This window comes from Acanthopagrus latus, chromosome 14 (assembly GCF_904848185.1).
Source record: "Acanthopagrus latus isolate v.2019 chromosome 14, fAcaLat1.1, whole genome shotgun sequence".
NCBI classification, from domain to species: domain Eukaryota; kingdom Metazoa; phylum Chordata; class Actinopteri; order Spariformes; family Sparidae; genus Acanthopagrus; species Acanthopagrus latus.
In genome coordinates this window covers 8981821-9122174 of record NC_051052.1, presented here as the reverse complement: position 1 = coordinate 9122174, position 140354 = coordinate 8981821, and the positions used below count along the sequence as shown (strand labels likewise).

General features: G+C 42.8%; 8 protein-coding genes and 2 long non-coding RNA genes across 22 annotated transcripts in view; 6 read left to right on the top strand and 4 right to left on the bottom strand.

Annotated features, from left to right (window-relative positions):
• The window catches only part of LOC119032286, a 33990-nt gene extending 12494 nt beyond the window's left edge, over positions 1–21496 (bottom strand). Inside the window, exons 1-3 of the long non-coding RNA XR_005078841.1 lie at positions 21348–21496; positions 20159–20588; positions 15212–15268 (exon numbers count right to left, since the gene is read on the bottom strand). This is a non-coding gene — a long non-coding RNA (uncharacterized LOC119032286). The remainder of the gene's footprint in view (positions 1–15211; positions 15269–20158; positions 20589–21347) is intronic.
• Positions 18785–47565, top strand: wnt7ba (wingless-type MMTV integration site family, member 7Ba). Of its 4 annotated transcripts, XM_037121269.1 has the most exons (5): positions 35791–36070; positions 36201–36308; positions 37308–37534; positions 41707–41981; positions 43185–47565. In XM_037121269.1, the coding sequence occupies exons 2-5, from the start codon at positions 36226–36228 to the stop codon at positions 43662–43664; spliced, it is 1065 nt and encodes a 354-aa protein (XP_036977164.1). In that variant the 5' UTR covers positions 35791–36070; positions 36201–36225; the 3' UTR covers positions 43665–47565. The 4 variants fall into 4 exon arrangements, with proteins under 4 accessions (XP_036977166.1, XP_036977164.1, XP_036977165.1 ...); XM_037121271.1 differs by lacking the exons at positions 35791–36070; positions 36201–36308 and adding an exon at positions 18785–18927; XM_037121270.1 differs by having other exon boundaries at positions 35791–36298.
• Positions 20382–32068, top strand: LOC119032287. The gene is made up of 3 exons (XR_005078844.1): positions 20382–20517; positions 27974–28083; positions 31688–32068. It is a non-coding gene; the product is annotated as an uncharacterized LOC119032287 (long non-coding RNA).
• A 139-nt stretch (positions 47566–47704) lies between the features above and the next one.
• Positions 47705–55485, bottom strand: atxn10 (ataxin 10). Its single transcript, XM_037121267.1, has 11 exons — positions 55324–55485; positions 54656–54847; positions 54443–54528; positions 54248–54344; positions 53807–53971; positions 53644–53724; positions 52741–52897; positions 52460–52577; positions 52005–52180; positions 49516–49579; positions 47705–48067 (listed from the first exon to the last, which is right to left on the bottom strand). Exons 1-11 carry the CDS (start codon positions 55452–55454, stop codon positions 47883–47885), a joined length of 1452 nt encoding a protein of 483 aa, XP_036977162.1. The 5' UTR covers positions 55455–55485; the 3' UTR covers positions 47705–47882.
• Positions 55486–57047: 1562 nt separating this feature from the next.
• LOC119032282 (fibulin-1-like) lies at positions 57048–69976 on the bottom strand. 2 transcript variants are annotated; one of them, XM_037121265.1, is made up of 17 exons: positions 69510–69969; positions 69115–69223; positions 68315–68450; positions 67991–68144; positions 66765–66833; positions 66465–66554; positions 65944–66081; positions 65671–65808; positions 65444–65587; positions 65210–65332; positions 64932–65057; positions 63885–64004; positions 63678–63809; positions 63461–63584; positions 59622–59764; positions 59034–59174; positions 57048–58907 (listed from the first exon to the last, which is right to left on the bottom strand). In XM_037121265.1, the coding sequence occupies exons 1-17, from the start codon at positions 69562–69564 to the stop codon at positions 58768–58770; spliced, it is 2082 nt and encodes a 693-aa protein (XP_036977160.1). In that variant the 5' UTR covers positions 69565–69969; the 3' UTR covers positions 57048–58767. The 2 variants fall into 2 exon arrangements, with proteins under 2 accessions (XP_036977160.1, XP_036977161.1); XM_037121266.1 differs by lacking the exons at positions 57048–58907; positions 59034–59174; positions 59622–59764 and adding an exon at positions 62497–63168 and having other exon boundaries at positions 69510–69976.
• A 1032-nt stretch (positions 69977–71008) lies between these two features.
• Positions 71009–80981, bottom strand: trim24 (tripartite motif containing 24). 4 transcript variants are annotated; one of them, XM_037120909.1, is made up of 20 exons: positions 80514–80981; positions 80097–80407; positions 79431–79549; positions 79195–79342; positions 78776–78908; positions 78450–78566; positions 78118–78232; positions 77890–78036; positions 77537–77651; positions 76812–76978; positions 76448–76693; positions 75910–76032; positions 75667–75814; positions 75512–75569; positions 74967–75093; positions 74567–74856; positions 73955–74066; positions 73566–73640; positions 72944–73105; positions 71009–72827 (listed from the first exon to the last, which is right to left on the bottom strand). In XM_037120909.1, exons 2-20 carry the CDS (start codon positions 80368–80370, stop codon positions 72249–72251), a joined length of 3255 nt encoding a protein of 1084 aa, XP_036976804.1. In that variant the 5' UTR covers positions 80371–80407; positions 80514–80981; the 3' UTR covers positions 71009–72248. The 4 variants fall into 4 exon arrangements, with proteins under 4 accessions (XP_036976804.1, XP_036976805.1, XP_036976807.1 ...); XM_037120910.1 differs by having other exon boundaries at positions 80738–80981; XM_037120912.1 differs by having other exon boundaries at positions 75910–75972; positions 80097–80981.
• A 132-nt stretch (positions 80982–81113) lies between these two features.
• On the top strand, positions 81114–83960 carry LOC119032114 (aldo-keto reductase family 1 member D1-like). Of its 2 annotated transcripts, XM_037120914.1 has the most exons (9): positions 81114–81339; positions 81504–81671; positions 81766–81882; positions 82324–82401; positions 82696–82818; positions 82966–83075; positions 83235–83400; positions 83488–83570; positions 83654–83960. In XM_037120914.1, exons 1-9 carry the CDS (start codon positions 81241–81243, stop codon positions 83694–83696), a joined length of 987 nt encoding a protein of 328 aa, XP_036976809.1. In that variant the 5' UTR covers positions 81114–81240; the 3' UTR covers positions 83697–83960. The 2 variants fall into 2 exon arrangements, with proteins under 2 accessions (XP_036976809.1, XP_036976810.1); XM_037120915.1 differs by lacking the exon at positions 81114–81339 and having other exon boundaries at positions 81534–81671; positions 81791–81882.
• Positions 83961–84542: 582 nt separating this feature from the next.
• Positions 84543–100460, top strand: kdm5a (lysine (K)-specific demethylase 5A). 2 transcript variants are annotated; one of them, XM_037120907.1, is made up of 30 exons: positions 84543–85119; positions 85449–85785; positions 86582–86659; positions 87126–87248; positions 87391–87561; positions 88053–88238; positions 88931–89009; positions 89106–89197; positions 89300–89467; positions 89579–89698; positions 89869–90027; positions 90732–90913; positions 91024–91186; positions 91279–91398; positions 91489–91683; positions 91822–92003; positions 92143–92267; positions 92378–92528; positions 92641–92761; positions 92890–93066; positions 93155–93333; positions 93679–93817; positions 93938–94117; positions 94351–94911; positions 95026–95184; positions 95561–95689; positions 95788–95935; positions 96027–96247; positions 96401–96871; positions 99583–100460. In XM_037120907.1, the coding sequence occupies exons 2-30, from the start codon at positions 85639–85641 to the stop codon at positions 99913–99915; spliced, it is 5259 nt and encodes a 1752-aa protein (XP_036976802.1). In that variant the 5' UTR covers positions 84543–85119; positions 85449–85638; the 3' UTR covers positions 99916–100460. The 2 variants fall into 2 exon arrangements, with proteins under 2 accessions (XP_036976802.1, XP_036976803.1); XM_037120908.1 differs by having other exon boundaries at positions 84543–85785; positions 89309–89467.
• Positions 100461–102038: 1578 nt separating this feature from the next.
• LOC119032113 (sodium- and chloride-dependent GABA transporter 2-like) lies at positions 102039–111504 on the top strand. The gene is made up of 15 exons (XM_037120913.1): positions 102039–102164; positions 102515–102697; positions 104368–104502; positions 104611–104751; positions 104851–104932; positions 105027–105159; positions 105284–105418; positions 106215–106318; positions 106809–106933; positions 107052–107164; positions 107492–107629; positions 108795–108897; positions 109026–109126; positions 109278–109448; positions 110399–111504. The coding sequence occupies exons 1-15, from the start codon at positions 102158–102160 to the stop codon at positions 110546–110548; spliced, it is 1821 nt and encodes a 606-aa protein (XP_036976808.1). The 5' UTR covers positions 102039–102157; the 3' UTR covers positions 110549–111504.
• Positions 111505–111848: 344 nt separating this feature from the next.
• Positions 111849–135170, top strand: LOC119032598 (ubiquitin carboxyl-terminal hydrolase 15-like). 4 transcript variants are annotated; one of them, XM_037121990.1, is made up of 22 exons: positions 111849–112272; positions 113045–113172; positions 113535–113665; positions 116238–116364; positions 117309–117454; positions 118869–118930; positions 119401–119490; positions 123849–123993; positions 124181–124354; positions 124570–124728; positions 124926–125150; positions 125231–125314; positions 125640–125734; positions 126834–127022; positions 127223–127341; positions 127443–127763; positions 128049–128119; positions 128906–129021; positions 129114–129263; positions 129874–129977; positions 130552–130640; positions 132320–135170. In XM_037121990.1, the coding sequence occupies exons 1-22, from the start codon at positions 112184–112186 to the stop codon at positions 132677–132679; spliced, it is 3174 nt and encodes a 1057-aa protein (XP_036977885.1). In that variant the 5' UTR covers positions 111849–112183; the 3' UTR covers positions 132680–135170. The 4 variants fall into 4 exon arrangements, with proteins under 4 accessions (XP_036977885.1, XP_036977887.1, XP_036977886.1 ...); XM_037121991.1 differs by having other exon boundaries at positions 111850–112272; positions 127482–127763; XM_037121992.1 differs by lacking the exon at positions 119401–119490.
• Positions 135171–140354: the final 5184 nt, after the last annotated feature.

The following is a 140354-nucleotide window of genomic DNA, read 5'->3' as shown; positions in this document are numbered from 1 at the left end:
AACCGACCGCACTCAATGTGTCAATGATGCACAACTCATGTCGCCGCTGTGCAACATGGCAGTGAATGCCTCACAATCAAAGTGAGATACAGCTCATTCAGGAGCTTAAACAATAAAGTTGTTGTGTGGTGTTATCGAATGCGGGCGCCTTCACATCCTTATGAATCATCAGAAAACACAACCAATCGACACACACAGATGAAATTTATAACGCACTGTCCTGGAACAAGCAACACGAGCAGAACTTGAAAATTATTTAAACCGGTGGCAAATACTTTTGGAAGAAAATATGCATAATAAATACAGAAAAATCACAATATAAATTGTAATCAAATAACCAATGATTTGTTAATTACAGGCGCTAGAAAAGATTTGTGAAAAAAGACTGTCCTCTTAAAGCAAGCCCTTCATTAGTGACAGCAGAAAAATGGTTTAAAATGTATAATCTTTTTTCTGCACCTAAATTGATATTTCTTCAATGCTTTAGTCGCAGCTTTAAGTCAGCATTGAATAAAAAGCAGAGAAATAAGTAGAACCACCTGGGAATGCCAGTAAAAAGAGACTCGACCCTCACTGAAGTAGTTAATTCTCTGAATTCATGAGTGATTGTAATTTCAGGTCTTATTTACAAGCTTCAGACCTTGTCCTTAATGGCAATAAGTCACACATATAACCCCCGCTTGTATTTTTACCCGATAAGTTACAGCCATCTATACATTCACACTCCGGCGAGCACACACATACGCGCCCTTCTCTCTGCGGTGACCGGTGCGGAGCGCCGGCTCCCTCTACAAGGTGGTCTGCTGAGGGGCCCCTCAGCAGCACGCGCCTCGACAACTTCTCTATTACAGCCGTGACCCCTAAGGTCAGCCTCTGAAGGGTTCTGAACAAAGGCCACGACCCCAGGGTCAGAAGTGTAACGCCGGGGGCAGGCCGGGGCCCCACGGCAAAGGAAGCGTGCTGTTTGCTTTGAAAGGTAAGGATCACTAACACAGAGGCCTAATAAGGATTAAGGGGCCATCTCCTTTGGGATGTCACTCTGGGGCCTCATACATCAGTCTCTATTAACCTTCATGACCCCCGGCGGCCATTATGAGGCTACGGGTCACAGTCGCTCACGCTGCGGAGCTGTAAAACCTAACGTCGCATGCAACCACTCACACGGGTGTTGCTGATTACATGGACAAGTTGTTCTAAGGAGTTAACACCTTCTCAAATAGGACACAGTCTTCCTATAGCGGAGTTCTGCCTGTCCAGGTTAATTTCCTCTTGTTGCAGTAAAGGGCAGATCACAGTTTTTTTAGGAAGGAACTTTAAGGTAAAAAGTAGAGTTACCAGCCATCAGATCAGCTGTCTTTGTAATAAAACAAAAGCCCGATAGATCATTTACAAAAAAAAAAAATCTAAAAATCATATTCAAGCATTCCAATTTTTTTTTTTTAACTTTGATAAAGAGCCGAGGAGAGTTTGGTCAAACTTCGATAAAAGCAGGTGAGCAAGAACAGAGAGGGAGAATCACAAAATGGAGGACAGGAGGAGACAACATGGCGGCCTGAGTGATGCAGTCACTCACACATTGCTTATACCTTGCCAAAGCGCTACAAAAATGGCGGACATCGCATGACATAAGGCTATATGAAAAACAAGGTTATTTTTCAACACATTTCCAAACAAAAGTGTGCAATGACTCGACTGTAGGAGACATACAAGAGAATTCCTTTAGTCACTTTGAGACTGGAGGGATACAGAGGTTAACTCTCGGCAGTCTGTTGAGGATTAGGGACGATATGAGCATATGAACTGAGCGCTTTTTATTCACAATGATGCGCTCATATTAAATTCCTTGATTTCTTCTTTTTGCTCAAAATATATACAGGCACAATATATGCAAATACAGTATTTCTAAATTGTTTCAAAATTTATAAAGTGTATGTAATGCAATTATTACAAGCAAGAATGAGAAAAGAAACAAACTTAAGTATTATACCACTCTGTCTTTCTATAATTGACATATTTTGAAGATGTGCCAATACATTTATCAAAAATAATCAAGCCCATAGAAACCAAATATCTATATCATTTATATTAATTAATATATATGTAAATATTAATGACATGTATAATGGTATAATTAGCAAACAGTGAAAACAAAAGCAACATTGTGAGTAATTGGTAAGGTAATGTGAGCCAGTGTAACCAGCATTCAGTGAAGGAAAAAGGAGACGAATTCAGTCAGAGATCGAAATGTTTTTGTTTTCTGACCAGGATATTAAAAAAAAAAACATGAATCAATTTATGAAAATATGAATTAATTGATCCATTACAGGACTTCATTTAAAAGAAATGTTGGAAGCTTCATTTAAAACTTTTGATGGGACCTATTTAGATTAAAGGAAAGATAAGTGTTCCATTTTTTTTTCTGAGAAGAGAGGAACTTTCATTTCTGAAAAAGATTGTGTAAATTTGAACAACAAAATGATCATCATTTTGTTTTTCCTGCATTCTGCACGGAAGGATTTCCTAATCAATTTAACTTTGACCTCTTTTTCTTTAAGTAAACTTTTGAGAGTAATGAAGGAAAGTTAAAAAACGAAGTGCACTTTGCTCTAACAAAGCTTCATCATGACTAAATGATATTAAAATAATACATTATAAATACTGTGCAAAAATAAGAACAGGATCATTTTATAAACTACACAAGCCTCAGTTTCTGTTGGAAACACTTCAAAATGAATTAAATGCTTCTCTCTCAGATTGTGCAATTAAGAGTGTATTTACATGACTGTTAACCAGGATGTAAAACATGTTCATATGAAACTTAAAACCGCTTTCGAAAGGTTTAATATTAACAATAAATTGTACCTGTCAAGAAAATGAGTGGCCATCTACGTGTACTAAAATCCTTTGAATTTCAGACCTTTCTGTCATTTTGAATGTTATTTTAATAAGCTTCCTTTTCAACTGCAGCTACGCCTCAATCTTGTTTTTCACTTTCACATTTCGGCTTTTAGTATTAAAGACATGTAATCATTTTATAAACTATATAAAAATGTTTTTTTTTTTTGTTCGCTTTTGTATTACAAATGTTCAAAAGAACCCTCTTGCAGCTGACTGAAACTGTAAATAAACAAAGAGGTACAAGCCTGCCTGCAAGGTCAGGAAACCATTCTCGAGTGTTTTCTGAAGGCAGTTCATACTTATCAAGGGCACCAACGGAGCACTTTGATTCTAACGTATTTCCTTGATAATCATTAAGCCACTCACCTCTGAAAACCGAGCTTCTCTGTGTGGAGGGAGCCCATTTCGCAGCAGAGCCGAGCAGAGCAAAGGTTGGAAAAGAGGAAAGATGAAATGGACCCTGCGCTCTCTGCATATGACTGTCCCTAAACAGCTTTTAAAACAGTCAAACAGACAAATCCCAAACAAGCAGCACTTTGACAGCTTCACAGCTCGTCCCTTTTCTGCAGCTCTTCTCTCATTAAAGTAAGGGCAGTGCGTTGGGAGAATCAGCGTCCTACTTTCAGTTAACCATGAGACTCCCCTCTCTAGGTCATTTTCTAACTGCCAGGTTTATTAGAAAAGTTTGGTTTCTAATTTAGCAAACAGAAAACGCTGTTCATCTCGAGGACATAAAAAAAAATGTAATTACAGAGAATTATTATCCAGGGAACAAAGAAATGCCACTCTGATCCCTGACAAAATATGACTATTTTCTGTAATTTATAATAACACTCGAGCATGGCAAAATTTAATTTACAACAAAACTGATGCTGTAATCCTTGATACCTTGACATTATCCAAGCATGCATTAAAAGGAGCTTCATTGTGATTCATCGAAATACTCTGCAGTGCTGGATGACACAGGAAAAATGCTCCTAACGTGAAGTCAAAGACACTTCAGCTCAAACATTTAGATCATTCTTTGACACGTTCTTCCTCTGGAATAAATAGTTATAAATAATGCAAAAAAACAAACAAAGGAGGATTACAGACAAAAAAGACACATCAGAAATTGATTTTCAGATCCTTTTTTCCCCTTTTTTTTCCTTACTTACCCCTCTTCTCCCCCTTCTCCTAACACAAACACACACACCTCCTGATACTCTGCTCACATTTCGGGGTCCATCCCGCATTAATAAATTATTATTTTTGCGGCTCTTATCAAACATCAGCTCACAAGAAGGTCTCTGGTGTTCTCAGGGAGTGGTACCACCTCTTAAAGGGTTTCGGACCTGCTGTTGTTTCTAGTATAGTGCCACGTCACAGAGCCACTGCAGCCTGGATGGGCCTGCGTGACCTGGCTCGGCCCAGATAGGAGCCCTTCGCACCCCAGCCCCCATCAGGACCATACACCCACATTTCATACAGGGACAGTTTCTGGTAGACTTGTGTGTGTGTGTGAGTGTGTGCGCATGATGTGAATTTTTATTTCAACTGCAACCTCTCTGTACTTCCTGTGATTTCCGCGCCGTTCTTGTCTTGTCACCAAAAATCTTACATTTGTCTGTTTGAGTGACAGCATGTTTGTCTTCAGTTCAGCTGACTAAGGGTTCAGGAACGTTTCAAAGAGAGTGTTTGTTTCATTTCATATCGAGCACGAGTCTGCGCAGAAATTATTCCCCGCATCACACATGCACACAAACATGCACACGCACGTCTGGAGTTGTCTGGGTTACACAATGTAACACGAGGAGTGCGAGTAGGTCGGCATAAAACCAACTATATCTATTTTTGTGAGCAGGAAATTCACAAGAAGGTATTCTGAATTTAGAAAATAATTTGTATCTTTTTCTTATTGCTGGTTTACAGCAATTTAAAGAGGGGAATATTCCCAGAGAGAGAATGTGTGTGTGTGTGTGTAAGAGAGAGTGTGTGTGTGTGTGTGTGTGTGTGTGTGTGTGTGTGTGTGTGTGTGTGTGTGTGTGTGTGTGTGTGTGTGTGTGTGTGATTGACTTAATGATCTACTCAAGGACGTCCACGTAGCACGCTAAAAATTGAAAAATGAAGAGTGCTAATAGGTCGGAGCATCTCCTAACTGCGGCAGCCGTCGAGTCTTGATGCTCGTGATTTATCTTTAATTGGATTTTACAGAGGGGTCTCCCAGCGGGAGTCGGCGGTCTCATTTCTCAACTGTCCCTAAAACTTTATGCAAAACGCACAGACAAATAAGCGAAGTTGGTCTGGCAGGAAAAGGGATAATGCAATTAAATCTGAAATGTGAAAACCAACCTACATCTGACCTGCATAAATGCTGTTTGTAAATCTATACAGCAGCACAGGAAATATTCATCTGCATATTTTTATATATATATTTCATGCGAAAACACTTTTTTGTTGTTTTGTTCTCTGGTCTTTCCCTATTCATGGCTGACCTCAATATTAACCTCAAATCATTGTTAAAAATGAAGCCCTGATCCAATTCTTCAAACAATGTATAGCATTCATTTTGCTTTAACAAAGTTTTGCCTGAATAACAGCAAACACGTCAAAGAATTCATTTTTAATAAGTAAAATTAAACATTATAATAGAATTATACTTTGCTTTTCAGAATTCTGCCTGGGGAGTATATATATATATATATATATATATATATATATATTTTTTTTTTTTTTTTTTATCAAAATGTCCATAGAAAACACCAAACACATAAATCACATGAACCAGTACCGTAGCTCTAACTTTAAATCAAGTGTTGCTTTTTTTCCCTTAAAGTATTAACTCACTGTGATCTCTACTGCAGTGTGCAGTCTAGTGAGAGGGGAAAAGAGACGCTGGCTCTCAGGGGTTAAGATGCTAGCAGTCATGTGCCTGTCGGCTGCAACAAAAGCCTGCCTATGTAGGGTGCATACAGATGGAGCAAGCTCCTTTGTGTGCAGTGTTTCACACGTCGCAGCCTCGGAGCTGCCAGGTCTGGCTCTCTGGGCCTGGCTACGGGCCTAGCTAGCAGCTTGTAGCACCTGACGCTGGGCTCTCACTTCTTTGCTTTTCTTTGCTGAAAGTTTTTTGAAAGATAATGGAACAGAAGTCCAAATAGTGGGTCGCACAGCTCAACACAAACAATCGAAACAAAATACAGCACAGCAGAGCATGGTGCTGTGGCCAGGCGGGCTCAGATCAGCATGACAGGAGCAATTGTAAGCATGCCTCCCACTCAGGTCTGCCACAAAATATTTGATTTTTCCCTCCTCTGCTGTCTGTCAAATACAACTGTAAAATACTCTTCAGTGTGCTGATATGTATACAAGTGGTGCATGTTTTAATCATGTGTACAGTTGTGCATGATGTGTACATAGTTTTGTATCCTACTATATACACTGTGTCTGTATATTCTGCTGTATTTATGCTACGTGCGCCAAGTCTCCAAGGCTAGTTCCTTATAGTGTGCATGTTGGTGTACACAGTGATTAAACTAGCTAATGTCAGGAACACACTTTAAAACAGGGAGGACAGACTTTCACAAGCAAGAAACTTGTTGGCTTGAGGATGTATTTTTTCTCTAAAAGAATTATTCATCTATCTATTCTTAATGCTGAATATTTTTATTTATCTTGTTATTATTGTATAGATGAAGTCTATTTGGTGTTAAGGGCATATATACAATGTGTAATCTACACACTGAAAAGTATTTAGTTCTTAAGCTTTACATGGTCAATTTAATACTTTCAATACGGAGGAGTTTATTCCATTGTGGAGGATTCATAAATCGGGATTCTGCTATTGATACAAACAAATCCAAAATCATACAGCTTCAATTATGTGTTGCGAAAGAAAATCCACACTCCTTTTCCAGCATTTAAAGCACACAAAGACTTGACTTTGAATAGGGCATTAAGCATTAAGGTTCATTCTGAAAAATACAGTAAATACTAAAAAATCCCTCAGCTCACTGTCATTGTGAATGCCGATTGTGTTCTATGCTGTGAGTTGAAGGTTGTTACATTATTGATAAAACCACACGGTAAGTAGAGCGAGTGACAGAAGAGGCTGGGGATGACTGAGTGATATTATCCTATTTTAAAAAAACAAAAAACAAAAACGAAGACTACGGTTTCACAGTGTGTTGACTCATGACGTACTGAGGTGGAGTGAGCAGGAGGAGGGGGTCACTGCCCTGCCTGAGGACCCTTCAGCAGCACACCGGACTGTAAGGAGGATGCAGCCTTTGACATTTTAAATGCAGGACAATCTATCTGAGCACTAGGACAACCTGCTGTGCTTTAACCCACATAAAGTGGACTGAAATGCTGTAGTGGAACAGTGCTAATCTATTATTTCAAGTGCGCTAAGTAAACTTTTTTTTTTAATAGATGAATTACATATAAGCATGTAGTCGATACAAAAATACCTGCTCGCTGTGTTGTTGGGTTTGGACTGTGAGCGACAGATGCTACACTTCCATAAAAGTGAATACAGCTATCCATCCAAAAATCACAATAAATGTTTAATGAGATGAAACTCTCCAGATATCCTCCTCAAATAGACCAACTGGCACAAAAACAACTGTTTTACAACGTCAGGACCAGTACTGGGTGTGATGTTTATGCTAAAAGCGCTACAACACAAAGTACCCAGCTAGCATTTTAGCATGCTATAAAAGTTGGTTTAGTTTGCTTCTCACTACAAAAAAAAATGTTCAACTTTTTTTCTATAATGTGTGAAGTTCCCAGAGAGGAGAAGTAACAAACTCCTTCAGCAAAGTGTTACTTTATCTCTTTATAAATGGCACAATGATCATTTATCCTGCCATCACACTTGAGGCTGCTGAGGTGCAATTAGCTCCCACATATCGTCACGTATTGTTCCACACCATGTTACAAATTGTATTAACAGTGTAAATACTTCACACACACACACACACACACACACACACACACACACACACACTCTCTCTCTCCCTCTTTCTGTCACTCAAACAGGCTGCTGCTATAAGTTGTGTGTTAATTAAACCTTTGTCAGTATAGCCTGGAGAGTATTAGCTCCTATTTTCTCACCCTGCTCCCTGCTGTCACCAATCTTGTCCTAAAACACATACACACACGACATGTTTAGGTTACATACTACCAGGACAAGCCGGCCGGGTGCCTGACAACCACAGCGATGGAGCAGACGTGAGGAAAGAGAGAGAGAAAAAAAAAGGTACCCTAGCGTGTTAGTTTTCTGCCAGGGAGTCCCTATTGACCTGTTAAACCTTTGTGACTGGAACAAATGCAAATGGCGCTGACTTGTTCACACAAAATACTAAAGGCCCATTCAAATGAGGCCCCAGGCCACAATGCAGCAGTGGCCGAGCACTCTGTGGAGGCAGGGCAGCCCCCAGTCTGAGAGAGAGAGACAGAGACAGAGATTCTTTTAGCCATTGCACAGTTCATTCTGGTTGTCTGGTGGAGAGCAACCATCCACTCTCATTGCTTCTCCTTCATGAACACAGACACATGAGATAACGTTAGCTTAAACCTCTGTAGTAATTCCGCCCTTCCTCAATTGCAAACACTGTTGCACTGCCATGAACTTTACCCCATAATTACCTTGAATGTAATACTTTGTAATTGGATGCCAGTGGCCCTGAACGTCCCTGTTATCAAGCACGACACCAGTCATGCCTGATAATCATTCACTGCTTAATCCACCTTGGGATATCCAGCTGAATATCATATCCTTCTTTTTAATTCTGTCCAGGGTGTAGAATAGTAAATGAAGAGAGAGACCAAGAGGGAGAGAGAGATAAAATCAAATGAAAGAAGCAGAGAAATACATGGATGTGATCTCAGACAGAGCTGCTAAACGTTCAACCTCTGTAGTACCATATGTGCAACAAAAAAAATGCTGCACAGCTCTGTTATTCATTTTTCATAATTTTTCATCTCCGTGTTTTGCAGCTGCTCAGTTTGCAACTATTTTAATAAAAGTGCTTGTGACATTTCAAATGTGGCTTTGACTTACGACTCAACTGAATTTAGCCGACTTTGTGCAAAACACCACGATAAGATCTAATGCCTGACAACTCAGTCAAGGGTTTTCATAATGAGAGTACAAGCATTTCAAACTGAGCCACAACTGGGACAAGTGGATTACAAAAACAAAATACTTCTGCTTGTAAACGTAGTCAATGAAAATTAAAGCATCCGAGGCACTGTGGGAGGCTTTCCGATGAAAACATCTATCAAAATGGCAAACAGAGCACCTTTAAATGAAATATGACTTTCTACATTAGAGAACATTTCTCTGAAAGACTTCCCAAAAGAATAAGCTGTGTTTTAACAGTATACAGCACAGTAGACCCTTGATAGTCATGGCTTTCTTGTTCCATCTCTTCTCTCCAAATAAGAGATTAGTTGGAGCCTGAGGATGGCTCTCACTAGCACATCTGGAGAACACCTGATCTGAGGCACGCTGCCTACTGGACCTCCACTAAACTGGTTATATCAAATGAAGGGTTTTATTTCTAAAGCAGGGAAAAGGTGGGAGGCTAACCAACCACCCTAACTCCTTATATATATCTCCTCAATTTTACACACAGAAAAATGGACTAAATTCATATTATGAATTTGAATGTGAAATATACAATTTCTGATAAGTTGTATAAAGTTTTATCAATATTTCTGACTAAATTCTTACATTTGTAATTGAATAATGGGTTTTGCCTGGATTCACATGCTTTGTATATTTAAAGAAAAGGAACATAACTCTCGTATTTTGGATAATTAATTTAATATTGTAGATTGTGCAGTATGAAACTGTCTGAAGTACTAACCTCCATGTGTCACAATGTCAGCCCATTCCCAGTCTAACATTTTCCTTGTCTGCTTTTTTTTCCCTACTATGTACAAACTCTCCTTTCACATTAGATCATACCACTCCCAATTGCTGTGCAGTTTCCTCCGTGTTCCCTGCATTCCCAGTCACCTGACCTCCCCTGTCCACCTGTACACGTCTTCCCATATTACTATCATCCCAGTCATTCATATACAAGTTCTATCAAGCACTATTCCTCTGCCTGCCTGAGTTTAAAAAAAAAATTATGGAGAGCATGTTTGCCAATCAGCTGTGACTGGCAGAGAGCCCCAAGGCAAGTTAAGCTTGCACCCTCAATGGATACATCCTCTGCTCTGGGAATCATTCAACTGTCCCTGTCCACCTGGGCATTTCAGGTGTATCATAATGAGACACTCACCTTACACCTCATAGACACACTTCAACTGCCTGTCAATCTGCCATTTCCATAGCTTGTAAAACATAATCCACACATGCATTAATCCCTCTGGAGTTGTGTCTGTTCTGCTGTTTATCATGGGTCTGCAGTGTCTCCTTATGTTTCCTCTGCATGCTAGTTTCCAAATCTTTTGAACCAGATTTGTAAGGGGTCTTCAATACAGCCTGAGTCATCGTCCCTTCGACTGTGCCATTGACCTCCTGAGGGCAAGTCTCCACCCAAGGGCTGGCTTTTATTCACTGTCTGCTCCTAAAACCTCAAGCAAGGGAGAAATAAATCAGCGACTCTATAGCAGCAGCGAACATCCAGCCCTCCCCATCATCAGTAGGGGCAGGCTTCTTCCTCATGAACAAAAGGGACAAACACCAAGTCCCTGCATGCATGTCCCTACAACTACCAGGGTCTTGAAAACATTACCATCAAAAACAGGCAATCCCTATCACCACAGACATCATCCTCCTGATGCATCACGTTTGTGGGGGAGGCAAGTGCCTCTAATGCAAGAGTGGGTGCTGTTTCTCTCCCAGCGATCCACCCAGGACCACTGTTGAGATCCATGTTGGGGGCTGGTCTGGACCGACCACACGAACCTGGAATACATCTGCCTTTACAGCTATACAAATTCCTACCAGATCAGGTTTACTCTTTTTTCTAACTAATTCAGCTTCTCACTTTTCTACCGCCAAGGCTCTAAGAATGTGAAGCAAGATGTCCTGTTCTGTTAGTTCGAGCCTAAGGACACATCTGCCAGTGGAGATTCTCCCCACCAATCTTCTGAGGAAATTACCATGAATTAAAGCAGTGCACACTAGGCAGCTCCAAGTGGTTGCCCTGCTAAAGGTCTTTCATCCCAGCTCACTTTGGCTCTCAACTTCTTCATTTGGGGCGCTCTTCTTGCCTGGCCTGTCATCCTGGGGGGTGTCACACTTCGCACCTTGTTTTTGGATGGAGTTTTTGAATGTGTCACTATTAGCCTGTGTGCTGTTCCACCTGCAGACCACTGCCTCTCCACCACCCATCTCTCACAACTCAGTCCTGGTCCAAACCACTGCTGAGGGTTGAGTCCGCACACACCATGCTACCAGTATCCTCCAGATCTCCAGTGCTCCTCCGACTGTCAACCTGCTCTCTCCCCTGAACAAGAAAGGGTGACCAGCATCCCCTCTGTCAAAGCTTTTGTTCATCACTGTTAAAGCACCTGGATGAGGGCCTGGGTTACACTACATCAACCTTAAGCCCCTCGCTACATCTAGGGACAGCGGTCTGACTGACTACATGGGAGCTACCTCAGGGGGTTGGCTCCTTTCTTTCTGGGTCCCATCGCCTCATCTCTAAAATGATGTACCAGGCTGCAGTCCGCTGTACGAATGAGTTAGCTTTCCCCCAGACACCCACCCTCCCCTGGCTGATTGGTGGCTAACCTGCCTTCACTCTCAAGTCCCACCAGGTTGAGGGGTGTCTTGAGCACCTGGTCGACTGGGATGGGTACGGCCTGAGGATTGCTGCTCTATTTCAGACCTGTGCATTTTAAACCTGAGCCAGGTCTGAGTCTTGACACAATTTTGGCTTACGTTTTTGAGGCATAAACTATTCATGAAAAAATTGATGAAAAATCCACTTAAACATCACTGTTGTTTTTAATGAAAGCATGTTGTTACAGACCTTTAATCCCACTACACAGAGGACTTACCCTTGCCCTGCACTAGCCCTGGTCACATTATTATATTATGTCGTAATTTGTTTAGGAAATTATGCACGGCAATTTTTATAAATTTTTATCCATTCCTTGGATCTAAGTTTAGTCACCTAAAATCCACTTACTCTATATTTTTATCCAAAGCCTAATCTGCTGGGGGATGAAAACACGGGTTATGGAAAAATAATTTACTTGACCATAGCCTGCACTTTTACCAACCCATAGAATTCGTGTCTTATATTACAGAATTAAACAGAAACAGAAAAAATATTACAGAAGTTTTTTGTTTACTTTGGGCCCGAATATATTTAGGTGAGTTGTCTGCAATAAGAAAGAATAGATATAATTTAGAATAGAGATCACAACCAGAAAAATAACTAACTCACGGATAGCTGATGACCCTGCATTCATACTAAAACTTTTTTTTTTTTTTTTTTTTAAAAAGGACATTTTCCATGTAGGCTTTTGTTCTTGTGTAAAAACTTTTAATATGAAATTATTAAATTATTAATTCACTTTAAAAAATATATATATTTACCTGAGGTAAGTTAATCATGATTTTTCATTTTCAGGTGTACGATTTGGAAGAAAATCAAGCTGAGCCAACATTTTGCAGTGGGTCTGACGGACATGCTGTATGTTGAGTGACACCTGCAGAGGTCACACATGAGCTAAAACTCTGCAGGGAGAAAGGCAGTGGAAGTGGAGGAGGAAGAAAGACGGCAGACAAAGACAGAGCGATGAGGAACCAGACCAAAGTGAGACAGGATCTACAATTAGTTCTGTATTGACTGTTTAAGTCTTATTTTGGGAGCCTGGGCAGTTTTGAAATAGAGAACAAAACAATGAGTGAAGCAGGTTTAGACAAGCACAAGAACATTTAAATTTCTTAGTGAAAAATTCAACTAACTTGTAATTTCTGCTTTATTTGCTAATAGCTATAAGGGAGTGACCTGCATCTAGTTCCTCTTTACTACTACTTAAGTTATCTTTATTTATGTAAAACTTTACAACTATTCCACTCTGATACACTTTCTGTAATTTTCACTCATCTACAGTCATCTGTCTGGCAAAGTTATAAGCTACTTTGACACTTGAGTGTTTAGAAGCAAAACATATTGCTTTTATAATTCGGCTGGATACATTTCTAAACATTCAAATCTTTAGAAATAGTATCATCAGCTACAATATTAAAACTGCTTCAATCAACAATTTACATATCCATTATTTAACTGAAGGGGTCTATTAAACAGAATATGTACTTAATTTCTGGAATGTTTTGCTGCTAATTCATCTTCACTTTTACCAAAAAAAAAAAAAAAATTGAGCATGTAGGATTTCAACAGACAAGTTTAACATTTGGTGGTACTCTTCAGCAAATGATTTTAATGCCTTTTAACACATTTCCCACTAGACATGACAGAATAGCTAAAGTGCACTGAGGGTCTCCAGTGTAATCTCAACCCCCGGACATCACACGATAATGACCCAGGTCGAAGCTGGATGAGCTTTCACAACAAAATAAAAAATTTTAAAAACTCTTCTGTCTCACTCCATCAGTGAAACTCACATCCTGCTGCCAAGCATTGTTCAAACCCACAAAACTTTATTTCACATTCCAGTGACGCTCTTAATGTTTCCAAACATACTAAATGTGTCGTGCTGAATTATGGGCGAATGGTATGAATTGATGCGAGAGACATGCAAAACTTTTCCATTTTGTGTCATAAAAAGAGAGCATCTCGGATTTGATTTTTCATTCAATACAAGCATTAAACAATTTGGCTTCAGTGAATACTCTGGTAAGTAACACTGTCCTAAGTGTGAGGAAGGGTTTTTTTTCCCTCTAGGAAACACTTAAGATTAAGGGGAACATCAGGTTTCAGGCAGAACTCTGAGCCTGATGAGTTGTAGCAACACACCATTTTCAAAGTATACTGTGGTATGAGAATTGACAGTTATCATACCGTGTATATTTGAGTATATACGGTGCCAAATTCTACACTATTAATGTTATTCTTTTTTAAAAATCTGTCAGGACATAGTATTTTGTGAGATTATTACAAAGCATTTGTTCCCTCAGTTTTCAACCTATTTAAGGTCATAATAACAGATTGTTTTAATCGTGTAATACTGTATACCTTGATTTTCTGAGATGGTTAACATACATAGAAAATGTCACACTGTTGCAGCCTTTTCTTACACTTCAGGAGATACACTACACTAATAAACTCATCCAACGGGTTGTAAATGCATAGTGAAACAAACAAGATATTGTACTTGCAAGCAGGATTTTACCGAGGCCAGCGATAGGTACACCCATTAAAAGTATTTTTGTGCTATCCACATCACTCTGACCTGGTTTTACAAATGTCATTCGAAAAAAGAACTAATTTCTTTCCTTTAACTTTTCTTCCAGCATTTTCAAGACGGAAGAATCACAGCTGTCAATGTTGAGTGACGTTATTCATTCAATCCACAATCCACTCAAAACCACATTTTCAAATCAAATCCATGACTAAAACATAATGTTCTGATTTACGAGGAGTCAAAGTCATTATGATTGTAGGATCAACATCAAAACAGAAAAAATTACCACGCAACTATTTTATTTCTTCCCAGGGACTCGGTCTTACATAAAATCCACCATGATCAAATCCCCCTTAACTGTGCTACAGCATTACGAGGCTCCAAAACTAAAGTCAGGCATTGTTCTCCCTCACTGGGTAAATCAGAATGCTGATGGTGTTGCTGGACAAACCACGGCTCATCGCTCAAATCTGATTCTCCTTATTACTGTCCACTGAAGATATGATCGTATGGACTGAAGTATTAGACAGACTGTCAGTTTTAGCTTCAACCATCTTTGTATGCAATTGACTGTGTTGTGTTTTTTTTCTCCTTGAGATATCATTCAGAAATCTGATTTGATAGATGAAGCTTACACTTACTATTTGTTCTTAAAATTCTATAAAAACAGATTAATCCTTTCTAAATTAACAATGCATTTCTAAAGTCATGTATAACTAATGGAGAAACATTGACACTGTTTACTTAAAATATTTGTAATAAACATAGAAAAAAAGAGATGTGCAACTTTGCAATATTTCAGAGGCATAAAATTGCAATATTACAATAATACAGTAGCTCTGATCCTTTTACCTTTCAGGACTTAAATTCATGTTATTATACTCAGTAAGAGTGTGACTGCAGTGCCCTAGGTTGAAATTATACATATTTCCCATATTCCTTTGTGCACATACCAAGTCGATGTTTGTGCGTGTAAGCCCGACCATGTGCTCACCTGCATTGCAGTATCTGAGGCCTCGTGGTTCGGCGTCTGCTTGTGTCCTCACTTGTCCTGCACCAAAGACAGAAGATGAAGAAATAGAGTCAAATCACAAACGAGAGTGTGGAAAGCCACTGCCCTGTTGTCTCAACCTGCACCTGTGGAAATGCACTGAGATCAGTGATTGATTGGGACGTGTGGTGAGCAGTTTTGATGCGTGTCGTTCCCCCCACAGTGTGCCAATACAAGCTGAGCACAGAACATTCTTACCAGAACATTTCTGCTGTTACATGTCAGTGCTGTTGGGCAAAGGACCAGCGGGAATGTATTCATTCTTCTTTGCACGCATACGTTTTGTTAGTAATTTATATTTAATGATTTACTTTTTTTTTTTTTTACTTACTGTACATCCAAAATATCAGATGCATAGTATTTTCATGATTTACAGTGATAATCTAAATCGAGGTGAAAGCTATTACTATTCGTTGAACAACTGAAATAGAGATGACAAGAGAAGAATTTTACTGCTTTGAGATAACTGAGATGCAGACTGCTGAAAAGGGAGCAACCACTCAACATTATAAATGTGTTCATTTAGACTCTAATGATACAACACATTCATTATCTGCCCTTTAGGAAGGCCAAAGCACAAAGCAACAGCCCCAGCCCTAACGCATCTGGGGGCCTTCGGGCAAGGCGGAGGCTTAGATGGACACGTTCTCCGAACAAACGTGCACTTCTGATATATTGACACAAAGTTCTACATCCACACTCAACAAGGAACAGCCAATACAAGGCCGCTGTTTTATTCCATGAACAGTGCAGTTCATTAAAATCCAAAGTATATCTCCTTTGTTCTTTGACAAACATGTATTCATGAATATCTCTGTCGTGCTGCAGCGCCAGTGTGTCAATCCCATTACTTTCTGGTTCAATCTTGCAGACACACAAATCAAACAGTTTTAAGATTTTGAACACACATGAAAGAGGCTGAGTAGGTGGTTTCAGTGAGAATATCTGGTCCTATTTAATTCCTAAAAATCCCCTTTTACTGCAATATGTACACAAAACCTGCTCGAAAATGAGATTATGTACAATTATAGTTTAGTTCATGCTGTTTCAACATTTCTGACAATTACCTTGGCCACCATCTGATTCTTGGAACAAATGTCATCCAGCATGAAATGTGTCTGAGAACAAACTGTGAACTCAATGACCTTCGAGCTGAATCAATCCATGTCACATCTGCAACCAAACAATGATTACAGTTTGCTTTTGTGCGGTGGCTGCAACAGGAAACCTACTTAAATATTTCAGCCATTCATCTCTGACACAGAAGGGTTTATCAGTTATTTTTAGCTGTTGTTTTTTTTCCATACAATCACAGCTTTAAAGAACACAAAAGGGGATTCATAATCCTTCGCAGCGCCTCAACACTGGCCTTAATAAAGCCACTAGTACAGTTTGTGTAGGTGTTTTATGGTTTTCTTTGCCTCCTATGTACATAACGCGGGTAGCCTCTTTCAGCTGTGGGTATGTTAAAACTGAACCGGAAGAACCTGCACTGCTCCCCACAGAGCCCTGCTTCATTTGCTTTTCGTCTCTCCTTTCCTCACCCTCTCCCTCCCTCCCTTCCTCCCTCCCTCCCTCCCCATCTTCTCACAGGACTCGTGAACTCTCCATAAACCCGCAGATTCCCTCCAGAACGCTGCTGTCTATCTGACATCAGTAGAACTAGAAATAAAACAAAGAGCAAGAATAAAGCTGAAACAGACAATAAGGTATAGTGAATAAAGAGAGGGGGGGAGAGAGGTAGAGAGAGAGAGGGAGGGAGAGAGAGAGAGAGAGAGAGAGAGAGAGAGAGAGAGAGAGAGAGAAGCAGGCCACATTGCAGAGGGTTGAATCAATGCAGCGGCCTGGTCTCTTTTTTTTCCTCTCCCCTCTCTTTTTTTTCATTTTTTTTCTCTCTCTCTCAAATGATTCACAGTGGAAAGAAAAGGCCTTTTCCTTGTCCTCAGTTGAACTCCACATCAGCTTCCTGTTAGAAAGGCAAGGAGGAAACACCCAGAGCAACACGCGCGTGCGCACATACGCACACACACAAAATACACACAGAGGAAGGCCTTCACTAGTGGATTCTTCGCTGCCAGAGAAATTAGGTCAAGCACTTAAATGCCCTGCACTGAGATGCGCAGAGATTTAAAACATGAAGTGTTCGGTGGGGACAGCAAAGGCATACCAGGACAACAAACATACATGCACAAAAACGGTTGTTGCACTTGGAAATACACACTTACAGTGCTACATACTATACTGTCAGAGCATGGCATGCCACACTATTATTACCAGAAATAAAAAATAAAAACCTGAAATAATGTGTGACAGACGCCCACTGCTCCTACTGTTAATGCACCATCCATCTGTTCAGATTAGAACATGACAAGGTGGCTCAGACACGCACAATAAAATAAATGATGTGTATTGAAAAAAGGCTAAGAAAAAACACCTTCTAAGTCCCTTCACAGGCAGGAACTAAAGTACTATGTGCACACATTTTCAAAACACCAGAGGACCTGATTAGGGAGAAACAGGAGTCCCTGTGCGACTCTACAACACAGCTAAGGACAGGATGGGACAGCACTCCACGCCACATTGCTGTATCAGCCGTGCACGCTGAAAATCCCCCCACTGCCTCCCGTCCTCTGACCTGAAATGGCCTTAAAGAAACAACACACCACATCACCATCACATCCAATCAACTATTCATAGAAAGGCTGGATTGCGCACGGCCTGATCTTGCCGTTTAGGGTTTCAATCAATTGCGTGAGATATGAGAGAGCGGGAGGGAGAGTGGGAGGGAGGATGAAGCTGTTCTGAAAGCAAATGAGAGAATATTTTGGTGAATCCAAGCCTCTTCTCCTCTCCACATTCACCACTGCCAGTATGGCCCACAACGGGGCTCTGAGCTACAGGGTGGTGGGATACATCAGATGATAATCACGCCAATTTTCACTCTGCAGCCATGTGCTTTCTCCTGTCCCACTGACTCACAGTGGAGAAATGAACCTCAGTCCATTGTCTGAGGGCCACCTGTGTTTCGGCTCTGTTTTCTCGAAGGCACAATGGCATTTTCCTGTTTATAGCAGTGACTGGGTTTAATAAACATGCAATATCTGGTTATTAATACATCTCATGAAAGCATGTGTGTGAGAGACCGAGCGCTGCGGCCAAAAGGTCACCCCGATCCTGTTCACATTTCGGCCGCTGACACTTCAGTTCCTCTTTACAGTGAAAGAGAGAAAAAAGAGACACGGACGGGGGAGAGAACATGAAATAGCACAATACCATGTTTCTGACAGCCAACACAGATCTTTTCTTGAGAAACACTGCTACATTGCAATTTCGACTGACACTCCAGCATGAGCAGAATCTTACCCGGCCGGTTGTCTAGCGTGCAGACAAAGCTTTGAGAACACACACTCACATACAGACACAAAGCAAAATAGATAGCCAGGTGTGCTCGACGCCAGATACGATCAGAACGGACAAACAATCCCTTAAGATAAGCTGATAAAGTGTAGTGTCTGTGCCACTTTGACTTGAGTGTAAGGTGACTGCTGGGGGCAAAAGTTATCTCTGCCATGAACGATATCTGTGGTATGATCTGAGACAGCTAAACCAACAAGAGACAACGAGGAACAACATCGTGACATGTTGAAATGTGCCATAAAGTAAGACACTCGAATTTTAAATCCTGAATTTTTACACCGTGTAAAACTTAATGTGATTCTACTGCAAAGCATCACACTGTCTGTCGTCTTAAATGCACTGTTGCATTTTTACTTTAGCTTTTTTAGAGTAAAACATTGGCAAAAATTTCCTAAAACTATCAATCAGGAAAATGTTCAATCACTTTATATAATCTATAGCCACAAGATGAAAATAAAATGAAAAACGGATTTAGGATATAAAATGAACCCTATAGGAACCTAAAAGCGTCATATTTTTTTCTTATCTTTAAGAGGAAATTCTACTACCTGATGAATGTGTGGCTCCTGTATAACTGTCCAAGCACACGCTCGTATGTGATGCCAATATATATGATCGCACACGTCCACAGTTTAATTTTTGAATAGGATTCAAGTTAAATTGAACATATTTTAGTCTTAAAGCAGCTCACTGCACACCTGAGAGACAGACTAGCAGCCCCACACAGGCCTTTTAACCATTAAAAATACATACAGCTGCTGCTGAGTTTGCTCCTCTCATATTTCAATGAATTAATTTCATCAAAAACTTCACTGAGGGAAACCTCAGTGACACATCAGGGGAAACCGCACAGCTCCACCATATGCTGTCATGTCTTACATACACTGATTATCTCTGGGTAAACAGCTCGGGAGACGCTTTTCTAATCAAATGCACGTTTTGCTGAAATCCTATAAATTGCTCACATGGACAGTGCTGATGTTTTTTTTTTCCCCGCTGGACTGACGTGAGCTGCCTATCTTTGTTTGCATCGGGGACAACAAAGGAGAAGCTTATGCCTCTCTGCGAAGGGAAACTAGGGCACGAAAAGGCGACCTCTTTTCTTGTATTGCTAGGGAGAATTTACAGTCTGGCGACCATTTCATCTTCACGTAATGGCTGGAAGATGTTTGGGACTTGTTCTCAAATTTACAGACGATTATGTTAAGCTGCCGTTCAATGCGCGTTTTTCGCACCCTTGAAAGTTCCCCCTGAGGACTGTGGATCGCTTCAGTCATAACTGTGTCAATATCCACTGACCCAGTCTGGGGGAAATATATGGCTACATGCTTGCGCTTTAAAAAAAAAAAAAAAAAGTACGCTTAAAATTGACAATGACGACAGCTTTGCTGTCATTTTTACGCACTTTACGCAAAGGCAAACCTCTAAAAAAACGCTCGTCTAAGATAAAAGGGTAAATTGAAGACTACGCACCGACAGGTCTCAAGTTCAAGTCGGATGGTCTCTTCCTTCGGGATGCCCAAACTCCGAAGTCCGCGGGCTTTATATTTTCTAGACGGTGTCTCGTCCCCCTATTGTCTGGACCCAAATAGAGCAGAAAATAAAAAGCACAAGGCGACAATAATTGTAGAGAAAGTCGTCATGTCTGGACGTGGTGGGAGACGATCTCTGTGAGCGGCAACCGGACCACGGAAGAGTTGTGCTCCCCCCACCCCCCGTGTCCGTGTCTCTCTCCGCGGCCGTCCAGCTCGGTTCAGTGGGGACAAACAGGCTGCAGACTGCGCCGCGCGTCCTGCGCCGCCGATGAACCAGATGCGTCAAGTTCAGCTGAGGTGAATCCCCGTTATACAACCAGCCTGGGTGTGCAGCAGCCCGCACTGTCGCGCTGCTTATTTAATGTCTCCTAAAGGAGAAAAAAAGAAAAAGAAAAGGCGCATCACATTGAAATATCTGCAAAAACTAGGCTGTGTTGGGATGATTATTAAGGGCTGCCTCACTCCCCCCCCCCCCTCCTGCTCCCTCCGCCGGTCTAAAAAGCACTATTTGTTGTTGTGAACTTACCTGATGTCAACGTCATTTTAATCCTGTCATTCACGTTATTCTGATGACAAAAAATAAATGGCCAAAAGCACAACCATGTAATTATAAACTAGAGTTCATTACCAGGATGGGGGTATTAAAGGAGTAATACACTGCTGTTCACAAATATCAATCAGCCAAAAATAACTAAAAAAGTCACATTTTTTTAGTGTCGCACACACACTTCAGCTCCACCTTGGATTATTATTTTTATAAATAAAAAACTTTTTTTTTTTTTTTTTTTTTAAATTTATATGCTTCACCCCCCCCCCCCCCCCCCCCTTAATGTTCGACATCCAGCCGGTCACACGGTTTAGCCTTTTAGCTACAAAAGTCTCAACCATGTTTACAAGATGTATTTCAGCGCTCCAAACGTCGTGTTAAATAAAACGAAGTGCTACTTTACACCCTAAATGTGGCTGCGTCACCTTCAAACAAGGCTAGAAACACAAAAGCACAACCCATTTTTACTTTTAACAGTGGGGTTCATTCCTCATGCTAGCTGCAGGTTTAGCTCCACTGCTAATTAATATTTTATTCTTTTTTTTATTATTATTATTGCTAGCTCGTGGAACACACTCACGTGATTTCACACCTGTCCGCCTGCGTTAAGGGGCCTGTTTCACCTCCGTCCTCCCCATGGAAGTTAACGAGGGGGCCTCTGGTTCAGAAGCCACAGGTGACTTGAAGACAAGCCCGGACTTGTTGAGTTTCTTCCTCCTCCGATATGCCTCGAGGACGCTTTATTGATTAATCAGCTGTGGAGATGAGGCGAGGCGGAGCAGTTAAGGGGCCAATCTGTCATTCAAAGAAGTTCTTCAAAAAAAAAATAAAATAAAATACATAAGTAAATGACCCCCTGACATCAGGAACGGCCCGCTTACAGCTGCATGTGACCTCAATCTGCTGCTTTGTGTAAACACATGATAATAAATAGCATATTTAGTGTAACAAATTGGACTTTAAAATAGCAGTATTTGTTCTGCATGGGATCAAAATAGACTAATTTTTGAGTTTGCCTGTGAGGAACTGAGATTATTAGTGGAGCAGATTAGAGCAGATTATTCCCCTTCTGCATGTTTGTGTATTTTTTTAGTGTGTTCTCTGTTTTTGTTTGTTTGTTTGTTTGTTTTAACTTTTAAATACACACACACATTGCAAAAACACACACATAGGCAGTTATATAGTTATTATGCACTTTATAAAATCATTTTTAGCAGAATAAAGACAACAAACAAGAAGTGAGAATATACAGAGGAAAAATGAAATGTTACACTCCATTTTCTGCTGAGGATAGACCCCTGCAGCCACTCTTTGAAAAATGTGCAGACAGAAATTAAAGTGCATATTAAATAAAGTGCATCACTTTTTAGATTTAGCCTACACACTCTTAAAAGAAGCAGATTCAAATTAATTATTAACGTGAATTCCATGGAACGTTGTGTGAAAAACACACTCCTTCTCTAATGTGATGTAAATGTGTAAAATAGCACCAAAGAGTGTGTTATTAAATGCGAAAGGATATATCCAAAATAAAAGGTGCCATCATTCAAAAACAAAACCAGCTTGCAGAGAAGGCTTTTTAATTCAAAAGCATCAAAGAAAAACATGATTTGTTTTTATGATCTATGAGAGAAGCAGAAATGTTTGCTCAACAATAATAATGTGGTGAAAAAGTAAAACTCTGCTGTTCAGGAGAGCACAGACTCTTCATGCTCGAGTCACCGGTTGTGTGTTGTTTGATTTATTTATTTATTTAATTTTTTTTTGGTCCTCTCTGTGCACAAGAGTGGAAGCACCAGTCGGTCCCACTGTGAACCTGCACAACAGAGCCCAGTATATTGAATGGTGATAAATCTGTATTGACCGGTGATATCACAGCCACACTCGGTGACCGTGACCTGTGTACAGTACACATATATCCACCTGGACAGACAGATACTATAGGATTAACCGTGTGTGTGTGTGTGTGTGTGCTGCGTATGGGCCGAGCATGTAGGTGATAGCTTACAGAGATTAGAAGGTGACACAGGTTCATTTTGAGATGGAGATTCACCTGATGTGACCTCGGGACAAACAACACACACACACACTCACAGTTTTTCAAATTAAAATGAAGTCGAATGTTGTAAAGAATTAAAAAACAGATCTCCTCTTTAAATGAAAGCTGTGTGAAGACTTCTAAATCATCGACTAATTCACTGCTTATTTTTTTCATATGGTTCTTAACAAATGTGGGATTATGAACAATATGTAATTAATTATTCTATTTTGTAAGGAACTTTATGTGAAAAAAAAAGTTTTTAACACATTAAAAAACGATCGCTTTTTTTCCAACATACATAATAGTTTTTTATGACATCACATAACTTTTGATGAAATTTATCTTAATTAGCTGTCTTTACACACACACATACACAACCACACACACACACACACACACACACACACTCACACTCAACTGTTAATGGGAGCTTCTAAAGATCAACATGTTTATGTTATTTTAGTATATATGATGTTAAATTATTAAACATTATGGAACATATGGATGTAAGCTGATAGTACTCGCAGTTTTGGAAAGCCCTCAAGTGTGTACATTTGATCTATAAATATATTTGTGTTCCTTATTATATATATTTCTGTGATGAAGAATTGTTAATGAAGTTATTTAAAATTTTTATTATACTGATTTCCCTTATTGCAATTGTGACATTTCCCTGAACTGAAGATTTATTCTCATTTTTGTATGTGAATTAAGATTGCGGACACCACAGAAGAACTAGACTCAGGGCAACACATAGTTATTTTTTTCAGTCTTTATAAATAATTTTGCACAGTTGTTGACTCAAGTGGTAGAGACGTTCCTGAGCAGCAACTGTCAAACAAAATACAGTAACGTAAAGCACTTGAGTAAAATATCACCTCAACCATGATATTAATCGTTGTTAGTCCCACTAATGGAGACACTGTAGATATGGTAATAAGCACTTATCATCCTAAACGTTGCACCTAAATGGACTTGAGCAGTCGATACTCATCAATCTTTCATTTTAAACTATTTGTTGTCATTCACAAACATCAATTAAGAAAAAAGTATAGACAAAAGTATTGACAGTGCGATGGACAAGTATTGTATCCATCGTAAGCCTTCTTTGACAAGTTTTTTTTTTTGTTTTTTGTTTTCCCGTAAATTGAATGGAGAGTGACGAGGACGAGGGAGAGCCGAGTCTTGTGGAGGTGGCCAGGGTGCTCCATTTGGCATCGCTAACTTGCAATCAGACACTCTCTTTGAGCTTCTTCGCTACCACGTCTCAAGACAGTGTGGATGGCAGCTGAGACAAAGCTAGCATTCTCGGCCGCCCAAGGCCCTTCTTAGTTTTATTTCAGGCCACTGCTCTCAGACACAGACCATTCTGCATGGAGCACCCCGAAGCCAGGACAGGAGGAAGGAGCGAGTTCAGAGGAGGAGGAGGAGAGGCGTGGAAAAAAGTGGGAGGAGGCTTTGTCCAGCGCCAAACTGCTGTCTCTCCACCACCTACCCTCCTCTTGCTGCTCCTTCCTCTCCTTGGATGGTACCCCGGCCTGTTCCCCCGCTAACATGCTGCAGTGCAGTGCCACGCCCCACCTAGCACCATGAAAAGACTTGAGATTTGGATCGATCACGCTGCCCTGACCGCGAGGGCCGATTACGACCTTTTTCACCTTTACCAGTTTGGTTTGTCACTTCATGCCAGAGCCTGACCCGAGTTTAAGCTCAGTTTTGAGCTTTCTGATATCTGTGCCAAGGCTTTTGATAGTTTAAGCGGTAGTGAAATCCCCTTCCTCCCCGGCAGCATCCATCTTCCCCACGTGCTCTGTCGTCGTTCATTGTTTTTCCCTGAAACTTTATAGTTTCTAACCCAGCTCATTTGAGGTCGTGTTTAGTGTCTTGCAAGAGCAATACTCGTGTTTTGGTGGAGATATTTTATCAAATTGACCCGGAGAGTTTTTGACCTATGCCTCCAAGTTGACCCTTACTTCATCAAGCGGACCATGACGTGACCGAGCCACACTAAATACATTTTCTTTGAAAACCTAGCAGGTTTTAGATCCACCCTCATAACCTACCGACATATATTAATTCTAGACACTTAAAACTCCTGTTGGTAAGATAGTAGATATTTGAATATCATTCCCAACTCATACTGGCGCTTTCGGATGGTGGCCATACCGACCTACGATCCTGAAGCGCCAGTATTTGACGAGATACCAACAGGAGATTTAAGAACACAATCACCAGACCTGAACTCAACAGATGCCTTAAGTTTGCGCATCTGAGTCAGTATCGGGTCGGAAAGTTGCTTCAAAGCTTACGACCCCCTCCCCTGTGATTGTTATGCACTCCATAAATTTTTATTAAAGTTGTGTTTGTACAGTGTAGGTTGGCTGAGCGTGCATGTTTTCGCAGCAACGCCCTGTTTGGGGAAATAATGAAAATGAGTGAAGGGTAATAGCCATTCCTGGGCCTCACTGAGAGGATCACTACTGCAGCGCAACTTATGTTTAATTAAGTGTTTTAGAACTCTGCTATCAGTACAAAAGTGTCTGCCTGAATGCACACCCACATTATCGCTTTATTATCAGCGGTGCTGCGGTTGTGCAGTATGTTGCGGCTTGGTTGCCCCAGGTAACAGGTCAATGATTACCCAGAGGGCCTCGGGTGTCCTCAAGCTCAGGTCAGAAGCACTTTCCCCGTGAGGGAGAGGGATGACAGCGGGCTGCAGCTGCCGCCTGTAACTCTAGGCCTGTGCAGTTATCGGTGTCTGTCTTCAAATGCTGCATTGTGCTCACGTTGTGTATGCGGGCTGCGTTAAGGGCAGGGCCACGCTTTCAGGAGCTCACTGCTGCGCGAACGTGACGACACGATTCCTTTTTGTGCTAGTGGTCATTTTCGAACGAGGAGGTGCCGCTTTTTTTTTTTTTTTTTTTTTTTTGCGCTCACCGCCACGTGTTCAGCCGTGATAGGATCAATGAATCAATGGCTGGACCGCTGTCCTTCATTACGCAGCGGTAGTGTTTACAAGCAGGCCCAAAAAGTAAAGCTAACGGAAACACAGAGGGGGGAAAAACTGCCTCAGTCCTCTTTTTGGTTTGGGCCATTTCCCACAGGTTGTCTCACTTATTAGCTGCTTTCCTGCGCGGGACCGACGAGCACAATCCCTCTCAGTCTCACTCCAACGTGTAACAATGCCAGGAATGGCTGCATTTGTGCAGTACGACCATTAGGCAACATCCGACTGCCTAATTCATTCAATTTCTCCCACTGCCATGCCAGCACAATTGGCCTGAAAGGGCACAGTTGGGGGGCAGAGAAGGCTGGGAAGCTCGCTGCCGAAATGCAAGCAAGCTAAAGTCGGTCACAGAGCTCCGGACTGCAAGAGGGCCGGATGGGTTAAAGCACAGGGCGAGAGCAGATCGTTGGGAAAATGGTGTCCTCGAGGCGATCCCGGCAGGGCTCGGCGGTCACCCTGACCCCCCACTCTGAGCTTGACCCTGACTGTATCTTTAGCAGCGAACGGTACAAATTACTGGATCATATGGCTCTACTTTCTCCCTTTCTCTTTCTCACTTTCCTTTTCGTCGGATGACCACAAACAGCCATTGTCGCTGCAGACCACGAGAACAATTGGGTTCTTATGCTGTGGCTGGTCAGGGGATGGGAGGGTAAACTTCAGCAATGACTGCACTAAGTAAATTATAGCTCCAATGGCCTGTGTGGTTTGGAGAGGCTGCGCATTGTGAGAGGTCCTGCAACTAAAACCACCAGTTCAGCACATTCAGTGCCTCTGCAGTGCAAAATGACGACGGCATGGCAAATGCAGACATTTTTTTTTTTTTTTTCCCTCCTCGATTGGTTAACATTCATGCGACCGCTTTCAGCTAACGGCGAGGGCTGTTGAGAAGCGCGAGCAGCTATCTTTCGGAAAGCACTCACACTTTCGACTGTCCTGAGTCACATCTTATGAAAACTGAATAATTGCGTGACTGCAGGGCAATGAAGGATTGCCACAGTCCTGGTCCCTCTCTCCCTCCCTTCCTCTCTCTCCCCCCTTCCCTCTCTCAGATGGAGGCTCCGCCTGTCCACTGTCCTCCCGCACTCTGATCGCTCCACCCTCCCGCCCTATCCCCTTTCTACATGACATCATCTGCACATCTGTCGTCCCAACAGGGTGCTGGTGACACAGACAGGCCACAAAAATTAGTAGAGCTCTCTCCCTCTGCCTTTGTCACCATCTCTTTCTCTTCCTTCTGGCTCTCAGTTTTTTGCTGTTGATCTTTCTCCCCCTGTCCCTCTGTCCTCCCTCTTCTTTTTCCCTTCTTTCTATAGACGCTTTTCTTTTTTTTTTATCCTTTCTTTCTTTCTCTCTTTAAACACCTTTTTTTTCCCCCCCAGCACCATTCCCAGCTGCAGTATGTCCTGTAATAAGACGGTTACATCTCACCGTTTCCTACGATGTGGGACGTACATTTGAGCAGGCAGGAAACAGCCATTAAACTAAATGATCCATGGGCCTGACCCCAGCCTTGACCCGTGTGATTGTGAGCAAACTCAATCAGCTAGGTCAGCGCTAACATGATGTGACTCTTACAAAAGTTGTCTTTTTTCATGACTTTCTCTGATTTGAGCTATTAGAGCCTGCTAAAACCGGTTAAGAGGTTGTGGTTACATCAATTTGTGTGTGTGCGTCTGTGTGTCTGTGTGTGTGTGAGGAAGAGAGTGGGAGCGATTTTGAGTGTGTTTCGCCTGTAAGGCCCGGCCCATTAAGGGCCAAGTATTGTCAAGGGAAAAGAAACTTACAGAAGTGTAACACATGTTTGATTCCCAAAGCCCCAGCGCAATAATTCTTCACATGTGAATTACTAACAGATCAAATCAAGGCGTACTGGATCAAACCAGCTGCAGTAGAATAACAGTCTTTGGTGATGTAAATGCACAAATACAATTAAGTCTATAATTAACAAAGGTTGCCTCAACAAAATGTGTTTTTCTCCTTACATTTTCCCTTTAAAAGGGGATGAAACAGCAGCTCGTAGCCTCATCCTAACACATTTTACTGGCTCTTTTCTTTTTCACAATATAATGCATGTTAAAACATTTTTTCAAACATATTTAATGAACCAGAACTAATTGCTGCAAGTTGACCTTAAGCTTCACTTTTGTTCCGGCAGTTTCGACTCAGATACCAGCACAGAATGCAGCAGATGGGATGTGAATGCAGGATTACTCTGGGGGATCAAGGGTCTGATGACCACCACACACTCTTCAACCAAAACCCAAAGTAATGAAAGACTTAGATGCATGTTTTTTTTTTTTTTTATCCACGGATCTGGATTATTAACAGAACTTTAATAAAACACTTTAATAGGTTCTGTTGCTTAGGACAAACTGCATGCTGAAAAATGACAAATGCGGCTCTATAATGTAATTAGATGTGTTCTTGTAGTCGCTGTGGACACTTACGCAGATCTGATGGCTTGAATACTAATGTCTGGTTCTCGTGTAACTTACTGTAAAGTACTAAAAAAACAAACGTCTGTCAGTAGGGAGGTTAAACATCGCTTTTTTCACATCCAATTCCTGTCTCAATTCATAGAGCACAAACTGATACCAAACAGCTTAAGCTGATGCCAGAATAAAGTGTCGAAATAGCCTTTTAATTTGTGTTTTTTAAAGCTATTGTGTGCTCCAGATTAATGTAATGATTCATGAAAAAAGCAGCAATGAACATGATAATACTTTGATTTTAGGCTCACCAAAAGCGCAAGAATCTGAAAAGCAAATCGCTGCGTGTTCCGTGCTTTCACAAACAAAACGTGACAGTTAAATTTTGAAAATTCAATGGTAGGAACCAAGATGGTGGAACCACGGAGGGGTGGTGGGAACTGCAGGCTGCCGGACAGCCTCCTGTACTTTGAAACATAGGAGTAAAGAGCCCCCTTGAGGATCTCAAAATTACTCATTTTACACACTCCGAAACGCTGCGACACGATGAAGTCAAACACCCCTCAGGATCAACACTCAGTACTTGTAAAGAACCTGAAATAAGTGGATGAGAAATGAAGAGAGAGGACCGCTGCATATGCATGAATCATTTAAAACCAAATGATAACACTGCAACGCGACGATGAAACCATAATGAGCATAGTTATACGGTAATCCTAGTGTCCGTTGTGACAAAGCGCACAAAAGCGGCTGTTCTTGTGCCCTGAAAGACAAAAAAGATGGTGTTCGAGGGACCAGCTTGACCCTGACAGAGGAGTCTGATCTGAACCGAGACCTTCTCTGGTGTGTTGTCTCCCTCTCCAGCTGGAACTGTGTAATGGCAGAAGCTGTGGGCGCTCAACTCGAACAAGAAAAAGTGACACAGTGAGGTGCAAAAGGCTAGAAATGTTGCACAAAGTTGAAATAAAAGCGGCCTCCTTGGCTGGAAAACACTGCACGCATGCTTAGTGTAAAGCAAACACTTTGCAGGCTTCATTCCTTCTAACCACAACAGGTGACAATTCCACTTTTTAGGAGGTTGCACTGCAAGATGTACACATGTTTCGGCTTGGATGGAAAATGCTGATCCAGGGGAACCTTTAGTTACCACATTTGTAATTCATAACAATGGCAAGACTACTACTTAATGAGCGATTAGCAGCATCCAGAAGCAGCTTGTCCTGTTGGGAGTCTCTCTCCTAGATGAATCATAACTTGCTTTCCAGTTTTTCCCTTTCCAGACGCTCGTGGCGGCTAGGGCTGAATTCAAACCCGTTCCTGGTGATGCCGCGTATCCATGTTGCTCAACATCTGCAACATGTTTACAGCTCCAAATCTGTACTTCTACACCAAAAACATAAATCCCGTTTTTACATAAAAGGAATCATTTCTGCAGACATTTATGTGCCTCGTGGCATTGTTGAAAATATGGCCCTCCCTTCATCTGCTCTCGAAAAGGTTCAAGATGCTTCAAAGGCAATAATTGCTCAAAAGTGGAATTGTTGTTCTGCAACATGGAAACAATTTCCCCCCTGTCAGCTTTCATGGATGCTCTGACAGTGTAAATTAGATTTGATTACAAAGTAGTTTCTTTTAGCTGTGTCATAAATACTCTCTTTGCCTGCTCACCCCCGGGGTAATTTTGTTTTTTATCGGCAACACTCCGTAATCCCTTCAAAGTGCAGGGGGGCGATGTTCATTCTCCCTAACCACATTCGGATTTAGTGTGCATTCCAGCATGCGTTTTAGCCCATTACACATATAAGCACCATGTGTTTGTCTTGCCGTATTATAGTCTAAACAATGCCTCTGACATTGCGGTGAGGCTTGAAAGCCACTCGAGTTGCATGTCGCTGTGTGCCAGAATTACCCATGTGCACTTGTCTGACCTAAACAAATTAAAGCCATCAGGGTGTCTCAGTGGATCAGAGACACACATGATATACGGGACCAGGGCCTTTGATGCACGTCTCTCCCCATCCAATTATATCTCAGATGTCATACTTAAAGATTAAGGCTGGTTTTATTCTGCCTTTTTTTTTTTTTTTTTTTGACAAATCCTGCGAAAACAAAAACAAAAACAAAAAAACCCAACATGTTAGTCTGACTCAGTGCTGCCTGTGCCTCATGCGCGTCTTTAAACATGGTCACACTTATTGTACTTTCATATTTTAAGCATTGTGGGTGCAAAGTTGTAAACACGGTAGGTATGTGAAGGTTTATGACACAGAATGATCAGAATATTCTTGACAGGACCAAACAGGTGTTCATAGACTTTAAAAACTTTTTTTTTTAAATTTTCGTCAGTGTCTTTTTTACAGTCAGCTGTTTCTCTTTAAATGTGGTGTAAATGCCTGTCAAATGCAATGACTGTCACGTTTGTTTGTTGTTTTTTTTTATCAGATGGTGTTGGTAATAGTGATGGTGACAATATGATGCTTTGGGTGTTTTGGGGGTTTTTTTTCATCCATGATTTATTGTTATTTTTTCTGTTCTCCATGTTTCACCACTGTCTCAAAACCAAACTGGCTTTCAGGGATTTTACAAGTTTTCCTTCGAGTATAACAAGATATTCTTTAAAAAGTTAGGAGTTTGTGATATACTGAGTGGCATTATAGCATTCTGTCCTGTTTATACTGATTTATTACATTTTTTGACGTCCCCAAACACTGTTTGAAAATCAATTCTACTCTCTCCTTACTCTTCTTACTTGTTTCTTAAGGCAGCATGAACACCATTATAATGCACATTAACGATTCATACAGAGTAAGTGAGTGTGGGGAGCTGCACCACCGCAATCTAGTCAGAAGCACTGACATTAGATTTAGCAGAAAAGACACGAGCTAATCAGGAGATTTACGAGTGCTTCGCTCTATATATTCTAAACAATTGGTTCTAAACCTCTGGGTCTGAACGCCCAAGGAGGTTTGCAACATAATTTTGCCAGATGGTTGTGGAAAATAAAGATTAAATAAATATATATATTACAGAAGGGAATAGTTTTTGTATTACACCGCCTGAAGCAGTGATATATTTTGCCATAAAATAGATTTTATTGACTGTGAGTGTGCAATGCTGATTGGCCACATACAGAACTCAGGAAGTTGTGAGTTAAGTCAGAGGGCTCAGGCCCGAGAACCAGTGCGCTTTTTAGGATGTAAGGATTTATAGACTGAATCACTGCACCGACAACAACAGTCACAGTCAGAAATCTTCATCTATATTATTCAAAATGGGCAGGCTTGTTTATTTCTGTTGACATTTTTATTCAACATGTAAGATACGGAGTCAGATCTGGTGGTCTGACCTATCCGGCGTTGCCGCAGTGCTTATTTTATGTATTGCGTTGCCACAAGATTCAATTTCCCACTTACTTAAGACAGAAGTTTTTCTCGTTGCAGAACAGTCATAACAACAATCACACATGGCTTTGGTTCGAATTTGCCTTCCGTCAGATCAGAAGCTGGCAAATCAAGCGTGTTCTGCTGTGGTCCTTGGTCCTGGAACGATCTGCAGGCCCGGCTTGAACTTGAGACCCCTGTATCTTTAAATGAGTGGAGCCAGCTGCAGTTGCTACGCACATGCCTAAATATTGTTGCCCGGTCTACGGACCGTGTTATCAAATGTATTTTTGTAGTTACTGCTGCATTTGAGCTCTGATATTGTTTGTGTCCTTGCCATGTCCTTGATGCCGCTATTTTGACCCTCTCCTGGCTAAGACTCACGTGTAAAAGAGATTTCAATGTCACTGTGACTTCCTAATTAAATGAAGGTTATATGTATGTGCTGGCATCTTTTTAATAAACCGAGTCAGTAGCTGGTAAAAGTGCTGAGTGCTGGGAGGAACAGGATGTGAAATGTGAACGTGCATTTTAGATGAGACTGTGTTAAATATTACATATTAAAGGTACAATATGCAACTTTTTTTACAGGCCAGACACAGGAGAGACACAGCTCTTGATACATTGAAATATCATTTGCGAGCGCTAACATGAGCTTAAAAATTTGCTTTAAAGCCATTTGTTTTCATTTGTGTTTGTTAAAGGTGCAATATGTAGTTGTGGGGAAGAAATTTTAACCAGGAGACCAAAATCTTCCTTGACAGATTTAGTTTACGAAGTATTTTATATGCCATAATAAACTAAACAAACTAAATCTTTGTTTTTATGACTGAATAAGGTGAATAAACACGCTGATCTTATAGCACAACACAATTTCATACTGTTTAAGTTTGTTTATATGTGGCGGACCCTGCCGCCTTTATAGCTACAAACAGTGTTCTGGGGACCTTATTTTCCTCTGAGAACAGCTTGTTTATTCAGTTATGGAAAAATTATGAAAAACATTTCTGAGTTGGTATTATTACCTCATTGATATTCAAATTTTTATAATTCAAGTTCGCATTTCTCTCAAAAACTACATAGCGCCCCTTTAACATTAGAGCAAAACAGGCTTACATTTTGAGTTATGGTGGCGGTCCTACAGGGCAAGAACATAGGAACACATCATGCTTAAAAAAAACAAAGTTCAACACACAAAAAAAGTCAACATGTCAAGGTCAACGCGTGTTTTTTCCCTCCAATATATGAATGAACTGGTGATGGGCCGACATGTAGATACTTCCTTTCCACTTAAACTTACTTGTGGGTGGGGTGGGATTGTCATTTTTAACACTCATCTACAAGCCCCGTTCCTCCAGACGATCAACAACGCCATTTCCTCCGCAACCGCTCACACATCTTGGGATTTAGGGCTCAATGTCAAGACAGGCCCACGGAGCCATAAAACATCGTTATTAATCAGGACTTTTTTTAGGCCTGCTTCCAGCTTGAGGCCCCTCAGCGTCACTGCTCCACTTTCTCCCTGCCTGTCTTCAGCGCCGTCACTCATCATCATACGGATGAAGCTATCAAAAACTCCCCTGTCTAAAACCCTGGCAGCTGTCGTGACAGATACAAAAAATAAAGAAAAACACAAAAAAACAGAAAGCCGTGTTAGTTTTACAGCCACTTGTCATCCTCTGATCTGATTCCTGTGCAGCCCCTAAACTTCCCCAGTCTCCATGTCCATCTTGTGTTTTGCGCAAAAAAAAAAAAAAATATGAAAAGAAACAGATATGACTGCACGGGCGCCAGGACAGTGAGTGCACGCTGCTTAAGTGCTATCTTGGCTTTGGAAATTGTGGTTTAGGAGGATTATTTGGACAGAACGAGAGAGGGAGAGGGAGAGAGAAAGAGGCATACAGGAGACACATATACACAAAGGGCTCTGCTTCTGCCAGGGGCTTTATCTGCGAGTCGTCCTCTGAAATAGCTGCAGATTGAGTTCGTGTGATGAGGCTACAACAGCCAGCGTGGTCCAGTCTAGTGGCAGAGCTGCTTCTCATTCCCGACAGTATAGCACTGACGCTACAGCTGCAGTATGGTCACACACAGGCTAAGTGGGCACGAGAATCGGGGCCAATCTCATAACAGCCAAAGAATGAGAGGTATTTCATTCTTTTTACACTCCAAATCGCTGCTATCTCTCAAACCGTTCCGCTGGCAGCCGGCGGGAATTTAAATTAAAAGGTCCATTTCCACAAAACTACCCTCAATCATCTTCGAAGGTCTCACTTTTGTCCAGATGATTGATATCTCGCTTTGGAACAAATCTTATTAACATTATCCCCCTGTGGTTGTTTGCTCAGCTCGAGCAAAGCCGAGAATCGTCTCCATTTTCAGTCTCCAACGCACCAACAACAAGCGGAGGAAATATGTACTTTGTCCTCTGTCCACTCTGTGAAGTCGGCCTATAAAACTGCTCGCCCTTTGAAGGTCCCATGGAACCTGAGCGGGACAATCCCCTCCCATTGTACTTGTTTCACTCTCTTTAAAGTTCAACAGCAAACAGGGCGCTGTTTGAAAAGGGACGTCTTTAAGAGGAAGAAGGAAGCGTAAATTCCTTTTGCGTCGTCCTTGTTGGCTTTTCCAACTGATTACACCTGGGCGCTTCAAAGACTATCTGGGTTTCACAAGAACATAAACCACGCGGAAAAATGTGGCGTCCGTTCCAACAGGCTGATTAATCGAAAAACCTTTCCTGCATTTCCCAAAAGGAAGAAGGATCTTGAAGACATGTATTCACTACTTCATGATTCAAAAAGTGCATCTCACTACCTGCTTTGCACTCAATGTCTAAGCCGGATGTTGGTGGTGTGATGACATTTCCTTCATGCTGCCACATGAGGGCGTATTGTAGGTGATGCACCAGCAGAGCATGTGGGTGGGGGAGACCTACGAGTCTCATGAAAGGACTGTCTGAGGTGTTTCAGCGAGCATCTGTGATGATGGCAGAACTGCAGCTCGAGCCGCACAGCGCTGGACTAAAACAGAGCAAAGGAGGGCAAATGTCAGAGGTTTTTGCCTTCATAAAAGACGATCCTTTCACACATCCCAGTCTGTAGTTGCACAGCAAATATCACTGTTGATTTGTTTCATGACTCCATCTCGGTTTATCGATTTTTTCGGTTTGTCTATAAAATGTTGATAAGCGTTTCGAATATCAAAACGCCCACAGCGATTTCCCAAAGCCCAATGTGTCCAAAAAAACTAATATATTCAGTTTACTATCAACTGATTTTGACTTAAAAAAAACAGTGGAAAGATTATTTCATAGTCTAAAAAGCTGCTAAATAATTTGCTGTTGATCAAGCAATGAATAAATCGACTGATTATTTAAGCCCCCCGTCAAGGTCAGCGTGAGGAAGGAAATCGGATAATGTGACCAAACATAAAACTACAACTACTGCCTGAGTCACGTAGAAGGATTTTTGTCAGGGATGCTGGTTGTTGATGACAATATCTCCAATGTTCCCATGCTAGACTTGCCTTTTGTTTTACCGCGATTCAGCATCACAAATGACACACTGTGCATTCAATCGACAACTTATTTGGTATCTTCCAAAGAAGTCCCTCAAGAAAAAAAAACATGATTTTGTGTTACTTTAACGGTGCGATTCGTAAGAATGAGCCAAGAATTAGGGGCCAGCATATCACCGGAGTAACTAACCGTAGCTGCCGTTAGCCTGCTAGCTCTCTTAGCCGTGCATCTAGTGGTGGGGCTGCTGGTCATTTTAGCTCATTTTTAAATTTTAACATAGTGCACCTTTAATATCAATATGAAGTAAAAATCTACATCAGTAATATATGGTGGAAAATCTGTAACCAGGCGGTTCAATGTTTGGTCCAATCCCAGGTGAGACAGGCCTCCACTTTTAGTCAGGAGCAGCTGAAAGCCAAAATGTAAACACTGACTGTACAGATACAACTTGAGAGAGGGAGAGAGGGAGAGAGAGAGAGAGAGAGAGAGAGAGAGAGAGAGAGAGAGAGAGAGAGAGAGAGAGAGGGAGGGACAGAGAGAGAGAGCAGAGAAGGAGGTGTGTCGGGGGGTGGGATGCGGGGAGTGCGGGACTCATCCCGGGGGCTGGTGCGCCGGGAGAGGCCACTGTCTCCCATCCAGTGCCACAACAGTCTCACTTTTGGAGACGTGAGCGGCACGTTATCATACATCCGGATACCCCATCAGCCCCCACCCTCCCTCTCTTTCTCTCCCTCTCTCTCTCTCTCTCTTCCCAACCCAGTCCTCTATCAGTCCAGGTGGCAGAGCGCACTTCGGCCGTGGGATGCAGCCTCTCATCTCCGACACATGGACAGCGGAGCTTGGAGCTGCCGCAGCGCGCCACGGCTCCACTAGCTGAAGACACCCAGGCGCGGAAAGGAGAGAGGAAGAGACGACCCTCCTGAGTTTGTTTGTTTTTTGTTTTGTTTTTTTTTTTAATCTCCCTGGGACTTCAGATAAAAGGATATACTCGGTCACCCTGTTTTTCTTTTTTTCTTCTTCTGCTTCTAATCTTTTCCAACCGCATGAGAGCAGAGCCAGTTGGGTTCAATGCGCAACCATGCTCATCATCTCGTCTCGCAGTGCGCTGCTGTCCGTCTACTACCCGCAGATCTTCCTCATCCTCACCAGCGGTAGCTACCTGTAGGTTTCTTATCAATGCACTTGTTTCACTGAGACACAAGTCGGTTTGGTTCGCTCGCCAGCGGCCGTGCCCGTACGCGCAATTACGCACGGGGGCAAATCCAAGTTGAGATCGCCCCTTGTTGCAGGTGTTTTATTCTGAGCTAACAGCATGACTTTCTTTACACTTTAAAAAAAACAGCTTTAACGTTGCTTAGCGAAGCAAACTGTCTTGGTTTTAATCGACCTTTATTGTTGTGGGAATGGGGGGAAAAAGAGTCAGCCAACATTTAGGAAAAGTGGGTAAGAAAGGTCGTTTAATCGTCTCTGTTCCCATAATATGAGCAATTATGTCATTTTCGTTCAAACATTATGTCATAAATCGACTTGTAATAAATATCTGGAGAATATTCAATCTGCATGTTTTAATATGAGCGCCGCTGATGAGAGAACCTGCTCTGCTGGATTTACACATTACACCAGAACCACTTTGTCAGAGGAGCACCTCGTCAGACAAGGGCCGTAATTGCGAGGGCGGCATATGGAAAAGAGCCGTGCTGGACTACCTCATGGTCTGCCTATAGGTGTAATGAGCTCTTTCTTCTGGCATTAAAAGACCCAGAGCCCCTCTCACAGAGAATGATTGCTGCACCATGCATGCCTCTCATTCATGACATGGGCAGGTCCTGAAAACTTAAAATAGCTGTGGTGGGTCATGTTTTCTGTAACACAGGGAGGGTAGAGGGAAATGGAGTGGATTTGGACCCATTTTAACTATTGTTCTATTTTATGTCTTTGTGAGGGTCCATTAGATTGCACATGATGTGGTAAGGGGTAAGGATGAATGCTTGTATCCTCTCATGTGGTTTGTTTGGTTTTATCTTTGTGAACTGTGAGGAAAGGCTTAGCAAATAAAAGAGTATGCGTTCAGGTACTGTTTGTTTCGTTCTAATCACACAGCGGCCGTCTCCATCTGTCCTCAAAGTCCCCTTCACTAATCTCCACTTCTCCCCCTCCCAGGGCGCTGTCCTCGGTGGTCGCCCTAGGCGCGAACATCATCTGCAACAAGATCCCGGGACTGGCCCCCCGTCAGAGAGCCCTCTGCCAGAGTCGCCCCGACGCCATCATCGTCATCGGCGAGGGCGCCCAGCTGGGCATCAATGAGTGCCAGTACCAGTTCCGCTACGGCCGGTGGAACTGCTCGGCCCTGGGCGAGAGGACTGTCTTTGGACAAGAGCTGAGAGTAGGTCAGTCTCTGCTCAGCTTCTATAGACTTTTACATTTCAATATGGACAGCCGCAGAGCAGGGTGAGTGAGGGGAGGAAGGCTGCTCAGGCGACGGGGGTCTTGTATACGGGTTGTCTTGTTCATTTCTTGATCATTTTTTATGCCTTTAGCAGAGGCTTTTGCAGTCGATATATGATCTCAGATATATGACTTAAAACGAGGGGAGAGAAATGTGAAATGACCTCCGACAAAGGTTCTCGTCTGGACTCAAACTAGGGACATTATGGTTCATGGTCAGTCATGGGCCACACCATCACACATCCCTGGACTGTGACTTACAAAAGGAGGTCAGATCAAAACAAATGTAGACACAAGTCTTCGCCAACACGTCTCTCATTAATCTAGAGTTGCAATGTTTGGCTGATGAATTGATTAGTCAATCGAAAGGAAATTAGCTGCCAACTATTTTACAATAATAATAGATTCATTGTATGAGACATTTTTCTGGCAAAAATCAAACATTTGCCCTTTTTCAAGCTTATTAAATGTGAGGATTTCCTGCTCTTCTTTACCAAGTGTGATAGTAAAGACTGAAGAAGTCATTTCTGGGCTCTGGGAAATTGTGATGAGCATTTCTCATTATGTCACGTCAGGAAACGAGTCCATTAATCGTGAAATTAATCGACAGCCGGATCAATGGGGCAATAATCGTTGAATAGCTGCTTTAACTTAGCTGTGTGGTGTGACTTTTTTCCCATCCTTGAAGTTGAAGACATGGGGTGCAGCCTGTGCGTGGATGAGCACAGTTCGTCATCGTGGTTTGACATCAGCCTGTCTTCTCATTGTTCCCGTATTATCCTCAAGCCTCCTGTAACTGCCGTCGGTGGAACCAGGAAAAAGCCGCAGCATAGCTCGACTGAGTGGCATGAGACAGACTTTGAGATGGGTGGCGAAGCACCACACGCGAGAGCCGCAATAGATTCACAAACAAACAAAAGGCTTTGAGGAAATTCAATGTGTGTGACATCACTGTGCTGGTAACGCACGTTGTCACAGCAAAAAAAAAAAAAAAAGCAGCCATAAATGAGCGCGAGGACCTACTTCTGAAGGAGGTCTGATGTCTATCTGGGGGCGACGTCCTCTAAATCACATCTACGCCGCCTGTAAACGCACAATCTAACTTCGTCTCCTTGGCTTTTAGTCGGCGCTTTTTCCCCCTCCGTTTTATTTCTCACAGAAGTCTGTTTGCTCCTAATGTGAACCTCTTATATAAATTGTGTTGCAGTCCGAAATGTTTTGTTGCGGTCTTGCTGTGGGTTTGGATCCATGTTTAATCTAGCAGCTCTGGGAGCAATCACTTTCTTCTACACGGGAGACAGGCAGACAAGACGTCTGGATCCCTTTATTTCTTTTGTCAGAGGAAATGTCTCTTTTCTCTTGTGGTGTTTAAATGAGCTCAGAAAGACACTTTGGACCCTGTTTTGATCCTCACGCCCTCCCCATGGAGACGGTTTCACCAAAGAAAGACTTAAAGGGGGCTAAAACGTATAAGATCCGCATAATTAAGGCTGTTATTTACTGTGAAAACATGTCAGATTCCTTTCATCTTTATGGATTCCGGGTATCGGTTTTCTTATGCCATCTTCGTGCAAAAGAAGACCATACCCAGCTCTTGTGTCACCAAAGCACCATCCACCACTTGGTTTGATTGACCTGCCGGGTCCCGTGGACTCATTAAGCGTTGAAAAAGACCAGAGAGATTCATGCTCACCACTAATTGAAGTCAGCTCCAGCAGCTGGATGGCAACAATGGGGCCCTGCATGCAGCACTGTACAATCAAAACAAATCACAGCGCGAGGGGACGGCTGTTTGGCTATTGCATGCGCCTGATGCCTTGAGAAATGCTCACCATACAATATATCTGAATGGGTCGCAGATTTAGCCTGATGAGAGAAGACTTCAGAGTTTGTTATGAGTTATGGACGGGGGGAACCGCAGGGCCCGATGGTTTTCTGCGAGCGAGTTTGTCAGGCTGGAAAGGAGCCACTAGAGCCGCCTCCACCCGAGACGCCATGCATTAATACTCTGGCAGCGTTATCCTGATTGGAGAGGGAGGATATCCGATTACCAATTGTAGCGCCAACAAATTCATCCCCCCCCCCCCACCCCCACCCCCAACTCCACACCATAAATATGAAATGTGTTTATCCTGAAGTTCAAATGGTGACATACAAAAGCTTGGGAATGGGCACATCTCACTTGAGCCTGGCCACAGATGATTTCAACATGCAACACAGCGGTATCATTTAAATGCGGACTTCCTAAGACAGACACAGAATGACACTTAAGCCGCGTGAGAAATTCCATTGATGAAAACATCAAGACGTAGCAGCCCTGAAGAAGCTCCTCTACTCAGCCAGTAGATGTCACTTGTGTTTTCTACACTACACCCATTGCTGTTGCAGCAGCGACCGGCTGCTGGTGCAGGTCAGTGACATGAAACAATCTGTGAGCTCTTATGAGATCACACGCATGGGCTCGATAGTTCCTCTTATGCTGATGCTCCTCAGTCAGCTTCTGACGCTTGGCCCTTCGATCCGACCTTGGACAGTATTTGAAAACGCATCACAGCTGAAGAGAACGCTACAATGTCCTGAAGTGCTGATGCTTGAATTTAGTAAACACAGGGTAAGATTACTCAAACATCCTTTCAACATTCATTTGCTCTACGACCTTCCAGTAGTAGAGTAGTCCAGCAACAGCGCACTTCAGTCATTTTAGGGGATTCACAGTTACTGGAAAGGGAGCGAGGTCAGAGAAAGACAGGCATTAAAACACAACTAAGGTCTAAATCAACACGTGGATGCATCCAATCCACCCTCACAGGTGGTTTTTTGTAGAAATTTGTCTAATCGGTATAAAAAGGCCTTTGTGGGTGTCAAACTTGCCCACCGTCCTAATTTTTTGTTGCCCTATCTAGGTTTCCTCCCCATGTCACAACTCTCCTATACTTCCCTCGATTTCCCCCCTTTTTATTTTTTTGTTTTGTTCGCCTGTTAGTCGTCATAACCTGTTTCTGGCACCGTGCAGCCTGTGGTCGACTGTGCAGTTGCGTCTCGTCCTCCTCAGCGAGTGAGAGACGGAAAGAGAAACAGAGAGGAGAAAATTATTTTAACATAACATTTTAACTTATCCAGATGTCCCGTTTCTTACATGAAGTTTTAGAGGACAGGGGCTTTAAAATCCGGCATGTTTATTTTCCTGTCCACCACTGGGGTCGCACCGCATCAATCGCCATCAAGAGGCTGACAAACAGGGCAGTGACTGCAAAGACTCTCGAAAAGGCAGGGGCAAAAAAATTCTTGAATCAACGGTCAATCGTTATTTTCTTTATCTCATTCTTTAAATGTCACCAGATTGCAGGAAACACAGACCATGAATCTCATATATCTGGGGTTGGAGCATCAAAACCCCATTTTGAAGTCTTGAGATTGGCAAGTATGGTGGCTGTTCAGGGCCTTAAAAAAAAAAAAAAAAAGAATGCTAAAACTTGATGCCGCAGAAGTCGACGAAGTCTCTCTCACGTCCAATTTTACATGCAGGTGGTAGACCAATCCTTCCCACTGACTTCTGTGGGGAACACAGCCATAGTCTGGTGACCTTCGTCTTCACGCTAACGAAAATAAACATGTGGTCCGCATGGTGAGGCGGTCACAGTTTGGTTAGGTTTGGGCAACAAAAACCACTTGGTTAGATTTGGGAAAAAGATCATCATTTATGTTCAAATAAAGTGATTGTGGTATTCAGACGCATCTGTTTTCCACAGAACTTAGTAGGGAGGACTGGTGTATCACCTGTACACAAAATTGGAATTAATTTGGTGCAGTAAAAGTTCTGTGTCTTGTGCACATAATGAACAAACAGGGCAGAGATCAAGCACCACAAGTACTGGATCCTACATGCTCCCATAAAGAAACTCAAGAGTGTCATTCACTGTAAACTCTTTCAAATTCCAAACTGTCAGATTGCAACGCAGGCTTACAAACTCTCAAGCCCAAGTTCTTTAAAACTGATTTTATACTGTCTACTTGAAATATCGAGCGTGCTCGTGGCCCATTATGTCAATTTTTGCTCCTTTCTACTTTCCACTCGAGCTCAAATTGATTGACATTCCGCTCTTTCTCTCTTCAGGCAGCAGGGAGGCAGCTTTCACTTATGCGATCACCGCAGCGGGAGTTGCCCACGCAGTGACCACAGCCTGTAGCCAAGGCAACCTCAGCCAGTGCGGCTGTGACCGCGAGAAGCAGGGCTACCACGACTACCAGGAGGAGGGCTGGAAGTGGGGGGGCTGCTCGGCCGACGTGAAGTACGGGGTGGAGTTCTCGCGGCGCTTTGTCGACGCCCGGGAGATCAAGAAAAATGCCCGCCGGCTGATGAACCTGCACAACAACGAGGCAGGGCGAAAGGTACCACACTCCATATATATATATATGTATATATAACATTATATAAGGAAAATTGGGATGGATCGTCCATGATTCTTAAGTTCAAGTACAAGTGCAGCAATGTGACTGAAATGCAAAACTTGGCTGATGCTAAATGGAATTGTGCCGTAGCCCCGCAGTCCATTCATGAATGACTCACATTACGTGAGCATAGAGGATATTATTGCAAGTCTCTCTCTCTTCCTCTCTCATGCTTCTGCACCAGCGCACACACACTGAACCAACCAAAGACGAGAGCAAACTCCCCCCAGAGTGCAGGGTTAGAGTTAAGAGTCAGGATGACGGGGGAGTCACTGATTAGACCGGGACAAACAAGTTCCAAGAAGTTTGCATTACAAGCTTAGTTGCTTAACGATCATACGCTCTTATTGATGGAAAAGTAACTACAGTAAAAGCAGACATGGAGCTGGGTCAAAGGGGCAAATAGTCACCTGTCAGTGTTGTCATCTGAGAATATTTGTATGGCATTATAATAGAAATCTGGCTCAAACCACAGTGTAATTCTATACGTGTATGGTTGCGCAACAGCTCTGGTCAGTTTTCTTGGGCTGTAGCGCCATTATGTGGTCTGAAGAAAGGTAAAGTTAATTACATACTACTCTCGGGGTATGAGTTATTTTCCCCAGGTTTTTGACATAAAGTTGGCATGCCGGACGGCGGGCTTACCAGAAGAGGCCTGAAGGCTATGCGATCGCTATTGACAGTTGGAGACTCAAGCTGTGGACACGTATAGTCGACAAACTAAGGGATCAACGTAAAGCTCCTGTTGGGAAGATAGGGCCATGTGGGGGGGTGGGGGGGGCATTTTGGAGGGATAGTTTGGTTCCGTCCTCTGAGTGATTACCTTTATCTGATGATGAATCATTTCTATCGTGAGGAGAGCGGTCTCTTTCACGATGATCCATAGGGGAAGGGGGGTCACTGAATGGTTTGATGCCATGGCTTTGGTAGTCACCGCCATCATGAAAACACCAAAGGAGGTCCGTCCCTCCAATAGAGTTCCAAGACTTGTTGAATCGATTCCAGGGAGCACTGAAGCTGTTTTTAAGTTGTTCTTTTCCCTCATTCATCACCCGTCTGTAAATGAATCATGCAGACTATATTTCCAGCTCTTAACTATCTCTTTTAATTCACACGGACCTAATTTCTACTCTCTGTAACCAGATCCTAGAGGAGAGGATGAAGCTGGAGTGTAAGTGTCACGGCGTATCCGGCTCCTGCACCACCAAGACCTGCTGGATCACCCTCCCCAAGTTCAGAGAGATTGGCTACCTGCTGAAGGAGCGCTACATCGACGCAGTTCAAGTCGAGCCGGTCCGGGCCTCGCGGCTCCGCCAACCCTCCTTCCTGAGGCTCAAAGAAGCGCGTGGCTACCAGAAGCCCACAGACACAGACTTGGTCTACTTGGAGCGTTCGCCCAACTACTGCGAAGAGGACACAGTCACAGGAAGTACGGGAACACGGGGCCGGCTGTGCAACGGCACCTCCACCCACACAGACAGTTGTAATGTGATGTGCTGTGGCCGGGGCTACAACACGCACCACTACACGCGCATCTGGCAGTGCAACTGCAAGTTCCACTGGTGCTGTTTTGTCAAGTGCAACACCTGCAGCGAGAAATCAGAGGTTTACACCTGCAAGTAGGGATGGATGAAGCGGGAGAGTGGCTGGGGAAGATGGACAGTGACTGAAGACAAGAGGGGTTATGATAAAGTGGAATTTGAAGTGAAGGACTTGGAAGTATTTATTGAACAATTTGCACATTTTTACATCCTATTTTGGAATTCATTTAAGAAAGAAAAAACAGACTCGAGGATTGGGAGAGGATCGGAATAAAAGAGACACAAGTGATTAAAAAAAATAATAATTCTACCACGCTGGTACAAAACTGTGACAAAACGCAGCATGTTGCATTGAAGGGATGTGATTTTCTGTTTTTCTTGCCTCCAGCAAGGCAATGTTTGGAAGACAACATCTTGTAAAGATGTCGCTTACAGATGTCTCACGCAAGAGGAACAAAAACAGCAAAGACTATTGTTGGATCTTGAGAAGACTTTTGTTACACGGCAACTGGAAAAGCTATGATAGCAAGAACGCTTCAGACTGCAATGCAGGAGGACAGGGTTGGATGACGGCAGTGAAATACTTTTAACTGTACACTCACACTGTATTCTGTTCGAACACTGAAATTAAACAAAATTATTTATGTATTTCAAACCTTAAGTCTTATAGGACAGTTTTAACATTTTTCCTCTTTTATCATCTTCAGTTGCTACTGATACATTTCAAGCTGGAGTCACATTTACAGCCACTAAACAGCAAAAATCCTCTGCTATTTCATTTTGTATCCATTATCATTTGTCGGTGCCATATTTTGGCTATAGTTATTTTTCCTTGCACTCACATATTCACATTTTTCTCTTTTTCATGGGATATCAGTAATTTGAGGGTTGTGCTGTCGAGTGCTGTGCTGACATCTCTCTCATGGACATGGCCCCCCCCACCATCCACCGAGCTCAGAGCCTTTGTTACGCCAAGAGTCAAACAGGCAGAAAATACCCCCAAACTATTTTAAGCGCCCAACCTGTCAGTTCGAAACGGCACTTTCCATCCCGACCATGTTCACTGTTTTGTTTACGGAGGGCTCTCGACTTCTGAGAAAAGCATGTAAGCCTCATTGGAACTCCATAGAGGTGCAATCAGGTTCAGATACATCCAACATTCCCATGAACAGCAGAGACGTGGAATTCCACATGGTGGCCTCTGCTTACACAAGGCCTTCCAGCGCGGTTAAGGCCTGCCTGGGTGGATGGCATGTGCCCTAACCACACAGAAGGGGGTATGAGAGGATCAAAGGCCTCAAAAAGCTATTTTTGGACAGCACCCTTAATGTATTCAGAAATGTTTATTTAGGCTTTATATAACTTACAAAACAATTTGAAGAGTATATTTTTATATGAGGAACGTGGCACTTTATGTCATTTATAGATGGGAAGGAAAGTCACTATTTACAAGTGTTTTCTAATGTCATTGTTTTCAGCTTTGAGAGCTATAAATTATTTGGAATTTATGTCTTTGGATCAAAGTTCCTGAACTGTAAATACTCCACGTGTTTTGCCAAAGTAGCCCAGATTGTCTCTCTCCATGTGTTTCCCTCACAATTCGACGTAGCTCATTGCCGAGTGATTCATTAAGTGTTGGAAAGTTGAGGAAATTTTGTAGAAACCACTGTGTATTTGAGCAAATGCATGGATAATTAATAGGAAGCTTTTCCGATCGACCAGATTTCTATGTTTCCAGTTGTCTTCATTGCCTTTTCAGTAAACGGGAACAGCTGACTGCATCCTTGAAGCGTTGAAGCTGTGACTTCAGATACAGCTAACTGAAGTTTCTTTATTTGTTCTGTGGCAAAATCAAAGTCTGCTTCACTCACAAACATGGACGGTTGTATTTTTTCTTTTTTACCAATAAAATTTGAGCATCCTTTTTTTAACGCTTCTTGAGCTTTATGTCACGTGTGGCCTTTACTGGCTTTATCAAAAACATTACAAACAGCTTTTTTTTCCACACACACATACTTTATTAGCATTATATAAACATTATTTCATCCAAACATCAGTATATATTTTACACCCTGACAAAGTTTTTTTTTTTTTTTTGCAGAAGGCCAGTAGAAATCCAGAAGGCACCAATACAATTTAGTAGAGGCCTGTGGTAGAAAACGCTGATATGGGAAACGCAAAAACTTCTGGCCTCGACTGATGTGGCGCTAATGTGTTAGGAGGTGAGCGCACGGCCGCGGCTATGCTACCTCATTCAGCCCGGCTGACTCGCACAGCCTCTTTCCTGTGGGGCTGAAAAGCATTGCAGCCAGTCAGTCGAGCGCAAGTAACGGCTGTTTTGTTAGCCGTCTGAAATCCTGGGGACCGGAACCGCATAAGCTCCCTTCACTATGCCGGCGGATTGAGCGGAGAGTCCAGCCGATTGTTTCAATACATTTTGTCATTAAAAATCAGTGGCAGAGCAAACAGGGTGGAGCAGGGCGTGGGCCCGGCCAGCAAAGCACTGCATTGTTGAGGTGTCAGGACCGTTCAGCTTATCCAGCAACGGGAGGAGCAGGGAGGGATGTCATTCTGCCAACTAATGCTTCTGGTCTGATTCACTCACTCACTCACACTTCGGATGTACACTTTTAGTATGCTCTCATCCGTCGTCTGCTAATCCAGGATTACTATCTCTTTTCAAAAGAAGCGCACACACGCAAACACACAGCTACAGCTAAGTATAAAGTACAGTATTCACTAAATCTCTAAGAAGGACTGTGGAGTCTGGTAAAACTCATAGATAGCTTGTGCAGAGCGAAGAGAGGCAATTTAAGGTGTAAAACATGTTATGAGTTTAAAGGTGGTTAATGATGTATGATGCATGCCGTAAGCTCTCATGCCTTATTTAGTCCTAATACTTTGCAATAGGGAAGAAATAGAGGATTTAGAATATGATGGAGAAGAATAAGATGACATTCACTGAACTATGTTGAATATAAAGCGCACTACTGTTATGACCTTAATACAGGAAGCTTTGCAAAAGCAAGCAGAGATGCAGCTCATACGTAGTCCTGTCACCATAATTAATTCATCAATTTATTGTAAATATTATCTTAAATATCTTACTGACTTATAGATATACATATTTGCAGTATATTTCCTGTTAAGGAATGAATGACTATTCATCTGAGGCAAATGTTTAACATAAATAGTGGATTTTTGTTAGCAGAGAGTCTTACTAGTTTTACTAATAGCTTTGGTTGCGTGGCTTGATTTTATTTATTGGTAAGTTATTTTGGATATTTCATATTTTGATGTTAAGATTAAGAATTAAAGGTTCATTGCTCTATATTGCTCAACATTATATCAGTGGCATTAAAAGCATTTAACATAGCAATAATATTGTTTATCACAATTATTTCTGGGACAATATATAGAAAAGTAGTTATTGTGACAGGCTTACTCAGACTGAGCATTGTTTTTAAATTACAAACATGCATAGCTTCAGTTATTAGTTTTTAGTATTGCATTCTGCACTTAGCTGCCCTTATATTACTAATACCTGTTTAAATAAGCAGTTATTTGAAGCGTTTGAATGAGAATAAAAGTGTCTCTGTCCCTCTGGCAAAGACACCGCCCATAGACTAGGTAAGGCGGTGAGGGGGTTGATTACATCATATTTTGGTCATTCTCTGTTTCGCAGTTACTGCGGCAGAAGTCACTATGGGCCTGAGATTAAACCCCAACCCCTGCTGGTAACATCAGTGTCTGTGAAAGTGAAAAGCCCAGACACTGTGGTGCTCTTTGTCTTTGGATTAAAACACAAAGAATCGGCCTTGCCAAAAGGTACCAGCAGGCGCTCGCCGTTCCAACACTCTTCATTTCCCACACCCGGGTCAAGACAAAACAAGACCGCCTGCTTCTTTACCAGGGGACCCCATGGACCTTTTGTTTATCAAGAATAACTTAAGCCCTATTTGGGCATGAGTGCAATCATCACTGAGGTAGAAAAGTAATTATACATACTTCTCTGACAGAAAAATCTCATTCAAAAGCGCTTTTTTGCTTGATATATCGGCAGTGTGGCTGTCAATTACACTGGACAGGCACAAAAGTTAGGAATTGTTAGTGGACAAGTAATTCACCAGCAGATGAAGCTTAAGTATTAGGTAACATTAATGTGGCTTGGAGAACAACAAGAGAGCATGTTCACACGTGTATATACACATGTGCCTTATCCTTTTCTAAATAAATACTTCACATGAGAACCTGCGTGCAGGGCTGGAGGACCTCCTCTCTCTTGTTTGCTCCTGAGGCTTTACGAGTCTTTCCTCACAGTTTTGAGCAGCAGGCTTCCATCTCGCTCCTCCACCAGGAAACCCAACTCCCTGAGCGCTGAGTAGTCTGCACTGCCACGGCGTTCCAGGGAAGCAACCAGCTCCTGGTTCTGTGTGTTGCGTTCCAGGAGGTTCCTGATGGCGAAGATAGCCCACTGGCTGATAACTGCAGGTGTCCGGTTAAGGAAAGCAATGACTGTATGGTATTTAGACTGTTTTTTTTAATGGTTTCCCCAATGATGAAAATATCAATTGGAAATATAAACATAACTTCAGTCTTAAAAATGAAGCATAATCCTCAAATATTGTTGGCTGTCAAGTATTTGTCATGCTTCAACAATACAACATTGTACCACTTTCATAAAACGTCAACAAATTCTACCTAATGCTGGACACACAGTTGCAGCGCAATAGTACATTTACAAAATCAATTTCATGAAAAAATGTGGAGAAAAAAAAGTGATATACGTAGACAGATAAAAGATAGAGGGGGTCACAGTCAGTTAAACATTTCTAACAAATTCATGAGTGTCTGGTATTTGCCTTAGGTCAGTGAGTACACACACAGGCCAGTAAACAAATGAGTTTCACAGACAGGTTATGTGTGTGATAGAAAACATTCCCAACTCACCCCTCTCAAGTTTCCTGTGTGAATCCAAAGGCCTTTTTTTTCTATAACAATCTTTTTCTTTACAGAAACAAATGCTGACACCTACATAAAAAAGGTGGACGGAGTGAACATTGTGTATGGGAGAAAGGCACAAGGTAAAGGCTCCGCTCAGACTACTGACCTGGTTCAAGGACAACCTGGCACGATGCCCTCACTTGAGCCTGCTAATACCGACTGGTAGCAGGATACCCAGCGTGGGCTTGACATGAGAACAGCTCAGGGGTGGAAGCTCACTGACCAGCAGTAAGACAGAGATCAAAGTATTCCCAGTGACCTTACAGTATATAGTTATCATTGTCTCTGACAAACCAAAAGGCAAGCCTTTTGATAGATCACATCTATGCTCAGCTAAGCCAGTTTGGCAGAAAGATGTTGATTCAAGTATTTTAGAAGCTGCAGAGATGTTTTTGTATTGGATTGCATCATATTGAGAGGTTTGAAAACATTCTGCCCCCTCGTGTAGATAAATAGGGGGCTGAAAAAATATTAGAAACACCTATCAAAATGCAATCTAATACAAAAGCACCACTGTGGTCTAAATAATCACCACAGAACTGACTTGGCTCTCTGATAAAGAGACTGCACAAAATAAGAAGTTAGCATTTACAAGCAGCTCCAACTTATGTAATGAACCAGCTGTGAGCAGAGATGTATTGAGAGGTGCTGAATGCTATGCGAAAACTTCAGCACATTATGCTGGCCAGCCTACACACACTGCAGCAATCAAGGCTTGATGCAACACTTATTTCTAGTTACAAACACACCAGCCTCCCTGTGCAAACATGCCAAGTTCAATTCTTAAAGTGCCAGTAAAAGATACACAGCGGTTATACCGGCTTCTGGGCAGAAAAGCGAACAATGATTTAGATAAACTTGCAATATATGTACATAAACACAGATGTGTTTGTGTTTCCAGATCACTGACTTGTGCTAACAAAGGATACAAGGGTTGTTGCTGTCTATGTTGCAGTTGTCCAAGATGAGGGGGATGCCTTCCAGTTCTCTCACCTGAGGAGACAAGTTCAGTAGGATGTTAAAGAATGGACAGACAGAGAAGTCTGTTTCTACTTTTCATGTCTGGTATCACTGGACATTTTCTAGTTGTTTTGACAATTTAATACCAGTTCTGAAACAATACTTTCGCAGTCTCTTTAAACAATCTGTACAGAATAGCAGAATCTGTAGTCAAGGGGCAAGATTTTGGTGTTGGAAGCATTTTGGTTTCCGTTTGTTGTTCGCGTGCATTGACCCACTGTGTTTAAGCGGGAAGCAGAGGGCATTAACCAAAATGCAATCGAGGAACACATCAGCTATTATCTGATTGAGCTTAGTTTTTTTTTTTTTTTTTTTTTTAATAAATCTGAATTCAAATGCAGATTAGTTATTCATCTCTCAACTCAAAATCCATTCTCGCATCTCAAATTGCTATTTGGAATGTAGACAATTACTGACGACCAGCTGTCATCTGTAAAAGGTCAAGTGAATAGGATTTATGGAGATTTATGGGCAAAAATGGGGTATAGGGATATAATTTCCATCATTATGTTTTCATTCCTGTATAGTCACCTCAAACCAAGAATGTTGTTGCTTAAGAAGAATAAGCCTATTATATCGATGAGGAAGACAGTAGCCTGAAAAGGAGAAAACCAACACTGACTGTAGCGAGGGTTTTTTGCGCTTTTAGCAGCCATCACAGGGAAGAGTAAGGCAAGGGGTGTTCAGTCTGAGATCTCACCATTAGAGGCCACTAATTTTTACATAATGGACCATTCATACCAGTTCTGAAACAACAATTTGGCAAATTTCATAGCTCAAGAGAAGCTAATTTCCAGTGTTTAATCGGAGTATCTGTATGTGCTTTGTGATTATGTGATGTACCAGGACATTCTGTATTTTCTTGTTAAATCATTCTTGGGACAAAAGGTAACCTGCATTTTCAAAGCAATTTGTGAGAGTAGTACCAAAAAGCACTAATATTTTTCACCACACAATTCTCATATCAATGACCCAACAACGCTTGGAGAGTGAATTGTAGGAACTGTCAAGCTGTGCAGTCGGTAATCACTTTTTACAGAGAAAACAAAGTACATATTCATTCAAAGGCAAGAAATCTTTTTGACCTAAGTGTACTTCACATTGCTGCAAAAGCACGAGTGTGGTTGGGGGTTAGTTTAAGACCGTCCCAATGGGGTGATCTGCTCTGTATCATGTGTCTAATTCTATAGGCTTAATTGTTGTCTTTGCGTGCTGTTGCCCTTGTGGTTACCCTCCAAACAGACTTCTAGGAGCTCCAAGACGAGACGAAGTGCTGAGTTTCAGAAAATGGAAATGTCATTTACACTGTCAAAGAAACAAAGTCGCTGACTAGCGCAAGCACCCAGGTCTGCATTTTCCACTTTCAAAATAATTGTCTGAAGTTGCTTACATTATGTCCAAACCGATAAAGCGATGAATATCTGGACACTGACTGCAGCTCCGTACATGCAGTTCAGCGCTTTGCATGCACATCTGAAATTACAATCTCTCCCGAAGGTGAACAGAATGACAATTGGTTTACTGGAAGAGTTCTTAGTGAAAACAGATATGGGGTGATTTCTGACCACTGACAGACCACAGATCAGCATCCATAAATATTATAGAGAGGCCAACTGAGGGTGGCCATCCCACAAGCATTCCACAAATCTGTTTCTATTAAGTAGGACTGAGTCTATAATGTGCCACAGACAGAGGCCCACTCCTCCCAGTCCACATCATTTTTCTATCTGTGCTTTATGTTAAAAGTGAGATGCTGACAGATGGCGATGGAGGGGAACTGATAAAAATCACTAAAGCGAGGGAGGAAGTGTCTCACGTTTCAGTGCTAAACCAAACTGTTGTGTTGAAAGAGCTCGTAAGCTTGCAGTGGCTGGAACACACAGCCTCGTGCTTCATTAGACGTTAGACTCATTTGCGGTGCTCATTCCCTGGAGGTCATGTGGTTTGATACAACAGCTCATTACTAAAGCCGGCACTTTAAACATGCTAATTTAGAGCAGAGACAGGTCTGTCAAAGCAAGACACACAGGGCCCCTCAGACCTCCTCTTGACCTGTGACCCCCCATTGTGTTAGACTGATCAAGGGTGCTCACTATATCTTGAGGGGCCCCAGATCCCATTAGAGGAGGGATCCAAGTGAATTCAAGAAAAAGAATTCAAATGAATAACAATAATTAACACTTAAGTATGTTGTTGTTTTGGGTACATGTGTTTTTTTCCCTATCTATGGGGAAGTAGATACGTAGGAGAATTCAGAAGCAAATAAAAACAGCAATATCAATTTATGTTGTGTTTTATCAATTAATTAATGTCTACATTTATTTGCATGATTATTTTGCTGCAGAAAATAGAAAAATATTTTTCTGTTGTTTCATCCATCAATGAATTAAATCCAAACCTTGTTCTGGTTGTTGGTGTTGTTGTGACACAGGTTTCCTATCAGCCTAATGAGGTGGGCCTTGAAGCTGATGACAGGAGACTGGTCTCCATCTCCACCGAAGGAGGAGAAGTTTTGTGCAGAACTGAAAACATTCTTGCTGGCCTTCCCGATGGCATGCACCTGCTCCAGGAGCTCTACAGAGAACGCGTTAAGGGTGAAAAGAGGAAAGGCACACAGAGTATGGAGATGAAATTCAAGCCATTAGATGTAATTACTCTAATCATGGATTACAAATTATCAGTAGATAATTTTACTTTAGATATGTTGTTTAAGCATCAAGTTTTTATTTGGATCTGGATCTTTCACCATTTCAATGAGTGTCTACTGTGCACGAAATCACCCAAAGACGCCCAATCTGACCAACAAACTCAAGTTGGGTCAGAGAGGTTGTGTGAGTGTGAGTTTTAATTTACCAACAGTGGTCATTAGAAGGTCAGGATGGTCCTGCAGGAACATGAACTGGCTGCAGTCTGAGGTCATCTCACACAGCACGTCCAGTAAACTTATCACTGTCAGTGCCTCCTGCAGGACCTAGAGGGGATTGCAACAAACAGGTGTTGGTCACATGGAGGATGTTGTGTGAGTTCTTGTTAGGGAGGGGACGTATCAGTTAGAAACTGGAAAACTTAAAGTCAAACAAAGCTCTCCCAATAGCACACAGTTTACTCGATTGAACCTGGTTAACATCCCATACCTCCTCACTGGAGACAGAGCCAGTGGCGAGCGTCAGCACGGCTCCACAACCTTTCTGGAAGGTACTAGCCAGGAAACGAGCCACGCTGGGTGGGACGCCACACTCATCTGAGTCCTCCTCTCTCAGCTGGGCAAAGAGCAGCTCTAACAGGGTAACTCTGGAGTAAAAACATGCACACACATCTTTATGACACACATTAGTTAGCAGCTTCACTCTTATTGTCTTTATGCAGAAAATAGTATTTTTTTGATGTGTGTCTACAACCCTTGGAATTGCCTTGTGTCTAAATGGTGCCCTTTAAAAAACTTGCCATGCCTTATTAAGCCACAAAAGTTATTAGTACACCATTGTCACTAGTAGTTTTGAGCTTTGATGCAAACAACAGGCACTATTTATTAAGTGTTATTGAGGGAGAATCACTATTCTTGTGGTATCACCATATTAGCAGGCCCATACCTTGCAAAGCATTGTAAGATCATAACTAATTTATAACAATTTCCTTACTTCAGGGCTTGAATTAGTAGGTAATTTGAGGGAAAGCTCTTAATGTCAAAGTGTTAAAGTCTTAACGTTAATGGCCTCGTAGTGATAGGATGTGGTCATGCAGAATAAAACACTGTTAAGTGCTTTAAAATGACTAGTAAAAAAGCGAATAGGCTATTAATATGCACACATATAAGCAAATAGACAATGGTTAATATACCCTGATATGAAGTGTTTCCATTTTTCTATGTGTACTACTACTCCATCACAGGCAGTATGAGCTTTTCTTGGTACAATGACTTGCTATTCTGCAAGTCTTTTATTGGGGATTTGATGGGGCCGTGTTTATTACGGGATCAGTTTCTGTATAATGTAACCAAGTGACATTTTCTCTCTGTCACGACATTTAGAGGAAAGTACCTTTCATGGTGAGACATCCCAGAGTACATGCTTTCCACAAGAGCTGAAGACTTGAGGAAATGTTGGGTGGCAATGATAACCCTGTAATTGAGCAAATACGAAATATAAGTCTTTATAAATTAACAATGGCTTTACACACACCATCACAGACACAAACTCTTACGTCCAGTCCAGGTCCGGCTGGGTCCTGCAGAGCTCCATCACCCTGAGAGCCACCGGGATGTTCTGTGGCTCGGACAGTTCCTCCACCTTGGCTTCATCCAGACATGTGTGGAGCACCATAGAGGCGTAGTTCACCGCCTTCTCATCGTCAACACTTAGCAGCTGTCTGTTAACACAGGTTCCAGTTGATTCAATGTGTGAACAAATGGCTTGGCTACAAAATGTCTGCAATAAAGCTTCCACAAATACAAATACTGCTGCAGAATGTGTGCTTGTGTGAAAAACAGTGTGGAAGAGACAGAGAGCTGTGGATGAGACGCTTAATACGTATATAATGTAATATAATGTAAATCAATCAGTCAATAACTATAGCATTAGTATCATAGTGTTTATTCAAAAGTGATGCTTAACATAAACTTCAACTGTAGCACACAAAACTTACAGGAGGATATTTGGGAAACTCTGCTGCCAAATGTCATCTTTACACATTTGGTTTCCAACGGCCAGGTTACCGAGAAACTGGATCCCACAACGAAGAGCTGGGCCATGGAGGATGATTGAAAAAAAACAAAGATGAGAATCAGGAAAACCTGCAAAATGTTATTATCTTATGAAGGACACCTAATTTCAGACTTACGTTCAAGTATGTCATCTCTGTTCTCCAAATTTGGGATCCGAAGGAGGCTCAGCAGTTTAAGAGATACATCAATGAAACCAACCTCCCTGGAGAAAAGGGGAATTACATTATTTGGATCTTTCCAATGCTCTCCCATCCACTCATCCTAAACAGGCCCATTATTGTATTCATCCTCTCCAATATCTCATTAACAATGTATGAATCTTGAACTACCTGAGTACACTCTGGTTGCGAGTGCTCTGGACACAGGCGTTCCTCTGAGCCCTGAAGCACTCAGCGCACAGCTGCAGCTGCAGGGCGGCAGACTGCAGCTCCTCATCCTCACTGCTGACGGCCTGCAGCTCATCATACAGTCGGGACAAGACCTTTAAAAGGCTGGAGAAGGCCTCCTCCTCCACGGCATCTCTGGGACAACACAAAGGGAAGGCAATGTGGTTATTTCAGTGCAACAAGGGGAGAGATGTGGATTTGAAGTTGAATGTCACAGCAGACATTTCAATTTGACAAAAACAGGTGCAACTTTACTATGAAACTGCTGCTGTGCATTGTAATAACTGCCTGTACTGACCCATCATTACTGTCGTTACTCCACCCTGCCCTGATAACTATCTGAACACACAGAGCTACAGACAGCTTTTAAGCTAAATAACTGTTGTAGTAAGGTCAGGAAAGTAAATATATCATAGTTTGCTATACTGCAGTGAGGTGGTTAAATGAACACCCACCTTAATGGTTATTAAGACAGACCTGGACTGAATGACGCTCGTAATAACGGACCCCTAATGTTAAGCTGGACGCTATAATCGACGGGACGTAGCGTTAGCTCGTAAGCTAACACCCTCAGTTTCCGTTCAACATGCAGTAAATTACTTTGTCCACACCTGTAGTCCTTGTCCCGTAACGCAGTGGTGAATGTTTTTAGGACCTGCAAGTGTTCTGAGCGGTGTTTTTCATTCAAAATGCCAGCGAAAGACGCTGGGATGTCCATGTTGCTGTTGATGATAGCTGCCATGTTTTCCCGATTCACGCCTGTGGGCGGGACTTCCGGACAAAGTTCATACACGCTATTGGTTCAGTCCGGGATCAAGGCGGAGTCAGAGCATGTGCTGCTGTTTTCACACAAATGTCAAGTCACTGAGGCTCACTGAGGAGAAAGCTCTGGAGATGTTAGTAATTCTCGACTTGGGCTGTGGATAGCAGAAGAGGAAAGTAACTAAGTACATTGCTTCAGAGCTGCCTGTACTTTATTTGATCATATACTTCATACTTTGAATCCACTTTAGCTCCATGGCAAATATGGTGCTTTTTACTCCCTCACATTTATTTGATTTATCTATTTGAATTCACTTTGTAGATTGAGATAAATAGAATACAATCAATTGATAAATGTAATGTGTTAAAGGCATGCACTCTAACACCCCACCTTTATCAGCTGCAACGTCAAAGTAATGTACACATGACTGCATCAGTGATTTTACTACAGTAATGTACTTTATCCTTAAATGGTCAGTACATAATGAGTAACTTAATTTAAGTTTATTGTGATGCTAATACTTTTGCACTTTTGCACGCACTATTAGAGAAGTGTCTTTATCATCTTCTTTCATTCATTTACACATTTGTTTGCATTGTTGCTATTAATAACTCAAAGAAGCGTAACCAGTAATCTAATTCGGATCTGTCTTTATTACTGACAACTTTGGCTTCAACCTTATGCACAAAAGGACATTTGTAGCTAGATGAAATCTAAATCTGTACCATTTTCTAATAAGGCAGCCTTTATAAAGGGCTTTTAAATGGGAATTTGATTTTGGATGATGGATCGGTCATAACCCATTCATAAAATCGGTCGTCCTTCGAGTCTGTTTGAATCACTTTGTAATAAACGTGTTTTACTTTGTTTTATGACACCATTTACTTCACTTTGCTTATACATTATAGCCAACATCCACCAAGAGTCTAAGATTAGATGTTTAATAGCTCCCATTACAGATGTTTTATAAAATAAGGTCCAGTCATTTACTAAATAGAGGTTCTGAGCTGCAGCTGCACTCTTGATGACTCTGATTTACCTCAAGGAATGCTGAGAGGTCTGATGATTAATTCAGTGAGGCCAGACAAGTTGTGTGACAGTTGTTGCAGCTGAAACAACAAAAGCCACAGGACAAGCCCTATGGATTTTTACGTAAAGTGGCAAATTTTAGATTACAGGATTTTGCTCCGTCTGGTTGTCCCCTGTGTTTTCCCTGGCCCGGCGCAGCACAGCAGTGGTGAAAGGAAGATCGATGTTGGGAAGAGTTGATTATGGATGGTAAGATGTATCCACCTCAAGCAATTTGTCAGCTTTAAGATGAGGTATTCAAGGATCCAAACATTCCCAGTATAGGAGTCCCATTACTCATTCTTTGAGTGGAATAACTGGAAATATCCACACAAACTGGAACCGGTATGGTACAATGGGGAATCTGAGGATTTGAGTTACAGGAAAAACAGGACATCCTATCAGTCTTTTGTTATTCTGGAAACCTCAGTTATGCTAACTAAAAGATGGCCTGTTTAGTCTGCAGTGCGAGAGGATTGAGCTCTTTTCAATAAAGAACACAAGTACAATTAACCGCATGGTCTTTATTATTCACAGATGCTCGTAAAGTCTCATGGTACAAAACACAATCAATGTTGAAAACAAATCCGCAATTCATTATCAAATGAAGCGTGAAGGCTCTGGTCTGTCAAAGCATATGAAAAGGAGTAAATATAAAACAGTTCCGCAGGTCAATCAACAGTCATATGATAGTGGCACTCATCACAACACTAAATCCGAGTAGACAGTGGTTAAAGAGATGACAGCACCCGTTTAATCTTTTACATTATTTCATTCAACTCTTGTAAAAGGCATTTATTTTTCAACACATCTGGGGTGGAGGTATCAAGTGAGGAATGAGTCCCATTTTGGCATGAAAAATAACTTTTTCGCCAATGTGAGTAGCATTGCTTTATGGATTGATGTTGGCTGTTTTGTTGGTTGGTCTACCACTCTGGTCTAGACTGAAATATCTAAAAAAGTTGCTACAGACATTCATGGCTCACACATGATGTATAATAACTAATAATTTTGGAGATCCCATAAATTCTCCTCTAACGCCTCCATGAGGTTGCAATTTGTGGTTTTAAGCGAAATGTCTCAACAGCCATTGGATGATCGCCCAGTCGCCAGAATAATATGTTGGCATTGTTACATTTCTGCAAACCAAAGATATAGTAAATTTGTATGATTCATACATCTCATAACAACAGATCGACAATACACGTCATATCACGCTCACATTACATGCATTTGAGCTGACTGTCATGTCTGAGGAGGTGGACGGTGGTGCCGTGACAGCCAGCCATGATGGCTGCCAAGTGAGAGGCCATTGTTCCAGATGGCGTTCTAACAGTTGTGAGCGTGAAGACAGCGGAATAATTTCAAGCTCTGTTTGCGGTGACAGAAACAGGTAAACCTAAACGTAACCAGACCGAAAGCACGGCATAGTCACAATGTAAAATTGATAAACTGAACCTTGCGGAAGGTCCAATGCCAACATTTATTCTGGTAACTGGGTGGCAGATGGCGTGTCGTGAAATAAAGTAAAGACATTCACAGTACTTTATGACCCCTCATGATGAATCTTAATCAATTTGATGATTCCTTAAATCTGCTGTAGAGTTATTTTCTTATTAAAACAAGTGTTAAAAAGCTCTACGTATCAACAGTAATCACTGTTCGGTCAGTAGCCCATGTCTCTGCTCCCTCTTCTTATGCAGTAAAAGACAAAATTAGCTATCCCTGCTTACTTTCATCCAGTCAGGAGAGATCATTCCTCTGTCTGCTCAGGCAGCACGTAGAGAGCAGGATCCTCCTGTTCTGGTACCTACACCGGCAATGGCAGAACAGGGAATGCTACCAATTCCAGCGATCCCAGAGACAGCATATATTACCAATATATACTATTATGTTGAAAAGACAAAACAAGATTAAGGCCCTGTTTTAAACACATTTAAAACCATTTCAAATTAACCAAATCCCAAGTGAATGTTCAGTGAGAGAAGTGAAGTGCCTTCAGATATTCTAAACTGTATTTAAAGCAACATTATGCAGAAATTGGCCTTTTGTGTGATTTGGTGACCCCCACATTTTTTGAGTGGAACACAGCTATTGTAAATACAAATCCCAGGTCTGTGACAATTCATCAGATGTAATGTAGGTGCTAACTACAAACAAAACTCATTACGTCTGAACAACGCTCCAGGTTGTCAGGTTATGTGACATATTGCTAACACTCAGCTCAGAACCAGAAGCCAGAGATGAAGACATGGATCACGACAATGTTGCGACGGCTAACGAGCCCTGAGATGACATAGTCCATAGCCACCTCCAACACAAGGTCCCTGGGGCCAATGATAGGTTTCACCTGCTGGACCACACCTGTTGGAGGAAGCAGACTGGGGTTAATGACTGAAATTCAGTTGCTGGAGAGGTATGAATAAAAAAATAAATATTTCAGTGATTACTAATCAAAGGGTTTTGAATTGACAGCTTGGGTCCTCTTACCCATAATCATGCCCTGGTCGGAGCGTTTCTGTACGTCAAAAGAGAACTGGTCGTCTGCAGCCAGGATTTTAAAGAAAACATCGGTGGCACCGGGTGGAGGAGCAGGGTTCGCCGCCGCAACAGTCCGCAGGAAAACTATATCTGATGGGAGAAATGGTTTAAAGCTTCTATTAGTCTGATAGACGCAAACCACAAAGTGCATTTGGGTCTTCAAATGAGATAATTATGATCTGATTAAACAATTGCTTTGTGGGTTGAAATAAGTAATTGAATCTGATGTGCTGTGGCAGGTTGGTAGGCGGAAGATTTTATTTCACTGAGGCTGCGAATACTGTTTGAATTTGCTATTACAAGCTACTGTGTCAACCCTTTCAGCCCCCGGCCAAAAAAACAAAAAACAAAAAAAACAGCCGGTCAAACATTTGCTAAATCCAACTTTTCCTGACTTTAGATCCTGCCACTAAGCATTCTGACTTCACAGGGGTCAAGCCTTTGGAATTCTAACCAATAAAAAGCCTCTTCCCCTATTAAGTACTTCTTTACAAACACATCTAAAAACTAGTTTCCAGGAACTCGCTGCCCACTTACCCTCTGGTCCACTGAATTCTCTGAAGGTTGGCAGGGAGAGGGCGGTGTATGTGATGAGTTGGGCAGGGTCGAAACTGCACTCGACATCGCCATGTTGGCAATCCTTAACGCAACGTAAACTGACCGAAGCATCTTGTCTGGTTCTGAAAAAGGCCCGTGGAAAGGAGATGAGTGGAGACAAGGGCATGGGGAGAAATACACACAATCTGAAGAAGGAGTTTCCCACGATTTTTACCTACACAATATCCACCAGTATTCAGAAGAAAATGTTTTGACAAAAGCTCCACAGTTGGGTTGATTGAGAAGAACCTGGCAACACCTGAATAGCCCCATAGACCTCCTTGGTTAACCAAAGACCGTGTGCATTAAAAGGAGGCCAAACCCTGATTCCACAAGCTAAAATCATGTTTGTGGGATTCCCCCGACGTGAAGACAGTGGCGCTTTCAAACACAACCTCGAAAAACTGCGAAGGGAGCAGAGCCATGTAATTAGCAGCAAGCAGGTGAGTCCAAAGCCACAGAGATGATTGTGTGGTATTCTGCACCAGTGAAACGCCACCAAGGAAAAACAGGATGGCAGAAAACCACACAAGGGTACAGTAAGAATGGGTGTCATCCGAGCGGTCCGATGACATCACGGTCACATGGTAAACTAAGGGAAAAAAGGTCACAACTTAGAATAGAAAGCAGATTATCATCATAAATTATCATTCATTAAAATTTCACTATTTTCTCTTTTGAAGATAATTAACTTAGCGTTCCAGAAAAGTAGGTGGTTATATAATAATTACAGAATACATTTATTATATTTACATTTTTGATCGGCTCTGTATGGACTCTACTCCAAAAACCAGCAGGAAGTGGAATCAGAAGTGGAACAGTGGAACATTTGTCTGCCTGCCCTCTTCCAGCTGACCAACACAGCTACTGGCCTCTTAGTATCACTTACAACAAATTAACTGATAACCACCCAACACCAACACTAAACGCACCATCCATCATATGAGCTGTAATGCCGCCCCACCACTAATTGAGCCCCCATGCTGGCCGAGCCCCAGGTGCCCATAAATAAGTGCCACGCTTATTTTTCTTGCTGTCCACTACGGCGAGGCCTGTTTGATCCTATGGCGGGGCCGCTTGGAACAGATCATAGGAAAAATTGGTTTCTGAATTAGAAATGACCGCAGCGGAGGAAGCACAAGAGCAGCGGCAGAGACCATTGCCGGTGTGTGTGTTTGTGCTCGGTTATTAAAGACTGAAAAGCCATTTTTAACTGTCACTTGATAATTCCGGACACATAGAAAGTGCAGATGGAGAGAAGCTGCCGCACAGACATGAGGTGGAGGGAGCTGCTGTCAATACAAAAGAATAATCCTGTCATAGTGTTGTAGAGATCCTCAACAGCTACTGGGCCCCATCTAGTGGTACAATGCCCTAATATTTTTGATATTTACTGCTATATCAAATGCTAGGATAAATAACAAATTGATTTCAGGAAATGCATCCCCCAGACCACGTTAGGCCTATATAAATATATGACTGTGATTCAAATGGCAGTTTTGATTTGTTGCTTAACCAATCATTACTATAAAATAATAATTTTAATGTGTTTCCGAGGAAAAGTTTGGGGGCTGTGGTTTACGCTTATTGACTTGAGAGTTAGCTGGCAAGATAAGTAGCTACCACTCTTGTGTGTTTGCATTGAATATGGCGCGTCAGTTAGCTCTGACTGGACGCAGCTAGCTTGACTCCACCAAAAGGTAATAAAATGTGTCAACTGCAAGATATAAAGTTCACAAACTTCATGTCTGTTTTGTTGGAGTTACGTGTCAGGCCATTTCTTCGCCAGGCACAGGGACTTCTCAAAGCCGTTTTCCTGTTTTCAGTCTCTGTGCTAAGCTAAGCTAACCGGCTGCTGGCTGGACAGTAGTGTTGTTTTTAGCATTATATGCTTGAATAAAACTGGGTGTTGTTATACTGAATACAAAAGGAATTATATAAATAAACGGCATCACCAAGAACACAGTACTGCGTATATAAATGCAATAACATTTTGACTTGTTGCAATCTTTTTCGATAAAATAATTTTACTACATTGTGAGGTATTTTGTGTTTTCTCTATGGTTTGGAAATAGTTTGAGGGTGGAAATTATCAGCTTTCTTACTGAGAGTTAGATTAGAAGATCAACAAGCTACCACTCCGCTAACAGTTAGCATAAATTAGTATAAAGACTGGATGCAGCTGGCTTGACTCTGCTCACAGTTGTTAAAGTCTAAAGTTCATTAACTCTACATGTCTTTTGTTAGGGTTATGACTTTTATGGTTATGACTAGATAAATATTTTTTAACAAGGTGCAATGACTTACCGAAGTTGCTCCCCTGTTTTTGTATTTTGTGCTAAGCTCATCGGCTGTACAGCAGCTTTGTTTTTAGCATACAGACAAGAGAGTGTTTTTACTCCTCTCATAAATTAGCAGGAATCTAATAGCAGGAATCTGCTAAATGCCCAGTATTCGTCTGAAAGACCTAGTGCATCACTGTGCCCAATGTGTTCAGTTCCTGCAGCATTTCAATTGGTATTTACTGAAAAAAACCACCCAGCGTGCACCCCTGAGGTTGCATCCCTTCATCTGTAAGAGGTTCTGATTGGCCACTTCAGATTTATGATGCGGTGAATTAGTGGAACTCATTGTTTCATTGCACAATCAAAAACTGGAATAACTGACTTGGTGTAGGGTTAATATATCACAAACACAATTCTAGGTTTAACTTCTGGTGGAACAAACTTAGGTCTTGTGTACAATTACTTTGAGCCTATCTCTGGCACTGAGCAGGTATATATAAACAGGAAAGGTAACGGGTGGAGGCTGATAATTAAAGAAGGCACTTTATTTAGATATAAAATTGTAAAGTTTCCTAAACTGACCACTGCTGTTCACCATAATGCTGCTGTTCATCTTGAACGTTAGGTGAATGATGTAGCGTTTTCCCAATCAACAAGAACAACATATCAGCCCCTTAATAACTGCGTGAAATGGCAGATGGAAAGCCGGAGCTGTGGGTATAAATAAAAGGATGGATTAAAAAAATGAAAGTCGTCATTATAATACATGACTGGTGAGAACAGAATAGGGACAGGCATCAAAAACTATAAACTAATACGGAAATGTTCCCGAGGGCCGGATGGACAGCTCATGGGTGACAAAAACAGCGATCTTGGCCATGTACAGATGTGCCGTCCCGTAGCGAATCAGCCTCATCTCCACAGTCAGAAAGAAGTCCCGGGGCGCATATAAGGCACGACGCAGCGAGATCTCTCCTCCGTGAGCCTTCTGCTCCACGCCAAAGTATCCCTCCTCGTTTCCTGAGATTATGTTGAACAGCATTTTGTCTCCGGGCACAGAATTAGAGGCTCCCATCCGGAAAACATCAGCTGGGACGGGAGTGTTGGCGGGGAAGCTGATGTTGTAGAAGGAGATTCTCAGCGGCAGCGAGAAACACAACGCAGGATCCCGCTCAAACTCGCAAGCTACGCGCTCACAACGGCTGAAATGGAAAAAAACGGAATGCTCATCGGGTGGAGGTCGGACACGGTTACAAATATGGGTGGAAAAAGAGGGAAAGGAAAGAGAGAAGGAGTCATGCTGGCCAATGAAAGAGGGCCAAAAACCACAGCAATTGTCAACGGCAGGGTTAGGGTAGACAATTCACATCACAGTAAGTCAAATAATAAGAGGAAAGAAATGAGCACTAAACTGTGGATGTGTGAGATGCATCATGCTCAGCCGGGGGACAATCAATTATTTTGTTTCACCAGCTCCTTGTAATCAGCTCTCACCCTTTTGCCATGTGCCGATAGTTCGGAGGACATATGAAGGACAGGCAGCGAAATCCTCCCTGGATGTTGAAACAGCTTTCAGACACAGAGCAGTTATGGCTTCCTGCTGCACATTCATCAATGTCTGGGGGAAAAAAAAACAGGGGGAGGCGAAGGTTAGACATTTAATAGTACTTTAAATCTCAAGGGAAAGGGAGGAAAAGGTTCGTCCGCTGACCTTGGCATGTGCGTCCATTGTGGGCGATGGTGTAGCCAGTAGGTGGGCAGGTGCAGTAAAAACTTCCTGGGGCGTTGGAGCAGCGGTAGGAGCACACGTGACCTCCAGTTGGCAGAGCGCATTCATCTATGTCTACGGGCAGAAGAGAATAAAAGTGAGTGTCGCAGTTTGTGGTGAATAATTATGCACCGCTGAGTCCAGCAGTACCTTCACATGTTATCCCGTCAATGTCACTCAGCTGGTAACCGCGGCGACAGTAGCACTGGTAGGAGCCATAGACGTTGGCGCACTCCTGGCTGCAAGGGTTGGCCTCACACTCGTTGACATCTGCCAGGACACAGGCACAGAGACAATTCTATACAAGTCTATTGACAAGTCTATTATAGTCTCATTGACCATCTTGATACAAAGCCCCCTCGTGGCAATGGCTCACCCTGCCATACTGCAAAGACTGTTCTGGAATGGCCTCCAAACTCTAAAGGTCTCAATCCGATTGAACAACAGTGGATCGTGCTGGAACAAGTCTGATCCATGGAAGGTCTGATCCACCTAGAAACCTACAGGACTCAAAGGGTCCAAGCAAAGTAAAATGGGGCCTCCATGGTTCGAACTTATTTGGGAACTTCCCACCAAATCTAGATTGGATTGGGATTTGGGGAATTTGGAGGCCAGGACGATGCCTTGAGCTACTTGTCACATTCTTTTGGGCATTCCTGAGCAGTTCTTGCAGTTCCACAGCGCGTATTGCTAATCAGGGAGCTTACTTGGTCTGGGTCGGGCCAAGGACAACGTACCATGCCGTACTGCAAAAACTGTTCTGAAATGTTCACCAATTCCCTGGTGGCAGAAATTCCAGGAGGTCCTACGTCCATGCCTGAATGGGTCAGAGCCAAATTCAAGCCACGACGGGGCGTCCATGGTTTGAACTTGTTTAGAAATGTACCACCAGTGCTAGATTGGGTTGGGATCGTAGGAATTTGGAGGCCGGGACGACACCTCACGCTCCTTCTCACATTCGTTGGGACATTCCTGGGCAGTTCTTGCAGGGTGGCAGGGCACATTGTTCGGCTGGGGGCTTACTTGGTTTCGCAACAGTATTTGGGTGGGTGGTGCGCTCCAACTGCGTCCAGGCCTGAGACTCAAAGTTTCCAAGCACTGCACTGTAATGTCTATCAGTCCTTTCAGTGTTGCGGCTGACAGGTGTACATATATACAGTGTGTCATTTAGCTTAGTCCAATGAAAAGTGATCTTACCTTCACAGTTCCGGCCGTCATGGGACAGTTTGAAGCCAGTGGTGCAGCTGCATGTGTAGGACCCCTCTGTGTTCTCACACTTATGGGCACAGAGTCGTCCGGGATAATGCCTACACTCGTTGATGTCTAAGCCAACAGAGGACAGACAATGAATTTACCAGAGATCCCAGCACATACCTCATACGCAAGCTGAGACAATCATGAAAATGTTTTATTTCAAGGCTGATGCGCGCAAAATGTTACATCTGACACAAAAAGACAGTGAATTCCTACTATACCTTCACACAGTCTGGTGATACTGTTGAAGATGAAACCAATTCTGCATTCACAGCGGTACGAGCCCATCAGGTTGACACAACCGTGGTCGCCGCACACATTGCCTGCACGACACTCATCTACATCTGTGACGCGAGGGAGAGAAGTTACACCTCGATAGTTTGGGGTGGAGACACAGTGAGAAGGAAACAGTTTTGGATAGAAAAAGAATATCAGTTCATTTTGACAACACCTACCTTCGCAACGTGTGCCGTCCTCAGTGAGATGATAGCCTCGTCCACAGGCGACTGTGTTCCTGCGACAGGTGTAGGAGCCTACTGTGTTGATACACGTCTGCCCAAGCGGGCATGGAGTTGTATAGGCCACGCACTCATTTATATCTAACGAGAAAAAACATATTTAGCAAGTCAGCTCACCCTGTGAATGTTTTTTCCCTGGGTTTTCGGGGAGACATCAAACTCACCAATACAGCTGCCGATGGCGTCCTGAATGTAACCGTCTGAGCACCTCTCCTTTGGGTGGCAGCGAAACGAGCCGACTGTGTTGGTGCAAAGGAAGTCTGGTCCACAGTTATGGGTCCCCAAAGAACACTCATCTATGTCTGGAACAGGAAGAGAGGAAAGAAATCAAGCAAAATGTGCTTTAAATGAATTCTGTTTATTATCTATATCGGTCTTGTCTTGAGATTTAGATGGGTTTTTTTGTTGTAATTGCTACCGTGTTCCTGAATTGTTACCTTGGCAAGTGTTGTCGTCTTTGAGCTCATACCCAGTGCCACAGCTGGTTTCCCGCTGACAGCGAAAGGAGCCCTCTGTATTAATGCAACTTTGGCCGATGACACAGTTGTGACTGCCAGTGAGGCATTCATTGACATCTGAGGAGAAAAAACATCAACTTGAAAACGTGAGCATCTGTCAGCACATATAGTGTAGTCATGGTGGAACCGTGTGTGCGTACAGATGTGCTTTTAACTAAATGTTCACAATGAAAATGCTAACATGCTCATTTTCAATATGTTTAATGTTTACCATGTTCACCACCTTATGTTAGCATGTAAGCATATATAGAGGTCAATTGGAATGTCGTGAGTTTTGCAGGTTATTTCGTCTCAACTAAGGTATTTGAAACATTAAAGCTGCAATATGTAAGAATTTTGGTTGAAAACATTAAAGACTAAAGAGCCGAACATCTCTGAGATAAAAAAAAATTCCTGATTAAGATTTGTGGTGAGGTTGGGCTCCTTTTCGCATTACTTACCCTCACAGTTTACTCCATCTTTGCGCAGTTGATAGCCATCATGGCATGCACATGTACCGTTACCTACGCACAACTGGGAGCAATTGGAGTCTGAAAACAGCAGAGAGACACATGAAGAAGAAGAGGAAGTCACAGTGTACAGTAGTGTCTGTAGTCTCAGTCCCGTTTCGCCCCCTCAGTGCCATGTCCTTGGTTCACGATCACAAGAATCATGTCACCGGCTGATAGAAGACAAAGTCACAAAGAGTCTGAGCCTCTTAGAGCTCTAAATATAACAATAGAGAAATAAAGGTGCCAAACCTCGACAGGCGACCGACTCCTCTTGAGGCTGTGCAGTAACGCTGGCCTCAGGCTTTTCTGTCCCTGATTCTATAGAAGTAAAAAAAGCCTCATTAAAATAAATTCTGAGAAAATATTCAGCACCCCGTTTCACAGTTTGACTTCTCAAATCTCCGCGGCTTGACATTGGCAAGAAATCGTGTGCTTTTGTGGCTCCCCACATGTTGGTGTTTTTCACCTTAGGGCACTGGAACACCATTTGGCCCCGAGTCGCCATTTGGCAAGGTGTCTGCAGATTAGTCTTGTGAATACCCCTGTGACCTAGACTGTCTGACTCTCTGGCAACAATCTGATCCACAGCTGCCACACCAAGGCCATTTATCCAGCCCCGCGCTCTCTGCTCCTAGTAACGCTGCCTGTTCTGATGTATTCACTTCTTTTGAAAACTTCATGAGCCTAAACAAATCTCAGAGAGCATCGAGATTTTGCTCCAAGTGCGACTTTTTAATTAATGCCTACAGATAATTATAGATAGAAAACTCCACTCATTTTAGAGTCCGTTTACAGGTCTTGTTCTAGTGGTCAACTGCTGTTGATCTGATTGTGACAGACAGATGGTTTGTCCAATTACCTGCCAAGTGTTTTCTGAAAGTGCCTTTGTCTTTTCAACAAACCATCTGGCAAAACAGTTAGTGATAAATGCAAATGGTCATGGACCTCTGAGGTGGGGGAACACCAGGTCAGGCCTCCTGTACCAAGGGTCGTGAGAGGGCCAAAAGTGCCCAAAAGGTTCCTCTAGACCTTAAAATAATATCTCTTTTGAATTCATCTTGCCCTGGTCAGGAGTAAGAATACCTGCGGCCCTGGTCAAGGATCTCAAATTTCTAAAAAGCCAAAAAGTCTGCAGGTTTAAGTGTTATTAAGAGGTTAATAATGGGATGTAGGTCCAGCTCATCTGCAATCTTTCCTACAAATGAAAAAAATCTAACAAGTTAGTACCAGTTTTTACAACCTGGCAGCTTTTTTCGGTACCTTGTTTCAGATCCCTCAAGCCTTATGAATCTTTATTAACCATTAACAAAGTTCCAATTTACTAGAAAGTCATTTGGCCCCTAATGTGTGCAAATGGCCGAGCGTATTGATTGTTTCAAGTGTCACAGCCAGTCAGCAGCCATTCTTTCGTGATAAGAGTGGAGCTAATCAAGACACAGAAGGCCGAAAGCACAAAGTCGTTTAGATCTTCCTACCTTTGTCAACTGGCTTGATTTCCTCTGTTGTGTTTTTGCCGCAGCAGGTTTGAGCTGTGAACCCACACTGCCTCCCCAGCGACAAACCCGGGAGCTCGCAGCTCGAGCCCTGGCTCGCCGTCATCAGGCCGAGCACACAGCAGTCGCAGCACATCTGAGCGGGAGGCGGAGAGGGTGAGACAGCGAGAACAGAATCTTATCTTAAATGCAACTGTTCCCCCCGCTATTTATTGATCTACAAAGGGCTTAGTGTTTTGCCTTTGTGTGTAAGAGTGAGGAGACGTGTAAAGGTTGAAGATATTGACGTTAGAAACGGAGGAAAACCTTGGAGATTTTGGTTTCCCAGGGGTCTCCTTGGAAAAAGGGCCTCTCGCAGGCGCCTTGCTCCTTGGCCATCTTGACGCCATTGTCACAGAGTCGGTCTCCTACCGCTGCTGCACAGCACTGCTCCTGGGCGATCCTGATAAAAAGGATGGCAAAAAAATGTAGAAGGAAACCTCGTCCTCGACAGAAACTGCTCTCTTTGCTCTGTGAGGTAAGAGTTGGATAAGAGGCATGTGAAGAAATCCTTAGTATTTACATTAGATACAGTGGATCAAGTGGATTTCTGTCGTAATGCTTTTCATAACAATGAGTGACCGACCTTATATTAAAAAAGTCATGTTGCCATGGATAAATAAAACCTCTGTTTCCCTGCCTTTCATTGGCACATGTTCCCTTCGCTGTCCTCCATGTGTTGACCAGGTCTCTCTTCTGACAGTCAAACGGGGGGACATTTAGTCTTAAAATGCTCCAGGGGGCCACTTTACGCCTGCACTTACTGTGTAGTTATCCTCCCCTGTGGTGGGATGGATGGTTGAGGGCTGTGGACATGATTTGGGGCTTGAGACCCCAGAGGGCATTTTCTGCTTTTAAAAAACTGCCATCACAAACACTGACCCAGGACGCGTGCAAAACGCCAACATTTGAATGTTTTGTAACTCAGACATGCCAATAAGATCGATGCACTGTAAATAAAAGCAGCAAGCTTCAGGCGTTGCCGCTCTGATCCCACTGCACTGACCCTTCTTTGGTCCCCCACCTTCTTTTTTCGAGACTCTCCAGAGAAACCAGGTGTTGCCTACCTGCAGGTGTGCGACGAGGAGATGAGGGGGAGGATTGTACAGTCTTGTCCTCTCAGCGCCCGATCCCTCCCATCCTGACAGCACTCCTGCACTGTGGGAAGCTGAATCTCTGATGGCACAGGGATTAGAAATAGACAGAAGAGGTAAGAGGCGGTACACGGGCCATGGAAAAAAATTGCCATGCTGCCCCCTGAGTGCCAGTGACTGACTCAGATTTAATTAAAGTGGTCTCAAACCCTCACAGACAGACATTTTTATTTTTTTTTAACAGAATTTAGGTCGAACTTATGCAGTCTCTCACGTTTAAAAGCAAGCAGAAGTCATTTAACCGATAACAGTTTCACACGCTTTCAAAAGCTGCATCTGATCTCCAAAAACTTCAGCCGCGCTCCTACCTAGTCCATGCAGAGCTCCGCACAAAAAAACCACAAGTGTTGCAAAGTGTGCCATCGGACTCTGATTGACGCGTCTCCCCCCGTCGAATCGTCTGAATTCAGCGATTACACGACTGTATCGGAGGGTCGGCGGCCGAACTGCGGGCGGTGGACGGCGTGTGTGTCCGGCGAGAGGGAGAGCATCTCAGTCAGAGCGGCGGCAGGAGAGGCGACACAGAGCTCGCCGCCGGGGGAAGGTTGGAGCTTTAGGGGGCGGTGAGGGCGGTGAGGGCGGGGTGGACGGAGCCGCCGTTAACTGTCTGGGCTCCCGAACGATACAAACACACGGCCGATAATGGGATTTATTTTTGTTGCACAATGTCAGTAAAACCATTGAGTAGATGATAAACAAGTCGCGGAAGCTGTGAGAAAAGTTGAGGAGGTATAGTCAGGAAAAAAAATGAAACAAATTTAAATAAGCCAGTGGAGTTTTAAGAAGACTTAGTTTACATAGTACGGAAGCCCTATACAGGCAAAATTAAGTATAGTAAAAACAATGAAATAAAAAAATATAAATGATAAACCAATTATTCTGGCTTAAACTCTTCTTGTAATGTGCTTTTTAAATAATACCTTTTATTTTAATGTTGTTTTAGATTTTGAAACACACAAGTTGAAATGTGCAGCATTTCCAAAACTACTACAATGTAATATTGAAATTAAAATGTAAAAAAAAAAAAAAAAGTCAAAGGGAATAGTGATAATGATAAAATCTGACATAACTCCATCTATGACTACACTGGTCAGCCGACATGATCGACTGATATTGTCCTATCACTGATGTGCTGGAGTATCTTTAGTGTCCAATACGTGCCGACAAAAACACTATTTCTTAGATTTTTTTTAACAAAGCATAATGCAGAGAAAGATGCTCAGGTATTGCTCTAAGTAGTTTTGGGGAAGAAATCTGATTCAGAAGCTGATCGGGCCCTTATTTTCCTCTTGAAGCTGCTTGATCATTTAGATAAGGAAAGAATACATTTGAAATACATTTCAGAGTTTGTATTATTACCTCATTAATATTGTAGATATTGCAATTCTGAGTTTGGAATTCTTCTTCAAAACTACATTGTGTCACTTTAAATAACCAGTGAAGTATTTTTAAACTGTAAAATATCCTACATCCATTGCAATTTTTTTCACAAGTGTCTGACAACTACAGCTGAGGGTTTTGAAAAAATGCAAAGATCACTCAACGGTATATATTCAGTAATCTTATACATTTTATACATAAGCCAATATGTCAGTATCAGTTTTTTAACTCCTCAATATCAGCATTGGCAGCTAACCCAAATATCCAGATTGGCCAGGCTCTACTTGTGACCCCCTGTGTGGGTTGAGATGGCAGCTTTGGAAACATTCCTCAAAGCTATGAATAAATTGAGTTTTTCATGGTGCACCATACTGATTTATGTATATAAAAACACAGAAAAAAAAATGACAATATGGAAAGCAATAAGTCAGATCTACATGTAACCCTGTTTATTACAAATATTGTAAATGCAGGTATTTTTTATGCTCAACAGTTCATTTACAGGTTGTGTATCCTCAATAAATAAAATACAATAATAAAAACAAAGGATGTTAGACAAATTAAGAATACGGGAGTAGTCAGTTTTTGACATACGGGAGAGTTTAGCTGATTGAAGCCTCTATAATAAAGTGTTTTCTCCTTAATGCCATGGACAAATAAGGTGCCACTGCAAGCTTTTTTTGACGTCAGTCCGAGACAGACTAAAACAATAAGGCTCACCTAATCTTATGCAAAACTAATCATGCAGCAGCAGGTCAAGGACTTGTTTGGAAAACACACTGTTGTCACAGGCTGATGATGAGAAAGTGATGATCATGTCTTTGCATTATCTAGGACTGATAACAGTCGAGTCTATAGAGTTGTTCTCCTGACAAAAACCAACAAGGCTGTTAGGATTTGGGGTGATAAGAGGCCTCAAACTGGCAACACAAAAATTAAACATAACAGTTGCAAATCATTTTTGTTCTTAAAGGGCCAAGCAGCATCATTTTCAAAATGCCAAATTTGTCAAGGGGCTGTTTAAATCAATTGCACTGATATATGTGGCACTTCTGTACAAAAACTACAGTACATACAGCAGCCCTATTGATTTCATTCATAGCATTAATACAATACTAATAACAGAATTAAAAAAAAACAAATATTGCATTAAAACCATTTGTTTATGAGTCAAATGGCTAGCACAAGTGAGCTCAAGTCTATTAACGCAAAAACTGAGGCATAATTATTTATACTAAGACATCTTTACATGCAAATCTAATCCAAGATTTCTTGTTGTTCTCATTATGATTGCTGCATTTGTGCCTTCAGTTCATGGCATTGTTATGTACAAGTGATAAGTAATTGACGATAGCTTACACAACAGTCCTACCAACAAAGAATATCTTTTGTGTGCTTTTCAGTGTTGTCATCTCAGAAAATAAGCTTCTGTGTTACAGTAAAAATGTAACCTCTTTCCAAAAGGAGCTTCATTTTCTCCTCTCATTGTGCATCTACTGCACAGCCACTACTAAATACATTTATTTAGTAAAACAGTACCCTTTTTTCCTATTGCAAATGTAACATTTTACAAAAAAAATGTCTGATTGCAGCAAGGTAGGCCCCCACTGGGGCCACTTCTGTGGAAGACTAAAATCATCCAGCAGTTTGTCTCTAATGTAATCCATCTATCCCTCCTCCTCCTCTTTGGCTGTGTCTGCAGGAGCTGACTCCTTCTTCTGGGTTTCAGCAGGATCTTCAGTCTTGTCCATAGAGAGTTGAGGGTTCTCCTCTTTTGGGGAGCTGGAAGCTTCTCCATCTTTTGTTTCACTTTCAACAGAAGCAGCAGAGCTTTTCACCTCCTGCTCAGGACTTTTCTCTTGCTGCTCTGCCTCCTCTGCAGGAGCTGTGACTTCCTCCTTGGCTGCAACCTTTTTGTCCGTTCCCTTATCGCTTGTATCGATCGCCTCCTCCTCTGTTTCTGGCTTCTCTTCCTCTGCCAGTGCTGCAGCTTCTTCCAGAGGAGCCAAGTCCTCTTCTACAGGTGGGATTCCTTCTCCCACAGGACTTTGCTGTTTATCGTCCTCAAGGGGGGCAATTCCTTCCGCCGTCATCTCTTCCTCTTCTTCATCTATCTCATCCTCCAACGGAGGGATCATCTGCTCTTCCCTCCCACCAGGGAAGACTTTATCTGAGTAGACTAGCTTAAGCTGCTCCTCAAAGTAGTCCTCCAAGTACAAGCCTGCACTGCCCACTTCTGAGGACGCCTGTACAGGAAACGCAAAGAGTCTGTTAAATAAGTTAAAGAAAGATTCATATTCATATTTTGACAAGACATCGCTATGAAACAATAACGTTTTTGCAGATGACTGATTAATTTTACCTTGTAGTACTTTGCACAGTTGATAAAAATGAGCCTGATGTCTGCGACAAACCCCTCCGGACAACTGTAGCACTCAGCTTCCCCCAACTTTGACTCAAGCCTCCTCTTCACTATTGACAAATCCATTGGCGTCTTGATCAGCTCTTTGTATCTTCTTGTCTCCTACGACAGACAAAACAGTCAAAGTTGAGCAACTAATACAACTGTAATGAGAATCAGATTTTAAATAGCCACTTTCAAACACGATTCTTATGCTAAAACACAGCTTCAATTCAGTTTCATGTCATAAAATGATTATTTTGCTGACAGATCTCCCAGATTCATTCATTTGTGGGGGCAGATCAACCCTTTTAATACAAGCTAATAATGATTAGAACATAACTTACTGCAACTGAGCAATTTTTTTTACTTTCAAATTTTACTGAAGAAGATTTTTTTTAGTAGTAGTGAATGTCTGAAGCAGTTCTGTTTTCAAGATTAACATACAAAATAGCTTTGGCACTTTTATTGTATTTATCCACTTATTTCCAAAACAACAAATATGTATCAACAAAAAAGTTTCATTCCTTGGCGATGGAGGTTTTTCTTATTCTAGTTACATATACTAAAGTCAATAACTTACTGATGGAGTAGCAGGCTGCTGGAAGTCAGTGCTGAAGTCATTGCAGAACAGACGTAGTAGCAGCCGCTCACACCTCTGCACATCAGAAAAAAGGATAAAAACAGAGGACACATTAAACTGATCATTTCATGTGTGTCTAAATGAGATTAAACTTGTTTGATGGGTACAGTGTCCCTGACGCTCAAAATAACATTTCAGAAAACATAACGGCATGTCAGAAAACAACAGGAAACAGTGTTTTCTGAAATGTTGTTGTGTTTTGTCCCATAGGGCCACTGTAGATGGGAGAAAGCAACTGTGGAAATGAACATGAAAACTTTAGTCTCAACACAAGGATGAGCATAAAAACAGAACAAGTCTCTAAATAACAGCTGAGTGTGCAAACATACCCTTCGATCAACAGGTGGGAACCCCTCAGAGGCAGGGTCATCATTCCTCTGGCAGTCGTACTTCATTTCAGGAGAGATGAGGTCACGGCAGAACGAACAGAACCACTCGCCACTGTGGAGAGAGGTCAGCGCAGACCAGCCGAGATTAGTCAGTGACAAGACCCAGAGAACAGGTTGTCAGAATCCCCATCAGTATACATTTTTGGCAAACTACTCCTTTAATTCATTTTCGTTCAGTAAAAAGACAAGGAAGGTTAATGATCTATTAGGGACATCCTCCATGAAAATCAGACAACCAAACACTAAATTAATGCTGTGGTGAATAAGAATATACTATACATACTGTACAAATCACCATACATGATGTTCAACATATACCTGATGTAATGCAGTTTGAACAAGAGATGCAGTAACTGCAGTACAATAGCGGCACATGCAAAAGTCCTATTAACTTTTTTTGGTTCAACTTTCCCCTAAGTTCCCCTAAATTAATTTCAGGTGTATAAAAAAAAAAAAACAATTTTACAAACCTTTGTATATCACAAACTGATTATCCAGCTGCAATAAAATATAAAGACTAACCTGCATATTACTGTAAAATAAAGACCTCACCTGGGGGACTCATTAAGAGTGGGGATGTGACAGGCCAGATGGAAAACTTTGGGGCACTTGTCACAACAGAGTAGCTCCCCTCCGTTCTGACAGACGGCGCACCAGTCCTCGTTGGGATCTTCCTCCGGCTCTGCTCTCTTCTCAGTCTCCGGCTCCCCTGCGGGTTGAGGACGCTGTTCTTTCCCAGCTTTGGACTCAGATACAGGGACTGCTGCTGGGACAACCGCCTTAAGCTGCTGCCGAGGCTTTGACTGAGCCCCGGTGCTGCTGTCTGGCAGGCTGGACTGCACCTGGGAAAATGCAGGATATTTGACTAAATATTAGTCTAAAAAATGTTTCAAACAAAATGCTATGTTTCTTAGACATTCTGGACTGGATTAAACCAAAGTTATTCTCTTACAAAACGAACTTCATCCTCGTCCTCTGGTTCGTCCTTGATGACTATAATGGGCCCGGGGGACGTCCTTCTTCGTCGCTTGGTTGGGGGGGCAGACGGGGGTTCAAAAGTCGGCTTCCAGGAAGTCGTCCTTCAATTAAGAGATTGCAAGAGAGAGAAGTTAAGGTTGTGGTGATTATTTAGTTGTAAAAATAGACACGGCAGCCTTGAGTGTTTTTATTAATGTTTTTTTACACACCTTGATAAAACAAAAAAATATGTGTCAAAGGTACAAGGCCAGTACATGGGAGATGAGTGTTAGACTAAAGGCTAATGACAATTAAAAAAAGACACAATTTAAAGTAAATTCTATGTTGTATGTCAAAAAGGCTTCTGATCAAATATCTGAAGAAGAATTTCTGACGCATCACTTAGCAGGCTCCAGTGGGTGATGAATTACAAAGGAAAGTGCTGGGCATGGAGACTAAATACTTAACATTTAACTCTGAGCTATTTCACTGAGCCATGGAGAGGAGGAACTGTGACAAGGACAGTTTCCAGGAACTTACCCCGTGCTTCTGTCTGAAGAAGACGGCTTGGCTAACGGGGAGTTCTGCCTCGCTTGAGCTTCAGAGAAGAAGAAGATAAAAAGCTTTCTTTGAGATAGATGTTCACATAGAACAGGATCTTTGGGTTGTTGCTACATCACAACTCTGACAACAACCTGTTACGTGATTAAGCGCGCTCGTCTTGTCCACAGTTGCTGAAGTTCCACTTGTAGCAAAGCTGGGTTTAGGGATGGAGATGGTAATGGAGGGGACGGGTCCAACAGCTTCACTCCTCTTCAGATAGGTGGACTCCGTCAGGCCCCGCTGTAGGGAAGAAAATAAAACAGTGCTTCACAATGATCCACAAACAAACCAAACACTTTCATGTGACACTGAAAAGTTTATTGCATCCTCCCAACCTGATGTAGTGACGTCTGTGTAGCTGCTCCAGTGGACATAGGCTGCGTGTAGCGGGACGTACCCTGCAAGACATCCATGGGTTTAGGAGGGTAGGTCGAGCTTTGGATCAGATCTCTCAGAGACTAAACGTAGAAAAGAACCACAGTTGAAAGAAAAGTTCAGGTTTCAAAAGAGCCAGTTTGTCATCATCTATAAGTCAAAGACATTGACCGTAAAACAATTAACATTTCTGAAGAAATTTATCTTGCAGCTGAAAGAAGACAGTACAATCTGGAAGATAAACCAACTTTATTTATCCTCCGTTTTGAGGCAAATGACAATCAAGTTTTAACAAAAGGTTTGCAAGTACAATAACATCAGAGAAACCTCATGTGATTAAAACAAAGTAGGCTGAGGACAGTGCTGGGAAATTGTAATTCCGGTATCTGACTCTCTGGTATGCCCTATCGACAGATACTTCCCCCATGACAAGAGGCTCATGTCTGGCATACAGAACATACAGTACATTCCACACATAAATACACCACACTAACTTACCTGAGCAGGTGTGAATCCTGTGTTGTGCAGCATGGATGATGTGGGGCTTCTGGGGTTGGGGTGGGAGTTCACGAATCTGCGTCCCTGTTGTCCCATGTTTGGGGGGCCTTGGGAGGGGGAGGACCCACCGTGGATGGGTCTGGTTGGGGGCGGGGGGCCGGGAGGTCCTGGGAGCCTGACGTTTTGATACCAGGACCAGTGGTTAGGAGGGGGCTGCCTGTGGGGCTGCTGGGAAAGCTTGTCCACCTTGGACAGAGGAATAAATGGATAGATAAATGCAGAGTATTTGTTGCGGTGGTATGAATATAATGAAAGTGCTCTTTAGCACTTATCAGTCTTAAAACAAATCAACTTGTCAAAGTACCAAAGCTACTGGCTGTGGTGAAAACCCAACCTGCATCTGGAGCTGAGCCAGCGTGCTCTGTCTCTGCTGAGCTGCTGTGAGAGCTCCAGTGGGTGCCTCTGCTCTGGGACCTGCCTGGTGGTTGGTGATGGGCGGACGGGCAGGGCCCCTTTCTACTACCAGAGAGCCTGGAAAAAATAAGCAAAGATCAAGAATCGTCAGCAGTGGCATTAAGAGTTCATGCAGGTGTTCTCAGCCTCTCATAAACTTGATATTCCTGTTGAAAACCACTGTCTTGCAAGAAAAAGAATCACTGAGAAGGGTTGACACAAGATTAATTAAGTTATTTAGGTCTGAGAAGATTCCCACACTCAAAGACAGAGAAGCAAAAAAAAAAAAAAAGCTATCTTGGTTATTTTCTTCAAGAGCACACTGACAAATAAAGATAAAATAAATACTGTGAACGACCATACTGAGGATTTTTCCCCTTTTATCTTTAATCACAGCTGCTGATGTATTTCCTTTATCACTTAAAGACTCTCTCTTGTTCTGCATTTTTCCAAGGTTACCGTCAAAGTGTGTATAAGTGGCTAATAAGCTAAAACTGTAATGATCTAAAAGGAAATGTGTAGTTTGCAGTTATTTGCAAAGATTACGGGTTTTTAAGACACACTTAGACTTTTACAAATCTGTCAGAAACAACTGTCATTCTTAACCGTAGGGATGTAGGGGCAGTCCATTCTTACCGAGGTCTACATTGGTGGCCCAGAAACCAGAGCGACACTGGAACCGCACAGAACTCTGAGGGACAATTGAAGGATTACAGCTCGCTCTCATCAGGTAGTGGATCTGATAAAGGATCTAGAGGACAAACACACAAGGACATTTCAATCGGTCACTGAGGTCATTGCGGTATAATGGGTTTTCATCAAATTATTTCTACATGGATTACTGACACACACCAATAGCAACAGCTGTTTACATCATGACAGACACACACACACACACACACACACACACACACACACACACACACACACACACACACTCTAATTGGGAGATGCAGGAGCAACAAACAACTAATGTTAAAGTCACTCACTAGTCTCTTGCAGTACAGGAGCGCTGTCCCACTGTGGCTGGCTGTAGCCCATTTGGTAAAGCTGATAACGTGGTCCAGGTGCCTGCTCAGAGAGTTGACGTCCTCTTGCTGCTTCTTCAAACCCAACTCATGGTCCTTAGTCAGAGCCTAGGAGCAAATGTGTGTATGAATTGCCTAAACGTCGTGATTTTCTTTGCGCAGTGATTTTTTCAAACAGATTAAACTTACCTCGAGCTGGTTGACCAGAATCTTTCCCTTCCTATTGATCTCCATAATCAAATTACAGATGGACTTTTTTATTTCATTAGTAACAGACTTCCGGTTTTCGTCAACTTGCTGGAGTCTGGAAGAAAAAGTGGCAGAAAATGAATGTCAAAAATCATGCCTCACATGAATCCAGCATCAGCTTCAATATGCAGAGGATGTTGAGTGTAATCACATTCTGCGAAAACTACAGCTACAAGATGAGTATTCCATGGGAGCCAATTTGTCAAAATTATACTGCACATAAATGGGAGTTTAGCTAAAAAATAGAAACTCTGATGAAGTTCCAGCATTACCCGGTGCTGATACAGGTGGACACATCCTCAATGGCCTTTCTTTTCTCTTGCAACTGCTGTGTCATGTTCTCCAGATACTGCCTGTGGTTCCTGTATGCATCCTCCAAGAACTGGTAGCTAGACACAGAGAACATGTTCATTAATGATTAGATGGCCCACTTTTACAACAACAGTTCTTGGTGCTCTAGTTTTCACATAATTTAATCATTAGGTATTCTAATCTGGTATCAGACGGACCCCATGCATCTCTTGTAAGTAATTACAGAAGATAAACAATAGACAAGATACACAATTCCAATTGCCCAAAAGAACAAAACACTGCCTACTTGTGATCTTTGTGCTTAAGCAGCTGACAGTCCCGACAGGTGAGTCGGTCACACGTCTCACAAAACAGCTTCAGAGGTTCCTGCTTGTGGATGTCGCAGAACACAGGCTTCTGTGTGGACATACCTACTGCTTCTGGGATACAGAGAAGGGGCACATTTAAGAACATGAAGTCAGCTTATGTCAACCTAAACGTTGCCTCAGCTTTTTAAGCCATCTCTCCCATCATTATCACGACGCACACAGACTGTCAGAGCCATTTACCCACTTGTCCACTTTGCATCTCTGACAGGTAGACGACAGTGGTCCCACCCTCCTTGACACTTGTTGAACAACCCTCTTTTAAGTCAAACTAATTGCTGAAAAACTGACATTTTCCAGCCCCATTCCACACACACACACACACACACACACAAAATACCTGGAGACATCTCCTCCTTCTGGCGTATGGTGTGATCCCTGGTGAACTTGACCCTTTGGTGTGCCTCGATACACGTCACACACAGAAACTCCACACACTCCACGCAGTAACCTGTTGCCTCTGTGTTGTCCTCGCAGCTCATACACACCTATCAAAGGCAAAGATAAAGAACAAATTAAAAGGGAGAAATCCCCGCTACCCATGACCGTCGTGACACGGCTGGCTCGAGGACCAACCTGGCTGGTTTTCTCCACCGTGCTACTTGGCACCTCGGCAGAGTCCTTCACAAAGAAGTTATCCAACACGTCCATCTCCCAGCATTCCTGTCTGCATACTGGACATCGTATGGCACCCACTGGAACGAGAGAGCAGATGCACATTTTAAGGTCTCAGCTCACTGCTACTACTGCTACAATGATTTGATTGCTTCAAACAAACACAGCGTTTGGTGATTCTTAGTAGCTGTGGTATTGATTTTAATAGAAGAGGATTTAAATATGATACATGCACAGTGATATTCAATAGGCTGCCAATGCAGTGATTTGAGAGTACTTATATTATATTGTTAATAAAGTTCTGTGGAGATGGATTTGAAAGCTGCTTTTCATTTAAGCAAAACACATTTCTGACAGTGAAAATAGCACCAAGCTTTTGTCATATTATATGGACAAATATAGCCAAAAACATTCTGAGACTGCAGCGTCCTCATCATCCAGCCCCACACAGAAGTTAGGTGACACCCAAATTATGATTATATTTTGTCTTAACACTGCTGGCAAGCCCAACCAGCTTCATATCTAGCGTGGAATGAAGGGCTTTCTTATCACCATCTGCCACATCAATCACAGTCTCACAACAAGTCTTCATATCACGTCTCCGTTTCAGGCTAACACTATCCTTACATGGTTTGTTGCTGTCGATCTGACCCTGCGAGTCACGCCGCGGGTCAGCACTCCTGAAGGGAGCAGGGAGGCACCTCTTGCAGAAGGAGTGGAGACACGGCAGCAGTTTGGGCTCTCTGTTGTGGAAGCTCAACTTGCAGATAGGACAGGTGTCCATGAGCCCGAAGGTGCCTTGCTGTTTCAGCCTCTCCTCCTCGGCTGGCAAACTTTCCGCCTCGTTTTCCACGATAATGACAATGTCGTCGTTGTCAACATTTTCGGCACTTTCATCCATTTTTTGGGTGGGAGGGGGGGGTCTGCTGTTTCCCGATCTTTCCAGTCAACCAATCAGTGTAGCGTTGCGATTGGAAACAAAGGATAACGTTAGCCTGTAATTTCCTGACTTTAACAAGCTTGATAGGGAATACAATTACTCACATTGTGCCTTACAACATCAAATACACAGTCCTTTCATCCTACAAGATGGCTTATCAAACTGTGTGATAGCACCTTTGGCTAAAGTCTTATTCTGCCCGCGGAAGGAGCTAAATTAGCAACGTAGCCCGTTTTAATTGCACGCATGCAAGAGACAATAAATAATAAATTCCGCTGCTCGTGGCGGTTCAAATGTGAACAGGCGAAACATAACAGCGCCAACTCACTTTCAAATTAACAGCACGCTACATACATAGTGTTTATACGCTCATATGTCCATGGGAGAGGCAACCATCTGGGAATTCTTAACTCAAAACATATACCACAAACTACCCAGAGTACACTGCGCTCTGTTAAAGCTACAGCGCCCGGTTGAGGCCAAACTACATCTGGAGACGGGCAATTTGAATTTGATATTTTTAGAATAGCGTCCCGTGACATATGACTAATACCAAGTGTTTTCAGGTTTAACTAATTATGTAGACGCAAAGGCACGTTTTTTTTTTTTGTTGTTTTTTTTTTGTTGTTTTTTTTTTTTTTTTTTCTGACTTCTTTGCTGGTCTGTGAGGGGCTGATCTTTCAACCTGGGAGGAGTCTCTGTGGAGGTATAAGTGCAGAGGCACAGATGTTATTATCTGTGGACAGTTGCATTGTATGATCTTCAGCCTGGGGTTTGACTATACACACGAGCAGCAGCAGCAAGAGCACTGGGAAAATTTGTTACACCTTGATGATCATGGATTTGACAGCTGAGAGCCACTCCATCCCTTTGAGTGATGGAAACAGCATACCTTTACTTGGACTGGGAACTTATGCAGATCCCCGTACGGTAAGACACATTTCTGAGCCAAGCTTGCTTGTGGTAAGGGTTTACTGTTAGACAGGTTAGGGTTAAACACTGCATGTTTACATAAAAACAGTGCACTGTTCAGTCTGTGGCGAACTTGATTCCCTTAAGGCATAATTTAATGTCTCACGGGGTGGTTTTTCTAGACGCCTAAAGGAACTTCATGTGACTCAGTCAAAGTGGCTATTGAAACCGGATACAGACACATTGATGGTGCCCTGGTCTACTTCAATGAACATGAGGTGGGACAAGCTATAAGGGAGAAAATCGCAGATGGAACTGTAAAGAGAGAGGACATCTTCTACTGTGGAAAGGTTTGGAGAGTGCTTTAAGAGTTCATAAAACTTCATTAGCTGCAAAGCGACTTTTGCAACAACTAATGCCCTTTCAACTGCACCGATCATACAGCTGTGGAACACATTCCATCCCCCAGATCTGGTACGACCAGCTTTGGAGAGGACATTGAAGACATTACAGTTGGACTATGTTGACCTGTACATTGTCGAAATGCCCACAGCCTTCAAGGTAAACATGTATACATTAAAGGTGCACTATGTAGTTTTGGGCAAGAATTTTTCCTCAGAAGAGAAACATCTTCATTGACCGACATTTTATACCTCAACAAACTAAGTCATCAAACACTTGTTTTCCTGACTGAATAAACTGACCCTAAAGAACAATGCAGTTTCATACTGTTTTACTTTATTTATATGTGGTGGACCCTGCCACAGCTTTCTAGCTTCAAACAGTGTTCTGGGGACCTTATTTTCCTCTGAGAACAGCTTGTTTATTCGGTTACGGAAAAACTAAAATATTTCTGAGTTTGAATTTCTTCTCCAAAACAACATAGTGCCCCTTTAAAAATATACCTGTTGAAAGTATAATACAACATTTGATTGTCTTTTCTTTGTTTAACTTGATCTATAGTCACTCCAATAGTAATAACAATGTTATTCTTTTTTGAAGCCAGGAGACACATTTTACCCCAAGGATGAGAATGGGAAGTACATATATCATGAGACAGATCTCTGTGCAACATGGGAGGTGAGAGTCAACAATATAAAGCCTTATCTTTTAGCTCATTAATGGACAATATTGATGATTAGTGAATATTTCACACTAGGCTGAGATTTGCTGCCTATAAAGTCACATGCTGAGAGAGAGAAATAATTGTAGTCATTCATTGCAGTAGTACACTTAAGGTCAAGAACCTTAATCACATTACCTTGGCACTGTGTACACTGTGTTGTGCACTTATATCAGCCACATTCTGGTTAAAGTTCAAAGTCTAATTTGTTACTTTCTGCCTTTCTTGCTTTTTTTGTACACCTTGGACAGGCTATGGAGGCTTGCAAAGATGCCGGACTAGTAAAGTCTCTCGGCATATCCAACTTCAATAAGAGACAACTAGATTTAATCCTCAACAAACCTGGGCTGAAACACAAACCTGTGTCAAACCAGGTACAGACAATGTCGTAATAATGAAGTGAAAATTAACCTTTGGATTACCAACACAAGCAATGGCCCAAGTTGTGATAGTAAGGACTAATGCAGCATACAAGACTCACTAAAGGTTGCAAACATGATTTGTGCTTTTTTTAACCACAGGTTGAATGCCATCCATATTTCACCCAGCCAAAGCTGATGGAGTACTGCAAGCAGCATGATATTGTTATTGTAGGATACAGCCCCTTGGGAACATCTAGAGACGCATCCTGGTATGCGAGAAATGTGCACTTATCACATTCAGTTAATGTGTAACTAATCCTACCAAATAAACACTGACACTGTGGCCCTGGCTAATGGCACTAAAATGGTACACTAGGAAACACTGTATAATCTGTCATTGGCTGTGTCCTGCGAAACCATTTCCACAGGGTGAACCTTAAATGCCCCCCATTGTTGGAGGATGAGCTCCTGGTATCAGTTGCTAAAAAGTATAACAAGACCACAGCCCAGGTGGCCTTGAGGTTCAATCTGCAGAGAGGAGTGGTGGTCATCCCGAAGAGCTTCAACCCTGTTCGCATTAAGGAGAACTTTCAGGTTTGTTTGTGTGGCACAGTTCAGGCAGCAAATTGCTGTGTGTAAAACAGGGAATGCATTTTACAGTGTTCTGTGGCTGATCTGCAGATATTCGACTTCTCTCTTTCCGAGGCCGAGATGAAGGCCATCGAGGGACTCAACAAGAACATTCGCTTTGTGGAGCTTCTCATGTGAGTTTGGCGCGTGGCAGCCCAGCGATGTTTTCTTCCTGTGATAAATAAATGATTACTATTTCTCCTCTCCGACTCAACAGGTGGTCCAATCATCCGGAGTATCCGTTTCATGATGAATTCTAGACGCCACAGATGTAGAGACGTCATTGAATGTGACCAAATGAGTTGCCTCATTCACTTTGTTGCTTTTAGAACACGGTGTGCCTTATCTCAAAAACAATTGTACTGTACATTTCATAAAACATTTCCGATTTATACACTATATGTGTTGATTTCTTGTAAAAATATTTTTGATGAATGTCACATAAAGCAGGAAGGTGACTGTTTCAGTTCTATGTTAATATTTCTTTGTCTTGGTGAGTGATTTAAAGACAATTGGAAAACATTGTTCTCAGCCTCGCGTCTTTTTTAGACAGTCCTGACGGAAGTGGAGGATTGGTGCCGTAGAATGTCAATTGTAAACCAGTCTAGAAACACTGGCAATAGTTAGATTGGCCATCGTTGTTGAATATATATTTATATTTACGAATATGACATTTTAAGGTGAGCCGTGAAGCCAAGTTACATAATGTACTCGGTAACGTTTCACACTTCTAAGCCAACCTGTAAAAAGGATGCTGAGTTGAGGTACTGTAGGAAATATTAAAATCACGCCTGTTGAACATGTTATTGGTACTAAAGATTGCCAGTCTTAAAATTCCGCGGTTTCCTCGTTGTGGTGTTGTGATAGTGGAAAAAGACTATTACCAAGGGCAATGAAAAATAATGCAACCCCACTTTAACATTGGCTTGCTGTGTCCTTAATTACCACCTAAATATCATTGTCTCACCTTATTGCACGGAAGCGACACGCGATAGTAGCAATATGTCGTCGTTTTCTAATGCAAGTTGTCGACAATTGCTGTCAAAACGCAAATGCCACATTTTATAAAACCTGCGACCTCGGAAGTTTTTTAAGTTTCCGAGTGTTCATGAAGGCATCATAACAGCTCTCCCAACCTTGCTAGTTGTAGCTAGCCCGCTAGCTAATGCGGATACAGTACCTACAGACGACGTTAAATTATACGGAAAGTGACAGGCGGTGAAACAAAACAAAACGAGTATTGCCCCTTTTCTGTGTATTTCAGACTGGCCTATTCAAGTCATGGCGGACTGTGCTGCTTGTCCGACTTTCTCAGCTAATGTCAATGTTAGCTGCGCAACGGGCAGCAGTAGCTAGCTAAGCTGATACTAGCCAACCAAGTTAGCAGTGTGCTAGTTTTCCACTGCCTCAAATGCTTCAATGAATGGGGGGTTGTTGCAGGGAGTGAAGACGCCAGTCAACAATGTACGCTTGCTGCTACTAGCCTCCTCCGTGTTGTGGTCCAGCTTGGCTACCAGGGACTCGACGAAGTGGATGTAAAGCCTAAGGAATGATCTAGGGAAGCCCGACGAGCGAGCGTGATTGCGTTAGCTAATGAACACTGCCAGCTTGCCACGGGACTTAGCCAACCGTGGATAACTTTCTTGGAAATGCATCATCGCGAAGAAATCATGCACTATCCAGGTACAGAGACGTAGCAATAGCAATGTTAGCTTGCATAACATAGTATCGCAGCCAACACTGTACAGCCGGAGTATTTTTGTTTTGTGTTTACAAACTTATTTTCAAATTGTGTGATCATCCCTGGACCGAGTCCTCACTGCAGGGTTGGTTATTTTGAAGTTGTCGTCTGTGAGAAGGAATGATGGCGTTTCGGACTGACCCTGCCCTCCGTCCCAGGTAGGGGAGTGGTGGCGAAGACTCCCCGGCCTGGCTTGGCCCGCTGTTCGCGGATGATGGCAAAACATTGATCAGCTTTTGTTGTTGTATTAATGCATTCACTTCCAAACCAGATCATGATTCGCCATCGCGACTGGGATGGCCTGCCATTGAAGTGATTTGTTATTCGAAGGATCATGATGGACACGGAGGAAGTTCCCCAAGACGAGAATTATTGGAAATAATCATGGACTGTTGAGCTCAAGTCGGTGCAATTTTATCAGTTATTATTTTTGAAGACTGTTTCTCTGGCGCCACACCGACATGTCTGCGTTTGCCGAGTTCGTCCCCCCTCCTGAATGCCCGGTTTTTGAGCCGAGTTGGGAGGATTTCTCGGATCCTTTAGGATTTATCAACAAGATCCGACCCATCGCAGAGAAAACGGGCATCTGCAAGATCCGGCCCCCCGAGGTAAACTCACATATCATTTCAAACATAGGATTGCAGTCTGCGAGAACTGACCTGTTATGCTCCTACGTAGGTATTGCTGGATTATCAGGGCCTGCGTGTATTTTGCGTTAGGCAACGACATTACTACGTTAGTTACCATCACACTAATAGAGGTCAAATAAGATTAATTTCTTTGCACTCAACTGCACATATTTTGCACTTGGGTGATGTTGTGTTTCGCCTGTTGTCCGGAAAAGTTTAGGAAAGGCGAAATAAATTCAACAGTTCCGATTACACTTGCTTTGTTTTTATTTTCTTCGTGGCTAGCTAAGTTACACCACAGTGACTGTACCGCGTTAGCTGCGAAGATGCGACATCGGGCCACATGCAGGCCTGTCGCTCCTGTCACACCATAACACCATGTTTATGTCATGTTTAATACACATACAAGTAAGTATTTATTTATTTATTTATTTATTTATTTATTTATTTAGACTGTGTCTGTGTGACCAAACAAAGCGTTAATATCCCTTCAAAATAGACTGAATAATAACTGAATGTTTAAAATAATAGCTTCCATTTGACAGTATTTATGCTAAGATAGCCCTGTACAAAAATAGCCTGAACTGAACTTTTCAAGCAGTATGAGCAGTGGTATTGTGTGGTTGTTATTTATAACCCATAATCTCTGTTAATAAGCTCAGCTCATGCTCCCCCTAAAAAATTATGATTCTCTACCAAGTTGCAATATTGTTGCTATCCTCACTGTTGATTTTGCTCTTGGAAAAGTCAGTGTGTCCGATTTCTTGTCTGTCAGGATTGGCAGCCTCCCTTCGCCTGTGATGTACGCAATTTCCGCTTCACGCCTCGAGTACAAAGACTTAATGAACTTGAGGTGAGTTTGACAAAGGGACATCGTGTCAATCATACTGAGTGAAGATGTGTCCCAGGATTTGCTTTTACATGAAGAATATTCAGAAGGAAACCATGTAATTTAGAAAGTTTCTATTTAAATGTTTTGATTGACACACAAACTGTCCACAAACTGTAAGCCTTTCAAGATGTGTACACAGACTGTGCCTCCACCTATGTTGTCTGTCTAACACCTGCCGAGATGTGTGTGTGTTATGTTTTCGAACCCTCTATGCCCTTATGTTCAATGTAAAGTGAGAGCAGCAGAACAGCCCCAGTATTGGATTAAAGGTTTTCACATAACCAGAGAAGTATGGTGGTGTGTCAGAGTGCAGCCATTCAAACATAATTTTGCCTGAGGTGTCCAGTGTGCATAAAAGCAGAACATTTGTCCCCTGCATTCACAGTCTATCCTCGCTCCCTCTCGCTCACTCTCCCTCTATTTCCAGGCCCTCACACGGGTTAAGCTCAACTTTCTGGATCAAATCGCAAAGTTCTGGGAGCTGCAGGGATCCAAGATCCGCTTCCCTCACGTGGAGAGAAAGGTTTTGGACCTCTACCAGCTCAGCAAGGTAAAACTCAATCAGATCAGTTTTGGATTGTCTTTTATTAACTGTTTGATGTTTTGTTTTGACAATTTGCGTAACATTTTTTTTTTTAAATTCATGGTTTTGAGTATCTCACTAGTTTAAAAAGGATGCTTCTGTGTTTCAGATTGTGTCGTCAGAGGGCGGCTTCGAGACAGCATGCAAAGAGAAGAGATGGTCCAAAGTGGCCAGCCGAATGGGCTTCCCACCCGGGAAAGGCACCGGCTCGCTGCTGCGCTCACACTATGAGAGGATCCTTTATCCATATGAACTCTTCCAGTCTGGTGCCACGCTGACTGTGAGTGGTGTTGAGTTAACATAGACCAGCTAACACCGTTTGACCACGCTTCTTACAGCTGCACAGTAACATTATGGAGGTTTACTGACAAAAAAAAAACCCAATATGGAAGCAAGTGTAACCACAGTGTTATTGTTGACCCAAATCTTTTGCATACTCTTGCTCTGGGCATTCATGCATTTATACCATTTCACATTCGATATACAAAATTAAAAAAAAAAAAAAAAGTATTGTAGAGCAACTTGCATTAAGTGGACATTTTGAGAGTGGGTTTTACTATTTGATCACTCTACTATTTATCCCCAGTTGAGCTTAATCTGTTTTAGCTGTTACCAGCATAGTTTCAACTACACTTCACCAAATCAAATATGTTACAAAATGATTTAGACCAAGTGTCACAGTATTAGTAATAGCCATGATTTTTCAACGCCTTTGATGATTTTTAAAGGTTTCCAAAAATCTCTAATTTCTTTCCATTCCACTACTTTCAGGGCATCCAGCGGCTATATGAGGAAGGGGACGATGGGGAAGAGGTAGATGAGGGGGTGGGTGAGGAAGCAATGGAGGAAGATGAGCAAGATGAGGAGGAGGACAAAGAGAAAGATGGGGAGAGTGATGGAATGCAAACCAAACACCGGCTTCTGCCTGAAAGACGCTCCAGGCGCCTTAAGTCCGAGGTAAATTGGAGGGGGGGCGACTACAGGAAGTGTTTTGCTACAATTTTAGTAGCTGAGTAGAAAAGGTGACATAGGATACAATACAGAAGGTTTATACATTTGATCGGCAGATCAAAGTGTAATAAGCTGGTTTACATATCTGATTTTGTTGAATGGAATCTTTATAAATCCTTGTGCGCTCAGTTTTCAATTTAAGCCATTTGCTTGCCTTTGCTTTAAAGAGACAGTTCACCCTCTAGATTGTTGAATTTTGACATTGCCTGTTGAAATGTCTGCCTTCAATCAAATATAATGGCACTAGATGAAACTTGGCTTGTGGTGCTCAAAAGATATAAAGTAGTTCCACATGAAACATAAACAAGGTCTGTGGATTATGTGGAGTAAACAGTACAAGCTGAGTGCCACCTAATTATTTTATAGTCACCAGAGCCCAGACATTTCTAAGGCTGATATCTGTAAATTTTGGAACTCAAAGCAAACAAACTAGATTGATATATAGCAATGCAGGTAAGAAGAAATATATATTTTTAATTTTGGCATGAACTGTCCCTTTAAGGATCCCTCTCCCTTTCCAGATCCCCAGCTGTTGCAGACATTTTCCCCAGAGGCCGTCTAACATTTGGCCTTTCAGCAGGATCACTGTTTCACAGTCTGCTGTTGTTACTGATGTTGTTGTTGTTCTTCTTCTCTAGAGGGAAAACAAGGAGCCAAAAAGTCTCAAGATCTTCGGTACGAGTCCCAAGATGGTCGGCTTGGAGATCGTATCAGCTGGTAAGGATAATTTTTGGTTGGCCTGTATTTTCACACGGGGGCACAGGGTTGAGTATTTCTGTCCTTACACCAGCATTTTTTTTCTCTTTCGCTCAGATGATGGATTCAACAAGAAGCAGCGTCACCTCAAAGCCCAGGCCTTTGCCATCAAAATGAGACCACGCAAGGAAACCCTGGAGGTCAACTTTGTGAGTTTCAGCTTGTTGTGATCCACATTTTCCTGATGTGTGATGCTTTGTATATCTTCAGGAACAGCAGGCGTGACCTTCTATTTGTGTTCTGTGGTTCTGATCCCTCAGATCGACCTCTACCTCTGCCTGGTCTGTGGACGGGGCGATGAGGAGGACCGGCTTCTGCTGTGTGACGGCTGTGACGACAGCTACCACACCTTCTGCCTGATCCCGCCTCTACAGGACGTGCCCAAAGGAGACTGGCGCTGCCCAAAGTGTGTTGCTGAGGTATGGCTTAAACACTGTAGACCTGTAACTAATTAATTAATCTTTCCTTGAGATATTTAATCTTCTTCACTTGATGTAAATTGTACTGAATATGTTCATCTACCCTCACAGGAGTGCAGTAAGCCCAGAGAGGCATTTGGCTTCGAGCAGGCAGTGAGAGAGTACAGTCTCCAGAGTTTTGGAGAAATGGCTGACCAGTTCAAGTCTGACTACTTCAACATGCCTGTTCATGTATGTAAAATTCCCCCAGAGTAATATGTATACTGTTAGATGGATGCCCTTTCATCATCTGCCTGTCACGCTCCCTGCTTTTACAATTGTAGGTTAAATGTGTTGTTAACAGGCTTTTCATTGTTGAGATAATGCATAGGGAGTTCATTATTTCCGCCTTGTGCCCCCAGATGGTCCCAACAGAGTTGGTGGAAAAAGAGTTCTGGCGCCTGGTAAGCAGCATTGAGGAGGACGTCATCGTGGAGTACGGCGCTGACATCAGCTCCAAGGAGGTGGGCAGCGGATTTCCCGTCAGGGATGGTAAAAGGAGGCTGCTGGGAGATGAGGAGGTGAGTTCATTGATCTCTCTAAGTTTTAACTTGACTAACCTCTATTGAAGAGGTCTTATATTTTTCACATCTTGTTTTAGAATATGACTTATTGTACTTTTCAACTTTTAGAGGACATGTAGTCTATGCATATCACTTTGAGCACCTCAGTTCATTATTTTCTGACATATTCTGTGAGAGGGTTATAACCAGTGAAGTACATTTAATAAGGAGTCCCTTGTGTTCAAGGGACATTACCTGAGTCATTTTAATCACCAGACTTCCATCTTACAGATCCTTCAAAAGTTTTTTTCTTGGCTTGGCTTGTGTTCAAACTGAAAAAGCATGGCACCTGTCTGGTATCAAACAGTCTCATATTTCGGCTAAACAGTGTTTCCAAATATGTTTTTGGAAAAAAGAAATAGGAGAGAAGTAGACGATGCCGTAATAGAAACTCTGCATTGCTTTATTTTACAGTTTGGTCTGAGTTTGACCTCTGAATCTTACTCGCTTTTGAATCATGAAGTGTAATCTGATTTATGATGGAAATAAGCTGGGAGCTCTGGGTACAGGCAACATGGAGGGATGTTTAACATAGTTTATTTGCAGTTACTACCCACATTGTAATTTTACAAATCTCGTTGAAAATTGTCATTTTCCCTTAAAGTAAAAACATGACATTTGCCTTGAGGTGAAAGAAAATACTTTGTTTCCTCTCCCGTTAGGAGTATGCCAACTCAGGCTGGAACCTGAACAACATGCCAGTGCTGGAGCAGTCGGTGCTCACCCACATAAATGTGGACATCTCGGGTATGAAGGTGCCCTGGCTCTACGTGGGCATGTGTTTCTCCTCTTTCTGTTGGCACATCGAGGATCACTGGAGTTACTCCATCAACTTCCTGCACTGGTGAGACTCAACAAAGGATGTTTAAGAATTTATCACAGTCTGGTGATTAAAATAGTTATTGCTATCCCACTTGTGTGTCTCTAATGTTATTTTATCCATTTGTTCTCCAGGGGGGAACCTAAGACCTGGTATGGAGTGCCAGCCTCTGCAGCAGAGCAGCTGGAGGCCGTTATGAAAAAGTTGGCTCCAGAGCTGTTTGACTCCCAGCCTGACCTCCTCCATCAACTGGTCACCATCATGAATCCTAATGTCCTCATGGAGCACGGTGTCCCTGTATGTAGTCTGAGCCTTCATGTTCATGTATCTGACAAGAGTTTTGTCCATGTTGATTATTAGTTATACTTCTGTGCGGATTTTCCCCTCAGGTGTACAGGACCAATCAGTGTGCGGGGGAGTTTGTTGTCACCTTCCCCAGGGCCTACCACAGCGGCTTCAACCAGGGCTACAACTTTGCAGAGGCTGTTAACTTCTGCACTGCTGACTGGGTGAGGGAAAGCAAATCCTTCTGCCAATAATAAAGAAAATCTTTTTTCCTTGAATGTGTTTGTTTATCTTTCGCGAATGCCCTCCCTTAGTTACCCATGGGTCGTCAGTGCGTGGCTCATTACAGACGCCTCCACCGCTACTGCGTCTTCTCTCACGAGGAGCTGCTGTGCAAGATGGCTGCTGATCCAGAGAGCCTTGACGTGGAGCTGGCTGCTGCCGTCTTCAAGGAAATGGGAGATATGATGGAGGAGGAGACAAAACTCAGACAGGCTGTACAAGAAAAAGTGAGTTACTTATTTTTGGTTTGGTTTGTTTTTGCATGTACATGGACTGAACTTACCTGTTGTTTAATGTAACTGCCTCAGCTTGTGCTTATTTTGTGCCAGATGGAATCATCACCTCTCTTTCCTCTTTCTCTACAGGGGGTGCTGTCCTCAGAGCAGGAGGTGTTTGAACTTTTACCTGACGATGAGCGCCAGTGTCACAAGTGTAAGACAACCTGTTTCCTGTCTGCACTGACCTGCTCCTGCAGCCCCGATCGGCTGGTCTGTCTCCACCATGCAGCAGATCTCTGTGACTGCCCACACGGCAACAAGTGTCTTCGGTGAGAGATCTGTCAATAAATTAAATTTGTCATGGCCTAAATTTGATTCTTTCAGGCTTGGATTGATAATACCAGATGTAAGATTTACTTGACCACACACACTACATTCTCAAGTCAATATCTGCACAATATTTTTCAGGTATCGCTATGATCTGGAGGAGTTTCCGTCCATGCTTTACGGGGTCAAAACACGGGCTCAGTCTTATGACACCTGGTCGAAGAGGGTCACAGAGGCCTTGGCTGCCGACCAGAAAAACAAGAAAGGTTTTAAACTTTAGTTCTTCTACAATTGTGAAAAAATTGCCCAAAAATGGTTGCCTTTTTGTAGCGGTGTCTGTTTATACCATTGCTTGACTGTTTTGTTTGTCTCACAGATCTTATTGAGCTTAAAGTTTTGCTTGAGGATGCAGAGGACAGGAAGTATCCAGAGAAAGCATTGTTCCGCCGCCTGAGGGAGATGGTCAAAGAGGCGGAGACATGCTCGTCTGTAGCTCAGCTGCTGCTTAGCCGTAAACAGAGACACAGGTCAGTGGACATGGATACACCTTAATGTAATCCAACAGACAAGTGATGTACTGATTGCCCAGCATGTGCACAATGTGCATTGACTCGTCTGTCTTTTTTCATGTGTATGCAGCAGTCGTCTGCGCTCTGAGAGTAGTCGTAACCGTACAAAACTGACGGTGGATGAGCTCAAGGCCTTTGTGGATCAGCTCTACAGGCTGCCCTGTATCATCAGCCAGGCCCGTCAAGTCAAAGTGAGTCCCCCCAATTCTTTTCTGCTTATGTAGTCCAGACTTAGTGTCTCTTTTCTCTTCTTCCCCTCCCTCTATTAATCACTTGCTTTTTGTCACCACAAAACTTGTGCTTGACTTTTTACTCCCAGGAGTTATTGGAGAATGTGGAGGACTTCCATGAGCGAGCCCAGGTGGCGCTGTCGGACGAGATGCCTGATTCCTCTAAGCTGCAGGCATTGTTGGATCTGGGTAGTGGCCTGGACGTAGAGCTGCCAGAGCTGCCTCGATTGAAACAGGAGCTCCAGCAGGCCCGCTGGCTCGACGAGGTGGGCTCAGACTTCACCCTCAACCCATTTGTCTGAGTTGTTGTAATTGTAGCCTCATGTAACATGTGCCATCCTCATCATGTCTCAGGTGCGCGTCACCCTGGCTGAACCTCACCGCGTCACCCTGGAGCTCATGAAGAGGTTGATCGATTCTGGTGTGGGCCTGGCTCCCCATCACGCTGTAGAGAAAGCCATGGCTGAACTACAGGAGATCCTCACTGTCTCAGAGAGATGGGAGGATAAGGCCCGCGCCTGCCTTCAAGCCAGGTAAGAATGCATTTGCACTTCCACAGTTTTGATCATAACTTAATGAATGAATACAAGTCTTCAAAGTCTCGATTTTTCGATTCGATTGGTGTTTTGTCTACACAATCACCCATACCCAAACAAAAAGTGACAATGTACTTAATTCCTTTAGGTATAGAAGAACCCTATGAAGTGGATTTTTGTGTGTTTGTAGTAATAATTTAGATGTGATGATAAAAAGTTCAAAAGTCTGGAGATTTCTGGTTTAGGTTCCTTGAAATTATTTAAGATATTTCAGAAAAAAAAATCTTATTAGCAGAGGAATTCTTGAGCCTCTAATGCCTGTCTGTCCTTATGTAACCCCAGACCTCGACACAGCATGGTTACCTTGGAGAGCATTGTCCTGGAAGCAAGGAACATCCCAGCATACCTGCCTAATATTTTAGCCCTACGAGAGGCCCTTCAGAAGGCGAAGGAGTGGACTGCTAAGGTGGAAGCCATTCAGGTATTGTCTCAAGCCATGTGACCTTGAGCTACTTTGAGTCTTATCTCAGCGCTGTGAAAAAGGGCATCCATCTGTTAACTGTCTCTAACCTTCCTGCTTCTGTGAATGCACCTCACACAGAGTGGCAGCAGCTATGCTTACCTGGAGCAGCTGGAGAGCCTGCTGGCCAGGGGTCGCTCCATCCCTGTCCGGCTCGATCCACTGGCCCAGGTGGAGTCTCAGGTGGCTGCAGCCCGAGCCTGGAGGGAGAGGACAGCCCGCACCTTCCTCAAGAAGAACTCCACGTACACACTGCTCCAGGTGGGCCGTCATTAAAAAGTTGATCTGATTCTCTTTGCTTCTCGGATCTATACATCTTAAAATTGTAGTCAGGACTGTGTAAATTGTGCTGTATTCGAACACTTGAGGGCAAATAAGCGTTATGAGTCTCCAGATAACATTTTCTTGTAACTTCAACAGTGATATGATGTCTGGTACTAGTAGGACATTAATAAAGATTATTTTGTTGTCACCCTGTGTGTCTCTCCTTGAAGGTCCTCAGCCCTCGTTTGGATATCGGGATCTACGGCAACAGCAAGAGCAAGAGGAAACGTGTCAAAGAGCTCATGGAGAAGGAGAGAGGAGGCTTCGACCCAGATGCCCTGAGCGACCTGGAGGAAAGCCTGGAAGAGGTGCGAGACCCTTCAACTGTTGTAGCAGCCTTCAAAGCCAAAGAGCATAAAGAAGTGGAGTCCATCCACTCGCTCCGTGCCGCCAATTTAGCCAAGATGGCTATGGCAGACCGTATCGAGGAGGTGAAGTTCTGCTTGTGTCGAAAGACGGCCAGTGGCTTCATGTTGCAGTGCGAGCTTTGTAAGGACTGGTTCCATGGGGCGTGCGTGCCTCTGCCCAAGACCGGATCTCAGAAGAAGCTGGTTGTTGGTTGGCAGAGCAATAGCAAAGACTCCAAGTTCCTGTGTCCGCTGTGTCAGCGGTCGAGGAGGCCGAGGTTAGAGACTATCCTGTCGCTGTTGGTGTCGCTGCAGAAGCTGCCAGTGCGTCTGCCTGAAGGAGAAGCCCTGCAGTGTTTGACAGAGAGGGCAATGAGCTGGCAGGTATGCGTGAAAATGACATTACTCATCATAGCTTATGTAAATGGGACACTTCCATGCTTTGCTTTTGGTCTCTCCTGAATTCTCACCTTAACACTGGTCCGACTGTCTTACCAGGACCGAGCACGCCAATCTCTGGCCACAGAGGAGCTGTCCTCAGCCCTGGCAAAGCTGTCTGTGCTGAGTCAGCGCATGGTGGAGCAGGCTGCTAGGGAGAAAACTGAGAAGATCATCAATGCCGAGCTGCAGAAAGCTGCTGCCAACCCTGACTTGCAGGTACTTCAGAGTCTTACCTCTCATTAAATGTGGCAGCTACTGCAACTTCAGAAGTAGCCAGAAGAGGGCGCTAATGTGTGAACATAAAATAGACCGCAAGATTGGATTGACGTCTACAATGTGAAAAAGAGTGCATGAAGTTACAGGCACCTTGCAGGCATTTTGCCATAGACCTGTAATGTCTACTGGATGTATGCATTGAAACTGATTTTGATAAAAATAGAAGACAAAGTTATTTTTTCTGACACATTCTTTTTTTAAAGAATTAATTAATTAATTACAGTTTTTTAAGGGAAAGAAATCTAAATGATTTGTGATGAAGTCAATATAAGACACATCCGAGATGTTGAGTATGTGTATTTCTGTCCTTCTTCAGGGGCACATCCAGACTTTTCAGCAGTCAGGTTTCAGTAGAGCCACATCGCCTCGCCAGTCTGTGGACTATGATGACGAGGAGACGGATTCAGATGAGGACATCAGGGAGACTTATGGTTATGACATGAAGGTATGTGAGAGCAGCGAGAGATGATGCTGTTCAAGATGCACATAAACAAGCAGGATTCATTTTTCTTATTTGTACCTCTTCGTGCATCTGTGCTGCAGGACCCAGGCGAGGTGAAGCCTTACCTGTTCTGTGATGAGGAGATTCCTGTGAAGTCTGAGGAGGTGGTCAGTCACATGTGGCCAGCTGCCACGCCTTCCTTTTGCGCTGAACACGCCTACTCATCAGCCTCCAAGTCCTGTGTGCAAAGTGAGGCCAAGTCACTTACTTAGTTTACGTCCATTGCTTTGAGTCTGAAATGATTGTCTTCATCGCCTCATACTGAAATTTGCATTTTCAGATGTGGGCACGCCCAGGAAGCAGCCCAGGAAGACCCCCCTGGTACCTCGCAGCCTGGAGCCCCCAGTGCTCGAATTGTCCCCGCAGGCGAAGGCCCAGCTGGAGGAGCTGATGATGCTGGGAGACCTGCTGGAGGTGTCCCTGGATGAAACCCAGCACATCTGGAGGATCCTGCAGGCCACGCACCCCCCGTCTGAGGAGAGGTTCCTGCAGGTCATGGAGGTAGGGGGGTCATCCATTATGCAACATGATTGCACAGCTAGATAGAGACTTAACGTTGGGTTTGGGTTGGTTCTGATTTTGTGAAAGATGCATAGATAGATGTAAAATTGGGGGAAAAAAATCTAATTTTGTTTTTTCCTGCCTTTTCTACAGCCCGACGACTCTCTTATGGAGAAGCCACTAAAGATCAAGCTCAAAGATTCAGAGAAGAAGAGGAAACGGAAGTTAGAAAGAGCAGAGCACCACCACATGCTGATGGCGGCGTCCGCAGGCGGGGCTTCGGCAATGGGCGACATGCGACCAGCCAAGTCCAAAGAGCTGAAAAGGGTTGGTCTGGAACTGGGTCTCGGTGGCAAACCCAAGAAGAAAAAACTCAAACTGAACCTGGACAAGAACAGAGAGATGAAGCAACTGGCCAAACGGTTAGCCAAGGAGGAGAAGGAGAGGAAGAGGAAGGAGAAGGCAGCGGCCAAGGCAGAGGCCATCAGGGAGGGGCTGGAGAAGAGGAAGGAGAAGAAGATTCTCGACATTCCCTCCAAGTACGACTGGTCCGGGGCTGAGGACTCCAATGATGAGAATGCAGTGTGTGCAGCTAAGAACTGCCAGAGACCCTGTAAAGATAAGGTGAGGACTCATCATGTCATTGGCCTCCACAGAGTATAATTGAGACGTGGTCATTGAATATGTACTTTCCCACAATTATCAGTCTGAGATTCAGCACTTAAGATGGAGGTTGTGTTGCAGTGAAATAGGCTCAAGAGGTGAATCATAGATGAATGATGAACACAGCTACAGTTTAGCAATTAACAGAGGTCAAAGGCAAGCATGTGACTGTGCACAAACTCAGGGACATGGCTTTAAATTAATATCTGAAAAATCATATTTAAAATATACAAACCTTTACTTGGAATCTGGACAAAATTCATGTGGTGATTATTGGCATTATCTAATATACTGAAAAATCTAAACTTTCAGTCATAGCTTAGAATGTTGTCACTTATGTCCCATTGAGTCAAAAACTGCTGCCACTAATTTATTTTCACATGTTCAAGTAACTAATTGATGTTCTTCAATTTTGTAAAATGATAGGCAATTGAATTAGATGTTAGTTGTATCCCGAATATGAAGCAGATGAAAGTAGTATAATCTTTCACTGGAGAAGCTAGAACCAGAAAATGTAGGCCATATTTGTTTGTAAAACCTAATGTTCTTCTAAATGACGTTTCAGTTAATCAACTAGCTGTTTCTACTCTGAATATAATTTTCAAAATATACATTTTCTTGGTGATCTTGTGAAATATGAATATATCACACTGACAGGATTTAGATATCTTTCTGTTCACATGTACAGTTAAACTGGACAGTTGTGAACCATAGATTCTAACTATGAGTTGTTTGAATACTTTGGAGAAGTCATTCATCTGGTTGGACTATGGATCAAATCTATTAACATTTGTATCTCATAGGGCCTGTAGAGACATCTCACATCACAGAGCTCAGAGGCTTAATACGACTTTGGAACTCTTTTCTGCTGTGGGTAGAGGCTGCTAATAGAATTTAACCTTTTCTGTTTACTGTCTGTCATGGTAATGTCTGAAGTTATAAGTTGGGGAGTCCTTATGGATCTGCAGTCCCATGTTCCAAGTTTGATGTGAAGTGCAGGCTGACCAGGTGAGATTAGACATGGTGCTGTGCTCCTTGACCATGATGTTGGCCGACTTCTAAGAGCAGGCAGTCAATTCTGGATGACACCTGTAAGACCTATAAATCTCCAGCCCATGTCCAGGTGAATGACACAGGGTTTGTTTGTTGGCTGAGTTAATACCAAACACTTCTCGAAGTGAAACTGAATATCAACAGCTGATAACAGCACTGGAACACCTTAAAGAGAGTTACACATAACGTATTAACAGGACACACGGATGTGGTCCTTTTCGGAGACAGCACCGCAGACTGTCCTCCAAGTTAACCAGTGGCTAGTCTGATTCCCGTGTGTGTCCATGGGGGCAGCCAATCACAGCTGAGGAACTGGTAGGCACACTGCCCTGTGGGTGGAGTAAAGATGGTGAAATGATGAAGGTGCTGCTCTGAACTGGGCCAGCACCACCTGATGTTGGGATGATGCATTTGCTAATTATAAAATCCAGAACACAAGGTCAAATCTGGTCAGCTGTGTGTTTGATGTTTGGTTATGATTGTTCTGAAGATTTGGAAACTCTAAATCAAACATTAATGTAAATATTTGTATCTGTCGCGATGACAGACTGGTGACCTGTCCAGGGTGCACCCTAGCTTTAGCCCAGTGCATGCTGGGAAGAGGCCCGTGCCCCCGCATCCTTGAACAGGATCACCAGAACTATAAAAATATTTATAACAACACGACATAAAATCTCAGAGATGTGGTTTTGGTCCTTTTCAATAAGAGTTCTTCATGGGAGATGGAAATACCCTTTCTGAATAAGTTCTGATGTAGTGAACGTTGGACTTGCATGCTCGACGAGCCGTTTCTGCTCCGAGAGAAGAAATGGAAATTAATGGTATATAAAAATAGTCTCCTTATCACTCTGACTTTGATTGGTTAACCCTGATATTCTGACCCTAACTCAAACCAATAATATATATATGCAATTTATTAAACAATGAAAAAATGATTTGCTTTTGACACAATATGGAACCTTGTCTTTAAAAACTCTTTTTGTGTATATATGTAATCCTGTTTTCTTTAAATGATTATACATTTAAAACATTTCCCAAACCCATAACATAAAGTGAATAATAATTACACCTGTCAATGGATGTCTCTAATAGTTTGTCTCTCAAGTATCAAATGTTGTGTAACTTGCTGCTAAAGATGGCAGCATACAACCAAAGTCATAAATGTATTTGTTGACTTGATAAATGTTGCAGTTTAGTGTATTTATCCACCAGGTGTAGAAAATATTAGACTATAGGCTCCTAATGAACCGCACTTATAGAAGGAGATGCAGATGAAGAGAGGCAGTAGAGAAAGACTTGATGATGTCATATGATGTTTGTTTCACTCCATAGTAAATTAGCTGATATATGTGTGAACATGTCCCTGATCATTTACAGTCTGTCAGTGTTTGACTTTTTTTCAGCATATAAGATCGATCAAACAATGACAGACTTGGAGCTTTACTGTGCTGTTAAAATTTACACTCCAGTGATGTTTATCTGGAAATTTGTGCACTGCTTGACAAACCACTGTCACGTTTTTGTTTTTTTTTTTTAAATAACTACCTTAATGTTTCCTTGTTGCCCCTCCTTAATCCTCACTCACATGCCTGCCTCCGTCTGCCCGTGTCTATCTCCAGGTGGACTGGGTGCAGTGCGACGGCGGCTGCGACGAGTGGTTCCACCAGGTGTGCGTGGGCGTGTCGTGCGAAATGGCCGAGAATGAAGACTACATCTGCATGGACTGCTCCCGTAAAGCCGCCGGGGTGAGCCCGGGAGGAGGCGTGGCGATAACCGTGGAGGAGGTAGCGGAGGAGAGCGTGGTGGTGCTTGCAACGTCGATTGGCGTGCAGAGCCTGCCACCATCGTCTGTTGTGGCATCGTGGTCCCACGCGCCCTCTGGCTCTCATCTAAACCCAGCAGCTTCACATCAGCAGCAGCAGCAGCAGCAAGAGCCTCAGCATGGCAGTTAACGCTTAATACAACTAGAATCCAGGCAAGACTGTACAGATTCTGAGGGACAAAAAGCTGGAGGGGAGGACAGGACAAACCAGAGGTTTTTGTGTAACAGCCTGGATTGTAGAGCACAAGAAGAGAAGAGTCTGACTGACATGCTCTCTCTCTGAGCGAGAAGATCTGTTGAATTGGCTGTTAGTATTCCGACAAGACTAAGTCCTACTACAACAGTTTTAGGTTTAGAAACATCCCCCGAACAATAACAAGTCATCGATACACTTACTTAAAAACACCCACTTACTCCAGCTGTTGTATTCAGTGCAAACATGCAAATAAACAGACGTGTCCCCAGTCGTGTTTTACTGGACGTCCCCTCTGCCCTCCGCCTGGCTCCTCAGACAGTAACATCTCAATATGTAGGACTCCAGACTAGGAAAACACAAATGGTTGTAATGTAGTGGAATTATTTATAATGTACATACTTTTAAGCAATTAAAAAAATGAATTGTGGCTTTTTTGTTTTGTTTTCTCACCTTTAATAAACTATTCCTAGTCAAATGATTGATAATTGTGATGTTTGTTTTTTTTTGTGTGAATTTGCTTGTATGAGCCAGTTGTCCTTACTTTTCTTTCTTTCTTTCTTTCTTTCTTTCTTTCTTTCTTTCTTTCTTTCTTTCTTTCTTTCTTTCTTTCAAATAAGAGTTTGTCTTAAAATCATGCAAACAAAATGCAGCAAAATAATTATCTTAAAAAGTAGAATTTGAAGGTATTTTTGTGGCCTTTTACTTGGCTGGAATGCCCGATTTTTGACCCAGCAATCATCCCAAGGCCTCTGCGGTGACTTATTGATTGATTTCAAGTGGCAAGTTAAGCTTCACATTTCCTGTGTTACTCATTAAGTTCAATTAGAGGCGAGCTGTCGAGGCATGTTGCTGAATTCCATGTTACATGTGTTGGTTCAAATCAATTATGTTTTTTCCCGACGACCTTGTTTTTTAACTAAAACTTCCAGTCTTTGATTTCTTTTTCGTGGTGGGATGGGGAAAGGCATCAATTTTACAGGATTTCTACATGAACATCTGAATTTACAGGGGAGGGTTGTGGGTGGGGGCTGCACTGATGTCAACTTCTAACTCAACCAAGTCGAATCCAGTGTGAACTGACCGCAGCTGCTTTTTCTGACTCACCTCTGTCACTGCTTTGACCGGGCAGAGTCAGAAAATATGCAGTCACGAGGGGCTGCGCGGCATCAACACAATGAAAAGTAATGGCACATAATAGATTACACAACTGCAGCAGTCTGCTCTATCATCTTGTACCGTTATATCTTCATCATGGAATCCATGCATGAAAATATAGTGAGGGGCATCATGTAGTTTTGTAAAAGACATTTTTATATCTTCAATATTAATGAAGAAATACAAAAATCAGAAATACATATATATTTTCCATATGCAAGCTGTTCTCAGAGGAAAGTAAGGTGTCCAGAACACTGTGCGAAGCTAGAAAGGTGGCAGGGTCCGCCATATATAAACATGAAATTGTGTGAAACAGCGTCATCCTTTAAGGTCAGTTCGTTTATTTAGGGTATTCAGTTATGAGAATGAAAAGAGTATCGTCATTTTGTTTAGGCATAAAAACAAAATCAGTCATTGAAGATCGTTCTCTTCTGATTTAAATGTACTCCTGGAAACTACACAGTGCACCTTTAATGGTTCCAAAAACCCTTTCATGACTTGCAGTGACATTTGAAGAACAGTGTGGTTTCTGTGAATGTATCTTATTTGACAGGAGACACTTTTTATGTCGATATCTGTCTGCTTATAGTTTGATTTTCAAATTTTCTTTTGGCCTGTTCTGACTGGTATCAACTGGAAACCTAACCCGCTGAATGACATTACTATGTACTGCGCTGCAGAAAGCAAATACGCAGAACCCCAAAATCAAAACCTTATTATGAGGGTGCCCTAACCCTTCATGTTAATTAAAAAAAATGTATATACATCTTCTTTGGCCTTTGCATTAAAATCCTAAAAGCAGTACAGTGACATAGTTATATAACTGAAATATTTGGATGTACTTTGCTCTGAAGGAGGCAGAAGACAGGGAGAGAACCTGGAGGCTGGCCCTAAGTTAAGCATTACTGACCACCACCCCTCACTCTGGTCATAAATACTAAAACCTGCAGCATTTCCAGAGACATTTCCAGAGACCGCCTCAGCCCTGAGAGTTTCACGCAGGAGATCACTTTGCACGGCAATGAAAGGTAAGCTGGAACTGTGGTCATTTAAAAAAAAAAAAGACTTTTCGTGCAATTTCAGTGAATTTGAACTCATACGAGCAAATTGTTTTGATAATTCGATTTGTCGTAAAGCAAAGACAAAGAGGCATGAAATTGTTTCAATTCATGATTCATACGAAGCTCATATGTGATCCTTCTGTGTGTTTTCAGTGGAAACCTGTTGGAATGCACCCTCGTTTTCTATCTCTCTATCTTATTTTTTACGCATTCATAGTAAAACTAATTTGCTCCACTGGTGCAGCTGGAACTGTCATATTTTTTTGCCTTGCTCAAGAGCATCTTTGCTGTAACATCCACCCCACCCTCTCCTGCAGGAGACGCTGCCAAAGCAGACCTCCGCAATGGCACCAAGGACCTGCTGCCTCCCTCGGAGGAGAAGATGGAGGAGCGGGGCCAGTGGAGCAACAAGATAGAGTTCATCCTGTCGGTGGCCGGCTCCATCATCGGCCTGGGCAACATGTGGCGCTTCCCTTACCTCTGCTACAAGAACGGAGGAGGTGAGTGGAGGATGAACTGAGTGGATGGAGGAAGGGGTTGAAAAAGCACAATTTCTACATTCAACCATTTGCTATTGTTTTTACATACGCTCAATAGTTGCAGTCATGCATGATATATAAAAAACACACATCAGGCATGGCAGAACACCTGAACGCTCCTTTTTTTTTTTTTTTTTTAGCTGAGGTGCAATAAAATCAAATCATGCAGATTCAAGGACTCGCAATCAACTAAACCCCAGAGAGAGTTTCACCCGTTTATTTGTGGACATTCTTGTGTGGCTGCTAATTCAGACGGCCCTTCTTCCTCCCTCCATGGGGTGGCAGGGTCAGGGGTTCGGGGCCGATCGGGGTCAGGCAGCTGTTGTTGCTCCTCGCTCGCAGCAGCTGTCCCCGCGGAGAGGCGGAAATCTGAGCGCGCCAAACATCCTCGGTCGACGGGGCGTCGGACACAAAAGGGCGCAAAGAGAGTGGCAGTGGCTCAGGTGTACAGCTAAAGAAACGTTTCTCCATGTCTTCTCGCAGTACCTCATGCCATTTAGTGCTTACTGCATCACCTGCACCTGGACCTTGCGTGGTTCTTATATGTCACATGGGGTGTTTTTGGATTTAGGGTTTGTTCAGACCCTCTAAACCTGGTAGAAAGCGCACGTTTTTTAAAGGCAACCTGGTGCGAATGGACGAAACATGTGAAATTGTAGACGGGATTAACAAACGTGTAATAGGTAATCCATAATGAGTAATGAGAAATCTAAGGCAGGGGTGAAAGAGAGGCACACAGAGAACACTCCCATCATCTTAACATAATGGGTGCAGTAGATGTATCTTATGAGTTCTAACAAGGCTTCAAACCAGCATGGGGCCATACGTGCACGTCTGAGCAGACTGACGGTGACAGATTGGCCTCCACATTTCCCCTAATGCAAGAAGGCCCTGAAGCTCTGACTGCATGTCTGCTTTAGTTTCTTGTGGATTCTCATATTTAACCCAAAGTTGAAAGTAACCAAACATTTCAACTAATTAGTTACCAGCTGAGATTTTTGGAGTCTTTTCCTTTCATACCATTTTCTACATTTTCTCTGGTGTTGTTGTTTTTGTTTTTTTTTACAAGTTAAGCTTTCTGCATACAAAACATATTAAAGGCAATATGATATATGATCCACTGTTGTGTATTGAATGAACCAACAGTACATGCAAGGGCAGCTCAAGCAAGCATTAAGTTGATTAACTGATCAGTCAATTGACAGAAACTTGGGAACTTGTGAGGATGTGTTCATTTTTCCTTGAAATCACTTTAACCATTTCTATTCATTTTGTAATCATTTTGAGGTTTGGACTTTTTGGTTTGACTCAAAACAAACACTGGCACTGTGTCTCTTTGGGCTCTTGGTAATTGTAATGCCATTACTCAACATTTTTACAAACAGAACAATCAGTCAGTTAATGAGTGATGATCAGCAGATTGATCTCAGCCACATACAACAGTAAAATCCTGCTCTCACATTACTTTAGAATCTAATGATGATATATAATAGGGTGTATTTCCGCAGTGAGTACTTGTACCTGATTATTCTCATATACTTTTACTTAAGTAACTGGAGATTGGCAGGCATTTTCCATTCCCGAAAACTTGAACCCTGAAATCCTTTCCTCTTTCCTCTTTCTCAACTCAGGTGCTTTCCTCATCCCCTACCTGATCTTCCTCTTCACCTGTGGCGTTCCTGTCTTCTTCCTTGAGACGGCCCTGGGCCAGTACACCAGCGAGGGAGGCATCACCTGCTGGAGGAAAATCAGTCCCTTGTTTGAAGGTAGGCAGGAGGGGAAATCATACAACATTTGGCAAATGTTACCAGGCCAGTTCAGCGGGTTTTGCTAATATGTTTTCTGCGCTGTATATTAATGGGTTCTTTCTGCAGGTCTTGGCTATGGCACCCAGGTGATCGTGACTCTGTTGAACTTCTACTACATCATCGTTCTGGCCTGGGGGATTTTCTACCTGTCGTTCTCCTTCTCCTGGGACCTGGCCTGGTCGTCCTGCAACAACACGTGGAACACAGGTAAGGAATGCTGTTCAAGACGCATCAGAAGCTCCTCAAATGTTTTTTGATTTGTTTAAGGGTTTTTACATTTTGCCCTTCTTCTCCCCACCTCCCCAGAAAACTGTGTGGAGTTTTCAAGGAGGAACTCGTCGGTCACAGTGGACCTGAACGCCACCTCTCCTGTCCTCGAGTTCTGGGAGTGAGTTCTGCAGGCCGCCTGACCTCCTTTCGGTGATATCTCGCTGTTCTGAAGACGACAGTAAAGACTCGTGTTTTATCTCCCGTCTCTGCAGGAGGAGAGCGCTGAGGATTTCCCCAGGCCTCGACCACATGGGCTCTCTGAACTGGGACCTGGCTCTGTGCCTGTTCATCGCCTGGGTCATGTGCTACTTCTGCATCTGGAAGGGGGTGAAATCCACAGGGAAGGTGGGTGAGAAGTGTTCAACCAAAGGGGCACATTGTTGAGAATGACATCTGGGGTTTGTTTCTTTTTCTTTTTCCCCCCACGTTTCCTCTTAATGTCACTAATTGGATGTGTGTGTCCGTGTAGGTGGTCTACTTCACAGCCACCTTCCCCTACGTGATGCTGATTGTGCTGCTGATCAGAGGACTCACCCTGCCCGGCGCTGGTATCGGCATCAAGTTCTACCTTTACCCAGACCTGGGACGACTAGCGGATCCACAGGTACCAGGATGTCACACAAACCCCTTCAAATTAAAGGTCCCATGCTGTAGAGGCTCATATTTCCATGTCTTGTTTGATTCTGAATCAGGTCTTGGTGCTCTATAGACACTGTGAAGTATCAAAATGCTGTATCTACAGAGAAATTCACACTGTCTGCATTTAATAACTGTGTCTTTAAGATGTCTTCTGTGTGAATCATCTATCATGGTGGTGTGATTACCTCCAACTAATTCAAACAAAATTACAAATGAGGGCCTTCAGCAGATTTAGCGACGTATGTGGTCCCTGTGGGCGAGGGCGCACCAGGTGCAGGTATCCCATGGTTCTCTGCTGGGGAGCCTAGTTTCTGCTGGGTCCATCTGCTCTCCATGAAAGAGGCAGGGGCCGCAGGGATCAAACGCAGGGCCGGGACACCACAGGGACTGTCAACACGAGCCGCAGACAGACAATTTGCGATTTTTGTGTTTTTGTATCCGAACAGGGGAGAGTTCTGACTCATTTCTCCATCCACCCCAGATCCTTTGCTTTTTTGCGTTTACGGAAGCCCGCTTTGTTAATCAATAGGTAGAAAAACAACGCGTGACAGACTTTTCACATGTTATTGTTGTGCAACTGCAATAGTCAATGATTATGTATGTTGACAGTGACCACGTGAATTCCTCCGGATTATCTAAACACCTCACGGCACGCTTGTCTAACCAATCAACCTATGTATGAATACATAATTCTGCATTGCTCCGTTCTTGTGGCTTCATCTTTTTTTGTTTTGTTTTTTTTAAAATTTCTTTTGTGTAAGGTATGGATGGATGCTGGCACCCAGATCTTCTTCTCCTACGCCATCTGTTTAGGGGCGCTGACTGCTCTGGGGAGCTACAACAAATACAACAATAACTGTTACAGGTATATAAACCGATTGCTATGCAAACCTGATTGCATGCTACGAACCCTTTCCCAAAGACGTACATATTTACATAATGCGTAGCACTTTACCTGACAGCTTGGTAATATGGTTAGAGTTAGATAACAATTTGATATAAAGAAGTAATAATTATCCATCCATCCATCCATTTTATTGCCAACAGGTTTCCATCTTATCTGTTGTTGTTGATATTTTTAGTTGATTTTTTTTTTTTTAATGTTTAAACTAAAATTCCTACATATTGCACCTTAAATTATTACCTCTTTATTGCTAAACTATTACCTCTCTGTTATCATCCTGTTGCCGAGCTGTAAGGTAAAGCACTACCAGATGATCCAACATAGAAACAGTCTTATTTTGAAACAAAAATCCTAACTGGTCCATCATCACCTCTGTCTTCACTAACATCATAGTTGGGTGTCATTGATGCGCATGTCGAGCTAGAACTTAACGACGTGTCTTCTGTTGCAGGGACTGCCTGTCGCTGTGCTTTCTGAACAGCGGCACCAGCTTTGTGGCAGGCTTTGCGATCTTCTCCATCCTGGGCTTCATGTCTTACGAGCAGAATGTTCCCATCTCTGAAGTGGCAGAATCTGGTGAGGCGTACATGTCGACTACATTTAAGGCTGAGAGCAATTAGGAATAACAAGAATCTGTCCATATATTATCTTGTCAGTATTCTGTGTGTTTACATGTACTTACTTGTCTCCGTAGGTCCGGGCCTGGCGTTCATAGCTTATCCCCGCGCTGTGAGCATGATGCCTTTCTCTCCTCTGTGGGCCGCCCTCTTCTTCATCATGATAGTTTTTCTTGGGCTTGACAGCCAGGTACAGAGATAATTAACACACACACACACACACACACACACACACACACACACACACACACACACACACACACACACACACACACACACACACACTGGATTCCACACTAACACAGTTTACTGAACAAATGCAGTGTGATTTGTGGTTGTCCTTATACATTTGATCTAAAGATCCCTTCTGGAGACTTTAAACTTTCCTTGCTCTCATTTTGTGTTTGCAGTATTTGTTTTCACTAAGTTAATGTTAACTGACCACGTCTTTACTTCATTATAGCTGACAAACAAGAAGAGTCTCATTCATTTTGCTTTTCCTTTCGTCTCCTGTCAGTTTGTGTGTGTTGAGAGCCTCGTGACGGCGGTGGTGGACATGTACCCGGCTGTGTTCAGACGTAAAAACCGCAGGGAGCTCTTCCTGTTGGCTGTCAGCCTTTTCTCCTTCTTCATGGGCCTCATCATGCTGATGGAGGTAGGGGTCACACTCCGGGACCACACACACATGCACAGATGCAAACTATGGACACACAGATGCAGGCACAGTGACAAAGATCTACAAAGATCGACAACTCGAGTTTCACTGCAGAAGATGGTGATTTGTATAGTGTCTTTAAATCTTATTACTCATCATTCCCCACATTGTGTTTTACAAACAGGGTCATTAACTCAATCCACTGAACCTTGAAACTAATGAAATTATTTTTACACACACACACACACACACACACACACACACACACACACACACACACACACACACACACACACACACACTCAACTCAGGCTGTTGCTGTCGGGGAGGGGGATGATTCTTTGTACTTCTGAAAAAAAATATTTTGGAGTCCAACACAGTTGACATGGTTTCACCTCTGCACAGCTGGAAACATGAATGCTCTGCAGAGGTGTCAACAAGTCATCATTTTGTAAGTACAAGCAAGTCAAAGGTTTTATGCGGCGTGTCTCAGGTAAGTCTCAAGTGTTGTTACTGACACTCAAGTCTCTAGACTGTTCTAAATGGCAAAGATGATGAAACGATACCATGTTTAAATTCAAATTTAGATTGAATTCATGCAACAACAACAAAACAGCATTCGATGCAAACAGGGTAATATCAAGCAGTGCCTGTTGTTTCCTTATGAAATGATTCCCCTTTCATTATTGTGTCCACTCATGCTTTATTGTTTCAACAACATGCCTTTGAAAGGTTCTCCTGTTAGGCTGTGGCAACATACTTGTTTATTGACACCCCAGATAATTCACTTCCTAATGTTTTGGGGGGGTGAAAAAGTCTAAAAAGTGAACATAACAACGAACAGATACAAAAAGTAGACCTAATGGCCACATATACAGACAATATACAAATATCATATCATAATATATGGTAAGAACCGTTACCCACAATGCAACTTAGCATCTTAAGCAATGTATTAGATTACATGCAGCTTCCTCTGGAGAAGATTTTATCCTACCCTTTTTACATATGCAGTAGTACTCATCTATGTTAACACATTTTAATGAGTAAAATGGTGGAATTACCCTTTAAACTGTTTTGTGTGAAATCCAATGGATTTAGTGTAAGGGGTTTGTTATCCTAGTTTAATTATGACTTAATTCTTTTTCTCTCTCTCCCTTTGTAGGGGGGTATGTATGTCTTCCAGCTGTTTGACTACTATGCAGCCAGTGGCATGTGTCTTCTCTTCATGGCCATCTTTGAGACTGTCTGCATTGCCTGGGTCTATGGTAAGCCGGCCTCAAACACGGAAAATCTTTTGGGGCTATTTGTTTGAATCAAGCGGATCAGGGTGTTTATGCCGATCACAGTCAGACATTCCTATTCAGCAGTTTTCGTCTTTACTGTGTTTTCGCAGGTGCCGATCGCTTTTATGATAACATTGAGGACATGATTGGCTACCGCCCAGGACCTTACATCAAGTACTGTTGGTTGTTCTTCACCCCGGCCACATGCATTGTGAGTATCAACAAACTAATTAGGTAGCGTCAAGGCGTTCCAAAAATGACAAAGGCCGACAGCGTCTGAGGCTCTCTCTAGTCTTCCACAGTAATTGCAAGAGACTCATTCCTCACCAGTAATACTAATATGTATCTGCTTGTCTGTCCAGGGTACCTTTGCCTTTTCTCTCATCAAATACACTCCTCTAAAGTACAACAACGAGTATGTGTACCCATGGTGGGGCTATGCCATTGGCTGGCTGCTTGCCCTCGCCTCCATGGTCTGCATCCCATTTTGGATGGTGTACAAGATGAGCACCACCCAGGGGACGCTCAGAGAGGTAAAGATGACCCATAAAGAGCTCTTTGTGATCCTTCAGTCAGTGGCATATCTACAATGTTGGACTGTGGTGGTGCAGGTGGGGCACTGACTTATGCAATATACCACTTCCATAATTCATTCTTTAATTTCGCAAAAAAAAAAAAAAAAAAAAAAAGTGCAGCCACACACACAAAAAACAATGCACTGTTATAAACGTAGTCACAGTGTAAATTACCAACAAAATAATCAAGCTTAAAATCTTCAATACAAATCTCTCTCTTAAATCTAGAAAATGATAGAACATGTGCTCCAGTGGATTCAAGTTTATGTTTAAGGGATAATGGTGGCCAGGGGGCCCCAAGCAGCTGCTTAGTTCGCTGATGCCTCGAGCCGGCCCTGGTCATAACTCTGTTTCCCTCGCAACACTTGAGGGTTTGACTAATACCAGGAATATGATCAGCATATCATAAGAGTCCTATGCAATGGTAAAGTTCACTACTCCTGTAAATAAGATGAATCTTGAGTAGATCTTTGCAACATAAGATGTTTCTCACCCACTCATCTCATAGATTTCTTTGGCTCAGCTATGAGCCAGGAAGCTAACGGTATGCTAATCAAAGTCAATAATAATGCATATGGTTGACAAATGGTAAATATAATTTCAGTGTATGTTTAACAACAATATGAGATATATATGTAGTGGCTAATCATGGGTTACATAAAAAACATTTTGAAACATTTTTTATTCAAATACATTTAAAGCGTTGGTTCGTACTAAGGTCCCACCTCTGACCAGGCACCTGAATTGGCTTCATCCACACCCCTGCTTTCAGTGTCTTTAACTGCCAGTGTTGGTCTTAAATCAGACTTCCTGTGTCCCCATCATCTCTGAACTTATTCTTGACTTGAACGTACCCCATTAAGATAGCCAAGGCTGAAGCCGATGAACACTGTTTTATCTTCCTACAGCGCATCCAGCTGCTCATCACACCATGCGACAGCCTGCCCAAAACCAAGAGGGAGCAGGAAAAGTTACTGGCCATCTTTGCTCCTGATGGAGATGCCAGCATGAACACAAATGGCTACTATCCTGTCCCAGAGAGGGACTCCAGCTTATGAGCCCCCCCGCTGGTGATTAATGTGGGAAAAGACACGTGGGGTTTTGGTTTCATCCTTGACTTGCTGCACCCTTGCCTCCATCCCAAAGACCACAGCAGGGAAATATACATTACAGTGTCACATCACTCCATCTACTTGTATTTATACACAACAGATGTGGAGGACTCAGGAGATAATAGGCTTAGGACGCGTTGGATTTGCCAGCGCCCTTCAGCTTTCAGAATTGGCAGTAATGTGATAGAAGACAAAGAAAAATAAATCATAAAGCCCTTTATTGTTAGCCATTTATTGGATTAGTTAGAAGTAATAAGGGGGACATTTATCAGGGACGAAAGTCATATACTCTACTCTGTTCGTATTGACACATATTGTCCAGCTCTGCACTTCACAGGTGGTGTAAATGTAATAATTCAAGGTCAGCTGAGATTCGCGAGTCAGTCTTGTCCTGTAAAAATGTTGAAACCTTTAAAGGAGAAGTTAACAGTGTTTTGCTCTCATTCAAATGTGGTAGGGACACACAGGTTCTAACAGATGTTTGAAAATACAATCTTTACTTCTCCTATAATGAAGTTTGTGAAGACAGTAAAATAATTGGTGGATGAGGTTAATCATTTGTTGCCACAGAAAAGTGGACTACATGTAAGTGTCTGTATCTGACATCCCGTCATGGCTACGTAGCCACTACTTGTATCATATCTTGTATTATCATAACCGACTGGGGAATTTTCCCTCATTGTATTTACAAGAAATTAATTAAAATATTTTGCATGAATGGACTGTGTAATAAAAAGATGAACTGTCAGTCATAATTGTTATACCGTAGGACTTCAATAGCTGTAGAACTAACATGACATAAAGTTTAATATTTTGTGCTGTAACATATATGACTGTACAAAGAAATGTGAATCTTGTAAGTATGTTTTTAAATAAACATGCACAATTTTGTGTTTGTCCTGGCCCATCTTATTCAGTTACATGGTGTATAATTTTATTTACTTTGAGGGGGAAATCTAAGATCAATCATATACATTATGGAAAGAGTATTCCATATTAGGGGAATGAATACTTCCACCTGTGCTGCTTTAATGGTTGTCATTATTTTCCTGACCTATATACTGCAATACTGAATCACCAGTGCCCCTTTAATTTACCGATCATAATAATTGCAGAAAAATGCCAAAAAATAGGGGCGGGGATGTTCAATTTCTGACCAGAAAAATCAGGTTATGTTTTGGGACACTAATGAAACAACAACAACAACAACAACAACAAAGCTCCAAATAGGTCCACAGACAAATTTAATGAAATAAGACTCTGCTTAGAGGTATTTTACGCCCTGTATGAAATGTTATGTTAAACACTTTCACTTTCAAGATTATAACGCTCCTGGCTGGACAAAGACTTAAAGTTGGTGAAGTCCACTTTTAAAGGGGTACAGACACCAAGAAGGCTGCGCAGACACAATGATGGAGCAGTTTTGGATCATTTTTTCTAGAATGATTTTACCACTGGGTGTCACGCTTCTCCAGTTCCGTCGGCGAACTGGTGATTGGATGAAACAGCGGCGTCACCCTCTACGTGCCTCGGTGACGCCCCAAACTTTCCCAGCATGCAACGGGTGATGTCTGAGGAAAGATGGCGGAAGGAGGAGCGGCTGATCTGGATACCCAGAGAGGAGAGGTCGCGGCACTGCTGAAAACACAGCTGAGAAAGGGAGACACTTGGTAAGACTTGAGCTGAAGCCTTTTCAAAGTTGCCGCGTGGCCGTCGGCCGGCTCCGCCGAGGCTGTCAAGGCCATGGAGGATAAGAAAGCCGAGGTGACGGGCCGTGTTGACAGTTAGCTCCGAGCTAGCTAACGGGAGCCCGTCAGCTTCATGTGTGTCAGCTCGGCAGGCTAGCGGTGCTTCGGCTAACGCTAGCTACTAAACTGTCAGTGAAGAACGACAGACCCCACATAATTTCTACACCACACGTTGCATTCTGATGATTACGTGCGGTACTTCCAAATAGCAGTGTCGCTTTTTAAGTTATCGGTTGACAGGATCTCAGTGAGTCTACATTCGTTGGTCTGCTCCAGTTAACAGGCTAGTAGCTAATTGGCTAGTCCACCGAAGCTCCAAGTGGTTTGCCAGTCAGTGGGTTCATCCCGTCGACTTCGGCAGGGCGGAGTCCGAAAAGAAGCACCTGTCAAAATCACAGAGCCAGCTGGCCTGGCATGCAGCAACCTGAACTCAAGTCGGCGTCAACAGTGCTACTGTTACAACTATCAATCTGTGTCAAATTAGCCCCTCAGAGTCAGATTTGTTTGGAGAACTCACAGCAAGGTAGCCTTCTCCTGCCAGAGTATCACCACAATCGCCATTCAGTGTGTTAAGAAAATACCAAAGCCTCGATTTACATCTTACAAACTGCTGCCACACCCTTGAGCAGTCCAGGCCGATCAGTCCCATCTTGCTTTATGAGAGATGAAGTGATACAGCTTCCCTTCTCTGCAGGTACCTTGTGGACAGTCATTGGTTCAAACAGTGGAAGAAATATGTGGGATATGACAGCTGGGACAAATACCAGATGGGTGACCAGAATGTCTACCCAGGACCAGTGGATAACTCTGGTCTCCTCAGAGGTAAGTCAGGTGAAACATCACCACACAAGGTGAACTTTAATCACATTAGAGATTTATTGTAAATAGTGTGTGGCCTGCATGCACCACATTGTCAGTATAGCTTATCCTTCTGGAAGTAGCTACAAAGAGTTGAGAGGAAAAGGGAACAAAAAACAACATTGTTGACTGACTCCATAGAGTAGCCTTTTTTTGGGGGGGTCATAGAAAGCTCTCCAGTGTACCTTTTTTCCTTTGTGTGTTTTGTGTCGTGTGAGACAGTCAACGCAGGGTCAGCGCTGTAAGTGCTGTCCCATAGTGTGCAGTCCCTCCTCCCTCTACCTGCTGGTTTCTCACCCTTTCTCTAACCTCCTCCCTGCCTCTAGATGGGGATGTGCTGGCCATCAAGGAGCACCTCATCGACGAGCTCGACTACATCTTGGTCCCGACGGAGGGCTGGAATAAGTTAGTCAGCTGGTATGGGTTGAAGGAGGGTCAGGAGCCAATTGCACGCAAGGTAAGGGTTCAGTTATGAGAACTGGACTATGAATTGATGATTGGAGAGAGTTCTGCTCGCTTCATTATATAATGCTGGCAAAGGTGCTTCCCTGTGGTGAAATTGTAATGGTTGTGGACTGTAGCTGAGGTTTCTGGTGTGGCTTGCGACGGGTCGAACGGGCAAAATGTATGCAAATGTGGACACAGGATCTCAGGAGGGCAGCGCATTTGAAACAGAAACTTGAATATTTGCAAGAGTGTTACACTACGAAAAATAGAAAAAGACTCAGGCAACTGATATTAGAACTATAGTACAGATACAGATAGACAGTACAGATAGAAAAGTAGAGACTGCTAAGCACAAAGTTTTTTTGGATTGGAAAACTGTAGCCTTTGCTTGTTACAATAAGAAATGCTGCAGTAGGTATTGATTGGCTGACTTAGATGTGATAAGATTAATTCCCTGTATACTGGAGACCTTGCATATGCAACAGTGACTGCCTGTTTCATTCATTCCATTCAGCTGTTTGTTCATTTCTATCATGAAGTGCTTTTATTTATTTTATGGTTAAAAAGTACTTTCACACTCACATTTTGGTAGAGTGAAACAAACCACTGCATTACTGTATGTGTGCTTACAGTTGCTTAGCCTGGAATAATTTAATAACAGCGGCTACAACCTAACAGGACCTACAGTATCAAATCCCGGCTTTAAATCTCACTAGTCATGCCATCATGGCTGCTAGAAGAGGTTCCTCTATCATTCTCTCTCTAGTCTTTCTCCCCCCTTCCATCGACCCTCCCATTTTGCCATGTATGTCGCTGGACGTATCGGGTGGCCGTGGGGTTTCTATTTTCAGGCGACGTTCTGGATGACTGTAAAGAAACATGGAGCGATCTGCGCGACACAACATGCAGGAGGTTCATTATTAGTTTTTCTCTCTCTCTTTTTTTTTTTTCCAACTCCTTGTTTCTTCTGTGGGGTTATCATCCTGAGGTGCCGAGGGGGGAGGCACGAAAGGATTCAGGAGGATTGTAGTCACGGGTTTATCGCTATGTTTCCTTTCCGTTTGTCCTCTTCTGGTCTGATTGCCAGCACCGGCGGAGTGTTCCTGCGTGTCCTTGTTTTTTGAAGTGGAGGAATGCCGGCTGAGGTCACACTGAGTGAAGCAGCTTCTGAGAGGAGTGCGAGAGGCACAACCAGTATGGGAGGAGTGGGGGGGTGGGTGGGGTAAATGGTTTTGGCTCGGCTCTGATTTAAGAAGTTCTGTCAGAGATTGGCGATGAGTTTACAAACACATGGGCGGTGGGCCCATCGGGATATTGGGGTTTAGTTAAGGCAGGTGTGGGCTGGGGGGGGAATATGAGCCGTGTGCATGACTATTGCAGTTCTCAGGGAGATTTGTGAAGTTGGTACTGTGTGTGTGCGTGTATGTCGGAGGGGCTCGGGGGTGAAATAAATAGGCTGGGACCCCTCAGCTGTTTCCACGAGGTGCTGCTAATTTAGGCACTTCACTCTGCTCCTATCAGCACACTAGATGAGTGGCAACCAGGCCAGCAGACTTTGTTCTTTCCGAGACACTTGAGCTAGTACAACCCCCAAGTTACCAGACAATTTTCGTGGTTTGAGGCCGCAAATAATTAATTATAAAGAAGCAATGTAGGAGGTGTACCTGATGGGCTGCTAAGATAGAATGCTTACTAGTTCCTATTCAGAGAATAAGGAGCTGGTTTAGATGTTCCATGTTTGGTTGACTGGCTGCAAAAGCTTCATTTTTCTGACATGATGAGCAGGAGGTTGCTTTTTTTTGTCTGATATAGCGACAGCAGAGATGTATCTACAGGGCTTGTGCTTTGGCTGAACATGTATCTGTCGCTACGTACTGTTTTCTAGTTTCACGCTTTTGCTTGGTGCAGTCAGCTAGTGTAACCCAGATACGACACACAGGTAATATTAAAGAACAGTTGAGAATGTCTGAAATTATCCTGAGGGGTACTTGTATAATATAGTTGTGTTTTCTGCATTATGGCAATTAATGGTAAGAATGTAATGCATAGTATCTGCTTATGCTTTATAAGTACGTATTAGGGCTGACCTGAAAGCCATTGCCATGGTAATCAATGTCAAAATTAGTATTCAAATGCTTTGTTGTTTGTATTTTAAGAGAAAGAAGATATTGTGTCACCTGTATCAAACAAAGGGCAAAAGACCGATAAAAAGCGAGAAATGGAGCTCCTTTATGATGTTTAATTATTCTCAAAACCTGTGTGCACTTCTCCACATGCACAAATACTGTGCCTCGAGCACTTGCTGGTCCTTTACTCACTTTTACAAGAGACTGTGGAGATGGAATAGACAGTTGCTTGTGTCCCCCCTGTTTGTAGGCAGGGGATTGATGGCCTAGAGTTTGAGGAAGGTACGATAGCTTGGGTTCTTACTGAAGCTTCAAGTCCCCAAAAGTGATATCCAGACCAGTGCTAGTACACATAACATTTGATGACACTTTTTGCAATATATTTGTATTTTATCGCTTCATGGGTTCCGTCATAGATTACTTGGGCAGTTAATAATCTTTCCGTTTATTTTTCAGGTGGTGGAACAGGGTATGTTTGTGAAGCACTGCAAGGTGGAGGTGTACCTGACGGAGCTGAAGCTCTGTGAAGACAGCAACATGGACAATGTGATCACCAGACGCTTCAGCAAAGCCGACACAATAGGTAGTCCTCTGTCATTCTGGAGCCTTAACTACATTGCTGCAAGTTGAATGAAATTCAGTTGTTTGATATTTTCATTACTTTGATTTATTCTACTTTTCATTTACACTTTTCTTTTGATTAAGGCTGTTTTTTTTATTTCAAGATACATATTAAAAAAGTTCCTACTGTACAAATGAGTAATCAAAAGGTGAATTAATCTTCATGTTATTCTTGACTTGATACCCATTTTCCAAAGGAAACGGAAAGGAAACGGTCTGTTTAAGGGCTAAAGAATGTACCTGCAATTACTTCTTATTTTAGTATTCACACTAACTAGAAGTTTTTAAATATTAATAAATGAAAGACAAAATGGCTTCTAAAATCCAAACATCCTGTTAAGTGCCTCCATGTTCGATATCACCACATTTCATAATACAGACTTTTGTAGACCATGTGTCCTCATGCTCTGTGTTTGCAGGTTGCAAACATAATAACCAATGAATTCAGTGATTAGTTCTTCCTTTGTTGGTCTAATCTCTCTCCATTCTGCAAATAAAGCCATGTTTCCACCTAAAGTACCCAGAATTTGCAGTCCCAGGAACTACTTTTCAAGGAACTTAAAGCTCCAACACCCATGAAGATTAGGGAAATTAGTCTGCTTATGTATGTGAAAGTGTCACATGTCATGTTTTCGTGCAGCTATACAGCACTGAGATCTGCACTTTTTGTTTGGCACTACAAACCCTGATGTCCAAAGTTCCTGTATATTGAGACCTACATAGCCTGAATGACAAGTTTTTTTGGGGGAAATGCGCAGGAACTTCCACAAAAGGTTCCAAGTCCCTGGAAAAGTTAGTGCAGTGGAAATGTGGCTTTGGTAAACTTGATGCTATTTCTGCTTTTAGCCTCATGATGTTAACCTGTCTTTTTCTTTTCCTTTTTCAAATATTCACGCTTTGCTGTAGATATGATAGAAAAGGAGATGAGGAAGCTGTTCAGCATTCCTGATGAGAAGGAGACCAGATTGTGGAACAGGTACATGAGCAACACCTTTGAGCCTCTCAACAAGCCTGACAGCACCATTCAAGACGCCGGCCTCTACCAAGGACAGGTAGGGACTTTTGTTGTTTTATCTTAGACTGTTTGAATACTTCTGCAAGGTTCTTTGTTAGGAGTTGGTCAAAAATTGTATTTGACAAAATCAACACAGAGATGTCCAAATATGGCTTGCTATGTAGACAGTTATTATTCCTGAGCTCAGTGAAATATGCTCTAGTTTCAATCACCCTTATCAGATAGCTTTTCCATATTTGTGCTCTCTGCCAGTCAGCCATTTTAGGCCACAGCAGAGCAGGGATTCAGAATAAACCCTCAGTTTTTCTGCTTTATTTGAACCAGGTTATCATGACCTGGATGGTAATCAAACTCAAGTGGATTACTTTCTTTTTGGGGCTCCTGTACCGTGAAGTCATTAAGACACTGTAGGTGGTACTGTGACAAGTTTCTTCTTTGTTGCTGTGTTAAAGTTTGAGGCTCTTCAGGCGGTGCTCTTGTCTGTTTCTTTTTATCACTGCTCCTGTTTCCTACCAAGTTTCTCTCCTGGGTAAACACTCAACATAAACCTAACCTAAAGTACATTTGTAAGTAAAAAAAACTTCAACACAGTGTGGTTAGAGCAGCCAAACAGGATTGTATTTATTTGATATGATAGACGGTAGAATTTAAATCATCATCTGACTCTCTGTGGAGTTATGTTAACACAATACAGTCAGGCTGCCGTGTAAATGAGCCAGTCACCTCCCCCAAACCTGCCAACATCTGTGAGTCAGCTGCCACGCAAGCCACTTAACCTCCCATTGTAAGCTGCTTAAGCCGCGCACGCATGTCCTGGCATCCAACTGACGGTCGACCAGAGCAGACACAGCCTCTGTAAGAGCCTAGACTAATGTAGACACCTGGCCACTTTGGGCCAGCGGGCTTCAGATCAGCAGCTGCTCCAGAGGATTGTTGAGCTTCAGACAAATCCTCACACAGTGAGAGAGGGAGATAAGACTTGTCTGGCTCCCTCTTTCTCCATCGGAAATCAGATCTTTGCAGTACGTGGGAAAGTCAAAACACACCTGTGTCTTTGTGTTTATTTATGAAAGATGTGTCTGATATCGTCTCTTTTTTTTAAAGACATTTTATAATCTAATCAAATCTGGAAAAAACAAATATGGATGGTTAGTCTCTTGAGATATGTTTGCAGTTTGACTGTATGAACATCAGCATCAACTATTAGTCGCTGGTAAAATTATTATTTTAAACATCAGTGTTGTACCAGAATTTCACAACCTGCATCCCTTAAAAAAATATCTAATTCGTCTAACTAATCCAAAGAAAAATGCATCTAAATAGAGCTGTTTTTTCCCCCTCAGGGATGACATCTTAAATTTCAGTAGTACAGGGTGTAGGATGGGAACACTTAAAGGTTTAAATTTGTGGAAGCAGATGGAGCCCTCTTTTCTTTCTGCTGTCTCCCACAGGTTCTCGTAATAGAGCAGAAGAATGAGGATGGCACATGGCCTCGAGGCTCCACGGCACCCAAGTGAGTGAGCGGCGCATCACCTGGCTTATATTGCTTTGTTGACTGAAGGGGAAAAAAAAAAAGAATTTACCACAGAAATAGAACGCCGTTACCATGCTGTATCCAAACACGTCTGATTGATATACTGAAGGATTACACAGAATTGGATTGTTAATGACTTTTAAACTCGATCGGATGTGACACAGCAACAGAAATCCTCACCTTTCTTTGGAAATTTCAAATTGATATTGTGCAGCCCTGTGTAAGGTTTCCCTGCTATGTCACTATAGCACCTCATCATCTTCAAAAATCCCCCTCTCTCTACGACTTTGCCTCAGACTACCTCTTTTGCTTGACCTTTTGTTGCTGACATATCCCTCCGTTTTATTTCAGTTCATCCCAGTTTTATTTAATTGACACTCGCGCACCTCTCTGGAACAGCTCCTTATTTCCTCTCCTCTAACTCATGATCTATTCTTTATCTTTTGAAGGTCATCTGGTGCTTCCAATCTCTCTGCTTTGCCAAAGATCTCGCCTTCATCTCTCACAAACAATCATAACAGCAGCTTCAACAGCAGGAAGTAAGGCTTAGTAGTGGGTCGAAGAGCTGAGGGGTTGGGGGTTTGGACGCCAACAGCCAGAGATGGAGTCTGGAGGGTTGCTTATCGATAAGCTAGAAAAAGTTTAAATCGACTTATGAAGTGTTCAATTCTGCAGAAATTACCGCAGCAAGAAAGTGAGTTTAGTTTGATCCATTTGGACTTTTTCTCAGCTGTTCTGCTCAGTTTAAGCACCAACAGCTAGTATGAGTTTTTTCTTGTTCAGGTCTGTCTCTGGCTGTGGTTCTGGGCTTAAAGCTATCTCGTGATGATTCAGCTTTAAGTGCTGATCGCAGGGCGGGGGAAGGGGGGCTCACGAGGGATCGATCTCTTTGGAAATTTCTTCAGTGACAGCAGTGCTCTCTATAAAAGGCCCGTCAGTGACGCTGAGTGCCTTATCAGCATTAGTTACCATATCTGATCCTGATTTTCTACCTTACTCATTAATAAGCGCTGGCAAGGGCTGCATGATTGTGGTTGATTTGATAATTACGTTATCCATTACCTTCATACAACACTTACTGCTAACATTCAAATGATGACCTAAGACTGAACATTTGTTGTCGGATTTAACACCAAAGTACATCCAAATAGCAGGATCTAATTAATGAACCTAGTTGCTTTCATAATCAAATTTAGGAGGCTTTTTTGAAGCCTGATTATTTTTTTTGACTTTGCCTCTTGACAGATTTGAGAGATGAAAGATGTAAGATTTGTTGGCCTGCAGCTCCTCCTCCGGTTACATTCTGACTAACTTAATTGCTGGGATGGAAAATGCATGAAGCCAGTTTTACACTCAGACTTCCTGTTTTATACGCTGGTGTATACTTTATGAATCCTTTCCTCGAACCGGTCCTCTCGGATTCTAATTAATTTTCTCAGCGCTACATACATCTTTACACGCTCACCACCAGCATCGGTGTCTTTTTCACACAGTTGTTGGTCGGAGGACAGCCTAGCCTGAGGGGGTATGTTCACCCTAAAATAATAATTCAGTTGTTATCTTCTCAGGTTGGGTGAAATTTTGTCGCAGACACAGAACATTTCTGGAACTTTGCCGCAAAACAGCACTGCAGCATTCTCCTTAACCAGCTGAAGATGGGGACTTTGTTTTAAATTCAAGAAAGCAACCAACAAACAAATGGCTCCATAGAGCTTGTTAGGTTTAATCTAAGTCTCTGAAAGCCTTGATAACCCAAATTGATGTGAAGAGTCTATTTAACACCCTCGACTTGGGGTCAGGCCAGTGCACTCACTTCAGATTGGGTGTGTGCTTTTATCTTAAGAGCTAAGCAATGCAGTAACGTCTTTTCAACTCAATTTGGGAATTTTGGAGACTTGGATTACATGGGACAAGCTGTATGGAACCCTGTGGAAGTATGATGCAATGCTGCTTTACTGTGAAGCTCCAGAAATGTATTGTGGACTATGAAACTTCACCTGACTTTCCATGAAACATCAGCGCTGTATTCAGAGAGTGTCTACAATCCTGGGGCCGCACAGAATCTTTGAAACTGCCGGTTATCCTTCAAACCAACCATTTTCAAAGTTGGCCTCTATAAGATTTAACTGCCCTCATCTCCGTCCTTTAGTTTTGTTTTTGTTTCATGATGCCCGTTGCACATTAAACATTTACAACTTGGTGTCCTGCGTGCTGAAAGTGAAGCTGACACTCCAAATCAGGAGTTTCGGAGGTTTCACAACACTTGCTAAACTAATAAAAGCCATTGTTAATAATTCAAAAAGAAATCCATGGTAGATCTGTATGTATAATCATACAGCTTGTGTGCTAGCCTATATTTTCTAAAGTTTCTTTATTATTTAACAGTTGTATTGAAATCATAGACCCAACCCAGATATCAGTCAGTCCAGATGTCTTGCTATGTGAAAGTGAGTAACGGCTCACTTTCTGTCCAACTTTCAGTTTCTGCTTTGTGAAAACGCCACTGTAGCATGAATCAGTGTTTGTCACTAAAGCACTGGGACCCAGCGTCTGTCGGCCCCCTGCTAGAGAGCACTGCTGGGCTGTGGGTGGAGCTTTCACCTCTGCTGTCCAGTAGACTTTACTGTCCCCTGCTTCCCCCTTATGTGTGTGATTTACTGCATGCTCTTTGTGTGTGTGTGTGTGTGTGTGTGTGTGTGTGTGTGTGTGTCTCTCTCTCTTTAGATATAGACACTCTGCACTGCATTTTTTTTTCTTGATACTGTTGGAATGCAGAAATAATAGCCACGAGCTCGGCCACCCTGAAAAATCAATATTGACGAAGAAGGAAGGTGTTGAAGTGAGGTTAGCCTGTCCTTCCTACACTCAGTGAAAAGAGAATCTCTCCAATTATTTTCCTCTGCGTCTGGCCCTGCACTGGGAGTGTTAGTTGCACTTTGTCATTTCGCAGCTCGGCTTCATATTGTCTGATGGCGGTGGCATCTTTCAGATTGAGGGATGCAGAGAGTGGGTGACTTGGGGAAATTGGATCTTACTCCCAGCAGCTCTCCTGTCCCTGATTCACTGGTGTGCCAGAGCTGTCGTTTCCTCTGAATTATGCATGGGGCCTCTTTTTTTTTTTTTCATATGAAGTGTTCCAGCATTACATAACACTTGTCTTTTTGATTTTGCAGTATTTGGCCCAGTCTGTTTAGTGTTGGTAACAGCAGTTAAGTGTCACCATCTTACTAGGCGGTGTCCCCGCATTCTGGCAGGCAGGTTCTCCCTCTCTCTCTCTGTCTCGCTCTCTCTCTCTCTCTCTTTTACCTCTCCTCTCCCCCGAGCTCATTGCGATGCACACGTTCTGCAGTCTTAAGTGACCTTCAGAATACATTTCATCTGCTCCTGCTCCGGCTCCTCTCATCGCCTGCCTCCACACGCGCTCACACTGGCCCCGGTGACGAAACCCGCCCTCTCTTAAGGGGGTTACTTTATTTATGAAAAAGCCTCCCTGTTTATAAAAGCCAGCATACAGGCAGCCGTGGCAGGCAAAAGAGGGAGTGTCAAGGTGTGCGTTTGGCTTAAAATGGGTGCGAAGAGTGTGAATGCGTGTGTCGAGATGAGAGCACAAGTGTAAGAAAGGGGGATAAATGGTGTGTCGGCATGAGCGAACGTGTTAATGTGTGTGTATATCTGTGTTAGAGAGAGCTACTGAGAGAGAGTCAGGCCTGTGAATACTGCAGCCTCAGCTGGATGCAGTGGATCAGCTGCTCCCTCCATCCCCATCTCATTTCTCCTCTGTCAGCCCCCCCCCTTCCTCCCCCCCTTGTACTGTCCGCCCCTCCCCCCTATTCTCTCTGCCTCTCCCTCTCTCTCTCTCTCTCTCTCTCCTTCTCCCTCCCTCTCTCTCCCTCTCTGTGCACCTCTAGCTTTGGTAGCAGTAGTCTTGAGCATCCTTGCTGCTGCTGATGCTGCTATAAATATCCGCCGGTAGCCGTAGAGCAGCAGAGAGCAGCAGGCAGGCCAGAGGGAGGAGCACAAGACTAGAGGACAGGACGGGACGGGACAGGACAGGACAGGAGGGATCTGAGGCGGAGAGGATAACAAGATGACAGGCGGTCGAGCTCGGAAAAGAAGAAGGGGGGAGAAGAGAAGAGGGGAGCTGCTTAGTTAGCTCTAAGAGAGAGGAGGAGTGTGTGTTTGTGCGTTCTGTGGTTTGGTCGTTGGCCTGTGCTGGACTCGGAAGTCAAATTTAGGCCTAAACTTGGTCCAGACTATCCCCAAACTGCTTCTGGAGGGTTCAGCTGAGGACTTAACAGTAGAGACTGGAGCTGGACTTTGCTTCACGGCCTCTAAAATCCAAGCTTCGCATGCGCCGCCGGACACCCGGAACCAAACCTCATCCCAACCCCGTCCGGGCTGCCGGTCGCTCAGTTTGGCGCGGACATGTGGGCCGGCGCGGGGCTGAGATGTCATGCTCCTGTGTTGCTGGTGGTGCCTGAGGCCTGAGGCGGTGGAGCTGGACAGCAGGAGGGTGGACCACCACCGCGTGCTGAACTGCGAGGCCACTGCCTCCACCGCCATCACAGCTGTTTCCCTTGACCAGTGGGAGCCAGAAACGAGCAGAGATGCCTTGCAGCCCTTGCAGAGGTCTGCTGAGCGCTGCAGTTGGACTAGCTTGAAGCTGGATTGTAGTTTGTTGTTATTGGAGGAAAGAGTGGAAGCTGGTGGCATTTTTAGTGTATTTTTGAGTGTATTAACAACTTTATCTTTATAAAAAATCAATGTATACTTAGTTAACTCAGTATGGGTGTGTTACATTATGTGTTTAACTTTTCCTTTGCGTGTAGCAGTTTGACAAACTTTATCTCACCTCCTATAACCAGCCTGTTTGTACTTCTCTATGTTTATTGCACAGTGTGAAGAACTCGAGCTATAGTTTGCCATCTTACAATGCCTACAACAGCTATGACTACTCAGACCAGAGCAGGCAGAGTGAGCGCTCGGGCCTCTGTGGACTCTCCAACCTAGGCAACACCTGCTTCATGAACTCTGCAGTGCAGGTAACGGAATGCCTTCAGGGAAAAAATATTGAAAGTCATTACGATTCTCTCCCAGTCTTCAAATATTTGTGAGCCCCGTGTCTGTGCATATCATGAGTGCCAGCAGTGACAGCCTGGAAGTTTGCAAAGCAGTTCTTGTGAAGAGCCTAAATCCGCCCTCTGCTGATTATTGCCCTCTCTCCTGCAGTGTTTAAGCAATATCCCTCCACTGACGGAGTACTTCCTCAAAGACAAGTACACGGATGAGCTGAACGTGGACAACCCGCTAGGCATGAAGGGGGAGATCGCCAGAGCCTACGCCGAGCTTATCAAGCAGCTGTGGACGGGCAAATACAGCTACGTCACCCCAAGGCCTTTCAAGGTGACATAAAGATTCTCTCAGGAGTTTTCTATGTTGGGGTCACTGTCAAAACAATGCTCTGTTTCCACATTTTTGTAAGGAAGGGTCTGTAAAAGCACTATAGTCACTTATGGTAGCCGTTACCTTTCTCACTGTATTGATCTCTAGATCTGGGTAGAAAGCATCCCAGTTTTTTTTTCTTTGTTCTGTTTTTTCACGTGTCCTCCATCCTTCAGACCCAGGTGGGCCGCTTCGCCCCGCAGTTCTCGGGCTACCAACAGCAGGACTCTCACGAGCTGCTAGCCTTTCTCCTGGACGGCCTTCATGAGGACCTCAACCGCATCAGGAAGAAGCCCTACATCCAGCTGAAAGACGCCAACGGCAGGCCTGATAAGGTGAGATTGAGATGAAAGTGTTGAATTGTGTCCAGATCCTAAAGTGTATACAGCTGTCCAGAGATAAAGGAAAAGTGTTGCTCACGTCCTATAAAGTATGACTCAATGTATGTGTTTTCATTTTATATGACTCATTTATATACCTCTGTATAAATAGTTTGAACAATCAGTTCTTCTGCCTTTGCTGTTGATCTCAGGTGGTGGCAGAGGAGGCGTGGGAGAACCACATCAAGAGAAACGACTCCATCATCGTGGACATCTTCCACGGCCTTTTCAAGTCCACCCTAGTGTGTCCTGTGTGCTCCAAGGTCTCTGTGACCTTTGACCCTTTCTGCTACTTGACCCTGCCCCTGCCCATGAAGAAGGAGCGCACGCTGGAGGTCTTCCTGGTCCGACTGGACCCTCTGGCCAAACCTACGCAGGTAACAATTAAAGTCTGGGAGAGCAACAGTACGACCTCGTGTGAGGGCAGAGGGTTAAAGGTGGCGTGTTTCTGTTTCAGTACAAGCTGACCGTGCCGAAGGTGGGCTACATCTCTGACCTGTGTACCTCGCTCTCTAACCTGTCAGGGGTGCCTGCTGAGAAGGTATAAACATCACAGTCATTTCCGCTCCAGGCACTAACCCCGCTCACTTTAAAGGCTCCCTGCCTACTCAGACACAGCACCTTGTGGGAAAAGAAAATGTTTGCTTCCTTTTCCTGTCGATCAAGGAGCTGAATAAAAAAGGCAGAAAAGGAATATACGGAAAATGCAAATGAAACAATACTCCAACTCGTAACAGTTATTAACATTCAAATTAGTCCGTGTACTAAATAATATCAAGCATTTGCCATATGTCAGGTTGATAAACCAGTGTTTCCACAAATCTCCTCCTGACATCTCCGTCCACGTGTCTTTCATCCCCCTCCAGATGATTGTAACCGACATCTACAACCACCGTTTCCACCGGATCTTCGCCACCAACGAGAACCTCAGCAGCATCATGGAGAGAGATGATATCTATGTGTGAGTGTGGAACAGGCACACTCTGTTATCTCAATTTTGACGGAGCATTATCTTTTACGTCTGGCTGAGTAGAAGTATCACGGCCTTGTTTACTGTCAAGATTCAGAATCATTTTAATTGTTATAGTGGAACACAAGATAATGAAAAGTCTTTCAGAAAAGAGACTTCTGTATGCTTCCTCTGTACTTCTGTATCTTTTCCAAGATGTCAGAAGGATGAACAAACGTTGGCTGTTGGGGGATAAAGAAATAATTCCTGTAATCACATAACACTTTTCTAGATTGCAGTAATGTAATAGATTACTGTTCCTAAATTCAGTTATCACATTACAGTTACTAATCAAACAATTACCATGTCATTGCTAGGGTTACATAAGACCTTCATCTATCTGTCAACTGAGCGGATAGAAGGTTTTCAAGCACGCTTACCCAACGAGCGACGCTAATCTCTTTTGATATCCATGAAATTCAACACAGCTCCTGTCGAGGCGCTACACTCTGTACAGGCTTTAGTTTACTCCTGAGGAGGGACAGATTGTCTAGCAAACGTTTTGAGAGACTCCTCCTCATGAGGGATAACCACAGTGATAAATACTTTACATACGCTGGGCTAGTCTACCGTAAAGCCATCGTTTACAGTACGACAGTGACTTTGAGAGTGAGAGTTTGTTTGAGTGTGTTTGCTGTGTTAAATGCAGTTTATGTGTCACTTAAAGACCATAAAAGAAAGATACTGTTTATTTCCTCATTTATAAAGATCAATGTTACGTGATATTGCTCAGGCGATGTTGCAGAGAAACGAAAAGGTAATGAGTAATGTCTAATACATCGCGGTTTCTGTGTAACGACGCCAATGCTGTTTACTGATTGAAAAGAAAAAAGTATTTGACACTGAATGCGTGGTGTCATTTCATTCATTTAATATTTGGTTTCACTTTTAATTGGTTTTAAATCTCCTTGATGGCTCTATTGATCATTTTGACATTGGAGATTTAAAGCATAGACCAGTTGGCTCTCGACCAATTTAAATCACCATATTTGCCAAGGACAGAACTATCTTGGCAATTGGTTTTCCAAACAGCACGCGCTTCTCTGTGCAGATTTGAGCTGGCGGTGAACAGGGTGGAGGATACGGACCACGTAGTGATCCCGGTGCACCTGAGGGAAAAGTACAAGCAGTCGGGCTACAACCACACCAGCACGCCGCTCTTCGGACAGCCCTTCCTCATCGCCGTCCCCAGAACCCTCAGTGAAGACAAACTCTACAACATGCTGCTGCTGCGCCTCTGGTACGTCCACGTGCATCTCCGTGGCGGATCATATTGACACTCGCCTAATGAGCGTCAATTTTGATGACCGCAGATAAGTTTGTCTTATCTACAAGGCATTATGGCATGGAATCAAGAAGCATTTAAAAGACCTTTAGAAGACATTGCTCAGCTTGATTAAATAGGTTAGAAAAGGACTAAAAATGGTTTTGTGTTTGAAGCCGGTTCGTTAGATCTTCAGTAGAGGAGGAAGAAGAGGATTGTGAAGAGACGCAGCCAACAAAACAACACACTGTCAATGGTAACGCCACTAATGGACTGCTGGAGGAGGGGTCGCCAAGTGAGTGCACAAACACCCTCACCCACACACATGGACATGTTACAGTCTAATACCTGCAAACCTTATCTTGATTTGTGCCTCTGGGCTTTTGTTATTTACAGTCAATAAAGTGCTTAAAAATCTCGTCCGTCCTCCCTCAGGCGAGATGGAGACCGACGAGCAGGACGACGAGTCCAGTCAGGATCAGGAGCTGCCCTCCGAGAACGACAACAGCCAGTCAGAGGACTCCGTGGGCGGGGACAACGAGCTGGAGAACGGCGTGGTCGGCCCTCAGAACTCCACCAAAGGGCAGCAGACGGCAGGGCACAACAAAAAGAGACTTTTTACATTCCAGTTCAATAACATGGGGAAAACTGACTTCTCGCTCATCAAGGAGGACACCAGGCAGATCCGCTTCGATGAGGGACACCTTCGGCTCAGTGGTAGAAACTCATAATGTCCTCAAAATATATTCATGCTCACCATTTAGTGTCCAATCATTACATTTTTAATGGAATGGAAGGTATTTTTTTATTTTTGGTATCTTACACTGTAAGGATAATATGTTAATTTATAATTGAATCACAGCCCAGGAAAGTAAATTAATCCTTTTGTGAGCACCAGACTAAATGACCCTGCAGATAAAGGGATGAAAAAACTGAGTGATAAATTACCATGATGGTAATATTAAGGATGACTCGTGGTTTTGTGTGCCCTCGTTTTCACAGACCGTTCTTATCTCTCCTTGGACTGGGAACCAGAGATCAAGAAGAAGTACTTCGATGAGACCGTCATCGAGGTAAAGAAAATATTAATCTGATGCAGATATCCAACTTTACTGTATAAAAGCAACATAGCAGCAGTCTGGTGTCAGGTTTCAAAATATGACATTGTGACCAGGCAGGAGCAGCGGGAAGCCCTGGTAACAAGCATGAGTGACTTATAATGTGAAGGTCACAGTCCTGACACCTGCAGCAGCCACTCGATCCTAAAGAAAGGTGTTAAACCTCCACTTTTCATTTAATTAGTCTATATTTAACTTGTGGGTGCCAAAAGCTTGTGTAACTCTTATTCAGAGTAAACCATTATCAGTTTTGTTCTAAAGGGTGCCGCAGGATTTAGTCCTAAATCCCGGAAATTAGTTGGTAATTTCACACTTTCAGTCCTCACAGCTGGAGGTCATGGGGCTTTTCCAATGGGTTTTTGGTTAGATGCCTGAAATAAGGTCTGTGGTAAACCAAGTGAGTTGTTCACCTTTTCTTCTACAACATAAAAATGTCAGTAAATACCCAAATTGTGACTTTTAAAGCATTTGCGTATCTATAAAAGGGCGGTTGCTCACAAGAAGCTAAATGAGACTACAGACGTAATGGGGACATTAAACGTTATCACGCAGAAAGCGGAAACTCTACTTGCAAACACTAACAAGTGTGTGTAGTCGGAAGCTTAATGGTGAAGATGCTAATTTTCTGGGTTAGCCTTCATACAAATATGTCGAAACGAGAGGGACATGACAGGAACACAGCAGTGCTATGAGAAGTGTTTTTCCAACAGCTGCTATGTGTGTTTGTGTGACTGAGAGCAGGACTTTGACAAGCACGAGAGCATGGAGTACAAGCCCCAGAAGAAGGCCTTCTTTAAGCTGAAGGACTGCATCGAGCTGTTCACCACCAAGGAGAAACTGGGAGCCGAGGACCCATGGTGAGAAAACTGATCACCGTCATGCTCAAAACACACAAATGTGGTGGGATTGACCGCATCCGCTAACATGAAATGTGCACGCGGCTTCGCAGGTACTGTCCGAACTGCAAGCAGCACCAACAGGCCACTAAGAAGCTGGACCTGTGGTCTCTGCCGCCGGTGCTGGTGGTCCATCTGAAACGCTTCTCATACAGTCGTTATATGAGGGATAAACTGGACTCGCTTGTTGATTTCCCACTCAGGTACACACACACACACACACACACACACACACACACACACACACACACACAGAGACAGAACACAGAGGAAAGGCAATAAATCACAACAGCAGAAGACTGCGTTTTCAGCAGCTTGTCCATTGTTTCTGTTTTTACCTCATCTACATACAATATATGCAGACCTAGTGTGTACGTATAGATGAATAGTCTCATAGTCTCAGTCTCGCATTAAGACTTTGATTAGGTTTTTTTTTCCGTCAGTAAAATAAATTCCATCTGAAACATTTCATACCATACATTTTTCATCATTTTGTTGAGAAGGGCTGCAACTAACGATTATTTCCGTAATGGATTACTCTCCCAATCATTTCAACAATTGCTCTATAAAGCATTTGGCCTATGAATTATGAAAGAAAGGTTTAATATCACAGTAAAGTTTATGCACTAGGGGAAGGTTGCATCGGGAACAGATGTAGCGAACAATGAATCATGAGACTTGAGCCTCCACAAAGTAGATGGATGAGAACATAAAATCTGTGTGAAATACGTGAAACAGACATCATGTTCCCTGCAAGGTTTTCCAGCTTCTGAGGTTTGACTTCTAACATACTGTGTGATTTGTTTCCTGCAGAGATCTGGATATGTCTGAGTTCCTCATCAACCCCAACGCTGGGCCCTGTCGCTATGATCTCATCGCTGTGTCCAACCACTACGGAGGGATGGGTGGAGGCCACTGTAAGACTCTCCACATGTCGCTAAGCACTCCTTCCTGCCTCCCTCTGTGTTCTTTTGGCGTGATACCATTTTGATATTATTCGTCTTATTATATGTAAAACGAGGCAGATTTTCTCGCTGATGTTCGTTGCTTTCTGCGCCAGCGCTCCTCATCACTCCATGAAGCATAATCAAGAAACATGTCTGAGACCCTGTGGTTGCAACCAGGCAGCAAGCATGTTGTTGCTGTCAGTCATGACTGGTGTGTGCAGGTCCCTCGTCGAACAGAGCTTTGTTTAACTCTGAAGCTCACCACAGGCATCACAGCGGGGCGGCCCGCTGCTTTTTGCACCGTCATTCTGTTGTAATTGCAGCCAAATGATGCTTGTTAGTATGTGGTTAGTATCTGGAGTCACCAAAAGAGCTGTCAGGAAGTTTTAGATGGGTGTGATCTAACTCAGTGATGATCCACAGCTGTAAGCGAGAGACTTTTTCTCCTTGGGTGTCCTGTTAAAGAAATGTCTCATAAACAGCGAACATACTGTGCTGAACTGAGAGAAACCTGTCTAATGCTTCCTTCTTGTCTTCTGCTCAGATACCGCGTACGCCAAGAACAAAGACGATGGAAAGTGGTACAACTATGACGACAGCAGCGTGTCTCCTGCCAACGAAGATCAGATAGTGGTGAGCATCCTCATTATGCAGGCAGCCAGGCAACAGTCCTCATGTACATTCATCACAGGCAGTTCTGCCGGAAAAAAGAACCAGAAAAGTTAATTTCATCAAAGTAATTGGGATTAATTATTACACTGCAAAACAGTCCGATTTCTCAAAGATGTCCAGCTGTGGTGGCAATCCCAAAAAAAATGAGGTCCTGAGAAGTCCTACTGTTGCTATTTTGGTAGAGTAATTTATTAGGTAGTGATTGGCAAAGGCAACTCAAGCAAGTGATTGAAGCCAGTAAGCCCACGCTGGAACAACGTGGAGTCTCTGGGCGGTATTGAGAACGTTTGTAAAGGATTTTACTCCTCACTACCTACTGATGCTTTCACTGTAGCACAGACACAGGTGAAACTTTCAGTGACATGCATAGAGGTAAAATATTGACACTGAAAAATTGCAAACTATCCGTCATCATGTGTTGAGCTTGTTACTTTGGCACAAATAATGTGATATCACTAACTAACAAGATACGGGAAAGTCGAACAGCCGGAGCTGCATGTACAAACCCTCAGCTGACGTTTTTTCTCAATGTGCGGTGTACATTTCCAACGAACACTCCTAAAACCTGAATAATATCAGAATATTCCACGTGAAACGCAACATTCACCATATCCCAACAGAATATCCAGTTTACATGTCATATTCAGAAAAATAGTGGAATATTAAGTAAAACATGGTCTGTGTGTCACACTTTACTTTCTGACCTCCCCAGCTTGTCTGAAGACGCTACTCACAAAAGACTTTACGCAGCTCCTCTTTTATTTATGAAGGGCCTGATATTTTACTGATTCTTCTTTCTTATTCTTATTCTATAGACATCTAACTGCAAACAGAATGTAGAATGAAGACAAATAGACAGTTTATAGATTGTAAAACAGCTGGGAACTGTCGTTTTTAGTAAGTGTTACTTGAACAGTAGTAAAGAGTGCGTTTGTTGGGGACTGTTTCCATTGAATGCACTCTGAGCGCTCTGGTGAATGTTTTACAGCAGCTGGCTTTGCATCAGGGATTGACTAAATACTAGTACTACTTTTAAGTACTTGTACTTTACGTGAGTATTTCCATTACTCCTTTCTACTTCCCCTCCACCACAGTATGGAGGCTTTTTTCTACACCACAATACTTAATAACTTTGGCTACTTTACAGATTAACAGGCTGTTACTTGTGTTGTGTAAACATAGTTAGTGTGGGGGCGGAACAGTGAATGAGACCACAGACTGTTGATAGCTGGACAAAAACCCCACAAATTCCCATAATTAGAAAAATGATGAACATCTGAGTCACTGATGTTGCTTGTGAGTCGCATCAATTCATAGTTTGGTTTGAATCCTTTTCATGGTAACGTTGACAAAAATAAAGAATATCACCAGACTTCTTGTCTTCTGACTTCCTCTGGATGGACCGATGAGTCATCATTTGTTTTAACCAATTAGAATTCAGGAGGTAATCCCACAGCATGTTTGTCTTGGGGAAAAAAATGTCCTGGGGGCAAGCTGTAATTAATGCAGTCTAGGGCATCCTGTTGACTCATCGTCAGACGCTCACAATAAATGCACGGTCATGTTATTCAAAGTGTTTAAAGTCGCTGCAGCAGGGAGTTGTTTGTGCAGCCGACTGAACTTTGTCGTCTTTCCCTCAGTCCAAAGCTGGCTATGTGCTGTTCTACCAGCGGCAGGACACGGTGAAAGGCACCGGCTACTTCGCTCTGGACCGCGAGGAAGAGGAGGAGGACGAGGAGGAGGAGGAAGGAGAGGAGAACGAGAACGAGAATGAAAACGAAGGCGAGGGGAGACAGGAGAGAAAGACCGCCTCCTCTTCTCAGGGTGCCGCCCCTGCCTCCGCCGCCTCTGCCGCCTCCGCCCTGAGCGACGAGGAGGACCTGAACGAGAACCGGCGCAGGAAGAACGACAACGAGCAGGAAGACGAAGAGGAGGAAGAGGAGGAGGAAGAGGAGGAGGAGCAGGTGCCCAATCGAGACGTCGCCATGAAAACCAACTGAGGCGTGCGAGGACAGGAATAAATGGAGAGAGAGAGACTAGGATCTTTCCATCCAAAGCCATATGGACACACAGCATGGCAGCGGGCGCCAACGGTCCCACCCAGCGGCTCGGACTCGGCTCGCACGACAGGCAGAGCCACTGCGGGGATGACAGGGAGCTGCCGGGGTACGCCAGATATCAGGGCCCTCCTCTGTGGTTGGATCACTGTGTGTGTGTGTGTGTGTGTGAGTGTGTGTGTGTCAAGTGTGTGAGTGTGTCGCCACGTCCATTCGTTAAGATTTGCTCACCTGCTCTCTGAAAAGACTCACATCAGGGCTGATTTGGAGGCTTCACAGTGCTGTGGTGTGGCGCTCTGACTCGCCCTCCTGCTTTTTTGTGTTCCTTTTGTTTTTTTATATATATATATATATTTTTGAGAGCATCGTCGGCATATCATTTTACTATCATTTAGACCTTGTAAATATTTTAAACACTGAATTACATTGGGTTTTCATGATGCGCTGAAACATTTTTGAACTTGCACAATCACCAACCATCCATCTTTTTTGTTTGTGTGTGTGTACTATTGCTAGACATACTGCAATTGTGTAACAACTTTCTCAGAGAGTTTACTTCTCCCATAAAAAGTTTAGGAAGCTGCCTTTAGTAAGCCAGCGGCGGGATGCGTCTACTGTCTAGACTCGGCGTAGATACGTGACGCTCGTAGTTGTGTGGTTTTACAAAGTGTCAAACAGCCAAACTGTCCCAGCTTCGTGCTGCTGCTCCTGCCGCTGCTGTGATCTCGCATTTTTAGACAGATTATTAGCATACTGGCATGAACTTTAGAGATTTAAGGTCCTTGCTTTCCGCCGTCTCGCTCTCTCTGATCTCCTCCAAAATAAAGCGGGATTGAACAGTCATCCTGCTAACTTTGCAAAAAAAAAAAAACAGACTCAAAAACTCTGCGTGTTTTATCTGCAAAAACATGAAATCGGCGTAAGATGTATCAGGAGCTCCAGAAGCACTCTGTCTTAACTCCGTTCCCTGATATCTGTTTAAAAGTTAGCTGGCAGGCTCAAAGATCCCACCACCCCACCCCCCACCGACCCGTTATTCATAGGTGGTGTTTAAAGCTTTACCACGGCTCTCTGCGCTCTCTCTCCTCATATCAGAGGCACTGTGAGATTAGAAGAACATCGGTGATTTCGCTGACATCAGATGGCTCGTCTCTTGTTTGCGTCACCTCGGCCTTAACTCTCAATCTCAGACCAGTCGCCTTTTCTTTGCACATCACTCAATCAGCGCCGCCTTTCTCTCGCACGGCCCCCTTCACACACCTACACTCACGTGCGAATGTCCATACGATTTGTTGGTTTGTCTGCTTTTTTTTTTTTTTTTTTAATCCACAAGAGGGCCTGAATGTATGCTGAATGGAATGAACACTGACCAGATGTATGTGGTTGATGCCTTTTTGATTCTCTATAGGGCCAGATGTGTGTGTGTTTTTTTTTGTTTTTTTTCCCCCTCCTCATTTTTTTTTTTGTTTCACAGCTCCCTTTTTTGTTTCTGGTTTGGTTGAATGCGATGGTAATGGGTTCTTAGCCTTTGATATTAGCTGTATGAAATCATGGGTACTGCTGAATGCGTCCCTTTCCACATGGCGGGGGGGTGGATAAAAGCATCTTTGTGGTCCTGAGAATGAAAGGGGGAGGGAGGGGAGGGGCGGTGGGGACAAAAAAAAAAAACAAAAAAAAATCTATGGGGTGAGTCAGCCTAAAAGGCCTTTCAGCTTTTGGGATCATGATACAGTGAAAATATTGTGTGGCAGATTGTTGCAGGATATTCCTCCATCGACGTAAAAACTATTCTCCATGGTGGAGTGTTAATGTTTTTCTTTTTCTACCTGTTCTTTCCACTGTAAAAACAGCATCAGCGCACCTGTTGTCGCCTCAGAATATTAGACGTGTACCATGCCTTTCTATGAGCATCTCTGTGCTTTGACTTCAGTGGGCTTCACCGCCTTCGCCGCTGCCTTGCTTTTCGGGCGACTCACCCCATCCTGAATGAGATGTGATTGCTACTATAGGCTTATACAATATTGTACATAAGAGTTCACTCTGTGAGTGCACATTTGATAAAGTTTATTTATTTATATGTAAGCATTTAATAATAAACAGACAATATATTTAAAACCTTGGCAAGACCTGAAATGTCGCTGGGAGGGAAGGGAGGGAGGGAGGGGGAGGGCTGTGGATGAGTCCACACATAAACACTAGTTTGCAAAGTCTTGCCTGTGCTCTCGTCAGGGAGGGAATATTTTTAAAGAAAGGATGCTTCTGTTGTTTTGGGACTTTTTTTGTAAAGAAAAAAAATAATTCTAATCCAGACATCCTTGCATGACGACATTATGGGGGTTTCCAGGTTTGGCTGCACTTGAGTTCACTTGGGTTTACATTTGAATTGTGCATGTGTATTTATACACAATCTTCAATAAAGTTGTGTAAAGCTTCCTGCCGGTCTCTCTTGTCTTTGGTGTGTGTTGTTTGGTTTTTTTTTTAATCAAAGTTAAAGGTGCGCTGTGTAGTTGTTGGGAAGACATTTTAACCCGAAGAGAAAGATGTTCATTGATTGCTACTTTCTTATGTTGTCTGTTTTCATGACTGAATAAGTAAACTGAACGTAAAGGACAACCCTATTCTCCTCTGAGAGCAGTTTGTTAATTCAGTTTGTATTATTACTTCATTAATACTGTAAATATTAAAATTCTGAGTTTGAATGTCTTCCCCAAGACTACGTAGCGCCCCTTTAAAGGAATAAGTATGTTTTTATTATTATTTTTTTTTCATCATGTCTGGGCTGAACAATACGTTTAGGTGTAGGTAAAGTAATGATCCTGTTAAAGCTTCTATCTGCTGTCAATCTCTCCATCTTCATCACAGCAGTGAGGAGGAATCCCTGCAGTGTCCCAGCTCTCTCTGTGCCCCTGAATCACGTCATATTCAGGGAATTTAAAACGACACATGCACCTCGTCTGCCATTTTACTTCCCACTGTGTGTACTCTGTCCCAGCGTGTGCAGCAGCTGCAGGCTCATCTGTAAGGAGGAACACGGTGTTCTCTCCAGGTTCCGACGGGGTTCTCTGCCCGCTCACAGCTGGGAGGTTCCCCCGTGCAGCGGCTCCGTCCCTCTGACCAATGGGAGGGAGGAGGAGAGGAGCCCACTGGGTGCTGAACAGTGGATCACTCTGAGGGAGAAAACGGAAACCAAAGTGCTGTCAGTCAGTGACAGTGACCCAAAACCCCAAACTGGAGGAGGAGCTGGGAAAATATGAAGTTTGTTTGAACAGCCTGTATCTAATATCTATACAGAGACATCTAAAGACATTTATTTTTAAAGATGGAGAAGGAAGTAAATGGATATTTGACTTGGGTTACAGTACTGCTACAAAGAGTTAATGTACTGTTTCACAAATAAAGGTATGAGCATGAAAATATTGGCTACTTAAAGGGTCAACAGCAGAGTCTGAATAATGTGTAACTGGTTAATGATTATAAATGCAGTCATGTGTTCGTCTCTATAATGTTGAAGCTCATAAAGATGGAGCTAGCTAGCTAGCTTTTGTTTTCCCCCATGTCCATAAAGTTTCATCTTAAAGTATGTAAGAATTGTCCAGTTGTTGGATTCATACTCCCCATACAATAAGGGCAGCATATCACCACAGTAAATGCTAACTGCTGCTAACTGTTTAAACATCCATGTATTAAGCTACTGTACTGCTAGTTAGCCATGCAGCTAGTTGCTATGAGCCATGAGTGTTGATATTTACACCACTAGCCTAGGAGCCTACAGCCTTGTCATGTTTTTTTTCCTCCTCTGGTTTAAAAAAATTCTCAACCACACCAGCGGTATGAAAATGCAAATGCAGGATGTCAAGCGCACTCAAAATCAACAGGTGGCAATATAACTTCTGTTAGGCTACACTGGCCATTCAGAAGCCTGTCAAACAAAAGAGACAAGCCAAAATAACCAAATTAAAAAAAAAAATTTTTTTATTGTTATTATTTATTTTTTTTAATTTTATTATTTTAAAGAAATACCTGTGTAGTGTGTACAGGGTTTTAGACTATTGGGAGCAATGTTTTCATGCCTGGAGCTAGCTAGTTAGCATGCAAATTTTAGTGGACATCTCCGCAATACATGTCCAGAATCTTTCATATTGCACCATTAACTGATAATTATACATAATAATATAGCCTGTTTGTTGACTACATTTAATACTATTATCTGAAACTTCAGAGGAACTAATAAAGGTGTCAGGTAAATGTAGTCGAGTAAAAGGTAGTAACTCACAATAGTAAATGTACCTCCTTAATTTCCACCACTGATTTTTCTTATTTTTTTAAAAAATATTTTATTCACCATCTGTTAGCTGGTGAGAAGACAGGTGGGAAAAATAAGATTTTAAGTTTCATAAAGTTTAGTTTTTTAAATTAAAAATGTGAAGCATGTTGAAACTGGTTAGACTAAAAAAAAATGTTTTCGTTCTGCAATTACTATGATTATTTTTCATATTTCAGTTACACATAAAGCGCAATTTGATTATTTATAATCCTTTTTTCATTGTTCCAGAATACATCAGCTAACACTATAATGATCATCATCACTGATAAATGGTAAATTGTTAATTAAACACTAGCTCATAGTTATTTTAATGTTAACAATGAAATGCTTCATAAACCATTTATTAAGCACTTGCAAAGTTGTATAAACAAGTTTCCATCATAATGTTGCTCAAAGAGAGTCCACAGTGTTTATTAAATATTTATAAAGAATTACTAACATCTGTTGCAACTTTACAATCAACTGTTTAATAAATGGTTTATGAAGCATTCCACTGTTTGTTAATAATGAAATAACTTTAATACATTTGCACATTGATTATCACCATAGTCTGTTTCCGTTATCCTGAGCCAGATGTCTCGTGTGCGGCCAGCTGATGGCGCACTCTGCCACCTTCTCGCTCCCTCTGCAGGTGCTCAGAAAAAAACCCGTCGGAGTGAGACCTCCGCGTTTTCCTCCGCTCTCCGCTCGTGCCTACACCCGTCCTGACGTTCCCCGCGAATTTTATCCACGCCGCTCCGCCGATTCCACTCATTTTCCACACCTACCTGACATGCGGCATTTGCGGGGAGAGGGGAAGAAAAAAGCGTGCAGCAGACAGCGGCTCGTCGCTCCGCTGTGGATTTTCTACACGGCTTCGTGTTTTGGACCGAGCGGGTTGGACGGCGGGAGAACTTTGCAGCGCGACGCAGAGACGGAGACAGACAACAATAGATTATAAAACGGTCTGCTGCAGTTCAAGCTGCAAGGTGAAGGAGTCGGTGTGGGGTTCCCTGCGTCCTCTCTGATCCGACCGAATCCTGGTAGTATATCTGTAGAACCACAGCCGTGAGTTTGTGTTGACTTTGTTCGGCTTGTGCTTCATTACGCCGACAAAAGACTAAAATCAGTTTATACTGTTAAAAAAAATGTTAAATCTGATGTCGCGTTAGTTCAAACTAATACATTCTGTCATGTGTCTGTGGTGATTTCTTACGCGTAATTTCTGGTTTTGGTGTCTGGAGTGTGCAGAATCGCAGTGATCATGTGTTGTTGTTTTTTTCCCCCCCTCGATTCGTTCATGTCATGCGGACTGAATTTTAATGTCATCGTGCCAAAACAACATTTCCAAGCCACCACGATCCCTTGTTGTGGGTCTGACGAGGGGGATGAATGTCGCCCGTGGCACTCAGGAAACAGACGCGGGGAGCCACGCCGTCCTCACCTGCCATATGTCATTTTCGCTGAGGTCATCCGAGGAGAGGAGGAGGTGCAGGGAATATGGGAAAGGTACAATGAGGTGTTTTTTTTTTTTTTTTCCCTTCTCCTCATTTTTCTTTGGGTGGGGTTTTTGTCTCGATTTATTGCGGCCACGTTTTGAGCGCACGCCATTTTTCTCCCCCCACACCCGCCCCCCCCGTGCGCTTTTACGCACAGCGACACGGGGCTCGACTGAGCGGAGAGATCCCAAAGAGGACAAAAGAAGAGGCGGAGAGCGTCGAGGGGCCACGCTCTGGTTGAGGTAGTAGTTTGTGCTGTTGGTCGGGTTGTCATATTACCCCTTGTGGAGATGACTGCGCAATCTACTGCCTTGCCGGCGCTGGTGACTTGCCACGGAGCAGGCGAACCGGATCGACGCGGACGACCGAGCTCACTGTGTTTGTTTGCAAACAGAATAAACTGACCGGAGACCGAATGTATGCCTCCACAATAACCATGTCTCCTGTGTGTGCGTGTGGATTAACGGAAGGCGGCGAATGTGTTTAAAATGAAACACGTGCAAAGCTTTAATATCTTTGAAATAAAGTGGTTTTATTGCTACATGTGGCGTAGGTGTGTGTCTCTCTTATTTCCAACTCTTTTTGAGTTCCATTTATCTCAGGAGCCTGGAGGATAGCATGACTGTCCAAGAGAGTCAGGATATGTATCCATATGTCAAAGGAGCTGATATAATTACTGGTGCGACAAGTTTAGGGAGTGTAGGAAAATGTTCTGAAGGGTGGAGGTGAAAGGTTTTATGTTTAGTTTTCCTGAAGGGATGATGTTCTGACTCTTTTGGATGAGTGAGAGTGCCAGCCCTTTGTTGGAAATTAAAGCGTAGCTGGGAGATTTTGTAAAAATTATGACTCTTTTTCGTAACTTGTGTTATAATTTTGGCAGCTGCTCCAGGCAGGGCTGGCCTGAGGCATAAGTGAACTAAACGGCTGCTTAATTGAGAAAAAAATGTTTTTTTTTTCTTTTCCGTTTTTACATATTAAATAAAGGGGAGGTGAAAAGGCTCGGGCTGGCACTGGCTCCAAGTGACAACCGCTGGGGGACGATCAAATCTGCTGGGGGCACCCTGGGAGGATCCAGGCATGGGGACAGAGGAGGAAACAAGTATCTGCTTCAAATAATGTTTAACATACATTTTAAAATGTCTGAAAAAAGTCTGCCTGGAGTAATCTGTCCATTCAAGGGTACAACCTCCGAAAAAATAAACATTACAAGAACATTTCAATGTGCTGTATGGATGCTAACTAGCTAACATCCTGACAGGAAGTTAGCATGAAAAAAATAGACCATAACCTCTCACAAAATAATCACTTTACCAAAAATATCACCATCCATAGTGATGTAACGCTCATATTACACCCTAGTCTTCCACTTTTAATATGTTTGAAACTAATGAACAGCAAGTGCTTGAAAATTGTGATTATGTAAAGGGGTTATAAAATCATTATTCCAGAACTCAGGTGTTAACTGCAGTACACCATCATATTAATGTCAAACTGAACGGTGCCAATCAGTAGTTAGGCCTGTATTACAATGGGATCATGTGTGGAAGGTGAAAATACAAATAAAACTGTGATGGGGCTCATTTTTTTTGTCCAGTCTATCATTTTTGTACGATCTGTTCGAGGGCAAGTGCTTCTGGATGAGACCGTCTCAATCTTCTGCTGGTAGTAGAAGTGGCAGTAGCAGAAAATGAACCTCGCAGCAGTTAGTATAATACCATATGAAGTAATACATTCATCTGTTTCTCTTTGCATTTCCTCTGTGATATATGCATTCTCAATACAGGAAATACATTTAGGATAATGGCTTCTACCCGGG

Bases quoted from the DNA above. Each gene is read 5' to 3' on its own strand.
- atxn10 (XM_037121267.1), bottom strand. From the start codon at position 55,454: ATGGCAGCTATCATCAACAGCAACATGGACATCCCAGCGTCTTTCGCT. The intron at 54,345-54,442 runs GTAAGTCTGAAA...TCCATGGCCCAG, and splicing joins CAGAGATGACATACTTGAAC to CTCTTCGTTGTGGGATCCAG. The intron at 48,068-49,515 runs GTATCCTTTGTT...GGACACCTGCAG, and splicing joins CATAGACAGCAACAACCCTT to TTATCAGCCAGTGGGCTATC.
- LOC119032282 (XM_037121265.1), bottom strand. From the start codon at position 69,564: ATGGCACACTTTGCAACACTTGTGGTTTTTTTGTGCGGAGCTCTGCAT. The intron at 69,224-69,509 runs GTAGGAGCGCGG...CTGTGCCATCAG, and splicing joins CGGAGCTCTGCATGGACTAG to AGATTCAGCTTCCCACAGTG. The intron at 68,451-69,114 runs GTAGGCAACACC...CCTTTTTATCAG, and splicing joins TCCTCGTCGCACACCTGCAG to GATCGCCCAGGAGCAGTGCT.
- trim24 (XM_037120909.1), bottom strand. From the start codon at position 80,370: ATGGATGAAAGTGCCGAAAATGTTGACAACGACGACATTGTCATTATC. The intron at 78,233-78,449 runs GTAATGCTGGAA...TTTTTCTTCCAG, and splicing joins TCCACCTGTATCAGCACCGG to ACTCCAGCAAGTTGACGAAA. The intron at 75,570-75,666 runs GTTGTTGTCAGA...TCTTCTCTGAAG, and splicing joins CGCGCTTAATCACGTAACAG to CTCAAGCGAGGCAGAACTCC.
- LOC119032113 (XM_037120913.1), top strand. The intron at 105,419-106,214 runs GTACCAGGATGT...CTTTTGTGTAAG, and splicing joins GACGACTAGCGGATCCACAG to GTATGGATGGATGCTGGCAC. The intron at 107,165-107,491 runs GTACAGAGATAA...GTCTCCTGTCAG, and splicing joins TTCTTGGGCTTGACAGCCAG to TTTGTGTGTGTTGAGAGCCT.
- LOC119032114 (XM_037120914.1), top strand. From the start codon at position 81,241: ATGATCATGGATTTGACAGCTGAGAGCCACTCCATCCCTTTGAGTGAT. The intron at 81,340-81,503 runs GTAAGACACATT...TGGTTTTTCTAG, and splicing joins CTTATGCAGATCCCCGTACG to ACGCCTAAAGGAACTTCATG. The intron at 81,672-81,765 runs GTTTGGAGAGTG...CCGATCATACAG, and splicing joins ACATCTTCTACTGTGGAAAG to CTGTGGAACACATTCCATCC.
- LOC119032598 (XM_037121990.1), top strand. From the start codon at position 112,184: ATGGCGGAAGGAGGAGCGGCTGATCTGGATACCCAGAGAGGAGAGGTC. The intron at 116,365-117,308 runs GTAGTCCTCTGT...GCTTTGCTGTAG, and splicing joins CAGCAAAGCCGACACAATAG to ATATGATAGAAAAGGAGATG. The intron at 125,735-126,833 runs GTGAGTGTGGAA...TTCTCTGTGCAG, and splicing joins GAGAGAGATGATATCTATGT to ATTTGAGCTGGCGGTGAACA.
- kdm5a (XM_037120907.1), top strand. From the start codon at position 85,639: ATGTCTGCGTTTGCCGAGTTCGTCCCCCCTCCTGAATGCCCGGTTTTT. The intron at 88,239-88,930 runs GTAAATTGGAGG...CTTCTTCTCTAG, and splicing joins CCAGGCGCCTTAAGTCCGAG to AGGGAAAACAAGGAGCCAAA. The intron at 95,185-95,560 runs GTACTTCAGAGT...GTCCTTCTTCAG, and splicing joins CTGCCAACCCTGACTTGCAG to GGGCACATCCAGACTTTTCA.
- wnt7ba (XM_037121269.1), top strand. From the start codon at position 36,226: ATGCTCATCATCTCGTCTCGCAGTGCGCTGCTGTCCGTCTACTACCCG. The intron at 37,535-41,706 runs GTCAGTCTCTGC...TTCTCTCTTCAG, and splicing joins TGGACAAGAGCTGAGAGTAG to GCAGCAGGGAGGCAGCTTTC. The intron at 41,982-43,184 runs GTACCACACTCC...CTCTGTAACCAG, and splicing joins ACAACGAGGCAGGGCGAAAG to ATCCTAGAGGAGAGGATGAA.